General features: G+C 43.9%; 2 protein-coding genes and 1 pseudogene across 17 annotated transcripts; 1 reads left to right on the forward strand and 2 right to left on the reverse strand.

The window, feature by feature from the left end:
• Window positions 1-1,866: 1,866 nt before the first annotated feature.
• Window positions 1,867-47,471, reverse strand: LOC128902083 (DDB1- and CUL4-associated factor 12-like). 9 transcript variants are annotated; one of them, XR_008463614.1, is made up of 13 exons: window positions 45,536-45,761; window positions 44,489-44,743; window positions 32,272-32,313; window positions 24,705-24,911; window positions 23,346-23,406; window positions 21,427-21,620; window positions 20,262-20,327; window positions 19,412-19,574; window positions 15,261-15,445; window positions 14,363-14,507; window positions 8,241-8,355; window positions 3,040-3,174; window positions 1,867-2,912 (listed from the first exon to the last, which is right to left on the reverse strand). XR_008463614.1 is itself a non-coding variant. In XM_054184438.1 (11 exons), exons 1-11 carry the CDS (start codon window positions 45,617-45,619, stop codon window positions 3,155-3,157), a joined length of 1,422 nt encoding a protein of 473 aa, XP_054040413.1. In that variant the 5' UTR covers window positions 45,620-45,761; the 3' UTR covers window positions 1,867-3,154. The 9 variants fall into 9 exon arrangements, 3 of the variants coding, with proteins under 3 accessions (XP_054040413.1, XP_054040412.1, XP_054040414.1); XR_008463613.1 differs by having other exon boundaries at window positions 3,021-3,174; XR_008463617.1 differs by lacking the exon at window positions 45,536-45,761 and adding an exon at window positions 47,402-47,471 and having other exon boundaries at window positions 1,867-3,174.
• A 133-nt stretch (window positions 47,472-47,604) lies between these two features.
• Window positions 47,605-86,590, forward strand: LOC128902094 (ubiquitin-associated protein 1-like). 8 transcript variants are annotated; one of them, XM_054184452.1, is made up of 9 exons: window positions 47,611-47,666; window positions 50,070-50,173; window positions 61,840-61,972; window positions 64,880-64,920; window positions 71,123-71,247; window positions 74,374-75,300; window positions 81,283-81,480; window positions 82,958-83,059; window positions 85,062-86,590. In XM_054184452.1, exons 4-9 carry the CDS (start codon window positions 64,887-64,889, stop codon window positions 85,200-85,202), a joined length of 1,527 nt encoding a protein of 508 aa, XP_054040427.1. In that variant the 5' UTR covers window positions 47,611-47,666; window positions 50,070-50,173; window positions 61,840-61,972; window positions 64,880-64,886; the 3' UTR covers window positions 85,203-86,590. The 8 variants fall into 8 exon arrangements, with proteins under 8 accessions (XP_054040425.1, XP_054040429.1, XP_054040427.1 ...); XM_054184450.1 differs by lacking the exon at window positions 61,840-61,972 and having other exon boundaries at window positions 47,605-47,650; XM_054184449.1 differs by lacking the exon at window positions 61,840-61,972.
• A 31,914-nt stretch (window positions 86,591-118,504) lies between these two features.
• LOC128901890 (recQ-mediated genome instability protein 1-like) lies at window positions 118,505-119,310 on the reverse strand (annotated as a pseudogene).
• Between the last annotated feature and the right edge of the window lie 1,153 nt (window positions 119,311-120,463).

Consider the following 120,463-nt stretch of genomic DNA (forward strand, 5'->3'; position numbering starts at 1 on the left):
TGTGCACTGCCACCATGTTTGTAGCATACAGTAAAAGCACAGTCGGTAGCAGCATAGACCTGCTGCAGGCTCCAGGCCAAGGAGTGCAATGGATCATGTCTTGATTCTACAGCCAGAAATGACAATGGCCACACATGCACGTGCCAGGCACAGCCAATGAGAAAGTGCTGAGGGAACCTGGACTGTTCAGTATAAGGAGTGAAGACTGTGGCCATGAAACAGTTAAAAATCCCTCTCAACAAAAAGAGAAGAGCTGCCCCACAGAAGAGAACAAACTGCTTCATCTGCACAGTGAATGGGAAAGCAAGGGGACCTGCAAAACAGATGATGGGACAAAATAGGTGAATGCTAGAATTAGCTGCTGGGGGAGGATTTGGACTCTCTAGTGCTGAGATTTAAACTGGACACACATCTAGGAGGAGCTTGATGAGTACTGACTGTCTTGGTACTTCCTCAGCCATCCCCAATCCTTTTTGATCCTGCACATCAGCTGACAGGTCCCACACCATCTGGATGCTGTACTTGACTGGAGCATCCAATGCAGCTGGGGAGCTAGAAACCCTCATTACCAGAGCTTAAAGTAACTGTCCTGTCACTCTCCTCTCACTTGAGGCTTAGGGGTAGAAACAAAAGCATCAGCCTGGCAGGGACCTGTTCTGTGTTAAGGAGGAGCAGTAACAAGCATGACCATCTAGGAATAGAGTACAGCTCATGAGCAGTTCAGCTCCAGCTTCCACGCTGAGGGGTTGGCACAAGCTCTCCAAATCCATGGCTGCGACAGGAGGCAAGCCAGGAGCCACAGGTTGTACTGCTATCAATGCCTTCTAGCCTCACCCCACATCTAACCCGTCATCTCCTGCATGTCTCCAGGGCCAGGGATTTATTTTATTTTTTTTTTTGCATCTCTCAGCTCTCAAACAGTTTTGGTATAAGGATCAGTAGGATGACAGTATAGTATTCACATGCCTTTTAGACTCTCCTCTTCCAGCATCCACAAGCATCAGTAATGCCTACTACAGGGAGCAGAGATGGTGCAGCTGGATACTGGATGCATAGTCTCCCACAGCTTGCATACAAAGGTACAGTTTGTCCATGACCATGGAAACTAGCATCTCAGGGTGAGGCTAAGTGTGAAGAAGATGGGGATGCAGAAGCTGCTTTTAGGCACATGATTTTAACCTCCAACATAAAGCTTAGATCTCTTAGGGACATTCCTCCTCTCTAAAAAATAACCTTCCCAATTCTAGGCAGGGAAGAAGGGCAGCAAATAGGACAGCTGGACAGAGGCCTCACTCTCCTGTGCAATGAAAATATGGGAGAAGATCTAGTGCTACAGATGCAGTTTTGATACATAAGGTCTTCCTGAAACCCTTAGTCCTATACTTAACTATCTACCTATAGGTAGCTGTGCTGTCCAACACTTCTGAGAGGTATTCCCTTCTTAGAAAAAGTGGTTAAAAGGAAATTCTTGCCTCAGAACAAGTGAGGTACCAGAAGAGGAGGTACAGGAAGGAGATGCTTTGAGGAGTGTAACAGTCCTAACTCTACCATTAGATACATTTCTTATGGAAGCAAAAAGTGTTACTGCAGCTGTACAGAGAACAGGACTGAAGCTATGAAAAACAGGAATAAGCTGAGATATCCCTTGGGATATCAATCCGCTCACTGGTGAAGGGAAAACAACAGTTCACTTTATTTCCTTTGAATCAGTCACGTCAACACAGAGGCTGGAGGGAGGGAGAAACCTAGGCCCACTTGCTCTCAAACTGCCCTGGATTTACTTGCAATGGGTTGATTAGCAAATAAAGGAAACCATCAGCCAAGCCAACACACTATACAAATACATTTTACTTAGAGATAGCCATAGTAAGATGCACAAATACTTTTTGTTCACCAATTTTCAGATCACACAACTTCAAGTAGTAGAAAAAACAAACTGCAGTTAGTTACAGTCATCTATATAACAGGGCAGTAGTAAAAGATCCATTTGTCAGACTACAGCATGGTTAACAATACTCAGGTAAGTACTCTAGGTATTTAAAAAGTGGATGGGTCATTGCCACATACACTAACATGCTTTTTCAAAGAGCAACATCTTTCTGGCATGTGAACACAGTAACCTGGTTAATGCAAGATGGAAAATCAGGTTCTTAATTTTATCTGGAAATGTATCTATTAGTTTTCCTCCAAACAGGCAAATTAAGAGTTATTTGTGACTGACACATAGAAAGCAATCTGTAAAAAATCACTGTTACATTGTCCATGTAGTCAAGCAACACACAGATGACCTAAATTGATCAGTTCCAGCCTACACCTTCACAGCTCTTCTACCACAGTTGTCTTTAAAAGAGTCCAGAGTACTTGATTGCATTTAGCAAGCTGGCAGAAGAGCTGTAATCTGAGATCAAAACTCTTGCACCCACACAGAGTTCTTCCACATGAGAAGTTTCAATCCTCAAATTTCAAGAACCCCATGTTCCCCCTGCAAGCACATCAACTGGATCACGTATTGCTGGGTTTACTTTTAAATTCACATCTAAATGGAGGGAAAGGTAGGAAGTGGTGCTGATCTGAGAGAGTAGCTGCATTGGTTTAAAGTTGTATATAAAACACGCAGAACCTGGACTCTTCTCTCCAGTCTCTCTCTCTCAAACCAAGGAAGTTCAGCAGGTTCCACTGCTCAATGCAATCCTCATTTTGCTTTTAAATAGGGATAGTGCTGTATGGTGCTTGGGAAAGACCAGTAAGGACTGTTGCATGGATGATTACACATAAGAGCAAGAAATGAGTTAAATCAGTCTTCAGTTAAACTTCTTCCATTGCAAACAGAGACAGAGACTGACTTGCGCACTATAGCCGAGAGGCACGTTTTGCACTGATGAACAGAAACCCCCAGTTTACATTGCAACTTTCTGTGGATTAGAACACAGACAAACCTCCTGTTAAAGCAGTTTTTTAAAAAGAAACCAAAAAACTCAATTATTGCTCTTTTATTTAAAATTCTTTAACTGCTCCCTCACCTATTCTACCCAGAGATACCTTTCCACTTGTGTGTATGCAGCTGCTTTTCCTCCCCAAAACTTGTGTAGGAGATCATTGTTTCTGTGCACCTTGGAAGTAGACAAATAATTCTGATGCCTCACAGGGTGGACCCCTACACCACATTCGGGAGACCTGAAAAAGTCAGTAGGATTTTGTACATACAGAGTGAACCCCAGAATAAACAATGAGAAAAATAAAAGCCACCAAATGGAAATAGCCAGCAGTACAGGAATCAACTCTGTCACGGAGCAGGTATGAGTTTGGAGCAAAGTCTTTCAGACTGAAAGGGAGATACCAGTCCAGGGATATCCAGGGCTGAGTCTAATGAATAGGGAGACTGTGAGCAAGGCCCCACATCAACAAGCTACTGCCTGAGTAAACTGGTTAAACAGGTACCCCCCCAGCTTTACAGAACTGGTACCTGAACTAGTAAGCCATGAGAGGACAGGGAACTTGCTCAAGTCCCAAGGGGTAGAGGGTGGTGCCCAGTGACGGGACAAGAGGTAATGGGCACAAACTTGAGCATAGGAAGTTCCACCTAAACATGAGGAGGAATTTCTTTACTTTGAGGGTGGCAGAGCACTGGAACAGGCTGCCCAGAGAGGTGGTGGAGTCTCGTCTCTGGAGACATTCAAAACCCACCTGGACGCATTCCTGTGCAACCTGCTCTAGGTGACCCTGCTCTGGCAGGGGGGGTTGGACTAGATGATCTCCAGAGGTCCCTTCCAACCCCTGTCATTCTGTGATTCCGTGGCAAGATGGGAGCAAGGCCAGGACAAGAGGCTGAGAATGGAGACACGGTACTTTGAACAAGAGTGACAGAGCCCGTTAGAAGTTACTCATCCAGACCTTTTCATAATGGTCCCACTATCACACCTGCACTGTGAGAGAAGCCCAGAGGAGCCAACTGAAGCTGTAAATTCCAGCTGGCCTGTTACACCCCTGCATGTACAGCTCATGCTGATTCAACAACCAACCAGACGGAGAGAGCTGCAGACAAGGCCCTTTCACTCCATCATCCCGGCAGGAAGCATGTGGATGTGGCTGGTGGCAGTTGTAAAGCACACTAGTTGTAGTCAATCACAAAAACAGAGACAAGTGCATTGGTAACCTTGAGTGATGAGGGGGAGGAGTGAGTGATCGCTGAGGAAACTGGTTCTTCCCCATGCCATCTTCTGAAGATGGATGACCAGCAGTTTCATAAGCTCTGGGAGCAATTAATCTGCAGTCACATAGGCATACGGCATGATGAAGCAGATCCTCAAGGCTTCAATTGCTCAAACACTCCGCTACCAGCTCATCTCTGAGCATAGCCAGCCTTTGTCATTACTGCTGGCCAAAGCTCATTATAATAACTTTTGCCTTTTGAGCACAGAGTTAGTTTAGCTCATCGCCCTACTATAGCACAGATTTTTCACAATCCACCAAATACGCAAAAGACAAAAAGGTCTGTGGATAAAGCCTTTAAATGGGATCAAGTCAGCAGAAAGTCACTGATGCACCCTCCTGGTTTTGCCCTCAATGAAATCTTTAGTTATAACATTGAGTAGCAGCTGAAGATGCCAGTTCTCTGGTTAACTAAACCACCACTGATCAGTTTAACAAACACACAGGGCACCTCCACTTCCTGATCTGTTGACATCCACTGTACATTATGGATGCAAGAGAATTTCAGCTTCTGTAGACTGCACAGGAGTGGAGTCTTCACTTCCAAGGCAGCCAGCCAGCCAGCCACTGAAGTTTATGGTAATAGCACAAAGTAATCTTTCTACAGTGGGCTACAGGCTTTCTTTTTATTATCATAGAATCATAGAATGGTTAGAGTTGGAAGGGACCTTAAGGATCATCTAGTTCCAACCCCCCTGCCATGGGCAGGGACACCTCCCACTAGACCAGGCTGCTCATAGCCCCATCCAGCCTGGTCTTGAACACTTCCAGGACTCAGTGTTTTTCAGACTAGGGAAGCAGCTTTGAACTGACTGTTAAAGGTGAACTAGGAAGAAATGGGAGAAGAGGAAGGTGCTAAAGATTACAAAACAAAGTTAAACCAATCTGTTCTACTCTGAAAAGTGACTGTGATAAAAACAGGACCTTACTGAATTTGAAGAAACTCCGAAGTTTGCAAGAACTAGAGAGAACTCCATATTAAGTCTGCACTGGGGTACAGAAAGAACAGATACAGTTAGCACAGGAAAGATACACATACATTAGAGCTCCTTGACCATGTATTAGTGTCAATACGCTGATGACTAATCGTGCTGATTCTAAAAACAAAGGCCATGGATCAACAAAATGCAGTACTGCAGTTAATTATGGATATGCGTGCCTACTGAGGGCCACAGCAAGTGAAGAAGTGTTCCTGTTTCCATGCTCTTATGAAGAAATTAACCTTACAGATGGGAAGGGACATCTCATATCAGTCACACCATCCTCTGCTATCTGCATAAGAGACAGAAACTCAGCCCAGTTTCCAGATGTCAGTTTGAGTTTAAGAACAAAGATATCCTTTGCCAATTCAGTAAACAAAGATAAATATGTAATGCCTTTGTATTGGGGGGGGAATCATCCCTTTTCAGAGAGTTTCACATACTATCTGCAATTTCCCACTGTTCCATTTGCAAGCTGCATCAATAGTTTTGAACAGTTTTACCTTACAGTTAAAAATGTGCACTCTAACATTTGAAGAGAGCTGTTCCTACTTCACTTAACATCTTCTGTGACAGTTCAGGATCCAGTGCTGTTTCTGACACAGCTCACAACAGAAACAGCAAGCTGAGAGAGGCTCTGTTAAATGGGTGGAATTGCAAGAGTTGTTAACAAACATCAAACCCTGGATTCAGAACAAAAGCCAGCAAGTATTAGCAAAGGCCTGATTTTTTTGTTGTTGTGGGGTTGGTTTTTTTTTCTTTGCCCCCCCCCCCCCCCCCCCGGCTTTGATCTTACTAAATATATTTGGAAAAAAACCACATTAAAAACAGTTCACTGTAAGACATCCTACCCTCAGGCAACAAGCTGTGATCACCACGCGTTTTAAAACACCTTGTATAGTTTGTGCATCATATATGTCATAGGCAATAGGGAGATCCAGCATTTGTGTACGCATTAACATACAAGCAAGCACTGATAAATGTCACAGGTAAGACTGATCCCAAGACAAACCAGTGCAATGATTTGTGTCTACACCACATCCTAAAACAGATGGAACAAGTCATGAGTAACAGTACAAACCTGTCACAACTTCAACACATACATCTTGGAAAAAGACAATGCATGTACCCAGCCCTAAAACAGTGACAAGTTTCTGAGATAACTTTACAAAGATCAAGGTACCAGAAGAGGAAGGCACATTAACCTCTGGCTGGTCTGTTTCAGTTTTATTTGTATGAGTCATAGTGATTTATATACCCTGAGACTGTGAGAGGCCTTGAGAAGGAAAGGAGACCAGGTGAATGGGCAAAGAAAAAGTACAAGTTTAATGAGATTTTAAGATTCAGCACCTGAATTTTCCCTTTTAATAAGGGAATCTAGAAAAGCAATTCCTAAGAAAACAACATATTGACTCCTAGATTGTTGTTATGAGGTCAAAGAATCAACATCTAGGACTACAGAGGCATTGCACTATATTGCAAGGGTTTTTACACACCCTCTCAGTCTAATGACCAGAATGTGTATACAATCAAGTGTTTTATTTGGTGGGTTTTTTTAAGTACAGAAATTGGTCAGGTAGCCCACATTTTCTCAACTCTGCCAACCCTGGTACCCTGTTTGAGATCTGTGTGCACTTTCTTAGACCATACGGCTCCCAGCAGGATACTAGAGGGAAAGGCTGTTAGAAAATGGCACTCAATTTTTAATTGTGAAGATTCCTTTCTGTCAAAAGCATTCTTCTAATTAGCCAAAGTATCACATGGTTTTGATAATGAAACCCAGCATCACAAGCAAAAAGATACTTCTTAATTTAAATCCTTGAGAATTAACATTGAGAAACAAGAATGACAGGGATATCTACTTGATCTCTCTGAAAGCGAATAAAGCCCTTTCACAAGTACTTCCTGAGCAATGAAACTCAGCCCAGTTTCTCTCTCCCTTGATGCCTGTGGCCCAAGAGCAATACCAAACACTGTTGGGCTTTCACCTTGTCTCTTGTGCCCTCTTGCCCATCCTCACCACACAAAGTGCCCACTTGCAGAGGCAAGGGAGAACATACGCAGGAGATCCCTTCAGACAAGATGTGGGTGTATTCTCCTTTACACTCTCCCTTGTCTGCAACACGGACAAATTCCTGGTGTCTGTGCTTTGAAGACTTTAAAATAAGTTTCTGAAGGCACTGCAGCACTCAGAAATGCATTTTAAGTTGAGGTCACACCATGAGCTCTGGCTGTGGGGTGGCCAGTAGTGCACACAGGGATTTTCACTTGGCTTTAAGCTAGAGTGTGTGCCTGGCTAGGATAGGAGTCCAGAGCTCAGCATGGGCTGGCCAGAGGATCAGCTCCACCTGCATCACACACAGCTCTGCAAGTGTTCCTAGGACTGAGCTGTACCCCAGTTCAGTAATTTAGTCATAGCAGCAATTATGACAAAAGCTAATTAAGAGCCTCTCAGACACCTTGGAAAAGATGATGCTGCTTTGCCAAGATGCAGTAACTGACAGCCCATCTGTTCTTGGCTTCTTGCAAACAAACAAAAAAGGTGACCTCTATGAAGGGTCTATGCAAGTCTGCTTTATTTCACATCTGCACCAGGTGAGGGACATTAATTCACAAGGGCAGTAAGTGCATCTCATCTGAGGGGCAGAAATTAATACACCAAACCACTGCTCCACATAGCTGGATCATAACTTTAATCTGTTAACTCTGCAGCTGCAAGCTATATACAAAGCAAGTGCTCAAGTGAAGGAAGAGGATGAAATTCTGAAGAATAACTGATACATAAGTATCTTAAACCTTAAGATACAAAAAGCTGCCAAAGACTTGAAATGGAGGCAGCAAATATATCCCCATAATAAAGTTCAGGAATCCCCCTCATTAAGGGAGTCACAGGAGTCACCCACAATGTGAATGTAATCTTTGTGAACAGACTAAGTCCAGTAAGATCACTGGGCACTCTTGCAATGAATCTTAAAAATGGATCTATGTGAAAAATGAACAACTGAGACTAGGGACAAACACCTATTAACTATTCTTTGGTAATATACTCACCTTGGACTAACACCAGCAGCACCGATGAGGGAACCAAACAAATGGACTCACTTCTTCACAGCAATCCCAGAAAGCACCCAAGGAGAGCACTAGCAATTCTCCCTGGCTGACTTAACTGCACAAGAGAGAAAACCATAGGAATTACCAGGAATAAGGTGTTTGGTGAAGAGGGTGAGCACCACCCTCATTGCTATGCTCAAGCTAACACTGCAAAGTAGCTTCTGCTTCCTTAGGGATGTCCATCACATAACACCCAATTGTTACTGAGGGATTGCTACCCGGTACTTACAAGCTGGGTAATATCAAACCCATAATTAAGTCACTAGTTTGATTACATGTGATTATGAATGTAATAAAAATGTAATACACAAAGATACCCAAATTAACATGGTTGTCTACTGAAAAGAGCTGAGCAGTAAAGTTAACTGCTTCCTACGCTCACCAGCAGCACAAAAGATCCCACGTGACTGAAAAGTCAATAGCAGGAAGAAAAGTTTGAAGGTCTGTTATGATTAAAGTTCTTTTCTCTCTTCAAGTGCCTAATGTGAGATAAACCAGAGTCTGTTTCCCCCCCCCAGGAATAGACTGTTGCTGAGTAATCCTCCCATTAGTGAAACATGTACAAGGGCAACTGCCCAGTTCTACAGTCTGAGCCAGCCTCAAAGGTCTACCCAGTTTAAAATAAAGCAAATTGAAGGTCTCAAGCATAGCTTGACAAAATGTCAGCACACCCATTTCTGCTCAACAGAGGTCACCTCTACAAGTACAATATTCCTACAGTAAAGAATGAGATGATTTGGGGTGGAGGAGTAGACCTCAAACAGACCATTCAGGAGGGCAGGAAAGAGCAAGGGAGGGAAATCATTAAGAAACATTGGAAAAGATAAGATGGCCTGAAAATGTGAATGCCACTGGGCCTCAGCAGAGCACAGCGAGGCATTCAAGAAGCTACTGAAGTGCAGTCACCAGACTGAACTCCATCCATCACAGGAGTATATCTGCCATTTGAACAACAGGGTGCCCCCAACTCACCTCCATGAGGAGCCAAGACTCCCTGCTGTACAGCCATTCCTGCACTTAAATAGTAAACCCATGCTTTTCTCACCATGATCCTAGATTTCAATTCTGATATCTAAACCAGTAGGGCAACAAAATCAAATCAAAGGAGATAAAGCTAGGTTTTCTTACATTTCTCCTATCACTTATATTTGGACAGTTGGCATATCATCACCTTTCTCTGCCTCAATTTCTAACACTGACTGGACCAAAAGTGACATATGACTAACCACAAAAATATTCTGAAACTTAACGTCTGTATTGCTACAAGCATTAAAAACCACTGAAACAGGCTAGAAATTAAGTTCTCTCTGGCCCAATTTGTTTGCGTGCTTGCAGCACTATCTAGTTTGTTTCCAGTTTCTTGCGGGGCTTTTCATACAGCAACAAGGATGGCTCCCTCCCCATGAGAAGTTATCTTTGCAAGAAAGCACCCCGAAAAGCAGAATACACAGAAGCAGGTGAGACTTGAGGAATTTTATATTGTTGTCCAGATTCTTCTGAGAATTGTCCAAAGCTTCCTATGCAGAAAAAAAGGGATGAAAAGGGCACTCACACAACCAGGCTTTAGGACCACACGTTGAGGTACTTGTGGAGATCAGTCAGCAGAGAAGGACGCTTCCCAGGGGTGCCAAGGTGACCTCCTCAGTAACCTAGAGACTCTGCAGAAAGATCAGCCTCCGTGTTTAGAGGCTGAAGCTCAGTCCATACAAATACCCTTTTTTGCCCCCTTACCCAGACATGGAATATGCTTCAATTAATAGATCAACATCAGGGCTAGGATTTCCAGACCAGGAATTTACCTTTGGCACTGGTGGCATTAAGTGCCTAACTAGTAACTGTTGTTTCATCAGAATCAGAAGGCACTCAGACTCAAGTGCCTAGTTTCTTTGGGAGGGGGGGAAGCACCTCAAACCAAACCCAAATAAAAAAAAAAAAACTAACCAGAACACATTCCCTGTGACAGAGTGATCTTACACAGTAGCTGGAAGAGTAATCCTAGAAATATACATCCTGCCATACTTCACCAAGATTTGTTTTTCTCTGTATACTTCTACTTTTCAAAACCCCTAAAATAACTGTAGTAGTATGTTGCCATCACAGAACACAGGCACAACAACATCTTTAAAAAACAATGAACGTCTCTAAATAAAATTTGAGAGCTCCTTTGCTACCCCATGGTATATAACTTGCCCCTTTTCAGAGAAAAGCCTAAATAGTCATGCACGCAGTGCCATGAACTGATTCAGTTTAAGCAACCAACCCACAAGGGAAGTAGACTTATGAAATGCTGCAAGAAGATCTGTTTGTGAAGTACTTGTTGTCAGTGCTCAGTAAGTTATACTTCTGGGACAGATGGACATCTGGGAGAGCTCTTCTCTTGCCAGGATTTACACCTGGATGGGAGGGAACTGCACTCCTTGCAGGATTTCCATCCAAGTCTCTAGTATCAACTGTAAATTAAGCCTGAGTCTCACTGCTCGGTGTTACTGATGAAAATATTGAGTATAAAGATGAGAGGGACTGCAAGGACACATGCAGTCTGGCAGGAACTGTGTAAGGGACTAGAGCTACTCTACAGCGGTGGCTGTGATGTCCATCAGAGACAGGAGAACAAAGCATGTCCCAGCCTTGCCTTTTTTCTCACCTTCAACCAACTGCCCATTTGGCATCAAAGCAGTGAGGTACAGGCACGCTCTGCTCCACTGGTGACAGGGGCAGGGGAAAGGCATTCATCCCGGCAGAAGACAGAGGCATCAGTAACAATCTGAGAGTTTGGTGCCTGCCAAAAGGCTAGGAGAAGCACCCTGGAGTCCTACATTTTAGCTAAGTATTGGGTAAGACCATCACCCTGGAACAGACATGCTTCATGGCTGGACCCAAAGGGCATCGGACCTATTCTCCCCACCCAGTCCCACACGAAGTTCAAGGGAGTTTGAATGCAGAAGACAGCAGATTTGAGACCTGCATGGTTGAGCAGGGAGCTTCTGAAAAAGCTCAAGTGGAAGAAGGAAGTTTACAGTAAGTGGAAGAAGGGGCTGACCACTGGGGAAGATTACAAGAATGCTGCCAGAGCGTGCAGGGATGAAACAAGGAAAGCCAAGGCCTCCTTGGAATTAAACCTGGCTAGGGATGTCAAGCTCAACAGGAAGGGCTTCTACAAGTATATTGGAGGCAAAAGGAAAACTACAGAAGTTGTGGGCCCACTGTTGAATGAGACAGGAGCCATGGTGACGGAGGATGCGGAGAAGGCAGAGTTACTGAATGCCTTCTTTGCTTCAGTCTTTACTGCTCGGCCCAGCCCTCAGGAGTGCCAACCTTCGGAGAAAGTAACAGGGAAAGTCTGGACAGAGGAAGACTTCCCCTTGGTTGAGGAGGATCAAGTGAGAGATCAATTAAGTCAACTGGATATCCACAAGTCCATGGGTCCCAATGGGATGCACCCGAGAGTGCTGAGGGAGCTGGCGGAAGTCATTGCTGGGCCGCTCTCCATCATCTTTGAAAGGTCCTGGAGAACCTGGTGTTCCCCAGGGGTCAGTACTGGGTCCAGTCCTCTTCAATATATTCATCAATGTAAGAAACGGACCCTGACAAGGGGCAGAAGGGCCTCCAAGCCTTCAATGGAATGCCTCAAACACTTGCAAGGAAATAAATAATGCAGGCCTGGCCTTCAAAGAACTGATAAGGCTCACACTTCTGGCACCTGAAAGCGTGGGAGAACTGTCTTGTGAAGACAGGATAGTTCTGCCACTCTCGTGGTGAGCTTGCTAGTTCTCAGTTCTCGAGGCCATTGTGTCCGATGAGTGACCTTTGCTTCATTATCCACGAAATGCATATGAAAGCGCACACCCCTGCATATGCTAACGAAGATTATAGAGATCATGCTAAACATGTATGACTATGGCACTCGTCTCTCCACCCAAATCATGCTACATGTCACCTGGGAGAAGGGAGAAACCTGAGACGAGGCTGTCCTCGGCAAGAGGGGTGGACCATGCTCATTCAGCAAACATAAAAGGGGAAAATAAGTGCCCCTAAGGAGGGGAACAAAGAAGAAACAAAAGAAGAAGATTGTGCCTGGGAAGATTCTTCCCAAGAAAGAAGACCGTGCCTGGGAAGATTTTTCCAAGAAAGAAGAATATTATGCCTGGGAAGATTCCCTGGAAAAGATGCTGGAACCAGGACCGGTGATCTCTTTTTCTCTGTCTTTTCCTTTCTGTATCCCTCAGTTTAACTGTTATTTAACAATTCTAAGAGAGAGTTGTTAAGTAACGACCTTGAGTACTGCTTGCCATAAGTTATCCTATACCTGTTGTTAAGTAACACAATGTATACCTCACCATTTGCCATAATTTGGTATATACCTAACCAAGTATCATGGCCTTGTTAAGACCTATACTAACCATTTTGTGAATCACAGAATGGTTCGGGTTGGAAGGGACCTTAAAGATCATCTAGTTCCAACCTCCCTGCCATGGGCAGGGACACCTCCCACTAGACCAGGCTGCTCAAAGCCCCATCCAGCCTGGCCTTGAACACTTCCAGGGATGGGGCATTGACAACTTCCCTGGGCAACCTGTTCCAGTGCCTCACCACCCTCACAGTAAAGAATTTCTTCCTAATATCCAATCTAAATCTACCCTCTTTCAACTTGAGGCCGTTACCCCGTGTCCTATCACTCCACTCCCTGGTAAAGAGTCCCTCCCCATCTCTCCTATAGACCCCCTTTAGGTACTGGAAGGCTGCTATAAGGTCTCCCCAGAACCTTCTCTTCTCCAGGCTGAACAACCCCAACTCTCTCAGCCTGTCCTCATAGGAGAGGTGCTCCAGCCCTCTGATCATCTTCGTGGCCCTCCTCTGGACCTGTTCCAACAGGTCTATGTCCTTCTTGTGTTGAGGACTCCAGAGCTGAAGCTAATAAATGTTTCTATATGGAGCCTGAGATTTATCTCACCTTAGTCTGTGCTGTTGGGAATTTACAAATCTGAAGTCGCTTACCCCCCCCTCTTTCCTGAGAATGGGACATTTCAATAAGTGACATGGATGAAGGGATAGAGCGCACCCTCAGCAAGTGGGTCTTCTCTGGAGACATTCAAAACCCGCCTGGACGCGTTCCTGTGCAACCTGCTCTAGGTGACCCTGCTCTGGCAGGGGGGTTGGACTAGATGATCTCCAGAGGTCCCTTCCAACCCTGTGATTCTATGATTCATGTCCCTAACCCTCATTTCCTCTCAGCACCTCTGCAGGCCCTCAATGTTGTATCACCCTGCAGAACAACCTATGCAAACTCCAGTTGTGCGAGCTGATACCTAGGATAGGTAGAGAAGGAAAAGATGATCAATTTTTGCTCCTGGCACTGCTGAAAACTACAATTCAAATACAAACGCACTTTTGAGAACTCCTGCGCTTCTGCAGTTTGGGCTCGATGGGCAATACCCCTGGGGAATCTGTCCCTGGGCTCCAATGAGTACAGCTCAAAATTAACACGTTCCTCTAAACAATTTCATTAGACTTGTACTTTTAAAAATAAGATCAACCCAGGCCAGGCCCTGCACATAAAGTAATAGCTTATCTCATAAATATTTTTAATATTTTTTAATTACAAGTAGTCCTCATTCCAGGTAATGTAACTGACACAATGTATCTGCAGACATGCAGCCCCTAGACTTTCACAGAAAGCTCAGAAGCAACCACTCTATAAGAAAGGAATCCTACCTCACAGCAAAGCAGGGGAGGGGGCACATGGCCAAGATAGCCTAAATGTGGGGGAAGAGTCATTTGGAGTAAGTACAATATAAAAAAAAAAAAAAAGAAGATTTCAAAACCCCTTCGTATAAAGGATCAAAGAATTTAAAGCAAAAAAAAAAAACACACACAAAAAAAAACTGGTTCAAGAAGATGTACAAGACTGTTGGAGACCAACAGAAAACTCCGCCAAAAAATAACTTGCATTTAAATCAGAAATCAATGGCATCACACAATTTTGCTGTTAAAAAAAGGGAAAGAGAAGTGGAAATCTGTGTAAAGATCAGCATTTACAAAGAGTTATCATTAGCTCCAGAGACCAGCATAATTCCCATGAAGTCCTGATGGAAGAGGGCCTCCTGCCACAAAGAGTTTCATTCCAGACAAGTCGTAGCAGTGGGTGTAAACAGCATTTGGGAAGAAGTTTACGTCAGAAAAATAATTCCTCCAGGTTTCATCATGATTCTGTTAAAGGAAAGTTTAGATTGTTATTGTTGCCAAACCAACACAAGACCTTATTTCACAAAAGCAGAATGTAGCTTCCAGAGCCTAAAAAGGGATCTTTTCTGTTAATACTCCCTGAAGCTTTAGATAGATCAACTTGAAAATACCAGAGTTGCCCTGAACCTTTTCCTGAGACCATTTGGACCAAACATTGGGGGGAGGAGATAAAGGGTAGGGAAGATATCAAGTTTCATTAGTTTTTAAAGTTACATCACAATGATACAAAAGATAGAGAAGTTAGACAAAGCCATTAACTGCTTTATGATAACATACAGGAAATTGAACTCAAGTGCCTGCCATGGCATTACCTCAGAAAGACAGTTTTAAAATTGCACACAATTAGATTAAATCACTCTTAGAGTACCACATTTTTAAAGGAAGACAATGTATTTTGCATTTGAGGTTCTAAAAAACTAGAAGTTAGATTACATTTAAAAATACAAAGATATAAAATCTAGTTAATTTATGAATCAATGCATAAGAAAAGTAGTCAGCATGCCTTATGCTCAAGCAACCAACCGTTCAATATCCTTTCATAAAGCTTTTGTAGAAAACAATTCTGCAGTACTTCTTGCTTTTCATGATTACAGTTATTGGTTACATGATCACTGTTTTACTAGGTCGCATTTCATACAATAGCTCCCATTACTACAAAAAGAACTGTTTCAAGCCCTATGGCACTCCTGTGCAAAGGGTCTCCTACAAGCTACTCACCAGCCAGCCTTTCCCAGTAGTCAACTTCAAAATTTCACTGCCTCCTAATTTCTGCTTCTGTCCATAGCAGGCACATGGGGGCTTTTCATCCAGGAACCTCTGGGCTCTGATATCATAAAATAATAAGGAACCTTGCCCTGTTCCCACTGTGATGATGTGTTCATAGAAGCTCACCGATCGAATACCTGTCAAACAGAGAAGGGACATACAATGCAGTAAGGAAGATGGATGCTTTGGCTCTGCAGTGCTGCTGCTTGGTGTCTAATATTTTCTTTAAGAGGAACTACCTACTAGTATTCTCCACAACACATAAGTTTCCCTACTGCTATGGAACAATGCAGATAAATCCCATTCATACTATTGAAACAGCAGCTTCAATTACATATACTACTTCCCTTCTCTGAGGCCATCAGCTACACTGATGACACATAGTAAGAAGCTTCATTCTCAGCAGGCCCCAGCTCTGCCAGATAAGCAAAGATCATAAGCCATTTAGGATCAACAGCAGCTTTGTTCTGTCTGCTACAAGCCTCTAAGTGAACACACCATGAGCGAGTACATGGCAACAGACAGCGGAAAGAACATCACATTGGTTTCCTCCAATGATCTTACACTCTATCTAGCTACCTGCCAAGCTGCAATAAGTGACTATGTGAGAAAAATTACCGTCCCAGCTGCCACTAAGTGCATTTTGCTGATCAACAGGCTAGCTGTAAGCAAGCATAACCATAATAATCATTAGTCACTTTGCTGCTAAGATAGATCAGGCTCTGAAATAATTTTGAAGCCATTCCTGCTCAAGTAGTCTCATACAAGCACACCTTATTCTTTGTAGCTGGCACTTTTAGCCCTTCACCCAGCAATGAAAACAGACTAAGAATCCTACAACCCAAGCACCACCATGTTACACCATTACATGGGAGGCTACAACAAGTTTTCAGTCCAAACAAAACATTCTAGCACAATTCAGTTACACCATTAGATTGAGTAAAAGGAGTACATTTTGTTTTCACTAAATCTAAGTCTGAAGCCTCAGCTAAACAAGGATCCCTTGGAAATAGTCTTGGGGAGATTCTGTATGTAGGAATTTGCAATTTGTAAAGTGTCCTGTCATCTCATCTCTATTGTGCAAAAGGTTTGTTCTGTGTAAGCACTCTACCCCAAACAACTCTTCTACGCAGATTAAATTCCACCACATCTATGCTTTTCCTTACTGCACAACATGACACCAGCTTATAAACTCTAGGGCTTTTAAAGCCCCCTTTAAAGTACCACTGAATTACAGCCTAAACAATCATTCAAACAGGAGGGGAAAAGAGTGAGTTATGCCAACTGCTGTCACTGTACCAAGCGTGACATCACAAAACTTGTAACATACTGGAATACACCCAGCAGGACACGTGACTGCAGACATCCAAGAGATGTAGATGCAGACAGGGAGTTTCCCCCCTTTCCCATTGTACAGAGTTCTAACTAGAAACACATCCTCATCCTTCCACCTCTGCAACCTGATGTTACATCCACAGGCGCCAGCATCTGTGACGCATGCTTAGAACAGGCAAGGCCATATAGTCACGCTCCAGATGAGAGGTGAAGTCTTGACTGCAGGCTTAATAGATAGGAAACCACTGTGCAAGTCTCACACCTGCTGAAGTAGATTTACTAGATTCATATAAGAATCTCTACTTTAATTCGGAGAACTACAAATGCATGTGAGCAAGTTGGAGACATTTCTCCCCCTCCATTACAAGGGCCTGGCTCTGACAAATACATGCAGAAAGCTTTAAGCTGTCTGCAATCAGCAAGAGCAGTCACTTGGATAAGAGGAAAAAGGCACAAGAGGGGACCCTCCTCCTATTTTTGCTCCAAAACCACTCTTGACAAGCAACCCAACAGAACACTTAACAGAAACAGGTGATGGAGTACAAAAGCAGATAGCATATACTTTTCAATGCAGTTTATTAATAAAAAGCTATAAAATGCAGAACAACTGTGGATCTTTCTCTAATAAAAAAAAAATTAACTGAAGGAATCTGTAATGTACCCGCTACTAAGAGGATGTTTAAAACAGGCTTTCAAGAACAGCACTTCAAATTGGCTCTTAAGGGGCTGAATTACCTCAGATTAATCATTCCCATCAAACTAAAAGCATAGTCTGTGCCTAGAACCAATCATGGTAAGCTCTCCTACATTCTCAGCACTCTACCACCTGTGGACCTGGACTATTTGGGTCAGCAAATTGAGTCCTACTCCTGAGAGGCAGGGAGGCTTCACATATCCCAGAAGGAAATGAAGACACGGTAGCATGTCCTATACAGAGTAGGCACAGAGTCTGTGCTGCACAAGCTTTGTCCACTATGTTTACATTGCTGCCTTCAGGATATGAAGTCAAGGGCACACAACATAGCACTGCATGCCAGCCAAGCAGAAAGCAGTTGCTCTTGCAGATCAAGAATTAGAGTCCAGGGCCTGCACTTCCCTGCACAGCTACTAAGAAAAGCAACACTTACAAGATGCACTAAAAAGCATTAGCTACCTTCTCATGTAGGGCAGACAGGGTTACACTAGGTAAAAACCAGTCCCAGTTCCAGTCTCATTAAGTGACAACCTTACTCTGACCTGCTTTTGTATACAACATTAATGATCTGAAGTTGATGTGGACTTACCACATTCAGCAGGTGCATTTGGAAGCTGAAAGCATATTCAGGTAACACTTCAAAACACTTAAAAGTCAACCCAGATTTTAGTCTGCAAATCAACAGCCAGCCTACTTTCTAGAGGTGCTGCACCGCTCCAAGTCCCAGTGAGATCAACAGAAAGCTGAAACACTTGGTATCTTGGGAATTAATAGTACTTAAGTGCCTCCACCACCATGCCAAAAAAAAAAAGTCTGCCTACTATGCAGAACAGGAAACAGTATTGAACAAAAAGGCTTTCTCCAGACATGAACTAGTGCCCCAGAAATACTACCTACACATATATCATCCCCCCAGCAGGAATGATCACATACTCAAGGCAGAAGCTTTCAGCCACCAGTTACCGCTGGGCGCCACACTCCAGTGTCTTGGTATTTCTTCCCTATGATACTGAAAGGTGACAGTGTCAGGACCTCCACAGAGCCCTCACTGACAGTGGGTCAGGACAAGGGCTGTTGCTGGTAAGGTGTTCAGGTGACAACGTGAGCTGGTGAAGCACCTTTTCTCATATTATAGAAGCTTCTCCCGTATCTGAAAGCAGCAGACCCTGACATTTATCTAGACAGCACTGTTCAAACTCCGGTAACCACATAAATAAAACTTTCCTAATCCTTGCCTACATGCATTCTCTTTTTGATAACTTGCCCAATGAAGAGATGGATGCACAGAGCCAAGCTAAATAAGGACTGCAACTTATTAGTCTGGGATTAATATGGTTTAAAGTGGGCATCACAGCTCAGTGCCTTCTCATGCTTGAAAATAAAGGGTATGGGAAAAAGCTTATGGGATCATGCACCCTGCAAGCCCTCACACTTGGCCCTGGTGTAAGGTTCAATTGGACATACTGCATCCACATCAGAAGAGGAAAACAGCACTCAAATCTGCAAAATTTTTTCTTTTTTTTTTTTAATTTTTAAGAGTGAGCTTTTGTATATTTAAAGCAAATAAATACACATTGAAAATTAAGAGTCTCACTCGTGGCTTTAAAATTACAAAGCAAGCATTCACTCACAGCACAGACTCCCAATACGATAGCACAGAGCAGACAACATGCTTTTTTTTTCCTGTTCCCAGAGAAAAACACAAGAATAGACAGTATTAATAGTGGTATGAAGACTGGATTTGCTTTGAGGTGAAGTGAAACAGAATAAGACACAGTAAAAAAATAAGTAGAACACACACTTTTAAAAGTTCAGTAATATTTGGATGGTGTACAATTTAGTTGATCATAAAAGCACTAATGTTGTCTATCATTAGATTTCAGAGCTGCTTTTAAGTTTGCTTTGTTGGTTGCTCAAGGAATACTGTCATAAAAGCAAAACCTATATGTACTATTAATGATTTAGTCTATCACATGAAAAACCCTTCCTATTTATTAAAAGCTTATCTTACTGCAGTCTTAATAGCTACTTCTGCAAGCAAACCATTTGAAGCACCCTTTGATAAATTTCTTACCACTGCCTCGTTCTTTGGAACAGATGGATTTAACATTGTGAGAAGGCTGCCTGGGATCCAGAAAGGAGACATGTGCCTGTGATCCTACTGCATACACTGACCACTCCTGACCATAAGCCAAACACACATTCTCCCTGCAGTATGGCAACTTTGTAGAAAGTAACTGGAAACAGAGGAAAGACAAATCAACACGTTATGAGAAAAGAGCAAAACATTAGTAGAACAATTCTGTAAGCTACGTTCAAGGAAGCTGCAGTGAAAAAAAAACCAAAATGCAGCTAAAAAATAAGTTCATCACAATAGGACTTTAAGAGAAAAGCAACAACCTGACCCAGAGAAATAGAAAACCCGAAGGAGATTGGATGCCTTATCTGAACCAAGCTGAGATGATAAAGGCTGAAGCTAAATATTATGCAAAGAACATTTTGATAAGTTGTTTTACATCTTTCTAAGCTGCTGTTATTTCTTCGGCAGGTATACACAGACATCAGCTCTCAGATGAAAAAGCTTACCTCATATCATACACTAGCATAGACATTTCTGGGTTTGATCTGCAGCTACACTTAAATAAGCGCAACTTCCTTTATGAACACTGCTAATCAAGTATCCATCATACTCTATGGAACAGTTCACTTCAGCTCACCCAGAACTGGCAGAAAGTTAAGAACACCTCTCACCCTCCAAAATAAGGGGAGTGGGAAGTTTCTCTCCCCAAATTCTAATTTTTAGGACACTTCATTTTACATAAAGCTTTTCTCTTTCTTCAAGCATTTAAAGGAGATGAAGAACAGCAAACAGCCTTAACGGCTAGGCAATTTTTGAAATTTTACACCAACAAACAGAAAAGCACCTTTGATAGTGTGTGCTCTGCTTTCCAAAGATGAAAATACCCATCTAGGGACACAGCTCCCAGTTCCTATTTAAAAAAAAAAAAAGTTAGTTTCTGTATTGTAGATGTCCTTACAAACTCACACTCTCTACTAGGCAGGCTGCATACTCCAGATTGAACTCATCCATAATCCTCTATGTGCTTATCAAGATCAATTTTCATTTTATATTGATCATGATAGAACACAATATAGCACAAATGTGCCAGGTAGAATATGAATTAATAAAACAGTAAATAACCAAAAATAACTTTCAAAAGTGTAGATCTTGTTAGACAAATAATGAATTTTTAAACAGTGCAATCTGGGGTTGGCAATTCTCTACAGCAGCTCCCACACTGATTCTGACCCTGAAGTAAGCATTCCTTTCCAAGCAATACTCTACTGAAAAAGCTACACCAAGTCTCCATCACAGAGGAATAATTAACAGCTACAGTGAAAAATAAAGCCTGCAGCAGCACTGTGCTTCTGATAGCACACCTGCCTTTGCTTCAGACCTTCTCTGTTCTTTGAGGGCAGAAAGAAAATTAGCGGGGGGGTGAATTGCTACTCCCACTTGCCCCAGTACAATAATAACAAGAGATCAGCATGGGGGAGGTTAACATTTACTGTTTGTCAAACGCCAACAAAATAACACCAAAGCAAGCACCAGGGTGCCTGTCCTGCATGTCAGTCACCTCACTTGCTGAGCAATCCAGTAACAATTCAGCCATCAAAACAGCAACTGACTGGATGTTAGCTGGTCTTCACAAAAGATGAAGGAAAGCAGCAAGAGCACTTAAGAGTGGGATTCAAGCTGAAAGAGGCATTTTGGTGCTTTATCTGCTTCTTGTAAACATTCCCTGTCTGCCCCCTTTAGGGTGCAAGTCTAAAAATCAAACCCACAGAAAAACTGTTCCTTCTGAAAATATATGATTTTTTTTTCTCTACTGGACTTCTCCAAGCACTTGGGGCAGAAGCAGACATAGCAGATAAAGATGACCATCTTATATGAGAAAGATGCCAAAGGATTGGGGGGGGAGGAATCAGGTTGCTTCTCCAGTATTTTTGATTTAGATTACTTTCTTCTTTTTCTAATACATATGGACAGTTTTAGGACTTCTCAACTGTCTTGCTTATCTTACTGACCTTGTTCTTATTGTTGAAAGCCAATGCTCGGACTTTGCAGTTGTCAGGATTGGTGTTCTCCTTGGGGATATCCTTCAGAGCCCTGTGTGTTATGTGGGCATAGACAGGAACTTTAGAGAGATTATGTCTGGTATCGCTTTTGGACAACACATCCTCTGTGACTTCCCAGAGACCCATTGAACCATCCCGGGAACCTGAATAAATAGTCCATAACAGCATTTCACATATACATAATTCCCATTATTTTTAAAAAAAGGAGCTGCAATAAACAATAGGGTCTGAAAGAAAGAAAGGATACTATTAATTTAATCTAACTGAACGCACTATTGGTGCCTATATATTAATTAACAAAATAATGATTTTACTGAGCTGTAAAGTTCATAACATTGTGAACTCATTGTCAACTGTTTTGTCTATGTGGTTTCCAAGCAGCTAGATCACCTCATCTGTTTTCAAACTGATTAGGATGCATCAAAACCCCACAATCCTGTACAACAATCACCATTAAAGATTCACACACAGAATAAACTCAGAGGCAAACGTGTTCAGCCTGGCTTACCAAGGCTAAGACTGACAGAATCTGTTAAGCCAGTAGAAAAATCTCCAAGAAAACTCAGTTGGGTTTACACCAGTTTCGGATCATTTGATTTCTGCCAGTATGCTTATGGATATGTACACGCACATTTATGAACTGAACAGAAACAGCTATTTCAAATCACAATTTGTACCAATTTGTATCAAATCTATTTTTAAAGTTATTTTTTTTAAACCCATGCAACCTCTTGTTTAAAGAATGTAACACAGGAACTGAAGCCAAACAAGAAAGAACTCATTTTATTTTTCTACTGAATTTGAAGATAATAATCCAAAAATATGAATCAATAAGAGTAACAACACTAGATGTAGAAAGCTGAATGTCTTTGGTTCATAGATCAACACAGACTTAATCCAAGGTCCTATACCCATCCCTTCTGGTGTTTAGGCAACTCACTTCCATTTAAGTCAGCCCTGACAGATTTGACGTGTACCTCAATTTCTTCCCTACACAATGTATTTTTATTTTTTTTAAAAAAACACAGATATTTGGGTTGGAGAGTTGCAAGGATCAACTTCTATATTAAATTCAAAATCAAACTCCAGGATTAGCTTTTTGTTTTTTGAAAAAATATTCCTGAACTAACAATTCGAGCATTTGATTTTTTATACGAGACTGTTACGATTTTCTGTCACCTGCAGTTTGACACCTCCCTGTATGGAATACTACGCCCTGTCAGCACAGAAAGACAGTAAACTACTATATTAATGCAACAGCATATTAGTATTGCTGCCTTTACCGAAGTTAAGCAATATTTTATTAAGCTACACTGATTATCCAACTAGTTACTAAAAAGTCAGTTACTGACCTTTTTTATTACAGCCTTCTAGATTAACTGCTCTAGTATGCATGCATATATATATATATATATATACACACACACATGCACGCACACACGACTTTACTGATATCTTGATAAAACAAACTGAGTTTTCATTAATCAGTCTTTCACAGGATTTCAGGAAACCAATACTGCTCTGATGTATTCCAAAGTTATTAACTGATAACAACACCCCTCTTGAAATTCTTCTTGTGTGGAATCCTTCCCTTTAACTCACTGTGTTTAGACACCCTCTCATGGCAACACCTACCGTAAAGACAGTAGTATTCCCTCTAATACTAGAAAATAAAATAAAATAAATCTAGACCAGGGCCCTACAAATAAAACAAAGCAAAGCACTGTACTAAGACCAAGAATGATTTAAACAGGCAAAGTAGTTCCAAGTGGTTTCAAATGTTTTGATAAAGGTGCTTCCCTTAGACCTATTAAGTGCTGTACATCAGTATAAAATTCTGTGGAAAAAAAATTAAAAATTTATTTTACCAGAAACAGCCATAGTATCGCTGATCCATGCAATTGAAAATATCCAGTCCTTATGTCCATCCTAAAAGAAAAAAAAAAAAAAAAAAAAAAAAGATTTTTCTGTGCCATTATATTCTAGAGTGGTCTCAAAGCAGTCAAGTATTCTTTGCTTTGATTTTCAATTATTTATTTTTTTTTTTAGTACAAACTCAGAAGGACAGACCTACATTAAAACGTACAAATAAGCTGGAACAGTTTAAGTACCTAACATCAAGCTGGAGCAGTTTAAGTACCTAACAGTAATTTTAACATTTTTTAATTTTGAAGTGTATAATTAATAGAGAGCAATTACGTGATGGAAACACAGGTCTCTGACCAAGGACAAATTGATTTCAACTCTAAGAAGTTAGGTTTTCCATTTTGAGAGCAGCAGTCTTTACTTCTGTAAAGTAGTTATATACTTTTTCCTCAAATGCACATCCTTACTATAAGAAGTAACCAAAACATTATGTTTACAATATATGACCTACAGATTAATTTTTCAAGACTATGACTTCAAGAATCTTTTCTTTAGCAGGTGAAAGACTTGGAGAAAGAGACCACGAGGCTCTAGTTCCGTTTGAAAAGCTGCAGAGTCACAGCAGCACGCAAATGAATAACGAGTCATACAAATCTTCAGAGTCAAACCTTTCTCCAGCTGGTTATCTGCTACTGCAGAAACCCTGACCTGACCTCTGTTGTTGTAGTTAACATCTATGTGAAGTCCTGAATCAAAAAGGAGAAATGGGAGAGAAGTGCTTACGGAACAGCACTATACTAATTTCAGCTTTTTTCTTTTTAAGCCTGGCTATTTTAAAAAAGCATCATGATGTTTCAGAAATATAAGCAGTAGCGAAGTCTATCAAACTGCCATAAACCACTGGGTTAGAACTAATCCTCAAAGCCAAGTTCCATCTCTGAAATAATACATACATAAGCTGCACTGGAGAAGGGGAAATTTGAACAACACACATCATCTTTTCAATTTCCCAAAAGAGCTTTTTCACTAAAGCTAGTTTCAGAGATCATCACCACAGTTAGACTTCAACAGTTAAGACTTTGTCAAATTTTCAATGCTTAAAAGTAATCTGAAGGTGACCTGAATGAGGGTGAAGAAGTAGTCTGACTCAGAACCCTGAGAATCATCTCACATGTTTATGGACTCACGCATATTTAAGATATCTTGTCAAAAAAGACAACAATCAGGAATGTTTTCAAGCTATCAGAAAGTCACTCTCCATTACAAGACTCACAAACCTTAACCTTGCTCTGACCTTAAACACTTCATAGTAGTAAGTGACAGAATAAACTTTCCCACTTTCCCCAAATACTCCCACTTACATCTCCCACACAGACAGGATCCAGTGTAGGCAGACGATAAATTGCAAGACTGTTGGGGTTGTCTCCGCCTGTGGCCAGAAGGGTCCTCGAGGGGTTGAGCTCAATGGCATGAATACCACAACCCTGCTGGTTCACCATGCCGGGTTCACGATCTTTCAGAATAGGAATCTTGGTAATTTGACCATTCTGGACATCTACTACAAATAACTGGGGAAAAAAGCAGGTGTAAGTCATTAATAGATAAGAAAAACAAGATGATCAAATATCCTCCCTATTTTGAACTGATATTCTTTTAAAGTTGGAATCAACAAATGCTGCAAGTATGGCTGAAAAACGCATAAATTCCTTCCTAAAAAACTAAACTAACTTAATCTCAGTAGGTTTTATTTTAATCATAGAACGGTTTGGGTTGGAAGGGACCTTAAAGATCATCTAGTTCCAACCCCCCTGCCATGGGCAGGGACACCTCCCACTAGACCAGGCTGCTCAAAGCCCCATCCAGCCTGGCCTTGAACACCCCCAGGGATGGAGCATCCACAACCTCTCTGGGCAACCTGTTCCAGTGCCTCACCACCCTCACAGTGAAAAATTTCTTCCTAATATCTAATCAAAATCTCCTCTCTTTCAGTTTAAAACCATTACCCTCATCATACTGCTACACTCCCTGATAAAGAGTCCCTCCCCATCCTTCCTGTAGGCCCCCTTTAGGTATTAGAAGGAGGCTATAAGGTCTCCGCAGGAGACCCCTGAGGAACACCACTCATCACTGGTTTCTACTTGGACATTGAGCTGTTGACCACAACCCTTTGAGTGCGGCCACCCAAACAGTTGCTTATCCACCGAGTGGTCCATCCATCAAATGCATGCCTTTCCAATTTAGAGACCAGGATGTCGTGCAGGACAGTGTCAAACACTTTGCACAAGTCCAGGTAAATGATGTCAGTTGCTTTCCTCTTATCCACCAATGCTGTAGCCCCATCATAGAAGGCCACCAAATTTGTCAGACCCATCATTAAGGTTGGGGGCACCCTAGGTTGGAGTGATCATGAAATGATAGAGTTCAGGATCATAGGTACCAAGCACAAAACATCAAGAAGTAAAATTACAACCTCAGATTTCAGGAGGGCTAACTTCGACCTCTTCAAGAAACTGCTTGGGCTAGGGCTCTGGAAGGCAAAGGGGGGCTCAAGAGAGCTGGTTGGTATTCAAAGACCACTTCCTCCAAGCTCAGGATCGGTGCATCCCTAAGAGAAAGAAATCGGCCAAGGGACGCAGGAGACCTGCATGGTTGAGCAGGGAGCTTCTGAAAAAGCTCAAGTGGAAGAAGGAAGTTTACAGTAAGTGGAAGAAGGGGCTGACCACTGGGGAAGATTACAAGAATGCTGCCAGAGCGTGCAGGGATGAAACAAGGAAAGCCAAGGCCTCCTTGGAATTAAACCTGGCTAGGGATGTCAAGCTCAACAGGAAGGGCTTCTACAAGTATATTGGAGGCAAAAGGAAAACTAGAGAAGTTGTGGGCCCACTGTTGAATGAGACAGGAGCCATGGTGACGGAGGATGCGGAGAAGGTGGAGTTACTGAATGCCTTCTTTGCTTCAGTATCTACTGCTCGGCCCAGCCCTCAGGAGTCCCAGACTTCGGAGAAAGTAACAGGGGAAAGAGGAAGACTTCCCCTTGGTTGAGGAGGATCAACCCCGTGGACATCCTGGGGAGGGTCCCAGGGGTGTCCTAGGGGGTCCTGTGTCTGTCTTAGAGGATCCCAGGGGTGTCTGGGGGGGGATCCCGGGGACATCCCTGGGGGACCCGTGTCCATCGCGGGAGATCTTCAGGGTGTCCCGGGGGGACATGTTTGCATTTGAATTTGTTTGGACCAAAGAACCCATAAGACCTCCTAGTGTATTTTGGCCCAAATTTGGATCTGATGAAGACTGGGTCTGTCAGACTTTAAACATGTATGTGAATAATAAGGAATAATAAGGAATCAGAAGAAGGTGAATATGCTTTTTGCTGGGTCAAGATGAATAGATTCAGGATTCGGGGACACCCAAATCCATTTTATATGTTCCCAGCCCAGACTGTCGGTGATGTTTCAATCGACAAAGAAATTGAATCCCCGAAGTGGGACCCCTTAGACTGTTACTTGGGGGCGAGGAAGAGGGGTGAATAACAGGGGAAGAGGACGGGGAAGAGGACTGACCCGACCACTCCTACCAGCAGCTCGAGGTTCACCGGTAGGGTGTTATCATTGTGGGATTTACAGAATCCCCTAATTTGTTTGGGCAAGTGTTAGAACAAGTGCTTGAACAATTCAGCCCTCCATCAGGAGTAGCCCTGCTTCAGTGTGTGGATGACTTATTGGTATCCGGGGAGGAAGAAGGCAGGGTAAAAGAAGCCACGAATGAGTTACTGAACTTTTGGGGACAGCAAGGTTTGAGGGTCTCAAAAAAAAAAAAAAAAAAAAAATTGCAATATGTGGAAACAGAAGTGAAGTACTTGGGACATCTAGTCAGTGAAGGGAGTCGAAAAATAAATCCTATAAATCCTGAGAGGATCAAAGGAATAGTAGACTTACCTCTGCCAAAGACCAAGAGGGAACTGAGAAAATTTTGGGGGGCTGACTGGGTACTGTAGACTGGATAGAGGGGTATGCTCAAAAGACTAAAGGACTATATTCCAAAGTGTTAGCTGAAGAACCAAATGTATTAGTTTGGACAGAAGAAGAGGAGGATTTAGTGGAAGATTTAAAACAGAGCCTAATCAGAGCTCCAGTTTTAGCCTTATCTTCTTTGGAGAAACCTTTTCAACTATTTGTAACTGTAGACAAAGGGGCTGCGTTAGGAACTCAAGAGTGGGGGGGATAAGTGGCAGCCAGTGGCCTATTTATCTGAACTCCTAGATCTGGTCTCCCGAGGGTGGCCAGGGGAACGATAGAAGTTAGCACCCCTCACCAAGTAAAAATCATTTTAGCCCAAACCACGGGAAAACGGCTAACCAATTCAAGAATACTGAAGTATGAAGGAATTTTAATTGAAAAGGATGATTCGATTTTAACTGCCAGCCCTTGCCTTAACCCAGCGAGCTTTTTGTGGAAAAAAATAGAGGCAAAGGATGAAGAACTTACACATGAATGCATAGATGTAATTGAGTACCAGACTAAGATACGCCCTGACTTAAGGGAAGAACCCCTGTCTGGGGGTCTTCATTTGTTCGTAGACGGTTCTTCAAGAGTGATAGAAGGAAAGAGGTGTAATGGATATGCAGTGGTGCATGGAGTGAGTCAACTGTGGAATTTGGATAATGAGGTGAAGTCTCTGCGCTCAAAGAGCAATTAAGACTGGCTTTGCTATCTCTTGTGCAACCCAGGGGGGTGAAGGCTTGTCTGCCTATCACAGGATACATAAATGACAGGGTAGTCTTGGGGAGCCAGGACAGCCCTGCTTTTCGTCAGCAGAGACAGTAAAATCAAGATAACAGAGACCTTGTTAGCTCTTTGTTTCCTCGAGAGGCTACCATGCCCGGTAATTGACCTTTGCCTCATTACCTGTGAAATGCATATTAAAGTTGACACCCCTGTATATGCTAATGAAGATTTTAGAGATCATGCTAAACATATATGACTATAGCACTCGTCTCTCCACCCAAATCATACTGCACGTCACCTAGGGGAGGGAAACCTCTTCATTTTGGGGATAAAAGGATGGAGAAAATGACTGTTAAACTGGGAGAGAAGAAACCTGATACCTGACGGACCAGTCGACGGGCTGTGTTCTCTCCCTCCACCCCAGGCAGGGACGCCTTTCTGGGTAAGCGCTGCGCCTTTCACCCTCTGGTGAATGTCACCCCGGGTTGTTGTACTATCGTTATTTTTGCTAGCAATATTAACCTTAAGTAATTAGCGCTATTGTAGTCAGTGAATTTATCAATGGCAATCTCGAATCTGCGACTGTCGCTCTCAATAAAGTAACTAATTTCGATTATTTGTGAATCTGCTTCAGTGGAAGTCCTTTGGTGGGACTCTGATAGTAAATCAGTGAAAGTCCTGGGACTCTGGCAGACAAATATCGAAACTACAGTCCTTTTAACGCGACACCAACAAGTAAAAGCATCTGAAAAATTACCTAGTGCATGGTCCACTCAAACATGTGAGATGTATACCTTAAACCAGGCACTAAAATTCATTGGAGAAAGGGGAAGGAACAATTTATACAGACTCTTGTTATGCCTTTGGGGTAGTGCATACCTTTGGTAAAATTTGGGAAGAACGAGGACTAGTAAATAGCAAAGGGAAAGAACTTTTACACTAAGAACTCACAAAGCAGGTGTTAGCTAGTATATTAATACCAAGTGCGATAGCAGCTTTACATGTTAAAGGTCACCAGAGAGGCAATTCAATTACCGCAAGGGGAAACAGATTAGCAGACAAGGTGGCAAAAGAGGGGGCCTTGGGGCAGGAGAAGCAATGACAGAAGCAGGGGCAGTGGAGAAATGTGGTAAATGGATTCTGCCCGATGGAAGGGAAATGGTCAACAAACAATGTGAGAAATAGTGACAGTGTTACAACAGGGAAGCCATTGGGGAACGCATGCAACGTGCAAATAGTTTTGTGGAAGTACAGATGCTTTGGCATATACACAATAGCCAAATTTGTGAGGGATGTATTATTTGTAAGACAGTAAACAAGAAAGCCTTGAGAAAGCAACCTTCAGGAGGAAGAGAGCCCGGCTTGAGACCGTTCCAAAGTATACAGGTAGACTTCACTGAACTACCACCAACAGGCAGGCTAAAAGATCTTTTAGTCCTAGTGGACCGCCTTACTGGATGGGTGGAAGCCTACCCCTTGGTGTCAGCTACTGCAGCAGGGGCAATTAAGATAATACTAGAACAAATTATTCCCAGATACGGGTTAGTGGAGACTATAAACTCAGATCAGGGCAGTCATTTTACTTCTAAATTCCTTCAAGGAATTGTGGAAAGTTTAGGGATAGTGTGGGAATTTCATATCCCCAGCATCCCCCATCATCAGGAAAAGTTGAGGATGAACCAGACCATTAAGAGACAATTGTTGAAACTGATTTTAGAAACCAAATTACCATGGACTAGATGTTTACCAATAGCACTGTTGAGGATCCAGACTTGTCCTAGAAAAGATACAGGTCTCTCGCCCTATGAGATGCTTTTTGGACTACCTTATATGGGTAACAGAGAAGACTTGCCCACTTTTGAAACTAAAGATATGTTTCTTAAGAACTGTATACTGGGGTTGTCATCTTCTTTCTCTCTTCTCAGAGATAAAGGACTATCTTGCCCAAACTCCACCACTGGAATTTGCAGTCCGTGCCTTCCGACCAGGAGATTGGGTCTTGATCAAATCCTGGAAGGAAACCAAGCTCCAACCAGAATGGGAAGGCCCGTTCCAAGTGTTACTGACGACTGAGACTGCAGTGAGGACGGCCGACAGGGGTTGGACTCGCTACACTCTACTCAAAGGACCAGTTGAACCCCCGCCAACAGATCCAGTAGAACAGTGGACTGTACATTCTACTGACAGCCCGCTGCAAGTAACCCTAAAGAGACAATGAGCCATGGGTTAGGGCGGGATGATCCAGTTGGGAGATATAAATCTGTGTACACCATGAATTTTAAGAAGCATTTTGCGATGATACTGGTCATAGGGGCGGTGTTGAGCTTCCCACTAGGAAGCTGGAGTGCACACCCAGATTACCCGGTTAGGCTTATCATAAATATCATTAAAGGAAATACCCCACAGACTGTACGCTTTGATGCCTGTCAAGTACTGAAGTGTGGGAATCTAGAGGCCCAAAGATGGTTGAGTGGTGAAAACAGTTACCTGTTCCCAGAAATTTGTAGGGTCGCAGAGGGATATCACGAGGCTGCACCTTGTGACCAATGGAGTGAAGTGTGGTGGACCACCCAAATTGGAGGGTGGGCCGTTGATGACAAGTGGATCAAGCCTTCTTATTATTACCCTCTCAAAAAGAAAATACATTTTTACAAAGGATCACCTTCCCCACAGTGTGGCCTTTTTGAATGTAATCCTCTGTTGATAACTATAACCCAGGGGGATGATACGGCTAACCTAATATATGGAATAGGAGCAGATGTGTCTGGAAGAGATCCAAGGGGAAGATTTAGAACAGCCATACTGGAAAATAGCAGTTAAGCAGAAGGGACAACTATGACTACTAAACTCCCAGTAATACAACAGTGGGAACCACCGAATGATCCAGCTTTGGTAACGGTTACTGAGATTAAAGATCTTAGACAAACATTTGAGATTGAAACAGGGCACGGCGAGACAAATGCTTGGGTAGAATGGGTAAAATATACTGTTAGTAGTTTGAACCAAAGCAATTGCTATGCTTGTGCCTCAGGAAGGCCCACAGCACAGATCGTCCCTTTTCCCTTAGGGTGGACAAAAGATTCCATAGGGATGTGGTGTATGATAGCATTATACCAAGAAAAGACCGCCTGGGGAAATGAGACTTGTCATTCACTTTCCTTACTGTTTCCTGCCTTGGAGTCTAGAGATGTTAAAGTGCCACCAGCATTTTCCACAGCAATTGGTAACCATCCAGCGTGCCTCTCACGGCAGGGTGTGAATGCTGCCAAACCTGTGGGGGAATTTACCCTGTGCACTGAAACTCTGAATGTGACCAAGGATGTAAGAGGAAACTACTCAGCGGTATGAGGGCCTCGGGCGGATCTCTGGTGGTATTGTGGAGGGAAGACCTTGCGATCTGTGTTGCCGGCTAACTGGAAAGGTACATGTGGAATGGTACAATTGGCAATACCATTCACCCTAGCATTTGACAAAGGAACAGGATCCCTGAGCTCAGGCAATAGAGTAAAAGGAAGTGTGGGTGTATCCTTTGATGAACGGATATATATAGATCCCATTGGAGTCCCTAGAGGAGTCCCAGATGAACACAAAGCAAGGAATCAGACAGGAGCAGGATTCAAATCTGTCCTTTTTCTGGTGGGTAACTATAAACAAAAATGTAGGTTGGGTAAATTATATTCACTATAACCAACAGAGGTTTATTAATTATACCAGGGATGCAGTAAAAGGAATAGCTGAACAATTGGATGCAACCAGCCGAATGGCATGGGAAAATAGGATCGCCCTGGACATGATCTTAGCAGAGAAGGGAGGTGTGTGTGTAATGGTAGGGAATCGGTGCTGTACCTTCATCCCAAACGATACAGCTCCAGATGGTACTATAACTAAAGCCCTTCAAGGGCTCACCACTCTAGCTGATGAGTTAGCTGAGAGCTCTGGAATAGGCACCTCACTGACAGGTTGGCTGGATTCCTGGTTTGGGAAATAGAAAGGTAGGGTGGTATCAATACTGACTTCTCTTATAATGGTAGCGGGAATGTTAGTGGCTGCAGGATGCTGTATCATTCCCTGTGTGCGAGGATTAGTTCAACGATTAATTGAAACTGCCCTAACGAAACGAATGGAAGTAAACCCTCCCCCATACCCTGGGAAAATGCTTCATCTAGAAGAAAATAAAAACTGTCAAGAAGAAAAAGAATAATGTTACCATCATGCTGTCGGCTCTAGAGGCCTCATATGGAACCATGCCCTAGAAATGCAAAAAGCAATAAGATTATGAAAAAGGAAAGGGGGAAGTTGTAAGAAAGGCAGGTATTGCTTTTGCAGAGGAGAAAAGCCGTTTCCATCAGAGGTGGCATGATAAGGGAATGACTAAGACAAAGAGGCTCCAGCAAAGGCTTGTAGAACATCTCTTATCACACAGACAAAAGGACAAACTGATTCCTACTGGATTAGTGTCTAGAAGGGCAGTCAAACATTTAAGCAGGGCTAATGACATTGAGCAATTTTTTTACCAAAAGGGAAAGAAAGAAACTAGTCAGATAATCCCTTTAGGTGGAGCATAAGGAGAAGTAAACAGAGGCCGGACATCCGAGAAGGATTTTAGGCACCTCGGACAGACTGTGAACCCTGGAGTACCTAACCAACGGGAAACAGGGGAGGGAAAAATTCGTCTGGGATTAGGGAATAAAAAGGTGTGTTTCAAGAACTGAAGGTGTGCCTACTTGCTAGGTCACCCGCTCTTGCAAGAACGTGAATAAAAATGTGCTTCACAGAGGATTCTGCCTGAGCCTATTTCATTCGGACCGGAACTTATTTCTCACAGTATGAGATCTCCTTTATCTTGGGTGGGTTTTTTTGGTGGCTGTTCCAGTTTTTTTACTCAGGGAGGTTAGAGCCTGATTCCACCAATCTATTTCTTTCTCACACTTCCTGATGCTCCTTGGCCTTTCTACTTCCTCTCTTAGCTCTGCCACCAGGCTGAGCAGATAATCCACCTGGTCACACCTCACACAGCTGTCATCCCTTCTACCATCTATTAGCCATGAAAGCTTGTGGTACTCCTTGCAGCCTGAGACCTGGGGGGCTGTATGTTTCCATGGGAGCTCTACCTGTGTGGATACACCTGCTCTGGCAAGTACAGAAGATGTAGCTTTCTGCTGGGTAGAGACCATGGCTAAGCTCCCCTCTTGAGCTTTCCGCGCTCTTCTCGCGCGCACGCTGCCATGCCATGGCTACCCATCCTGTTCGCTCGCGCTCCCTAGGGCTGCCTTTTGTGGGAGTGGGGTGGCCGCTGCTGCTGCTGGCCCCGCCCCTGCCTCGTCAGCCGCCCTCGCGCGAGCTGTCGGCTCCCTGCGCTGCCCTGGCCTTTCCCCGCCTCAGAAAAGCTCGGGAAAAGCCCCTTTTCGCCGCGATCGCCCGGCTCCGCTGCGGACGTGCCTGCACAGGAGCTGTTTATCTCAGCGAGACTCATTTGATTTTCACAGCAATGGAAGAGAAGTTGTTTGTCATGGGAGGTTTCCCATTTAACAAACCCCTCAAATCTAAGACTTTTCCCTGTTTAATACCATGACAAAACAATATTGTTTTCCAGTTTTCCTGTATGACAGCGAGAGACCCACCTCAAAACAGCCAGCAAACCCCAGGGGGCTTAGCACAAGTCTCCTGCCTCCCAGGTAAGATACTTAGCATGAAGTTTTGGCTTTGACAAACTGTCACTTTTAAGTTTATATAATTGGAGTTTATTTTCTGGTGATACACGTAGAATATTAACTAAATATAGTACTGACAGTGCAAACATAAAAAAAAAAGTCTAGCTACATATCTCATCCTGCAAAAAGACCAGAAGTTGGAGCTCTATGTCACTGTCACCTTGGCAGAAAACTCAGTTACAAAGCCTTACAACTCTTCAGACAGACATCATTATACCCAGTTATGTCAGTTCAAACATATACTACCATTACAATCTAAACCAGAACAAAGGCTTACATTGCCTGCCAAAGTGCACTTTCATTTGGGAGGCTCCTGTGCTGGATCATTTCACAGATGTTGTTCAGAGCACAGCTGCACTAACAGTCAAATAGGTATAACAGAGGGGACAAAGCCCTGTGAGGAAACATGAGTGAAGTGAGGAAATAAGAGGATCTGAAGTTAACTTGGCACTAAGGAAAGTGATGTAGAATCACAGCCCGGGATTACAATTAAATTCCATCCTCCCCTCCCTCCTTAAGTTTGTTCTTTCTATAACCAAAGAAGATCGTCTCAAAGCCTCTGGAAGTGAGCCGAAGATGGAGAAGACAACAAAAAACCCCAAGAAAACTCAATGCAATTTATAAAATACACATCAAGGAAATTGTTCTGAAATCCTTTGTCAGTTATTTCTAGAAGGACAGAAGAGAAATCTAGAGGTTCTCAGAGAGGAGTTATACATACAAGTTGGTTTTGGTGAACTCTCACAGACTGTAGATCTGTTTTTTAATAAGCATCAAAACCCCAAGAAAATTTAGCAGTGTATCTATTATTCTTGATGTAATGAACTAGCAGAATATTAATGTAAAATCAAAACCTGATAAGGTATGGTATGTTAAACTCATTCTGCAGAGAAAGCTGAAATCCATTCATCACTATTTGTGTGTTGTGTCTAGACTCTTCAACCCACAACTAGTCTTTCTCTGTAGGCAGTCTTGCACAAACAGATTACTGTTCCTACAGGGACTAATTTTTCATGTTTAGTTCTTTTATCTTGCATGCAGGTGTGGGGCCAGGAAACAGCTGAAGTGCAGCTAAGTAGAAGGGAGGCACTCCTCACTTCTCCCAAGTTTTACAATACAGCTCACTGCCCGAGACAGCAGGTAAAAGCATGATGCATGCAGCAGCCCCTCTGCCCTAACCACATCCCTGAAAATTAACACCTGCACTGTAGGATCATGACCAGCAATTCCCTCTCCTCTCATCCTCCCTTGTCCTTCCCCTATGTAATAAGTAACTAAAGGTGATTTGCTGATCGAACAAGTTAAGCAAGAGGAACGAACCCATTGTGGCAGTCTTGAGAACTCCCTGTTTAACCAGAAGAGACATGTCCACAATGTTATCTTGCTACACCAACATGGGAACTCCTGTTTGACAAAAAGCTTAACCACAATGTTATCGGAATGTATTGTTTTGAGCTGATTCTGTGACCAACATTTTATCTAAACTACCTCAAGCAAGAAGCTACAGAGGGGCGTACCGAAGATGTCGAAACCGACCTCCCTGAAGATAAAAAGAGCTGCTCAGCTTGCTTGAATTTGCGAGCCTTTGGTGGAGCTGCGACTCCCCGGCCGCCCAGCGCTGCTTTTGCCTTCCTACCTCAATAAATATTTATTGAATCTATTTCGGACTCGATTTATTTTAAATTCAACTATAACACCGTATAAGTGCATATCCTCTTTTCCTCCTCAGCATTTCCTTCCAGCAGAAACACTTAATTCCCTCCCCTAACCTCCTTCAACTACTGAGGAAAAAAAAACCAAAACCCAAAATCAACAGTTAAGTACCTAAGATTAAGGCTTGCAAGTGTCATCTGCAGGTCCTAAAGCTGGCACCAGAAGTGCTAATTAGGAAAACACATCCACAGCTCAGGATGCCCACAGACTCAGCAAAATTGTGCTTCAGCTGCAAGAGATTTACACTTCAAAGAGCACCTCAACAGGTATGAGGACCAAAATTAAAAACCTTCACATTCTCTAGTCTGACACCACTGTCATACATCCCTGTTTGATACTAGGTTAATAAAGACTTACTCTAATGCAAAAGTCTTTTAGCTAAACCCTAAACTAATTGGGCTGAAAAGGTAAAGAACTTGGAAACACACAATGCTGAAGCATCAGACCCTCACATTCCTGCCCTGGATCTTCACCCTCAACATCATTTTCCTATAAAAAGTTTCCAAATTAAGATATTCCCAGAAGCAGCAACAGGATGCATTTCTTGTGGCACTTCCATCTGCTTGTACCCCACTCTAATCCATCATCAGCCCTTGAATTGCTTTATCATTTCCTCACTTTTCTCCTCCAGTTGCACAGTATTACCATAACCAGAACAGCAACGGCTCTTAGGGCAAGAAGTTTCACACAGTTAAGGGATTGGCTTTGTAGTTTCAGCAGTAGCAGTTTTAAGCAGTAACTTCTCCCCTTGCTTGGTAAGTCACTTGTCACACTGTGGGTAGTTTAAAAACAACCACTACATCCCTAGAATAAAATAAGCAAGCACTGTCTGCATATGCTAAGACTCTTGCATCACCTGTGGCAGGACAGGAAGCCAGAAACTCACACTTGCAAGCTGCACCACTGATTGCCAAGAAGTCTTCCCTGTAAATCCAGCAAACAGAAGCCAAGAGAAGCCAAACAGCTGTTAGACACTTCTAAAGCCAAAAAGGGAAAAATGTTAAGAAACAAGATAGGCACCCAGCTAAGAACGCAGAAAATTTGAATACCGTTTTAAAGACACTACAGTAAAAGTACAAAATATCTGACTGCTTTTAAAGAAGTGCAGCCAAAATCACAGCATACAATGACATAAGTCTGAAGAAAAAAAACATCCCAGAAATTGGCCTATTTCCAATCAAACTGGTAGCTTCGCTACTCTTGAAATAAGTACATCTGCAAATAACTCCAAAGCAGCCTGGCTTTAAGAGTCTTGACAAAGTCCTGATAGCTGAACTATACTTTTTTTTTCTTTATCTCAAGCAGGAATAAGAACTTCTTTTCCAGCTACTCATTATATAGAAACTAAAGGTCAGCCACAAAAACTTTTCCTGGATGCAGTAAACCCCTGACAACCTCCAAACAGTGAGCTGTGCATATTTGTCCTTTGATTTTAAGCTTTGCACATAATTTGTTTCTTCCTGCTAGTAAAACGTATATGTGTCAGACATTAGTGTGCCAAATAACTTGACATCCAGGATTTACCAAACCAGGATTGCTTTGGCAATCTGCCAAAAGTCCAAGGACCACACCTCGTTTGTGAGAAACAGAGCAGACTCAGCTATCATGTTCTCTGCAGAACAACCTTGTTCTAACAAGGAAACAGGCTGGATGACATGACAGAGAAATCCATCTCCCCCCCCCTTTTTTTTTTTTTTTTAAAAAAGCAATTCAGATGTACAACTTGCAACAGTGCTATCACTCGAGGATCAAGGCAGACAGGCATGGCTAGGTACTACAGTTGTCATAGCCATGAATCTTTATGATCTGGCCCTACTTTTCACACCCCATGAGATTACCAGCTGTATGCTTATTTTTCTTTTAGTTTGCATTTTGGCAAATGGCTCCTATACAATTACTATGTGGCTGTCTCCTTTTTGAAACTGCTTGCAATCAAGTTAATCAAGAAAAGTCAAGAAACTGCCCCACTTCATTAACTAAAGAATTTCATTAATCAATTTGCCAAAAGTAAAGACTGTGGCAGGGAATCAAATATCTGAGGACCAGTCTGAAATGCAAAATCCATTCTTCCCTTATATATAATACTGAGAGCAGAACAGTTTGCCAGGCTCTTCCATCAAGTCTACTTCCATTTTTTGACCTGCCTTTTGGAGACAACAGTTGGGGGGGGGGGGGGGAGGGGGTGGCGATGACACAGGGGCAGGGGGACAGACAGGACACAACACACCCAACAAAGTTACCAATTCATTAAATAAGTGCCCTTCCCATGCAACTTTAACTGAAAGCATTGACTTTATAGAGCAAGATTAAAAAACAGGCCTATGAACATAACATTTCATGTCCTCCATATGCTGGTCTGTGTTCAGGGGCAGCAGCGAACAGACAATACTATCTTTTAGTCAATCATACAAATCAATCGGAACAAAAACAAAGGGTCCCACCCTGAGCTACAGCATGTTTTTATTACACAAGCAGGACAGACATAGATTTACAAGGCACAAAGAACACACATGAAAGACTGTTTGTTCTTCATGCAAGAAGTGCTCAAGATATACTCTGTGCCCCAGCTCTTCACGTATTGCTCTCAGAAATCACAGGCACATCTTGTCATTCATTCTAACTTTTGAAAGAAACACAAGATAAACACATTGCCTTGCTAAAAATAGTCACTAAGAGAGAATCAACTGCAATGAAGTATCACAATTGGCTTAAGCCAATCTTTGAGAACCCAAGTGCTGCTTCCTCACCCACCCAAACAGTCTCACCACCCTTGTGACAGCAACTAGTGCTCAGGTTTCTGCACGGTCAGCTGTATCTCATCTCTGCCTTTGGTGAAAGCTAACCCTACAAGAAAACTCATCTGAACACAAAGCAGCAAGCTGATCCAGCTGACTCCCCAGCCACACACACATCAGTGCCAGCAAGAATGAGCAGGTGGGAACATCCCATTCTGCAACAGCACAACTCCAGACCAGCCAAAGCTGGTCACAAAAATTTTACCCTCAGCCAAGTTGGAAAATGACATCGTTGTTCTTCAAATTTGTTTTTTTGCTAACAACAAAAGCAAGACAATGCTTACAGCGTCATTACACCAATACCATTGCTGGTCACACTGAGTAACACTGTGTGATTTTTCCCAGTTCTCAGTCCTGTCTTTTATTCAGATAGAAAATAGCGATGTTTACAATGTTCATAGAACGCTTGGCATAAGGGTTCTTCTGTTCTATGGCAATATAGAATTATTAATATATGCCAAGCCCCAAAGAAACATGGGCTCTTTAAAGACTAAGCTATCAAACTGGTACATCTCCTTTCCAGAACATGCACTTATCTTAGCATAAAACCTACTCACAGGTTGTGCAGTACAGGCCTCACACATCCTCCTTGAAAGGGTCCAAAGAGAAACAATCTAAGATAAAGAAACATCTGAGAAGTGAGCAGCGGTAGAAGCAGCTAGTGAGTTGACTGACTCTGAACTCGCATTTCCAGAGACGAGACCACACAATCAGGCACTCCACCTTGCTGTGAAACTCTGAAGCACTACTAGCTAAAATGCACACACTTTGATATCATTGAACTTGTTCAGTGCCAAAATCACATTTGTCAGTTTTTATTTGCGTCTTGCCCTCTGTGTTTAATTTCAGGAGGCTAGCAGACAGTTAACACATGTTGACAGATGGCAAAGGATGGAGAAGCGAGAGACTTCGCCTGCTAAAAGGCATCTCTACCACCCACGCCATACCTGGCACAGAAACTACCAGACTCTGTAGGCAGACATGGGTATCGCGTGCAGTTGACAGAAAACCAAGTACTCTTGAGACAAGAAACACCACCTGGCTATTTACTCACAAGACATTGAAAAAAAAGTGAATGAAAGTGTTAATTACAGGCATCAGAGGTTTACTTGCATTGAGTTTTGGTGGACTTTGAGTAGAGTTACAAACTGCAGGAGCATAACTTCTCATTCCCTCCCTGGGATCAGAAATTAGTAGTTGTCTTGATTCTTCATTACATGTGCAAAGCAAGTGGAAGTAGTTTTCCCCATACAGAGTCCATATTCGTGGATGGAAGAGTAACCGTGCATTGTATTCTCACCACTAAAACCCCAGGACCACAGGACTAGGTTATAATTGTATGAGATGCACAGAACAGACGTGGGATCTCTTGAACAAATTAGAAGTCTCTAAGAAGAAACAAGAGCTGAGGATTTACAGCAGGGCATGCAAGGCAACATATGAATCCACAAAAGAGAGAAAAGGTATCAACTAGCATTCAGAAAGCAACCCATTCGTGCCTTGGAAAAGCCACCCAAGAAACCAGAAGAGAGCGTTCTGCAAGGAAGTTTTTAAACACAAGTATACCTATCAGGCCTGACTGATAAAAAAAAAAAAAAAAGGCAAACAAAAATATTAGATTCCAGGCAATTATATTCTCAAGCAACTGGAAACTAATAAACTCTCGCCAAGAAGACCAGCTCCAGTACAGGTCAGTCCACACTGGGGAAGGGAATCTCGGCAAAAAGGACCAGTAAGGGGATCCTTTGGGGGCTTTTTGAAGCCGGGAAAAGTAGCTAGCCCAGGCCAGAACCCAGCAGCTCGTGGGTGGGCTGCTACAGAGGCGTGGGACGGAGCCAGCTGAAGAGGCATGGGCAAAACCAGCACCCCCAGCGATAGATCTAAACAAGGCGTGCTGGGACCATTCCCCCCCTCATAAAAGAAGCCTTTCAGCAACCAGGTTGCCACACACTGAGTAAGCAAGCAATGAGTGGGCATCACCTGGGAGCACCACAAGAAGGGCAGTCATCACCCTTTTGGAAGGAGCTTAGCTACAGTCTCCACCCAGCAGAAGGTCATTCTCTCAGCCAGAAAGGATGTGGGAACCCAGACAGAGTTCCCACGGAGACACGCAGCCGTCCAGGTCACAGGCTGCAGGGAGTGCCAGAGCCTTTCACTGGCAACAGGAGGCAGCTATGAGAACTGCTGTGTGCATTGTGAACAGGTGAATGATGTGCTCAGCCTGGTGGCAGAGCTGAGAGAGGAAGCTGAAAGGTTAAGGAGCATTAGGGAGGCTGAAGAAGAAATAGACTGGTGGAGCCAGGCTCTGTCCTCCTTGAAACAGAAACAGGAGCACCTGGCAGAAAGTAACCAGGATCAAGGGGCCCCTGTACCCTGCCCCTGTCAGGCAGAAGCCTAAATGAAGAGTGAATGGAGGCAAGTTCACGGTCAGGGCAGCAGGCGAACTCCCTCCTTGCCCACTTCACCCCCCCCCACCCCAGTACCTCTGAGCAACAGATATGAGGTACTGAATGGGGACAGCCAGTTGAATGAGGATGTGGATGATGGGCAATATACACTAGAGACATATCCACAGTCAGAAAGGTGTACTGCCCATATTATTACCACACCCACAAGGAAGAAAAGAAGGGTTGTATTCATTGGTGACCCCATCCTAAGGGGAACTGAGGGTCCAATATGCTGGGTAGACCCTCCTCACAGGGAAGGCTGCTGTCTTCCTGGGGCCCAGGTTAAGGACATCACCAGGAAACTCCCTAGTTTGATACAGTCCTCAGACTATTACCCGTTACTGATTTTCCATGTAGGTGGAAAGGAAGCTGTGACTTGTAGTCCAAGAGCAATCAAAGGGGACTTCAGGGCCTTGAGAAGGTTGGTAAAGGAGTCTGGGGCACAGGTTATTTTCTCCTCACTCCTTCCAGTTGCAGGCAGTGACATTGGAAGGAACAGATGGATCCAGTCCATTAATACATGGCTCCGTGGCTGGTGTCGCTGCCACAATTTTGGGTTTTTTGATAATGGGATGGCCTACACGGCACCGGGGTTATTGGCATCAAATGGGAAACGCCTTTCTCAAAGGGGGAAGAGGGTCTTTGCCCAAGAGATTGCGGGGCTGATCAACAGGGCTTTAAACTAGATGTGAAGGGGGAGGGGGATGATAATATCAGGCTTGTCTGTGACAAGCTGTGGGACATCACATCAGGGTTAGAGGGACAGGGCGCTAGTTAAGGGCCTTCGACCTGTTGCCTGGAGGCATGCTGGGGATGCTACTTCACAGCCCAAGTCTTATGGAGACAAGCCAGGGGCTCCTGAGGTAGTCTGAGTCAACAGGAAAACACCCGTGAAACACCCCAAGGGGTGCTCCTCTAAGAAGGCATCACAGCCAACAGCCTGGCTGAAGTGCCTCTACACATATGCAGGCAGCATGGGCAACAAACAGGAGGAGCTTGAAGCTACGGTGCTGCTGGAAAGCTATGACATAGTGGCCATTACTGAAACCTGGTGAGACAAATCCTATGACTGGAGTGTGGCTATCGATGGCTACAGGCTGTTCAGAAGGGACAGGCAAGGAAGGAGGGGCGGAGGTGTTGCCCTCTATGGTAAGCAAGGGATAGAGAGTGAAGAGATGTCCCTAAAGAACAGCCAAGAGGAAGTCAAAAGTTTATGGCTAGGAATTAGAGGCCAAGGCAACAAGGGGAACCTTGTGGTTGGTGTCTACTACAGGCCGCCTGATCAAGGGGAGCCTACTGATGAAGCCGCCTTCCTCCAGCTACAGGAGGCATCGCGCTCAGAGGCTCTCGTCCTGCTGGGGGATTTCAACCACCCCGACATCTGCTGGACAAGGAACACGTCGAGCTGTAGACAATCCAGGAGGTTCCTGGAGTGCCTCGATGATAACTTCCTAAGACAGGAAATAGACAGCCCTACCCGAGGGGATGCCATACTGGACCTCATAGTCACCAATGCCAGTGAGCTCATTGGGGATGTCAAGACTGGAGGCAGCCTGGGCTGCAGTGACCACGCACTGGTGGAGTTCACAGTCCTAAGGGATACGTGCCAGATGAGGAGCCTAGTCAGGACCCTGAATTTTAGGGAAGCAAACCTTCAAGGAGTTAGTCAACAGGACCTCCTGGGAAACGGTCCTCAGGGACAAGGGGGCAGAACAGAGCTGGCAGATCTTCAAGGATGCTTTCCATAGAGCACAAGAGCTCTCGATCCCCAGGTGTAAGAAATCAAGCAAGAAAGGGAATAGACCAGCATGGCTGAGCTGGGACCTGCTGGTCAAACTAAAAGGCAAGAAGGAACTGCCTACAAGACGACATTTCTTGTAGGCCCCTTTCAGGTACTGGAAGGCTGCTATAAGGTCTCCCCAGAGTCTTCTCTTCTCCAGGCTGAAAAACCCCAACCAAGTTGTTTTAGATTTACTCCCAACTTAAATGCCACAACCTCAGTGTATGAGAATCGGCAAAGGAATTCTTCTTTATAATATTTTCCCTCTCTCATCTCCTGATTAAGTTACCTAATAATCAGAGTGTAGAGTTTAACGCTCTACTTGTTTAGACATGAACACAAAGCAACCAGAGCAACAAAGCAACACAAAGCAAAGCTATTAGAGTATTCAGAATTCATATATAATCTTTGATGCTTAATAAAAGACAAGGTCCATCTGTAACATTAAGTCTAGCTGTGGAAGCATACACTTCATTGCAGCATATACAGCAGGAATAACAATATGGTTGAATCCCTCTTGAGTTCTGCACTTGCCCGTTTATCTTCATTGTAGCAGCACTGGAGCTACAAAAGTTACAGAACATAGCAAAATTGTTGCAGCTCTATAAAACACAGAGGCATCTTGCTAGATTAAGCAAAATTTTCAAGAGCTTGTATTTCAGCAGGAGTTTGTCTCCTGTAAGCTGTTCCATGAACAGTGCTGGCTGCTGACCAGTCAAGACTATGAACACATGTGGAGAAAGAAGGCAGAGAAATCCTATTTCAGGCTTATTCCTGTTAAAAGACTGTTTTGTTTATACAGCTAGGCCTTGCTTCTTAAGAGATACTACATGAAAGCCTCCCACTGTGTAACTATGAATACTAATAGAGCATCTGAAATTTAAAAAAAAAAAAAACACACAAAAACCACTGTCCCTTGCAAGTCAAATCACTGAGCGCAGCTTCTGCGCAAAAAAAAAATAATCTTAATATCTTAAGGCAAAGAAACAATCACACCAACTGATATACTTTGAGATTTAAAAACTGCTTGATCTATACATTCCTTACAACACTCAATTCATTTCTGTAGCACTAACCAACTTGCAAAGAACAAGTTTGGGATTTTACACTAATTCAATCAGAACTTCATACATGAGTTTGCAACCTCATCCAATGAAGCTGGGCTACTAACTCCAGCAGAGAGAACATTACCTAAGAAGTATGATCTCCTGCATTTATTAATCACATAGGACATTATTTTAATATTCCCCTATAAAGCGATGCTTTGGATCTGAAACATTAAGAATCTGAAGAGGTTTCAATTTTTGCTAAAGCATATAAAGGTACATAAGCAAGGGAAGTTATTTGAACACTGAAAACAGATTTAGAGTAAAAAAAATAATCACAAAGTGAAAAAGCAAAGGATAATCATGAAGATCTGAAATTCATTTTTTAAGCTTGGAATGTCTCTACCTACTCTGAAGAATATCTGGAGTTTAACCATAGCTTTTAGTTTTGTAGCAACTTTTCAAAGTCATCAGCATGGAACCATACATAAAACCAAACTATATAAGACTGAGCAAAATGAAAAAAAAGGAGTCTTACTAGCAAATTCTGACAGGCATGATAGCTACCATTTAGCAGAGCTAACACCATTCATTAACTTTGCATTTGCAGTACAAGAAAAAAGATCCAACGCCATTGTTGCTCTTCATCCAGCAAACAGATGAAAATTGCTTTGTGCAGCTTAGACAGATGCTGCATCAAGGTACAGGCCTTACATTCAGGTTTCCAGCCATCTGCATGGCACCATATTTCCAGATGAGAATGGATGATCGTTAAGCATTACCTTCATTCAAAATTAATTGTGCACAATTTGGATCCTGCTCCTAATTACTTCCTAATGTTTTCCTTGACAGTCTACATACTTCAATTATGGTAAGCATCATTTGGGGGTGGAATAATTAACAGAGGGAAGAGAGAGAGTAGTAGCACTTACTGTATTGCATTTTGTCCCACACACCACTTGTCGGTGGTTCAGCCACTGGGAGGCAAACACTTTATTAAGGGTTCCGAGGTGAAACTCTCTCTCCTTCAGGAGGCTGGGAAGCTGCTGGGCTGCATATCCATGCAACAAGTGGTGATAGCTGGACTCATTCTGCATCCTGACCTCTCTACCTTTCAGGTAGTACACCAGAGACCTTTTCACCAGGGGGAGTCTTTTCCTTTTGTGAACTGAGGGATCCCACCCATACTGTGGAAAAGTAGTATGGAAATTAGATAAAGCAACTAGAACAAACTTAAGACACAATCTTTCTAAATTCAAAGATATTCTCAGCAAAATACTGACGTCTTCCAAACTACCTATGGAATACCATACATGAATATTGTCTCGGAAATGCTGATACAGCCTTCAGCAACATAAAATTAAACATAAATATTTGGTAAAGAGGTAACACTGGAATGATATTGCAAAGAGTCCACACCAGTTCGGCACCATTGAGATGCCAAATACTTATAGAAACAAGAAGCCGAGAAGCACTTTAAATAGAAGAGGGCAGCCCCGGGCAGCCCCCGGCCATGATCTCGGCAGGTTTGGGGTGACACCACGGGGGTCGCCCAATACAAACCGCGCCGTTCATCGGCCTCCTCCGGCCCAGCCTCGAGTGGCCTCGCAGCATCGCTCAGACCAAGGGCGGCGGAGACCCGTCAGTTATGGGCCGAACAGCTGAACCCAACAGGGGCAGCACCGGGAGGAGCGGGGGGGGGAAGCGGCAGGAACCCGGGAGAGTCCTCGGAGCCGGAAGCGGGGGCTGCCTACTGTATCGCACCGAGACACTCCTCGCCCCCGGGGCCGAGAGTACTCCTCTCCCTTCCCCCCCCAACACCTTCCCTAAGCACCAGAACCCTCCCGCCCTCCTTCCCCACCCTAACTGAGCACCGGGACACGGCAACCCCTGGTCAAGGTCACCCCTCCCCCCAGACACCGGCACGTACCCCCCACACCCCGTACATCCATTCCTGCCCCCCTCCCCCCCCCGCCTACTTGCTCCCCCTGGAGCCCCCCGGGTCCCGCGACAGCGGCCGACGCTGCTGCTTTCCGTTTCCTGCTAACTGTTTTCCGGGCCATAGTAGGAGGAGAGGCTGAGAGCCCAGTCCGTGCCCCACATGGAGCAGGAGAGAGAGGCAGCTGCTAGAGGACGGAGCATATAAGTACAGAGGAGCCAGACCCGGTCGCTGCCTCTACCACAGGGCCCACCGACCGCGCTTCACGACATTTTCCCCAGGCTATTTTTACGACAGTCGCGTCGCGCCTTTGTGGCGGCTTCCCCGCCCCACCCGAGAGACTTGTTTCCTAGCAACCACCCCCTTTGCGGTTGCCAGGCAGCGTGGCCCCGTTAGGGGCAGGGCAGCTCCCCCTGGCGGCAGCGGCGGAAGATCGGCGGGGCTCGGGATGAAGTTTCCCGGCCTCGCCCCGTGTTCGTTCGCCGCTGCCCTGCACGGATCGGCGGGGCTGGCTGGCGGCCTCCCCATGCCCCGTCAATTTAAGTATAGGAGAAGCACAGGCTAGCTCTTTTCTTTCTTCATTTACTTTTGAGCAACCGAAGCTTGCTGAGCAATGTCTGGAGGGCAGGGACGGGCATTATTTTGGCAGCCCCATGCCTGTGCTGCTCATGTGAGACAAAAAGCAGCTATATCACAGTCCCAGGAGCAAGGAGGAATAGGCTGATGCTACAGCACTGGGGAGACATGGGAAGGGTACTCCAGTAGCTCGAAGCAGCAGAATACATAGGTTTGGTATCATCCACTGTGTGTCAGCCTGTGAGAGTATTCCTGTTGATTGCAACACGCACAATTTATACTGAAGTTCTTAATCTCTCCTGTAGGAAAGTCTGACTGCAAGCATAAAACACCTCCTCCTCCCCTTCCACTGCCAGCCTGGAGGGGCTAATGCCTGGCACTGGCTTTGCTTTGCAAAACTTCATCCCAGGTTTCCCTTAGAGACCATTTTAACTAGCAGACAGCTTGGCTTTATCACCTGGCTTCTCTGAGTGAATACAAGGGTCTGGTGCACATTGCTTAGTGCACGATGAGGTACTCTGTTCCACCAGGAAGCTCCCTTATTGCAGGGGAATTAAAGGGCATATAGAATATTTGTATTTAATTATGCTGCTTTAAAACTGATGCGGACGGATATGTGCTTTTCCTTATGTCCACATAGCTCATGTACACTTTTTCCTGTGCTTATAGAAGCAAAAATTAGAGTAACCCAAACCCAATGATTGTCATTTTGCAAGTGACATTGCAGAGAAAATAAAAAGGAAAGAGAAATGTGTGATATGCAGGCAGACTGCAAAAAAAGCCAGCTCCTGACCACTGGAAACGCTCTGATGCCTCAAGTCGCATGAAATCAGTAAACATACTATTTTCCTGATAAAGAAGGCATTTCTTTTATGCCTTTTTTTGTGTGTTTTTGTCTAATAAACCTCAGGCAAAGGTGCTGTGAAAAGCCAAATTGAAAAAAAAATCTGTAAAAGGCTTTCCAGCTTCCCCTGAGGATAAAAAGCCTAAGGCATAATTCTAGTTTATCTGTTTTCAGTCGTGATTTACCACAATTAATCCCCCTCACATCCTCCCTCACACACACACAACTACCACCTGCATTTTGGACTAAACTCCTCCATTTTGGATCAAGGCCCTTTCAAAAGGCCGAAAATCCACTGCCAAAGCTGCTCTTGGGGGTAAGCGTCTTGCTCCGGTGTATCCTGGTGGGAGTGCCCCCTCAGCCCCACTGGGCAGGCATGCAGCCCCTTGTGAGGGGACAAGGGCAGGCATTGATGTGGCCATGGCTGCTAAAGAAAGGGGCTGAGGTGTATGGGGCAAAATACCCCCTCTGGGCCCAGCTCGATACCTTCATCCAGCCCCGGGGGTTGCCTGTCGCTGTGCCCAGGTGGGAGAGGGGCACGAGGTGCTGGAGGAGCCCCCGGAGACAGGCCCGGGCACCGGCACCAACGGCGTCGCGTCACCCCTCGCGGAAAGAGGCGGGGCTCATTTCGCCCCGCCCCTTTTCCCGCTGAGGTGACGTCACCGCGAGCATCTCCTGATTGGGCCAGTGGGGGCAGGTGATCTTGCGGCGTGACGCGAGTATGTCGCTGGGGAGGTGAGGCGGAGGGCAGGTAAACAAGATGGTGTCGCTCGGTTGTAGGATTGGAGGTGGTGATGTGGTGCGGGTTTTATAGGGGTGGGTAGTAGGCAGTGATCGCGGGGATAGTTAGAGCTGTTGGGCACCGTGCAGGTAACGAGCGGGTCGGTAGGGGGTGTGGATGTTGGTCTCCCTTGTAGTGGGGCCTGGGGAGGGGAGTGTAGCTGGCTGCTGCCTTAGGCCTTCCGCACTGCCCCTGGGACAAACTTTGCTGTCGCTTCTCCTTGTCCGGCGTAAGAGACCCTCCGTGCTTTCGTCGTGATTCAGTAGATGTGAAGCGCTGGTGGGGTGGCTGTGGGGCTACTGTCCTCCTGGGGTGGGCTTGCAGGTGGGGCTCAGCTCCCCTCCTGTAGAGGGGAGTGAGACTGTGGGTGCTGCGTTGGAGTGTAGCCTTGCTCTGTTTTCACGGCGTCTCGATACTGCTTTTGAAGGTACTGTTTAATGGAGGTGAGAACCTGCACGGTCAGAGCTCAGAGGGACGGAGTCCTGGTACTCTGTCCTGGGCTAGACCTGGGGAACAGAGGGAGGTCAGACAAGTAGGGCAACACTCCTTTACCTACACTCTTCTGCTTTCTGGCAGTTTTGGGGACTGTCTGAGTCAAGGGAATACCTTTCTGTGTAGTAACTCTTGATGAATTTGCCTTCTAAGAGCTGATTGCCATTGAAATATGAGTAAATGGTTCATGTCCATCATATTTGGAAGTAAGTTCCTCCCTACAGTAACTAAATCTTCTGTGAAGAACCAAAGCATCTGCATTTGTTTGGGGGGCGTGTGTGGTTTTTGTCAAGTCTGCTTTCAGGTTATTTGTTAATTTCTGGCTCTTATGTTGTGAAAACCATAGTACTCATCTTGCCTGTGCCACTTGTGACTTTAGATTTCTACTGTATTCACTCTTTGATTGCATCGTCTTGTAGGCTGAAAAGCCACAATCTTGTTTACTTCATGGGTTGTAGCCTTCCACATCTCTGTTTATGCTTATTACCTATTTCTAAGTCTCTTCCAGTTAGCTGTTCTGCTTTTGAATGGGGAAGAGGATCATATCTTTCTCTGCATTTGAGATGCAGATATACCATGGATGTATGTGCTGGTGTAAGAATACTTCAGTTTTGTAGTATCTAACTTCCTGATAATGCCTTGTGTTCTGCTTAGCTCAGTGCTTACTAGAAGTAAAACATTTAACACTTTTATGAAGCTCTTCAGTATAATTCAAGAACCATCTTCTTGAGTTTTGATAGCTCAAAATCTATCATTTTAAAGGGAAAGTTAGGATTGCTTTGTCTTTTTAATTAGTAAAAGAAATTACAATAGATAGAAATGAGCAATCACCTTATCAAGTGATTTTATTCCCCACATCACTTAAAAATTCCAAACAAGCCAAAAAAAAAAAGTATTCTTACAGAAATCTTATGACCTTGATGCTGTCTCATTAGACTAGAGATAAGCAGGTGGTCTCTGGCACTTGGCTGTGCAATTAATATAGCTGCCATCCTGGACTCAGTAAAAATGTATTCATGTTGAATTTAAGCACTTTGAGGTGGATATTCCTAAATGATAAGTGAGTATTGCCAAAATAAGGAACAACTGAGTTGTGACTGGTGATATAACTTCAGTGGCTGTGCTACTGATAGAAGGCATACTGCATCTCTCAGCCTGTTATGGGGTTAAGAGGCTTTTGTGGGAGCTTGGGGGGGGGGGGGGGATTTTTACTCCAACTGTGATCTAGGGTGTTAAGGAAAAAGAGGAAGAGGCAGTACTGCAATTAGCCAGGCTTCTTCCTCACCTTCCTTTCCTTATAGTCTTTGGAGCATGTGACTTTCTGGCCCTGGGCAGGCACTCCTGTAACTGCTGGTTTCATAGGGCTGACCCTGCATACCTGGCATCTCTGCTTTGCGACAGCATTTTTCGGGGGGGGGGGGGAAACACCTATTTTGGCCGCCTCCTCTCCTTTTCTCCATACAGAACAAAGCTATGTGTAGCACTGTACTAGCTATGGGGAAGGGAATGGGGCTGAGATGGTACGTGTGGTAGCAGCATAGCGGAGTGGGACCAATTTATTCAAGGCTATGTGCAGGCTGTTGTTAGGTTGCAGTACCATGGTAGTACTGCTGCTTAATGACTTCAGTTTTCTGTACGTGCAGAGCTGTGATTCAAAAGTGGCAGTGATGCTTTAGATCACCGTTGCAATTGGGTGACCTAAACCTTTTAGGTAAAACCTTAATCCTAAGGATAGGGGGAGAGCAAACGTAGTCTTTAAACTTAGCGTTTGCAAGCTTGTGATTTTTAGTCTCAGAAACAAAACTGAAAGTGATTGTACCTTTCTTGTCTCACTGTCTGGATCTGGCCTGCAAATTTGATACTTCTTTTTTTCCTTGTGAGTGCACTGTGGAACAAAGGAGTCGGGGAAGAAGTTGCTTCTACTAAGACTCTACATAAGTCAAACGTAAGCTGAAACTTCAAAGGGAAAACCAAGGAAATATCAGGTATGCGATATGTGAATGAATAAATGTTAGTTTCTCTTTAATGAAATGAACTTCAATTTTCAGGATATTTTAGGAGTATACTGATCAGTTGGGAGACTTACTGTATAGTTTATGTTGATGGATAGAAAAATCTTAATGATGAAAAATTGTCAAAAACATGTGGAAGAACTCCATCCCTGTTGTTTACATGGTGTTTTGCGGTCCCAGTACTCATCCTAGAGGCAATAATCTCTAACTAACAGAATAGGAGTCAGGTTTCTGGACCAATCCAGCAGACCATCTCATCTAATTCTGTCACACTGGCAGCCAGAGCTGTTTTGGCTGGTGTTGGTGGCAAAAGTGCTATAATGCCACAGAAGGCATCACGTTACTCATCCTCCTCCTTTTTAAATTTGTGAGTTTATGGTTTTGTGTTGCTTCCACAAACTTTAGGGATTGATAATTCAGGACGTTCAATGTTGTTGTCAATATAAGTTTTTGACATCAGCCTGTTCCTGTATTTTACAGTTGATGCTGGGTTGAATATTTTGATAAATTGATTGTGAGAAACTTATCTTTACTTATTAGACAGAACTTCTATCCAGCCTTCTCTGGCGTTTTGTTTCTAATATAATCACTCCCAGTCTTTTCAATCATAAATTCCAGAGCTTCAGCTGTCATTTAACAAGGTTCTCTACCTAAAAGCATTACTATCTATTTAAAATTGATCAGTGCAATTCAGATCAATGTCAGTGTAAAGAAGGTATAGTAGGGCTGTAACTGAAAATCTCTGGAAGATGTTTTTGAAAACTATTGTTTGAAGAAAAGGCAAAGAAGGGTTGCTTACAAATAGCTTTCTTGTTTGAAAAAGTAGGTCTACTAGGGTGTATCAAAGGTTGATTTCTCTTCCCTGTATTGTGTCTGCTTGCTCTGATAATTAGGAAGGCAATGCTATTGATCTTATAGCATGTACCACTCTACAGTTGATCATTGGGATTGCAGTTGATTGATACGAGCCTGAGCTCACAGTTTTTCTGTGTTAACTACCTAGATAGGTAATCCTCTGTGGTATGCATGTGCATTGCTTAATGCTTTGACCCTCTGACTTGGTTTGAATAAGCTCATGTTCTGTGTCCCTAATGACCTTTTGTAGTCAGTGTAGTCTTGTATTGAGGTCTCCTAAGAGAAACTAAGCATTGGGGTTTTTCCCTCTCAAATGATCAGATTTATTCCAAATCCTTGCTTGTGTGGGGAAGACATTTTCTTAAATGTTAAGAAATATTGTTTTTTCCTGTGGCTGGGAAATTTTGGAAGAACAGCTTGTATGTCCAGACTTGGTTGTGGTGGTTTTTGGGTTTGGTGTTTTTTTGTTTTTTTTTTTTTTTTTTTCTCCCTCTTTGAAAGGCTACAAGGTCTTTTCAGAATCCTTTAAGCTTGCAATGTACTTGAAACACAGGAGTATATCAAAGGGGAAACAGAATATCATTGCTCTGACTTAGGTTTAAATCCCTTCTAGAAGGGAAAGCAGATTGATTCAAAATGCCACATTGCATTAGTAGTATTACAGTTTCTAACTGGCTGAGTTGAAATGAAAATTCTGAGCTTGTATTTTCTCAGCTGCACTTTGTGTCAAACTCTTACATCAGAGTAACGTTTTGAGTGGGGAAGTCAGAAGAACATGAGTCCTATTCAAGAAGTAGTCAGTTCTTAAGCTACTTAGCTATTGGTAGTTGGTATCATGGAAACTAGTAATAAAGAGTTGTGAGCTCCTGGTTAGTCTGGTCTATGTTGCTGGAGATCAGCATTCATGATAACTATCTACTAGATTACGTGAAAGATTTGATTTAAGCCCTTTCCTAACGTATATGTTTGTGCTTGCACCATTTGACATCTCTAGGTTAGCAGCAGATGAAGCCATGACTGAAATGACTAGTGAGATTTATTCCTTGAGTTTGGGAGGTTGGATTTCTAAGAGTATGTGTATTACCAGTTGTGCTATGTCCAGTGTTAGCACTGTGCTTAATCTAGACAAAGAGATGTGCTTATGTGTTCAACTTGATTTGCTTCATCAATTCTAAACTCTAAAATAAAACTAGATTCCTAGTTTATAAAGGGAGACTTGTAATTGGGTGTGTGTCTGTCACTCCCAGTACCTTGTTCTGGATTTTGCTCTGTACATTTGTGATAGAAAGTTATGTCTTGAGGATTGGGTAGTTGCTCCCCTATCACGGAATCTTCAGAGTTGGAAGGGACCTCTAGAGATCATCTAGTCCAACTCCCCTGCTAGAGCAGGATTGCCTAAAGCACATCCCTCAGGGCTGCATCCAGGCGGGTCTTGAAAATCTCCAGAGTAGGGGACTTCACAACCTCTCTGGGCAGCCTGTTCCAGTGCTCTGTCACCCTCACCGTAAAGAAGTTTTTCCGTGTATTTGAACGGAACTTCCTATGTTCTAGCTTGTGCCCATTGCCCCTTGTCCTGTCGCTGGGAACCACTGAAAAGAGCCTGGCTCCGTCCTCCTTAAACCCACCCCTTAGGTACTTGTAAACATTAATCAGGTCCCCCCTCAACCTTCTCTTCTCCAGGCTAAAGAGTCCCAGCTCTTTCAGCCTTTCCTCATAAGGGAGGTGCTCCAGTCCCATAATCATCTTGGTTGCCCTTCACTGGACTCGCTCCAGTAGTTCCCTGTCCCTCTTGAACTGGGGAGCCCAAAACTGGACACAGTACTCCAGTTGTGGCCTCACCAGTGCAGAGTAGAGGGGCAGAATGACCTCCCTCGACCTACTGGCCACAGTCTTCCCTATGCAGCCCAGGATGCCATTGGCCTTCTTGGCGACAAGGGCACACTGCTGGCTCATGGATAATTTGCTGTCTACCAGGACCCCCAGGTCCTTCTCCTCAGAGCTGCTTCCCAGCATGTCTGCCCCTAACCTATACTGGTGCTTAGCATTCTTCCTCCCCAGGTGCAGGACCCTACACTTGCTTTTGTTGAACCTCATTAGGTTCTTCTCTGCCCAGCTCTCCAGCCTGTCCAGGTCACGCTGGATGGCAGCACGGCCCTCTGGAGTGTCGGCCACCCCTCCCAGCTTGGTATCATCAGCGAACTTGCTGAGGATACACTCTGTCCCCTCATCTAGATCATTAATGAATATACTGAACAAAATTGGACCAAGTATTGACCCCTGAGGGACACCACTGGTTACAGGCCTCCAACTGGACTCTGTGCCGCTGATCACAACCCTCTGAGTTCTGTCACTCAGCCAGCTCTCGATCCACCTCACTGTCACCTCATCTAGCCCATACTTCCTCAGCTTCCTAATGAGGATGTTATGGGAGACAGTGTCAAAAGCCTTGCTAAAGTCAAGGTAGATGACATCTACGGCTCTCCCCTCATCCAGCCAACCCGTTATAACATCATAGAAAGCTATCGGATTGGTCAGGCATGATTTGCCCTTGGGAAATCCATGCTGACCACTTCCAATGACTTCCTGTTCCTCTACTTGTTTGGAGACGACATCCAGAATGAGTCGCTCCATTACCTTCCCAGGGACAGAGGTGAGACTAACCGGCCTGTAGTTCCTTGGGTCCTCCTTCTTGCCTTTTTTGAAGATTGGAGTGATGGCAGCCTTCCTCCAGTCCTCAGGCACCTCTCCTGTTCCCCATGACCTTGCAAAGACAATGGAGAGCGGTCTAGTGGTAACATCTGCCAGCTCTCTCAGCACTCGCGGGTGCATCCCGTCAGGGCCCATGGACTTGTGAATGTCCAGCTTGGCCAAGCTTGGCCTTTTCCTTCTCAGAGGGTGGGGATTGTCTATGTGTTTGTGTATTTTCACTGCTAGAAACCTCAGCTGTGGTAGTTGTACACGTAGAATAAACCTTATTTAACAGATGTATGGACTCTCTCTATTTTTTTCACTGTTGCTTGTGGCTTTCATTCCTGAACTCTTCAATCCATTGTTGGACTATAGGCTGAATCATATTTCCATTTAAGCAGCCCTAAATAGAGGGGCCTTTGCTGTTTGAGAACTCCAAAATCAAGAGACTGCAAGGAAGTTGTTTCTGCTGGAAACATCACACTGGATGTGTGCTGATTTAGGTGGTGTAGGTCACTGAAGTTTTCTAATATATAACACAGCAAGCAGCTCATTTACTTATCATATTCTGGTTTTGTAATATATCCACTATAGCTGAGGGCAACCTCAGTTTGACTTCTCTCCACAAAGATAAATTTCTACTTTTCTACATTAGACAAGCTTGCTCAAGACAACTTAACTTCCCGTGTTCCCAATGATTTCAATGCCAGAAGTGTACTTGGTGTGGGTACCACTGCTCTGCTTAGCCTGTTCAGGTGCCTGCTGCTGTCTTCATGTCAGAGTATTTTATTTTTTTTTTGATAGCTGGTAATAATACTTCTGTTACTATGTGTTTTTAAAGAGCAGAACTTAATCTTTGCTACCAGCTCTGGTCTTCTCTAAAGGTAACAAGCCTTTACAATAAATAATTAAGGTGTAAGTATTCACTTTAAAAACTCTTTGCTGCTCTTTATGCTCTGTTAGGCACCAGTTTCACATTTAAAAGTAGTAGAACTTGATAATTTAAAATATGACTTCTGGTAGTGGAATTTGTTGACTACTGATAATATTTCCCATCTAGGTCATATTTTTAATACAGTCATTCAGTCCTGTTTGGACTGTGTGGAAAAACATGAAAGCAGGCTTAACTGGTACTATATCTGGAGATGAAACAAGATTGGTTCTTATTTAGGCATTACTGCAATAGGACTGTATTTTTATTGGCTTGATTAACTTTTTTATATTTCAGTTTGATTCCTTTGTTCTGTTGAGTTAGTCTGGGAAGGAGTGTGTCCCTACTGAGATCTCAGCTCAGTGAAGGTATGAAAATAGCTGAAGTGAGTGTTCACCTTGAACAGTGAAGAGTGTTTTGGTGTGGTTTTGTTGTTTTGTTTTGTTTTCTTGTAAGTTTTGTCCTTCAGTGCAGAAAAACCTGGGTTCTTTTCAGATGTGTATTTCTGTATATGCTTATTTTCTTGTCTTGGTCTTGATAAGAAGAGTTGGATGGAGACAGATACCTATTGGCTTAGGAGTGACACATGAATTAAGGACAAAATGAGCTAGCATCAAAAGCTGAAACTGCATCAGTAACATGTTGATGGGTGAAAGAAGATACATAAAGCCCAAAAAAAGGTCAAGTAAGTGTGTAAAGAATGTCACATCTGTAGCATCTAAGATGGAATTCACATTTCTCTCATTAGTGCTGTCAAGACCAAGGCAAACCAAGCTTATGAGGTATGTTTTGAAAATCAGGAAAAAGTTTTTCAAAAAGCAGAAAAGTGTTTTGGTGAGCACGCTTTCCCAGGTATGCTGGGATCAGCTCTTAGATGCTTCAGTAATAGGAAGTTTTTAGAACTTCTGCTTTCATGTATCTCAAAGTGTATATTTGGTGAAAGAGTAACTTATGCTGAATAGGGGTGTTTCCTGGAAAATAGGCAACACAGAGAGATGAAACTGAAAGAGGGTGGATGTAGATTAGGTATAAGGAAGAAATCTTTTTTTACACTGAGGATGGTGAGGCACTGGAACAGGTTGCCCAGAGAAGTTGTGGATGCCCTATCCCTGGGGGTGTTCAAGGCCAGGCTGGACAGGGCTTTGAGCGACCTGATCTGGTGAAAGATGTCCCTGCCTGTGGCAGAGGGGTTGAACTAGATGATCTTTGAAGGTCCCTTCCAACCCAAACCATTCCACAATTGGTGACTTCTAAATTAAGTGAATTTGCAGGGAACTTGCTTTCTCAGAACGTGGCTCTTTCAGTTGAGAGAAATGAGGTATGTTAGTGGAAAACAGGGATGCCAGATGGCTGGAAAAGTTCAGCTGTTTTAACCATGTTATGGGAGAAATCGTGTAGGGAGTGGGAGAAGGCTGTTGGTGGCCTTATGTGTATTTAAACTGCTTGGACTGAGGGTACAATCAGGATTTGAAGCAGTGGCTTCCATGCTGAGTTCAAGGTTTTAGCTGCAGGGCAAAGTTGTTTGTAGGTGGAATGGTTAGTTTAACAGTTTTCTGTCAGTACTGTACTGAGTTTTGCTGGGAAAATATTAAATGCGTGGTGAGAGTGGGCAGAGCCTGTGACCCTAGTATAAGAGGAAAAAATGGATGAATCTATAGTAGTCTTAACACTGGTCCCATTATTCTTGTACAGTGCAGTACACGTGTATTTTGGCTGAGTTCAAATATATGAAATGGCAAGTGATGTCTGACCTACTAGCTGATTTTTTTTTTCCATTTTAAAACTTCTGTCTGACTTGATTTCTTGCTAGATGTTTTTTGTCTGCTTTGTTAAAGTAATTCCATAAGTACTTGTATTTCACCAAATTTCTAACCAAAAATATAAATATCAATAAATAGTAACATTTCTCTTCTGAGCTGTAACAAGGAAAAGGTAACAGTTGTATAACATTCTTTGGAATGTATTTTTTTAAGTGGAGTCATTTAATTGTTGTAGTATGTTTAAATGCATTAAAATCCAGTTAATTAATATTAATCAAAAGAATACAAATTCCTTTCTGCAAATAAAATAATTTGAGTTCTTGTGTCAGTATTGGGAGTAGGTCCTGGTATTGTCAACAGAGCTGAACTTGTTTCTAGAAGTTATGGTTTGAGGGACCCACAACAATTTATTGCTATTCAGACAATTATTCTATGACCCCATGAACTCTCCCCGCTCAGGAAGGGGAATCGGGGGGGAACCAAGGAAACCCAAGGGGTGAAAATAAACAAATTTAATAGAATAAGACTAAATAATTCATGTTAACAATACTAAAGAACCAATATTGATCCTGATACCAATATAAAATATACAAGAATTGTACTTAGTCAGTTATATCAGTAGGAAGCTGTGCACTCCCAGCAGTGGACAGCAAATGTCAGACACTGCGAGCGCTACAGCTTCAGGAGGAAGGGAAGGCCTCAGGGGTCCAGCACTGGGGCAAGAAGTTCTCTGGACCACAGCCATCAAGGGAGAGAGAAACTATGCAGCAAACTTTCTAATTTATACTGAATGTGATGTTCATGGTATGAAATAATCCTGTTGGCCAGCTTGGGTCAAGTGCCCAGGTCTCGCTCCACCTCATCCCTGCACCTGGCAAGGCTTGAAAACACTGAGACCTTGAATCCCACATAGCCTAGCTGGCTGTAAAGTAATTTTCACAAGTTCAGACACTAGAGTCTTCTAAAAGTGCAGTTTTCCCCAGCATTAGAAGAGAAATTAGTCCTGTGTTGCTCAAACCAGGACACTAGATAATATAAGATCAGCTACCTGTACACCTCTCTCAGTCAAAGAGCATAAGAAGAAAAAGCTTGAAACTGCACGGATTCTGTTATTTTTGGATTAAAAAGTGGATGTTCTGATTAATGGCAAAAGATGTTTTACTCTGTTATTTTGGCAACATTTCGGGAATAGCTCTCCTCATTCATAACCAGGACAAGTCTGAAGTATTAATAATATTTAAGTACTTAAGAGTTAGCTTGTTACACATTGAAGTATCACTGCAACAAATAGAGCAGCATTTTAATTAGCTTATGCTGCTCTGGGTTCCAGACATGCATTTTAAATGTGCAGGATATTCCACTGTGTTTCATATATCTTTACCAAAAGAACAGAATAAGTGGGGTATTTTGTTGTTGAAGCTATCAACTTTCTCTAGCTAGCAGCCTCTCTCATTTGAGAAGGGTTACATTGAAATATTAGTTTTCTTCTGAAGTGCTAGGATTAACTAGAAAAGTTAATGCATGTACCTGGCTCTGGCTAGTGCTAAGATTGCTGTTAAAGATTTGACTCGTTCATAGTAGTATGAAGTCTTGTGCTTATTAACAAATTTAGCTACTTCAGCTTAATTATTACTAGATGCTTTCCATCTGACTATTTTAAGCTCTCAGAAGTGGTAGGTATTTGCTATCCAAGACTTTAGATATAGAAAATAGTAGTTAAAGACAGTTGCTCTGCTCATCAAATTTAGGACTTGTTTTGTTATTGTGTTGTGAGATTATTATAGCCCTCACTAGTGGTACGAGTGCTGGACCATCTTGGTTGTTTTTTTTATTTTTCCTAGAATGTAGGAGTTGCACAGCATATTTATATTTTCTGCTATGGTTTATCATGTCAAGGAGGGGGAGATGGTCCTTCGATCTCTAATTTACCACCCTTTTCTTGGTGATGTTGCAGCTTCTAAATTAGTGAAGCTGATATTGAGAAGCAAAAAAAAAAGTAAACACCTTTTTTATTATTTTTTTTCCCCCTGCTTTTCTTTTTAGATGATCTTTAAGTAACTTAGGTAACAGTTGCTAGTAGGAATTACACTCTATACACTCTAAATCCACATCTGTTCTTGGAGTTGACAGAACCTGGGCTGTCCCTTTATTTGCTGAGTTTGGGAGTCAGGCTGGCCTTAGATGTTAACTGAAGATGCCTTTCTCTTGTGACAGGACTCTCTTTTTGGAAAGAGTCCATTTTTAAAAGGTCGCTCGTTTGCTGCAACAGTTAAATGTGAATTTAGAATAGGTGCATCTTCTGTACTCTTGTTTGGTACATCAGTCTCTGGCCAAAGGAAAAGCTTTCACTGATCTGCCTTGACCACAGGGCTGTCTATAAGTAATTTTCAGTTCTCTTATGCTCTTGCCTGTGAAACTTGTTAGTTCTAGAGGCTTGTGTGGTATATAAGCTTCAACTTCATTGGAAACTTGTATGGCTGGTAAGTGATTCAGTGATTGAAAAACTGGTGCATTAGTGTACTACGTTTCCTCAGGCTTGTAGGGTTTTCTCTTATTTCTGTGTGAAATGTATGGCAAATTACCTTATGTTCCAAATACGCAGTCAGGTTCTAAAAGGAGGAATAGAGCTGTCCGTTATCAGTTAAGAGCCTTAAATCCTTAACCAGCTCAAATAGTATTTGCTTTTAAAAAGTGCAGTGTCTTTAATGAACAAAGCGGGATGTGACATGAGGATAGCTGCGTAACTACAGGTATCTAATATTATTGTAATGAATCCATATGGAACAACAGAGCAAGAGATGCTGTGCTTTTCTAAGAGTCTGTGGAAGAGCTGTCTTCTGCTTTAACTTCCCATTGATTGATATGTACTGAAGCATCAGGTCTAATTGCCCGCTATGTCACATTAAGCAAGGGCATAATTTGAAGAATCAATTTCTCCTCATGTCTGTCACTGCTAGGAAGATGCTATCCAACATCTGCATGTAAATAAAGCTCTATAATGGATGTTATTGCCATCGCTATAGAGTGTTGTCTTGTAATACAATAATGTGATCTGCACACAGACCTACTTACTCTTCAGGGGCTCTTTTCTCCCTGTCCTTCCTACTCATGTATTCTGGAAATATTTTTAACATTGCTGTTTTATTGGTTCCAGTCCCTCCGCCCCTCAATCATTGTACTATAGTAAACTTCTGTGATTAGCTTTTTACTGTCAGTCTAAGTAAGATCTCAATTGCGTAGCAATAACGGAACGCTTACGTAGGTGGAAAGCTTTGGTGAGAATCCTAACTTTGATTTTTTATCTTAGAAGTAGACAGTGCCCGTTGCTATTTTTGTTGTATGAGGCTATATACAAAATCCTGATGTTGGTTATAGCCTTTCACTTGCATGAAACAAGTAGTTTTTATAAAAACTTAAACTGCTGTCTAAATCTGGAATACCCATGATGCATTAGTAATCAGTCACTTGAAGCAAACTGCTTTTCACTGTTTCTCAGTGTAAAATCAGTAGTAGTTCATGAATGTAATATAGGTAGCCAAAACCCCCTCTTCTTAAATGTTTTTTTCTGACTCTGTAGTTTTCAGAGTGAATGGATGTATCCTCAGTTCTATGTACTTAGACTACACAATGTGTGTTAGCAGGCAAAATGCAAGTTACAAGATCAGGTCTTTCTTCTCTGAAGAATCGTAGATGTGCTGAATCGACTATGGTTGATAACTTGAGACACTGGTTTCCTCTGACCTATAAGTACACTTCTCATTTATCTGAATCTTAGGTGGGAGTTACTTCAGAGAATTCATGTGGTCTGGAATATAGACATACTTGCACCCCAAAATAAGAGCTATAGCAACAAGAAACCAGTTCTTCTTGAGAAATAGTTAAATTGGCTTGAGTTATTACTGAGAAAGCTGTTCCAGGTACCATTAGTGATAGGATGCTTCCAACTTGACCAGTCAGGGCTCTCTCATAAGAAAAGGGATGTAGATATAAACTTCAGGGAAAACACCAACAGGAGGAACGTGAAAACAATAATTTAAAAACACCCCAACTTCTCAGCAGCTCCTCATGAGTCACTCTTGGTAGTAATTTTGTTTTTCTCATCTGTTGATGAGACTGTCCCTTGGTGTGATGACTGCACCAAGTCATGCTTCTCTGCATTCTCCTTATTGTCTGGCAGCACAGCTAAGTAGTCATTCGGATTTAAGTGGTGACATGTCAGGTGGACTGTCTTGGTCATCTCTATGCCGTCCCTTCAAGCTTTTCTAGCTTGTCATCTGCCAGTTGTTTCTGTCATCAGTTTTGTCTTATCACTTCTCTGTTTCTGCATCTTTGCGTTAATTTTTTGTTGTGGTTGTTTCCCTCACCCCCCCATCCCCTTCTATCATTACTCTGAGGTCCTCTGCCTTTATTCTGGGCTCTGCTATACAGTGTTCCGCTGGCTGGTTTTAAGAATGTTGCCCTATTGCCTCAGTGTTAAGTGAAAAATTAACATACAGACAGGAAGGGAAGAGCTCACATTGTTGTCCCAAATCTGGGTTCTTTACCCAGTGTGCAAGCCAATAACATGCAGAGCAGAGGTATTTCCAAGTTTATTCCATTAATGCGCAGAAATGGGGTGCTTGTCCCAAGGGAGCACACCTTAGTTTCAGAAGTTTCCCTTTTTATACATTGATTATTACACGTTCTAACAATTAATACATATTTATTGTTATTCTCTTTAATGATTGGTCAAGGTTTCTTCGCTTCCAATGTAAATTAGTGCGCGAGCTCTGTCGACTTCTTCCATTGTTCTCTTTTGAGTAGGTGGTATCATTTGGGTAGGCGGTCAATGAGTTGGTGGTTGAGATCTCCCCCTGCCAAAATGACCTTTTACCTACTTCTCCTCTAATCTTGGCAGTTCCAGGTGGCTTTCTTGGTTTGCTGACCAGGCCTACAGTTCATCATTCTCTTGACAGAAATATCCTGCTTATTAACAAAACTACATTGTCTAGTAGTTAGTTGCTTAATTCAATCGTAGATTAATCATGTCTAGTTACTGTTTCTCTATAATTAATGAAATGTGGTTGGGGCTGTACAGAGGACTTTTAGCAGCAGGTTCCCTTGGTTGTTTCAGTTACACGTTACATTTCATTTTTCTAGTTAATATCAATTTTACTACAACAACATCAGGTTGCTTCAGTGACTGCTGATGTTAATGTTGCTTATAACTTTTAGACCCTTGTAGAAGAAAACAAACAAAAAAACCACCCAAGCCCCACAACCTTGTACTATGCCACTAACTTGTTTCCCTAGCCTAGGAAAGGTGTTGAAAAAGTTTATGTGCAGTAGAGTATGTTCTTTGTCAATTTAAAATGTGCAGTAAAGCAACAGACCAAAATTTGTGCCCCTGTGTGCCGTTCCCGCAGATGCCCTTCAGCATCCTGTTCTGGAGTCTGGAGATCAAAGGCAACAGTAATAGGGCTGCAGTTATCCATTAGCTGGTTTGGAGTAAGGCTTTGGGAGCAAGTCCTTTAAATTTCTAAAAGAGCGGTAACAAAGGTAAGCAAACCTTTACTATGCAGTATAACAGCTTTGACTAAGCAAATATAGTTCAGGCCCAGAAGCATAGTAGCAACATTGGTAACCTTCTAACTGGCTGCAAATTTTTATTTTTATCTGTTTTTCCAGCCAGCAGGACAGAGCAACAGCAAGATGCTTGTAACGGTGGTCCCTGAATAGCCTATCAAATCTGATTAGTCAGAAGACACTATTTTAATTAAACCCTCTTTGGAAAGGAGGTGACGAAATGTGGCTGGCAGCCTGTTCTAGCATTACTGTGTGCAGTGCTTAACAAGTCTACTTGTTGGCAGTCCTTTCTGCATTAACAGTATCTTAATAAGCGCATGCTCACAGTGCATCAGGAAGAGCTAGTGTGCTGTAAAGTCAAATGCTACCTAAATCTAAAGCGTGACTGTCTCTGGAAATGGTGCATTTCATGATTAGCTTGCTACTGATGTGCCTTAGTTAAAATAAGGTGTTGCATATGGCAGAGGAATATTTTTCCCACTGCACCTTGAAGTTAATGCAGGTGCCTGGCCTGCACTAGGATTTTACTACAAGATTGCCAACAAAAGCAAGATACTTATTGCTTATGTGGGATATTTTGACTCTGAGGACACATCCAAGGCTTTATGCAGCTTCAGATTGATATACTACTGCAAAACTCCCTGGATGCTAGACGTGCGCATCTTTGGTTCTGCAGGATTTGTATGCATTGCTACTAATGTCCCTGGAGCAAATTGATAGGTAACTGAACGCGAAGTTACTGTGATACTAAGATCAGTGTGTGAGGTGGTAAACTTAGTATGTCCTTGCAATGGATGTCTGGAGAGGGGATATAAATTATCATTCTAAAAATGATCTCTCTGAATTTTCTTTATGTAGGTACAGTCTGGAGTAAGCTGCTTCTGGTAAATGAGGTAGACAGCATAAAATAAACCACTTCCTTGTCAGTTGAGTTGCCAAAGTGAGGAGGTTACTTCCTCTCATCATAAGTTTTAAAATCCTTTAGAAAAGGAGCACTTGCTTTTCAGTCTGAGATAGTAACTAGAATAAAGACAAACTCAGAGAAATTGAAGTGTGTAGAGGCCTTGTCCCTAGTTCAGCTCTGCTGTAATAGTAGTGGATGATGGTCAGCCATAGTACATGCTTGCAGGTGGTGCCTCGGTCTCCGTTGACATACAGAGGACTGGTAAGGTATGTGATGACTGTATAATTTCACATGTGGCCTGACTTTTTCAATAATAACAAATTAAGTTGACATCTTAATTGCTACTCTCATACAGAGGAACTAGCAACATAGCAGCTTGTTTGACACTGTGATCCAGGTCTGAAAGGTGCAGCCTATTTCATGTGCTGTAGTCTGCAGTCTGGTCCCCTCTGTGGCACTGGGAATAATAAAGCCCATTCAGCTCTAGTAGTTGACATGCAACTGTACTGGGTGGTCTTGTGGCTTTGCCCTTGACAGCCTTCCTGAGATGGCAGGCTTGGTACTGTTTCACCTCCTTTTTCTTCTGTCTTTGAAGCCACAATGTTTGTTTGCTTCTGAGAAGCAGTTGCCGGCTAGTGACAAAACCAGTTCTCTGGCTTGGTGGAGTGGTTTTGGACATAATGCCAATTTTGAGAGAGATGGTGAGATGTGCTGAGAAGAACCTGACTAACGTTGAGCAGAATGACACACAGCTTTTATGTACAAGCTATGCCTGGAGTTGCCCAGCATGACTCACTTCCCCATAGCCTAGTGTCTGCTTGCTGTGTTTCATGAAGTCTGGTTGCACCCGAATAATCTTCATACAGCTTTGGCTTTAGCCATGTATTGAATTCCTGTTAGCCAGTAGGGTTGGTTCATCTATTGATTTCAACATGATGTTGAAAGGGACCTTTGCACAGCAAAAGGTACTTTCCTAAAATACTCAAAACTGGCTCTTTCTGACTCCAGACATGTCAGCAGCTGCCAGGAGGAATAGCTAAGTTGTCTATGTAACCCTCACCTTATGACACCCTTCCTTTAAGGTGATTTTTCAGTTGGAATCTGCAATGGAAACAGTGAGGTTAAGAGTAAGATCTTGATTAGGGAACAATGGGTGTGAATGTTAGATCCCCTGCTCCAAGTTGCGCTTTGAGCACTGTCTGCTCCTGGTGAGGGTGTACCAGGATGTACTTCATATATTTGAAGACTGGCTGTTGGGTGCTTCAATCTATGAGCCGAAAGACTTCAGAAACAAAGGGCAATTCTGATTCTTTGTCATGTGTAATGTCAAAGGAGGACTTAAAAATTCAAGTATCTGAAGAATTATGCTCTGGTGTCTTGAAAAAGATATTGTGATGTACTTCTAATCTAGCAAAAGAACCCGTTATGTTATTGAACACACCATAAGCATCTCGGAGCAGGGTTTTAGCTGACAGATAGCTAATTCTATCTTAAAAACAGCTCTCTTCTCAGGACAGGCCTGCTCCGTGTTAAAAGCTGCCTAGGCACTTCTGTGTTTAATATCTTGGCTGTGTAGGATTTGCATCCAAATTTTAAAAGTTGTTAGTGAAATTCTGTGGGCAGTGGATGAGGGCTGCTGTTAGCGTTGTTTTCTTGTGCGTATCTGAAAATATCTTCCTAATGGTATAATTTATTGTATACCTGTGTTATTATCTGTGCATTACCCAGTGTGTCTAGACAAGTGTCACGCTGTCTAACTGACTGTGAACCCAATATGATGGTGTCCTTTTTTCTTTTTTTTTTTTTTTTTGAGCGACAGGGATTAAACTAAGAGGATCAGTGTGACGTTTCCAGTAGAAAGGCGTATTCTTAATGTCACGGGAGGAAGGATGTGCTCCATGGGGCTGTAGAACTTCATAGGCTTATGCTGTGCTACGTGTATAAAGTTGTTAAAGCTGATTTAAATTGTTTTTCAGGTTCTAAATGGCTTCTAAGAAGTTGGGATCTGACTCTCATGGTAAGTGAAATTTGGCATTCCTGTCTCTTCAATAGGATGAATCCTAATATTGCTGCTAACTAATGTCCCAGCCTAGACAGTCCATAGAGACTAATCTGTTTAGCCTCTGAGTAGTTTTTTTGTTAGGAATGAAGCTTCCTTCTTGCATAGTTGCTTGCTGATGCTGTGCCTGTTCTCTGGTTAAACTGAAATTCAGTCTGTGACAGCTTTTAATATATCATTGAGCTACGTTTGCTTTTTGCTCAGCAGAGAATTTTTTTCTTAAACTGGACTAATCTGGTTCATCAGGCAAGTGAAGAAGAGAATGTCTTCTACATTTGAGATGTGTAGTGTCATGCAGATGATTGGTATCATAAAAATTATTTGCCTGTATATGTGCTTATCTTAGAAAATGGGGTGTAATTTGGGAGGACTGATATTTCTGTGGAACGTTAAAGTTCAGTTTTTATGTAACGCAGGTTCTTCAAATTGGCAATCGTTCGAGGCAGTACTGGAAGGTTCATGTGAAACTTCTAACGTGATTTTTCATGCTATAGAAACTTCTGCTTTTAGAAACTCAGCCTTGATCTTCCTGGATAATCTTTCAGATAAGAGGGTCCTGGGGAATTTCACTTTTCCTTGAGCATTTTATTCAGTCTTGCAAGTGTCAAGTTGAAGTACAGAATAAGAAATGCCTCACTTAAATACACAGTTAAGGATTAATAAAAATGATCTATCAAAACTTAATTTTTAGATGGTTTCCTTTGCTGTGGCCCAATGATCTTGCTGCAAGACAATTTATTAGATAGCTGCCAGCTCTTCAGCAGTTGTTCTCTTGTATCTATGAACACTCTGAACTGCTTGTCTTTTGAGTCTGTTTTTATTTCTCTCTTCTGCTTCCTAAACCAGACTAGCAAAGATGCTGCTTGGAGCTAGAGTTCAAGCTATCTTAAATATTTCTCAAAACAGTACGGTGTGATGAAACATGCTTCTGGCTTCAAAATAACAAAATCAAAACAAATGGTGCTGTAAGCTGGCTGGTTAACTTGCCTACCCTTTTGTGTACTCTGTTATTAAAGATACCAGTGATACTGTCACAGTACTGTTTCTGAGGAGTAGTGGAGCAACTTCCTTGGCTTATTATGTCTTGAGAAATCATCAGGGCAATCTTTTCATTTTCTCCAGGGTTGTTAAGAATTAATCCCACCAAGTGAATTTTGGCTTACTGTAAAGCATCTTGCCCAACAGCTACCTTTGGCTCAGTGTCTCTGGCAGGCTGATGAAATTGGTCAACATAGTTGATGCATCTCTTGTACTTATTGTTGAGCTGCTTATTGGAGGTTAGAGGACTGTTGTTGAATCACAGAATGGTTAAGGTTGGAAGGGACCTCTGGAGATCATCGTGTCCAAACACCCTGCTCAAGCAGAGCCACCTAGAGCAGGTTGCTCAGGACCACGTTCAAATGGAGGTGAAGATGGGAACATAAGATTTAAACTAGACTGAAAGGGGGGTGGGGATGCTACTGGGCTTGCCAGTGAGGTGCCTGGGCGTAGTTGCTCAGCACTTGTGGGGGAGTGTGGCAGTATTTCTGAGAGCCAGAAGGCCTACCACCCCTCAAGGGTGAAAACTACACACACACCTCCCTCTCTGAAATGCTTATGCACCAATGCACGCAGCATGGGGAATAAGCAGGAAGAGCTGGAGATCTGTGTGAGGTCGCAGGGCCATGATCTCATTGCAATTACTGAGATGTGGTGGGACAGCTCACATGACTGGAATGCTGTCATGGATGGCTATGTCCTTGTCAGGAAAGACAGGCCAGCAAGGCAAGGTGGTGGAATTGCTCTTTATGTGAGAGAGCAACTGGAATGTATTGAGCTCTCCCTGGGGACGGATGAAGAGAGGGTTGAGAGCATGTGGGTAAGGATCAAGGGGCAGGCAAACATGAGGGACACTGTTGTGGGTGTTACTTACAGGCCACCTGATCAGGATGGGGAAGCTGATGAGGCCTTCTACAGACAGCTGAAGGTAGCCTCACAATCACAGGCCTTGGTTCTCATGGGGGACTTCAATCACCCTGATATCTGCTGGGAAGGCCACACAGCCAGGCATGCACAGTCCAGGGGGCTCGTCCAGTGTATTGATGACAACTTTTTGACTCAGGTGATGCAGGAGCCAACAAGGAGACAAACAAAGAGGGACTGGTGGAGGACATGAAGGTAGGGGGCAGCCTTGGCTGTAGTGATCATGAGAAGATAGAGTTCAGGATCGTGGGCAGTATTCACAAAACAACAAGAAGTAAAATCACAGCCTTGGATTTCAGGAGAGCTAACTTTGACCTCTTCAGGAAACTGCTTGGAGAGATCCCGTGGGCTAGCGCTCTGGAAGGCAAAGGGGGGGCTCAAGAGAGGTGGTTGGTATTCAAAGACCACTTCCTCCAAGCTCAGGATCGGTGCATCCCTAAGAGAAAGAAATCGGCCAAGGGCCGCAGGAGACCTGCATGGTTGAGCAGGGAGCTTCTGAAAAAGCTCAAGTGGAAGAGGGAAGTTTACAGTAAGTGGAAGAAGGGACTGACCACTTGGGAAGATTACAAGAATGCTGCCAGAGCGTGCAGGGATGAAACAAGGAAAGCCAAGGCCTCCTTGGAATTAAACCTGGCCGGGGATGTCAAGCTCAACAGGAAGGGCTTCCACAAGTATATTGGAGGCAAAAGGAAAACTAGAGAAATTGTGGGCCCACTGTTGAATGAGGCAGGAGCCATGGTGACGGAGGATGCGGAGAAGGCAGAGTTACTGAATGCCTTCTTTGCTTCAGTCTTTACTGCTCGGCCCAGCCCTCAGGAGTGCCAACCTTCGGAGAAAGTAACAGGGAAAGTCTGGACAGAGGAAGACTTCCCCTTGGTTGAGGAAGATCAAGTGAGAGATCAATTAAGTCAGCTGGATATCCACAAGTCCATGGGTCCCAATGGGATGCACCCGAGAGTGCTGAGGGAGCTGGCGGAAGTCATTGCTGGGCCACTCTCCATCATCTTTGAAACGTCCTGGAGAACAGGCGAGGTGCCTGAGGACTGGAGGAAGGCCAATGTCACTCCAGCCTTCAAAAAGGGCAAGAAGGAGGAGCCGGGGAACTACGGGCCAGTCAGCCTCACCTCCATCCCTGGAAAGATGATGGAACAGCTCATTCTGGGCATCATCTCAAAGCATGTGGAGGAAAAGAAATCTATCAGAAGTAGTCAACATGGATTCACCAAGGGGAAATCATGTCTGACTAATCTGATAGCCTTCTATGATGGCATGACTGGATGGATAGATGAGGGGAGGGTGGTAGATGTGGTCTACCTTGACTTCAGCAAGGCTTTCAACATGGTCTCCCACAGCATCCTCATAGGGAAGCTTAGGAAGTGTGGGCTAGGTGAATGGACAGTGGGGTGGATAGATAACTGGTTGAAAGACAGAGCTCAGAGGGTCGTGATTAGGGACACAGAGTCTAGTTGGAGGTCAGTGACGAGTGGTGTTCCCCAGGGGTCAGTACTGGGTCCAGTCCTCTTCAATATATTCATCAATGACCTGGATGAGGGGATAGAGTGCACCCTCAGCAAGTTTGCCAATGATACAAAGCTGGGAGGGGTGGCTGACACACCAGAAGGCTGTGCCGCCAGACAGAGAGACCTGGACAGGCTGGAGATTTGGGCAGAGAGAAACCTTGTGAAATTCAACAAGGGCAAGCGTAGGGTGCTGCACCTGGGGAGGAATAACCCCATGCACCAGTACAGGTTGGGGGCTGACCTGCTGGAGAGCAGCTCTGTGGAAAGAGACCTGGGAGTCCTGGTGGACAACAGGATGATGACCATGAGCCAGCAATGTGCCCTTGTGGCCAAGAAGGCCAATGGCATCCTGGGGTGCATCAAAAAGAGCATGGCCAGCAGGTCCAGGGAGGTCATCCTCCCCCTCTACTCTGCCCTGGTGAGGCTGCACCTGGAGTACTGTGTCCAGTTCTGGGCTCCCCGGTTCAAGAGGGACAGGGAACTGCTGGAGAGGGTGCAGCAAAGGGCTACCAAGATGATTAGGGGACTGGAACACCTCTCTTATGAAGAAAGGCTGAGGGATTTGGGTCTCTTCAGTCTGGAAAAATAGATGGCTGAGGGAGGAATCTTATCAATGCTTATAAATACTTAAAGGGTGGGTGTCAGGAGGATGGGGCCAGGCTCTTTTCAGTGGTGCCCAGTGACAGGACAAGAGGTAATGGGCACAAACTTGAGCATAGGAAGTTCCACCTAACCATGAGGAGGCACTTCTTTACTTTGAGGGTGGCAGAGCCCTGGCGCAGGCTGCCCAGAGAGGTGGTGGAGTCTCCTTCTCTGGAGACATTCAAAACCCGCCTGGACGCGTTCCTGTGCAACCTGCTCTAGGTGACCCTGCTCTGGCAGGGGGGTTGGACTAGATGATCTCCAGAGGTCCCTTCCAACCCTACCATTCTGTGATATGGATGGAGAGAAAGGAACCCTTTTCCTGTCTTGAAGGGTATTCTTAGCATACACCTGTAACTATGCCTAAGCATGTAACTTCAAATGCTCTCCTGTTGTTTGAATAATTGGAAGTTCAAGCTTATGTTGTTTTCAAAAGCCGCTCATCCTTTTGGAGCCTGTGACTGCCTTGTTTTAGATAAGTCAATGTCCTGGTTCTGGTGGGGATAGGGTTAACTTTTCCTGGTATTCCATGCCATGTGAGCCACGCCCACCCTGAGCTGCCGGGGGAGGGGGCAGGAAGTTGCCGCTTAAAAGCGGGCTGGGGCGGCCCGGGTCCGGCTGGCGAGCGGCGGGGGAGCGGCGGTTCCGTAATCGCGTCTGTATATTCCCCTATCCGTGTTGTTGTTGTTGTTTGCCTGTTCCCTTTGCTGTTCTATTAAACTTCCTTTGTCTCAACCCAAGAGTCTTGCCTTTTCTTACGATTCTTCATGTGTTTGGAAGGCACGAGCGAGCGGCACGTGGTTCTTTGTTGCCGTCTGAGGCTAAACCACGACAGTCAACATTGAAGGAACACAAAGAGTACTTAAACTGTCTCTGAGTATGAAAATGGGTCAGATAAAAATGGCAAGGCACAGCTCACTGAGCAAGAGGTTAGTCACTGAACACGATCTTAATGTTGCCACTAATGTCTTTTTGGATCTGTAACACTCAAAGTTACAAATAAGTGCTAGAGGAACACTTCAGGTTGTTATACACAGCCAGAAACCTTTCCTGTAATTCCAGAAGATTAGACCAGTGATCCAAGAAACCTCTTTCAGTTAATGGAGAAGCTTTAATTGAGAAGCTGAGCACAATTTATATTGTGTGTTTTCTAATACTTCTTCACAGCAGCTCAAGGAAAACAAACCTATAGTCTGGCCTCTTGGAGGTGGTTGAGTTCTTAAGTGATTCTGCCTCTTGAGTTTGCAGGATGCCTGAAGAAAGAGTTTCGTCCTAAAACACTTTTTAAATACCGCATGTAAGTGATAGATATAAAGGACAGATGAGGACTGTGAAATAAGTCTGAGGCCTCTCATTGGAGTGATAGCAAATCAGACAGCGGATTAAGTTAGATTGCCTTGTTTCAAAAATCAGAATTGCACTTAAATAGTCTTCAGCTATTTCACTGTGTCTTGGTTAAAGTGGAGTGTCTAGACTTTGGGTCATTTTGCCCCCTTGTGACCACTTCTGTCCAAATGTTACTTCCTACGTGTATGCCAAAACCTGGATTTTAGTTTGTCTTAGCTGCTCTAAAGCTGGGTTATTTTAAAGCCTGTTTTGAATATGACAAAAACAATGGGTCTTTTTATAGAGACATAACAGAATACAGTGTTCAGGAGAGACTCAGCTTCCAGCTGTGTAGACATAGTCTTGTCACAAGGGAAGCTAAAATGTTGGGTATATTGACTTCAAAATCTGTTCGATTGTTGTGTTGTATGTTTGGTTTTTATAAATAGCTATGAACTAGAACACTAAAACAACAACAAAAAACCCAAAAAAACCCAGCAACAGAAAACTACCCACCAAAACCAAAACTGACACAGTGAAGTCCAAACAGATTCAATGTGTTTCTGATCAAGCAACTTCCTTTGTATTGAGTCACCTGGTGTAGTTGGAGCAGCAGAGATAAAATATCTCCCAAATACAGAAATGTGAGTCTTAATTGAATGCATTAAACTCGCAAGATTTTTTGATACGCTTTCTGCTTTTGATCTTAGGCCCTTTCAGTTATCTTGATGATGTCCCATTTAAGATAGGAGACAAATTCAAAACCCCAGCAAAGGTTGGATTCCCCATTGGTTTCTGCCTGCCTGATTCTTCTCAGCTTGTCAGAGAAGCCTGGGTAAGTAATGTGTTTTGCCTTTCCCCCTAGCCCCCAACGTGTGGTGCTGTAAATTGCAAGTAGTCACAGTTTGCACATGTGTTTAAATGTTAGTCTTGTTGGTCCTGTAGTGTAATTTCATATGTGTTATGGTTTGAAGAAGCCACAACAATATATTGTTGTTTAGACAATCATTCTATCACCTGATGACTCCTCCCCACCTGGGAAGGGGAATCGGGGGGAAAAAACCTAAGGAAACTTGAGGGTTGAAATATAAACAGATTTAATAGACCAATATGAAATAATTAACATTAATAATACTAAAGAACCAATATTGATCACAATACCAATATAAAATATACAAGGATTATACTCAGCCCATTCTATCAGTAGGAAGCTGTGCACTCCCAGCAGTGGACAGCAAATGTCAGACACTGCGAGCGCTACAGCTTCAGGAGGAAGGGAAGGCCTCAGGGGTCCAGCACCGGGGCAAGAAGTTCTCTGGACCACAGCCATCAAGGGAGAGAGAGCTTTGCAGCAAACTTTCTAATTTATACTGAATGTGATGTTCATGGTATGAAATAATCCTGTTGGCCAGCTTGGGTCAAGTGCCCAGGTCTCGCTCCACCTCATCCCTGCACCTGGCAAGGCTCGAAAACACTGAGACCTTGAAACCCACATAGCCTAGCTGGCTGTAAAGTAAATATTTTCACAAATTCAGACACTAGAGTCTTCTAAAAATGTAGCTTTCCTAAGCATTAGAAGAGACCTTACCAAAAAGTAAAATTACTGAAAGAGAAATTAATCCTGTGTCGCTCAAACCAGGACAGTATGCCAGGCAACAGTTGCAGAAGATCTGTTAGAATGTATAGAAAGATTAAAAATATGATAGGCTGTGTAAAAAGTTTCTACTTATTGCTTTAAAAACACTGAAATAAATGCTATTAGGCTATCTATTTTAAAAAAGCACAATGTTTTTGTGTAATAGTTATAGGTCTAAATGTTACCCTGACTAAATTTGAGTAGCATTTTTAAAAGGAAAAATGGTAAGAACTGATACACCCATGCTATGACATACTTGCAGAATCTTGTTTGAGGGTAACAAGTGTTTCTATGACCATATTTTATGGGTTCTCACAATAGTGGGATGAAGAAATACATTTCCAGTTCTTATTTTCTTTATAGTTTTGAGTGGGAATTCTTCTCCAGCTGTAGGGCAAACAGGTTACAGCTTGGTACGGATGGCTTCCAGGTCTTTGAGGAGCATGTCTCTTACCATAAACTCTTGGTAGCATAAAATCAATTGCTTTAGCATAACTGTTGAAAATCTAATCTCCAAATGCAGGTTGTGATACAAGAAATATAACTGAACTATGTTTTCTCATTTGGATCCATGATTTTCCTTGGTCAGTCCAAACTGATGATTGTTTTCACTTCAACTGTGACAGATTGCTGTCGATGGTTCTGCTTTTTCTGGCAGATGGGATGGAATACCATCACGTTGGTCAGTTTTGGGTCACCTGTCCTGTCTGCTCCTCCCTGCAGGTGTGACCCCCTCTACGCTTTTCCGTTTCCAACCCTCCAATGGGGCAAATAACAAAATTAACTGACCTTGGTTGTTATAGCAATAAGTGTAAGCAAGAGCCTCTCTGTATGCCGTTCCTTGGCATGAACTATAAACATTGGTCTTATCACTCTGAGAACGAACAGTTTTCGGCACAATATGCTGTTAATTTCAGAGCGTTAGAAGAGGCCTAGCTAAAAAGTAAAATTACTGAACAGAAAGTTGGTTCTGTTTTACCTCAAACTAGGGCATATAAAAAATCATACACACACACACAAAACTATGATAGCTCTGCTCAGATAGCAAATAATGTATAATGAGCAGTGCTCAGCACTTCTGCCAGTGAGTTATTTTTCAAAGTTACCTTGCTGATAAATTGTGTATCACACCTCTTGGCCTCTTAGAGCTAAGGGAAGGGAAAACTTATGCAGTTGAGACAACAGGTCTCCAGAATCTCATTGGAGCCCGTTATAGGATAGGATATGATGTAACGCATAGCGAGTCCCAGAAAAGCCTGGTAGAGGCCTAGCAAGCCTTGCTGGCTTGTTGCTCTTTATAGCTAGGAATTTGTATGACCTAGCAGTCCCATGACAAGAGCACTCCTGTTTGGTTATGTGCCAATATCCTTATGAGTTCTTGTGCATCACAGATAGGTTATACCCTGGACTTAGCTTGTAGGCTATGTTCTCTGAATGTTTTGTGGTTATTTAAAGAGCATTTGAGTCTGTTCATCCTTCATAAGATATTAAAGCTTTAAGTAGATTTAGTTTGTTCAGAATTTTGTCCTTTCAACTGGGCCACTATGGTGGCCAGTAAGTTGGTAGCGAGTAGCTTACAAATGCCTTTCTGTGCTAACCTGGCCCTGAAGGAGTTGATGTTAAATAGAAAAGCTTGTGGGATCCTGTCATGCCAGTAACTGCAGCAAAATCTGCTACTGCAGGTAGTTGTCATCATTGGTGTATCTGGTATATCCCCTTTGGCTGGTGAGCCGTTGTCACTGGGGTAAGAATACCAATACCTCTTAAACTAGCGGGTGTAAAACTCTAATATACAGTCCCTTAGGAATCTTTTAGGGGGAACTGAGCAATACTGTATTGGTCTTTGGATGCAGAAATACTCTGCCATAGTCTTGAATGACTTGTGGACGGGGGTATAGTTCAGTGGTGCCAGACCTGGGTATGATTGTCCATCTAGTAACACATTAGACTTCCCCTTGCTACATCTGTTGTCTTGGGGTGAGAGGGTGGGAGAACTGTGAAACTGATTGTAGGATGATCAGTATCTCTAAAGCAAAACTAAATGTAGGAAGGAGGTGAAATATGATATTCTAATCCAGACTATAGACAGGTTTTGCTGCTAGAGGCAAAATGAACTGCTTCTGGTGTCTTCTAGCTTTGTGAGTCTGTAGGTTACAAGAGATGCTGGGAGAAAATTGATGCCTGTCCATGGTAGTTCATGTAGCTCCTATTCTATGTTACCTATCTTGCTGTTAGAAGTAGTGAAAGTAGTGGCTATGACCCTTATAACTTATCTTTTTTTTTTTTTTCCCCCCCTCCTCTCCTTTCCCCTCCACCCTCGGTCAGTATGACTTCTCACTGGAAAAGAAAACAATCAAGTGGGCTGAAGATATCAAAAAAATTGAAGTTGGCCAGAGAGAAGCTGAACGCAAGGCAGAAGAAGCACTAGCGAACTCAAAAGCAGCTCCAGAAGTCAGCAACAAAATGAGGTTCTCGGAGGGACCTTGCCCTGAGGCCATACCTCCTCCTATTAACCCCATCCTTGCTAGCTTGCAGCACAATAATATTCTTACTCCCACACCAGCCAACAGCAGTGCTGTGAAGCAAAAGGTTCTCAGTCCACCTTGTCCAAAAGCAGACTTCAACCCAGCTGATTTTGAATGTGAAGAAGACCCATTTGACAAACTGGAATTAAAAACTATCGATGATAAGGAGGAATTAAAAAATATCCTTGAAATTCATGTTGGTACTACTGGGCCAGTTGTTGCCCAGCTGTTAGATAACACTTTGCCCAAAGGAGAGTCTGAGTCTGTGTTGCAAGATGAGGAAGTTCTGGCATCCATAGAAAGGGCCACATTGGACTTCAAGCCCCTTCACAAACCCAATGGCTTTATCACTTTACCGCAGTTGGGAAACTGTGAAAAGATGTCCTTGTCTTCCAAAGCATCTCTGTCCCCTATCACTTCAGTGAGCAATATAAAATCCCTGTCCTTTCCTAAACTTGACTCTGATGAGAGTGATCAAAAATCATCAAAGCTCACAAGCGCTTTCCACAACACTACCTGTCTCCGCAATGGTGCATTGCTCAGCTCTTTGCAGACCTGTGCTCAGAGTAAAGCTAGTGAACTGAATGGACACCACATGGTTGGTCTTTCCGCTCTAAATGAGGATGGTGGCATGGAGACATCAACATTATCCTCTTCATCCAGGCTGCCTTCCCTGGCTGTGTCAACAGTCTGTACAGAAGAATCATCTCAAAGTACAGCGACTATGGTAAACATGCAGTGGATTTAGAATTGGGGTTGCTGGGGAGATGTGGAGGTGCGGAGGCAAATGCTGTGCTTTTAGGTTCATTTAATGGGAGTGGTGTGTAGATCATGTGTGGTAGTTCCTCTTCGTTTACATGGCAAATTGATCAATCGAACAGGTCTTCGTGCTGGCAGTTCTGAACCTCAAATTATTACTCTGCAGGTTTCCCACCAATATGATATTTTTAGACCAATTCTGATGACTTTTCTTTCAGCTCTTGTTGTTCATAGTTGCATACCTTTTGAGCTAAGCGTATGAGATCATCTTTGTACAGTCCTGCATTCTGTCTTATCCAACTGAGATATAGCAGGTTCTGAACTGCTCTTAGGTTTTGAGTTAAATCTATGCTAGACTTGTTCCTTGGCTTGCTTATTTATTTTCTGTAAATAATGGGAAATGCAGACTTTTCAAGGAATAGAAGCAATAACGGATTAAACACATGTGTGCTGTGTCATTCAGGGAAGAAAAAAGTGCTTGCAGTTGACCTGCAGTGAAAGAATTGTCTGTCTCTCTCAATTATTTTATTTTTTTTTTATTCATTCCTGAGATCCTTTTAAAATCTAACCTTTAAAAGGATGAAAATGATGGTCTGAAACCTGGTATTTACCGCCTTCCTTTTAAAGGAGGGTGGAAGAATTGCTTTGTAGATGCCAAAAGCAGTCTTGAGGATCATCTCAGATCACTAATGTTACAGTTGGTTGTCGTACAGCTCTGAGACAGGAGTTTGATGCTTCATTTCCTCAAACTTATAGCAAGTTCTAAAATTAGTTTGGGGACATTTAACTTCACACCAGCTGTTGTCTTTGTCTCTTTGTGAATAAAAGCAGAGATTTGAGTAAGCTTGTGGACTTTTTTCTCCCAAAGAACCTAAGATATGGACACCAGTATTTATGAAGCCTAGTGGAAACTGTGTAGTCAAATCCTCTAGCTGGCTCTAAAATAATCTGGCTTCTTCTGTCCAATATAAGTGGTGCTTCAGTGATTCTGTGGCCTTACTGGCATACTGTATGTTTTTGTGTGACACCATGTGCTCTGAAACAAGTGACACTTCTCTCCTGTTCTTTCTCCTCTTTTCAGGCTTAGGTAAATGCATTGTTAATTGCAAAATACAGTATTCTGGCAACTAGTGTATTTGTCAGAGCACAGCAGAACAGCGTTTTATTGATCACTAGAACAAATTTAATACAGTAAACTTTGGCAGAAGCAGCTATGTGTTGAGCAACTGCTCGCTGCTACAGATCACAGGTTTGAGAGGTGATTGTATGTAGCTCAGAGGTGAAACCTCAAAGTAATGACACATCTCTAGGGATTAACATGAAAGATCACTTACTAAATAGATAGTCATTCAGATGGCTAAATTTTCACTCTAATTATTCAAATCTCTATTCTGGATTAAAAGAGGGAGACCAAGAGGGAAGGTATATTCTCAAGAATGCTGTAAGGGAAGATACAAACTGATAAACAAACAATAGTCCTACTAAGAGAAATAATAAAGATCTTAATTTGAAGCTATTTCTGCTTTGGAAGTAGCAAACCAAGAAATAGGTATGCTGACAGAACTAGTTCTTTCTGTTTCAATTCTAAGACTTCAGAATATACTTGTTTCATACTTCCACAATATGGTCCCAGTGTCTGGAAGATGACAGCTGAGCTGCAAGAAACAGAAATAAATGTAACAAAAATCCTTAGAGTATGAAAATGATAGAAGGAAGTCAGTCATCCCTGTGGTTGGGAGCAGAAGGGTCGTGCATCCCTTTTCTGCAAGGTTACACAAGAATAAGCCTGTCTTTTTTTAGAAGTGTATTCCACAGTGATTTTTTTATATTTTTTTTTCACAAGACTAGAAATTGTAACTGGATTTGGAGTTACCACTGGAGTTTATGCTTTACCAGTGAATTGGATATAGGGTTTCTAGGATGGAAAGAAAAAAAGCTCATGGACAGAGCTTTAAGCCGAAAGTTAAGGGGGAAGGGGATGAAACCAGGCCCGCTGGTAATGAACCTGAGTGTCAAGGGCCAAAGATGGGGGTGAAATCAGTAGCCCAGGTCAAGTGCATCTACGCTAATGCACGTAGCATGGGCAACAAACAAGATGAGCTAGAAGCCATCGTGCGGCAGGACAACTACGACATAGTTGCCATCACGGAAACGTGGTGGGATGATGGTCATGACTGGAATGCTGCAATGAGTGGCTATAAGCTCTTCAGAAGGAATAGGCAAGGAAGGGGGGGGGGGGGGGCTGTGGCTCTGTACATTAGGGAGTTGTTTGACTCTATAGAGATAGACTCCAGTGATGAAGTTGAGTGTTTATGGGTAAGGGTGAAAGGGAAGGCTAACAGAGGTGATTTTGTGCTGGGAGTCTGCTATAGACCACCCAACCAGGATGAGCAGGTTGATGAGGTATTCTATAAGCGGCTGGCTGCAGTCTCGCAAACGCCAGCCCTTGTTCTAGTTGGGGACTTCAACTTACCAGACATCTGCTGGAAATATAACACAGCAGAGAGCAGGCAGGCTAGGAGGTTCCTCGAGTGCATGGAAGATAACTTCCTGACACAACTGGTAGGTGAGCCTGCCAGGGGAGGTGCCTCGCTAGACCTACTGCTCACAAACAAAGAAGGGCTAGTGGGGGACGTGGAGGTCGGAGGCCGTCTTGGGCTTAGTGACCATGAAATGGTTAAGTTTTCCATCCATAGTGAGGTAAGGAAGGGGGTTAACAAAACCTCCATCTTGGACTTCCGGTGGGCAGACTTTAGCCTGTTCAGAACCCTGGTTGGGAGAGTCCCGTGGGAGGTAGTCCTGAGAGACAAAGGAGCCCAGGAAGGCTGGACGCTCTTCAAGAGGGAAATCCTAAAGGCCCAGGAGCAGGCTGTCCCCATGAGGCGCAAAATTAAAGGGCGGGGAAAATGGCCGGCCTGGATGAACAAAGAGCTCTTGATGGGACTTAAGGAAAAAAGGAAGGTTTACCACCTTTGGAAGAGGGGACAGGCAACTCAGGAGGAGTACAGAGATCGTGTTAGGTCATACAGAGAAAAAATCAGGAAGGCAAAAGCCCAGCTGGAACTCAACCTGGCAATTAACATAAGGGACAACAAAAAAAGTTTCTATAAATACATCAACAAAAAGAGAGTGACAGAGAATGTCCATCCCTTACTGGATGCGGGGGGAAACCTTGCAACCAAGGACGAGGAGAAGGCTGAGATACTTAATGCCTTCTTTGCCTCTGTCTTTAATAGTCAGACCAGCTACCCCCAGGGTGTTCAGCTTCTTGGGCTGGAAGATAAGAATGGAGAACAGGACAACTCCCCTGTAATCCAGGAGGAAGTAGTTAATGATTTGCTTATGCACCTGGACACGCATAAGTCTATGGGGCCGGATGGGATTCACCCAAAAGTTCTCAGGGAGCTGGCAGGAGAGCTCACCAAGCCTCTCTCCATTATCTATCAACAATCCTGGTCAACAGGGGAGGTACCAGATGACTGGAGGGTGGCCAATGTGATGCCCATCTACAAGAAGGGCCGGAAGGAGGATCCCGGAAACTACAGGCCTGTCAGCCTGACCTCTGTACCGGGAAAGATCATGGAGAGGATCATCCTGAGTGAGCTCTCAAGGCAAGTGCAGGGCAGCCAAGGGATCAGGGCCAGCCAGCATGGGTTTATGAAGGGGAGGTCCTGCCTGACCAACCTGATCTCTTTCTATGACCATGTGACCCGCTTTCTCGATGAGGGGAAGGCTGTGGACGTTGTCTACCTGGACTTTGGTAAGGCCTTTGACACCGTCCCCCACGGCATTCTCCTGGAGAAACTGGAGAACCATGGCATAGACAAGTGTACCCTCCGCTGGATAAAAAACTGGCCGGATGGCCGTGCCCAGCGAGTTGTGATTAATGGAGCAAAATCTGGTTGGCAGCCGGTCATCAGTGGTGTCCCTCAGGGCTCAGTTTTGGGGCCAGTCTTGTTCAATATCTTTATCGATGATCTGGATGAGGGGATTGAGTGCACCCTCAGTAAGTTTGCGGATGACACCAAACTAGGTGGGAGTGTTGATCTGCTTGAGGGTCAGAAGGCTTTACAGAGGGATCTAGACAGGTTGGATCAATGGGCCAAGGCCAATGGGATGAGGTTTAATAAGGCCAAGTGCCGGGTCCTGCATTTTGGTCACAACAACCCCGGGCAACGCTACAGGCTTGGGGAAGAGTGGCTCGAAAGCTGCCCGGCAGAAAAGGACCTGGGAGTGTTAGTGGACAGCCAGCTTAACATGAGCCAGCAGTGTGCCCAGGTGGCCAAGAAGGCCAATAGCATCCTGGCTTGTATCAGGAATAGCGTGGCCAGCAGGAGCAGGGAAGTCATCGTGCCTCTGTACTTGGCACTGGTGAGGCCTCACCTTGAGTACTGTGTTCAGTTCTGGGCCCCTCACTACAGGAAAGACATTGAAGTGCTGGAGCGTGTCCAGAGGAGAGCCACCAAGCTGGTGAGGGGTCTGGAGAACAAGTCCTATGAGGAGAGGCTGAGGGAGCTGGGCATGTTTAGCTTGGAGAAGAGGAGGCTGAGGGGAGACCTCATTGCCCTCTACAACTACCTGAAAGGAAACTGTAGAGAGGCAGGGGTTGGCCTCTTCTCCCAGGTGAATAATGACAGGACCAGAGGAAATGGTATGAAGCTGCGGCAGGGGAGATTTAGATTAGATATTAGGAAGAATTACTTTACTGAAAGAGTGGTCAGGCACTGGAACAGGCTGCCCAGGGAGGTGGTGGAGTCACCATCCCTGGAGGTATTTAAGAAACGTGTAGACATGGCTCTTCAGGGCATGCTCTAGTGCCCAAGATTATTGTTTGTGGTGGGGTGTTGTGTGTGGGGTTGTGGGTGTGGAGTTTAGTAGGTGGGTGCTTTTTTTTTTTTTTTTTTTTTTTTTTGTGGTTGGACTCGATGATCTCAGAGGTCCCTTCCAACCACTAAGATTCTGTGATTCTGTGAAATAAACTTGTGATTTCTCTGAGGCTGCACTGATTCTGAAGCTCACTGGTTTGCTTTTTGCAGGCATTGGCAGAGGGAGAAATGACTAGTGAAAACAACTGGTTGGAATTAAACAAAACTGGTCAGAGACCCAATTAGTATGATGCATTTTATTTAGAGAAATCTCTGGTTATGGGACGATGGGGCTCTCCTCCTCCTGGTGGACCATTCAGAATACATACTGCTACACTAGTGGGATGTGTGTGGGCACACCAGCTGCAGGCAGGGCTCCTGGCCTCTGTATAAAGTCCATAAAAGTAGGCACAGCATGCAAGCACATACTGAAAGCACTGCATGTCTGCTTCTTGAAGGGCACTGAAATGCAAGTTTTGAGATGTAAGGGAGAGTGGCTGCTGAGTGATCAGTCCTGGCTTTGTCCCCTGCAATTCCTTTAGGAGTTCCCTCCTCCATTAGAAGTCACTGACCACAAGCACAGGCTGTCAAGCTCAAGTAGATGGAGGAGTTGGTTTTCCTGGGTTCTTGAATCTCTGGTGTCAGAAGCAGTTTTGGTTTTCCTGGCTGCAGTATCAATAACAAAGCATCATCCTTCAATTTGATAACTATCTGATTTCAGGGCTACTTCAGTCCCCCATTTCAGTGTATCCCATATTCTGGTGCTTTTTGCTCTGGCAAAAGTGCCTGGAGGAAGGGAATGTGTGAAGAGCTTTGAACCCCTCTACCACCATGAGGAGAAGTTCTTGGGTAAACAAGTCCGTTCAGACTGATCATGATTTCTTGAGCTTTGTGTCCTAGAAGATAAAGTCTTACCCTTGAGATGAAAATGGGTAGAAATGCAGAACAAAGCCTCCAAAGCAGTCTAGAAAGCCTCTTGGATTAATTACATGGGGTATCCTGGTTCTGCACTAGCCAGAAACAGGATGTGGGGATGCAGAAGATGACCATGACCATTACCTCAGCCTCTGGGTTTTCCCCTTTAGGTAATGTGCCAAAATTTCCCAGTGTCTAAAGTGCCCAATAACACTAGCCGCACAAAGCAGTTGGGTGGCCCTGCTTCTGAACTACGGCAGGTCCTCTCTGCTAGCGAGAGGCAGTGTGTAGAGACGGTCGTCAACATGGGATGCTTGCCTGAGAACGTCCTGAAAGCCATGAAGGAGAAGGGACAGAACATAGACCAGGTAAGAGCTTGTGCGATGGGGAAGAAATACTTGATTGGATGCTGATTCTGCTGAGAAACAACCTTGGATTTGCAAAAGGATGGGGGAATACTTTTATTCTAACAAGGGGTTGCAGCCTGTAGCTGCTGTGATATTAACCACTAGAGAAGTTGTCACCTGGCAGTAAAGGCTCCTGAAACAAAAAAAAAAAATGAGTGTTTGTGCGTGTTTCTGATGAGAGACTGCTTGAGTCAGCCACACCTGTGGGTGTTAGGTCAGAGCTGTGCTGAGCTTGGATGGGCCCTTAGCTCCATGTGAAGCTGGGAAAGGTACTGGGCCTTCCCAGGAGCCACAAAACCATCTGAAGGAAGCTTAGTGTGGCTCTATGCCGTGCTTAGTGCTGTGTGACAAAAAAAAAAAAAACAACAGTTAACTTCCCTTGTTCTGAGCATGGGTTATGATGTTGATATCTCTCTTTGTAGAGATTGGCCCCTGCAGGCTTACGACAGCCCTGCAAGGCTCTCGCAATGCACCACTAACTGACTTTCTTTTGCGTGCTCTGGTTGTGGTGCTTCCTGACTCGTGTTGCCTCAAACGCTTGCTAAAACAAGGTCACGTAGCATTAAGTGCTGCAGGGTGAAGCATGGCTCTGGGTCTTGTATCCGCTTCAAACATTTTAAAGTGGGCAGAGTGTGGCCAAACTTTCTGTGCTGACCCTAGGCAGGCTGTGTGCTGCGCAGAGCATCACCTGGCAGGACTGTGCCTATCACCTGGGGAGGAGTGTCCCAGTGGCTTCTGCTTGTGGAGCTGATCTGCTTGCCCACTACCTATGCATCGAAAGCAGTTTAAGCTGTGTGCTGGAGTGAACTATAGTATCAAATAGAAAAAATGTCACTTAGGAGGATGGTTTTAAATCCTGCTGTATTTGCAGGCTGCATTCTTCCATGTACCTAGCGTTACCTATCTGACCTTTCCCCCTACCTCTCAAAGCTGAGGATGGATAAGAAATTTGGCAGCAATTTCTGTGCATGTGAGCTGGGATTTACAGCTCACTCACCAGTACGCTGAGTTGATCTTAAAAGGCTAACTGCTTTCAGACCGCATCAGCTCTTATGGCTGTCTGAGAGGAACCTAAAAGCTGACACATCTTGACTGCTGGATCTACAGTTTCGTTTTAAAAACTTGTGGTATAAAAAGCACGGTTAAACTTCTGCCTTCTGCTCAGTGATCAGGCATGAAAGGCTAAAGATAGGCTTCTGAGACTGTTTTGACTAGAGTGGGAGATGATGTTCAGAGCTGGTGGGAGAGCACAGGAGGATAGAAGGGCTTGTTTGTCTTCTCTGAACAAGCTCTTGCATAAAGAGCATCTTGACTCTACTAGGAAGGACTTTATCTCAGTCCCTGGTGAAGCCTGAGGTAGAGTCATGCTCAGCCCCCTCTGTGTGTAAAACCACATGCTGTGAATGCCACTCTGCAAACTCTTCTTCATTCCCTGCAGGTTTTGGATTACCTGTTTGCACATGGGCAGCTTTGTGAGAAGGGCTTTGATCCACTTCTTGTTGAAGCAGCTTTGGAAATGCACCAGTGTTCAGAGAAGAAGGTGAGGGTGCAATGTGCTACGGAATAGAGATGTCAGTTCCTCTGGCTGATACTATTTTGGCTTTCATAGTAATGCTGCCTTGTTTCCAAAACTGACTACTGAAGGACATCCTTGCGATGATAAAGTGAACGTGTTAAAGGATTAGAATTCTTCTGTGTTGCTTTATCACTCTCACTTGCATGCATTTTTATGGGGACAGGATTTTTTTAAAGACCCTGTTTATTCTGGTTGTAATGTTTTGAACACAGAGTTCTCTTGTGGGCAAGGTGCTTGATACAGAGCAGCAGCAAATTACCTTTTAAACCCTGCCAGTCTGCCCTGGCCATGAATTTTCTCCCCTGTACAAATGCATCTGCCTGGCTGCTCAGCAAATTGGGTTAGCGTGCTCTCTGGAAGAAGCTGGGAAATATGTTTTTTGGGTTCTGGTTCATTGTCTGACTTATTTTACCAGCACTAAAAGTACAGAGGCAGGAGTGAGTAGCCAGGGCAGAGGACAGCAGGATCTTTTAAAGTATGCCAGCCTGTTGTGTTCCAAGTTGTTATATGAAATCTTTAGAGGTGCAACTCAACCCCACTAAACATATATATGCCTTCCTGCCTTTCTTGGACTTAGTGATGAGCTTGCAAACAGAGGAACAACAGTGTGCAGATGGGAGAAGTGACTGAGTTCAGGGAACTCATTTGCTACTAGCTTAACCCCAAAACTGGAAATGGCTAATCTCCTTATTGTCCATTTCAACCCATTTTTTGGTTGTGGTTTTTTTTTTTTTTGTGGTGCCATTCCCTGCTCCCCCAGTGGAGTAGAGGCCCTGTAAATGGCAGAGGGTTCATAAAAGTCTGATCAGTTGATTCACTTTATTTTTTCAAAGCTCAGGGAAGATTCGTGGTTGATGTTGGTAGTATTGTACACAGTGTGTCCAATAGGATTTGTGCTAATCCCCCAAGTTTACCCTAGATCTGAAGAGCCATTTGATAACAAGGGCTACTGTACCATTCCTAAAGTCCAAGTAACTTTAAAAAAAAAAAAAAAAATCAGATGCAGCAGTAGCTGCTAGATTGGGGACCAGTGTGACATCCTGGGCTGCATCAAAAGAAGTATGGCCAGCAGGTCGAGGGAGGTGATTCTACTCAGCTCTTGTGAGACCCCACCTGGAGTACTGCGTCCAGCTTTGGAGTCCTCAGCACAAGAAGGACATAGACCTGTTGGAACAGGTCCAGCAGAGGGCCATGAAGATGATCAGAGGGCTGGAGCACCTCTGCTATGAGGACAGGCTGAGAGAGTTGGGGTTGTTCAGCCTGGAGAAGAGAAGGCTCTGGGAAGACCTTATAGCAGCCTTCCAGTACCTAAAGGGGGCCTACAGGAAAGATGGGGAGGGACCCTTTATGAGGGAGTATAGCGATAGGATGAGGAGTAATGTTTTTAAACTGAAAGAGGGGAGATTTAGATTAGATATTAGGAAGAAATTCTTTACTGTGAGGGTGGTGAGGCACTGGAACAGGTTGTCCAGGGAAGCGGCTGCCCCGTCCCTGGAAGTGTTCAAGGCCAGGCTGGATGGGGCTTTGAGCAGCCTGGTCTAGTGGGAGGTGTCCCTACACATGGCAGGGGGGTTGGAACTAGATGATCTTTAAGGTCCCTTCTAACCAGAACCATTCTATGATTTTTATGACATTAATCAAAGTCTGAATTAGGCCAGGCTGATAAAGTTCCTACTGGGAGAGGCACCCCCACAGACTGAGCTTTGGTGCCCTTGCTGAAGAGGATTTTTGGCAATGCAGGACTGCGAATACAGGGGACTGAAGGTGAGGCTCTATGGGCTACTGTACCCAGAGCTCTGCCAGCTCTTGTGTGAGTGGACTCCAAACAGAGCTGGAACGGGCTGTACTTGGGGGGTAGGAATCCACCCCATAGGGTGCTCAGTCGCTGAAGATACTCTGTGCTAAACCTTCACCAAGCACTGATCCTCTTTTCTCTTGCAAATAATGGACTGTCTGTGTCTTTCAGATCACAGAACTTCTCCAACTAATGAGTCAATTTAAAGAAATGGGCTTTGAACTAAAAGACATTAAGGAGGTCTTATTATTACATAACAATGACCAACACAACGCTTTGGAAGATCTGATGGCTCGGGCAGGGGCCAGCTGAAAACACATTCCTGGATTCTCAGCATGCAACAGAGCAGCACCAGCTCTGCCACCTTCACGTCCAGTGTGACTTTTTCTCGGCAGGAAGGAGTCTGGCTTTTCGCATACAAGGGAGACTGACTGAGCAAGCCCGCCCACATGCGTCACTAACATTTCTCTTTCCACTGAGAGCCAACTTTATTTCTTAAATTAAAAGCATCCTTTCCTAAGTTTCCTTTTTCCAGCTTGGCCACAGAGAGTTTAGACTGCTCACTGGAATTCTACTGAAATTGTACATAGGTAGAGACAGGAGTGGTTTCTCCCCTGCACCGTTGCACTGGAATTGGACAGAAGAATACTAAGTTGGTTCTGAAACTAGGATGCTTTGGTTCTTTGAAGCTGCTTTCATGGTGTCTGCTTGTACTGAATTACTTGACTGTGTCATAATCCAGATTAACTGGTTAAATTTGACCTTTAGTGCAATGGAGTCTTATTTTTTTTGGTTGAAAGTTAGTCTGTAACTTAGTAAAACACTGGTTCAGAAACTGTTGCTATGCATAAAGAGAGAAGCTGCTCCTCGTGGGGGGTGTGTTTTTTGGTTTGTTTATTACTTCTGCCAAATATGAGCATTCAATGCTGAGTGGTGTATAGTTTCTCCTGAAACAGGTATGTTGTGAACTCTACCTGGACCTGCAACTTTTGTTGGTTCTGGAACCTGAAGGTAGAGAGCTCAGTATTCTTAATCCCCCAGGTTTGTAGGATATTTAAGACAATGCCCTGCTAGGAAATCAGTTATCTTTTTGTTTTAAAAAATACTCAGTGTGATGCAGGAGGTTTCTTTCAAGCACTTTCTTTAAAACAAATATACTCACTGCATTAGTTCAATTTTTCACACTGCTATAGAATTACATAATAGCATCTAGTACTAGAAATCAGGTTTTGGGTTGTTTTTGATAGTTCAAAGTATTACTTTGTACATTGTTCAAGTTCTAAATACATAAAATATCAGCAGTCTTGAGGAATCTTTAAAGTAATTTGCTAAATACTTTGATTCTGCAGAAGAACAACTAATAAAACACTCAAATATAACTCGCAGTGTCATGGTTCCCATCTCTCATGCTCTTTGACTTCAGCAGATGAAGAACTTCCTGGATCCTGCCTGCCCAGGTGCTGCCTGCTCCTGTAGGCTTAAATGAATGCTGTCTGTGTTGGGCAGAACAACCAGAGGTCTCTGGGCAGGCGGCTGCAGTCGTGGAATGTGCTGCTCTTTTTTTGTGACTTATTTTTGTTTTGTTGCAAAAATCAAGCCTAGGGATCCAAACTCATGTTACAGCACGGAGCTGGGAGCATTGGACATTGAGGGAGTGAGCCGAGTCATTTTCCTCTCCCAGTTCAGGTTTTCAGTAGGAGGGTTTAGCTCATCAGGACTACAAAGGAGATGGCATTTGTCTCCATTATGTTGATAACTTTATATGGCCAAAACATCTGTTCTGGATCCAGTGTTAACTTCTGGAATTCTCTGTGAGGTGCTCAACTACGTTAATTACATACCTTTACATAAAACAAAATGATGCCGAAGAGAGATGTAGCTGGTAAGTATCTAGGAGAGGCGGAGATGGATGAACAGGACCAGAGCAGATTGCCTTCCATCGTATCCCATAGCATTGAGCTTTACCAGCTTATAGTGGTGGGACTGAAATTAGAACTTGTTTAAGAAGGACATTCAGCAGCTTGGTGGGTCAGCATCTGCTGCCCAGCTTTCCTTCCCAGGTGGGAAAACTGACAGTTTGAAACAAGGAAATGGTGTTCCTGATTAGTCAGAAAAGCTGGAAAACAAAACTCAAACTGCTTTACTGTCACTGCTGAGAGTATTTGGTTGTGTTGCTTGTTTCAGTTTTCTTAGAATTAATATCCAAACAAGTCTGCCCCTCTGTATGGGACAGAGTGTATCCTGAGCAAGTTTGCTGATGATACCAAACTGGGAGGGGTGGCTGACACTCCGGAGGGCTGTGCTGCCATCCAGCGTGACCTGGACAGGCTGGAGAGCTGGGCAGAGAAGAACCTAATGAGGTTCAACAAAAGCAAGTGTAGGGTCCTGCACCTGGGAAGGAAGAATGCTAAGCACCAGTATAGGTTAGGGGGTGGACCTGCTGGGAAGTAGTTCTGAGGAGAAGGATCTGGGGGGTCCTGGTAGACAGCAAATTATCCATGAGCCAACAATGTGCCCTTGTTGCCAAAAAGGCCAATGGCATCCTGGGCTGCATAGGGAAGAGTGTGGCCAGCAGGTCGAAGGAGGTCATTCTGCCCCTCTACTCTGCACTGGTGAGGCCACAACTGGAGTACTGTGTCCAGTTTTGGGCTCCCCAGTTCAAGAGGGACAGGGAACTACTGGAGCGAGTCCAGCGTAGGGCAACCAAGATGATTATGGGACTGGAGCATCTCCCTTATGAGGAAAGGCTGAGAGAGCTGGGACTCTTTAGCCTGGAGAAGAGAAGGTTGAGGGGGGACCTTATTATGGCATACAAGTATCTAAAGGGAGGGTTGAAGGAGGATGGTGCCAGACTCTTTTCATTGGTTCCTAGTGACAGGACGAGGGGCAACGGGCACAAGTTAGAACATAGGAAGTTCCGTTCAAATACATGGAAAAACTTCTTTACGGTGAGGGTGACAGAGCACTGGAACAGGCTGCCCAGGGAGGTTGTGGAGTCCCCTTGTCTGGAGACTTTCAAGACTCGCCTGGATGCAGTCCTGAGTAATGTGCTCTGGGCAATCCTGCTTCAGCAAGGGAGTTGGACTAGATGATCTCTAGAGGTCCCTTCCAACTCTGAAGTTTCTGTGATTCTGTGATGGTGGCTCCATTCTGATATTCCTGAGGCAAGAGTCCCTGTAGCTGTACTTCAGATCTGAACTGTGATAGGAATTAAAATGGTTTGATAATGTAATGCAGTAATGGGGCTTGGCTTTATTGATGTAAGAAAGGCAGGTATTGTTTTTGCAATGGAGAAAAGCCGTTTCCATCAGAGGTGACATGATAAGGGAATGACTAAGACAAAACTAGACTCTTATCACACAGACAAAAGGACAAACTGATTCCTACTGGATCAGCGACTAGAAGGGTAGTCAAACATTTAACCAGGGCTAATGACATTGAGCAAATTTTTTACCAAAAAGGAAAGAAAAAAACAAGTCAGATAATCCCTTCAGGTGGAGCATAAAGAGAAGTAAACAGAGGCCGGACATCCGGGAAGGACTTTAGGTGCTCCGGATAGGCTGTGAACCCTGGAGTACCCAACCAATGGGAAACAGGGGAGGGAAAATTCGGCCGGGATTAGGGAATAAAAAGGTGTGTTTCAAGAACTGAAGGTGTGCCTACTTGCTAGGTCACCCGCTCTTGCAAGAACGTGAATAAAAATGTGCTTCACAGAGGATTCTGCCTGAGCCTATTTCATTTGGACTGGAACGTATTTCTCACAATTTGGGGGCTCGTCCGGGATCAGAAGTCATCTTCTTGGGAGTCCCTGTCGCCGAAGGACGGGAAGATGCATCCCGTTGATTTCAATGGTCTCATGGATCATCAGCGGGGATTCTGGGAGGAATCAAACAAGATCTCGAGACCCAGTTGGACGGCAGACTCTGTGAACCACAAGGGGAGAGGGATAGGTGCAAGTAGGCACAAGCATTACGACCAGGCAACTCCATGCACGGACCAAGATAAGAAAAATTGGACTGTTAAAGTATTACCTTGGTGGTCGGGGACGTTCTGAGAGACCTGATGTATGTCAGTGAGATGTACGTTGGTACGAAATGAGTGTGGAGTCTGGATCCGTGAATCTGCTGTTCTGCGAGGAAAGAAGTGAGAGAATAGAGTGAGAGGAAAGTCTCGGGAGAATCAGAATGGGAAATAAAAAAAATTCTAGGCCTAGGGATGGAAAAGGGGATACCAAGAAGGACCCCGGGAATGTTCCCCCAGACAGTCCATCAGGGAGGATGTTGAGATATTGGAGTAGTTCATCTTGTACAAGGGATAAGGACAAGGCGAAAATGATATAATATTATTGTTTTGTTTGCACAAAGGGGCCTATATGACCTCCTAGTGTGTTTTGGCCCAAATTCAGGTGTGATGAAGTTTGGGTTTGACAGACTTTAAATGTATATGTAAATAGTAAATATGCATTTTGTTGGGTTAAAATAAGTAGATAGGGGAGTTGGAGTCATCCATATCCGTTTTATATATTTTTATATGTTAAATATCCATTTTTATATGTTACAGGGGCCCCTTGATCCTGGCTGCTTTCTGCCAGGTGCTCCTGTTTCTGTTTCAAGGAGGACAGAGCCTGGCTCCACCAGTCTATTTCTTCTTCAGCCTCCCTAATGCTCCTTAACCTTTCAGCTTCCTCTCTCAGCTCTGCCACCAGGCTGAGCACATCATTCACCTGTTCACAATGCACACAGCAGTTCTCATAGCTGCCTCCTGTTGCCAGTGAAAGGCTCTGGCACTCCCTGCAGCCTGTGACCTGGACGGCTGCGTGTCTCCGTGGGAACTCTGTCTGGGTTCCCACATCCTTTCTGGCTTTCCGGGTGGAAGCCATAGCTAAGCTCCTTAGCCCCTTAGAGAGTGCCTTTATCGTGGTGCTCTCAGGCGATGCCCTGGGCGACACCCACTCACCGCTTGTTTGCTCAAGTGCCCAACGACGGACGGGGAGGGGAATTTACGCCTCGTTCAGACCTGCCGCCGGGGGTGCTGGCTCCGCCCCCGGCTCCTCAGCTGTCACCGCCCCCCGGAAGTGCCGGGTACCGGCCCGGGTTGGCCACTTTTCCAGGCTTCGAAAAGCCCCAAAACCGATCCCCTTGCTGGCCTTTTTTGCCGCGATTCCCTTCCCCAGTACGGACTTACCTGCACTGGAGCTGGTCTTGTCGGCGAGTATCCGTTTTATATGTTTCCAAATAAGACTCCTAATGATAAATCAGATGACACAAAGGTCGAATCTACAAAATGGGACCCTTTAGATTGTTTGCCACCCCCTTATAATCCACCCCAAGCACCACCAGTGCCAGCGCTCCCAGGTCCCAGTGAAGCTGCAGGAGCGGGGGAGCCCCAACCTCCCAGGAGAGAAGAGCCACCTCGGGAAGATTCCCAAGGGAAAGTCCCCAGCGTGCCCCCCACCAAAGCATGCTCCAGGTTGAGCAAGGAAATAGAGCAATGTCGTAAAGACATCTTAAATCTCCCTTTCCCTTCAGAAAAAGAGCGGTCAGAAGGAAGCGGGAGCAAGATAACTGCATATCCCCTAAGGGAGGTTCCTCTAGGAGCAGGAGAAGTGGGTTATGTTAGTGCTCCACGCACGAGTAGTGAAGTGAGGGTGTTTAAGAGAGAGATGAAATCTTTAATTGAGGATCCCATAGGGGTAGCCGAACAGTTAGATCAGTTCTTAGGGCCAAGTTTTTATTCATGGTCCAAAATGATGTCCATTTTAAATATTTTGTTCACGGGAGAAGAAAGAGGAATGATTAGAAGGGCTGCTATGCAGGAATGGGAAAGACGAAACCCACCTGCTCAGGGTGTAGTGCCAGCCGAACAGAAATTCCCAAATGTAGATCCCCAGTGGGATAATAATAATCCTGAAGAAAGAACAAATATGAAAGACCTGAGGGAAATGATAATTTTGGGCATTAGAGAAGCCGCTCCTAAGTCGCAAAATCTTATTAAAGCTTTTGAAATACAACAAGGAAAAGATGAGACACCCTCCGCCTTCTTACAAAGGCTGAGGGATCAAATGAGAAAATATTCAGGCGTGAACCCCGATGACCCAGTAGCACAGGGGTTATTAAAAGTTCACTTTGTCACGAAGGCCTGGACGGATATACAAAAGAAATTACAGAAAATGGAGGGGTGGAGCGAGAGACCCTTAGAAGATTTGTTGAGGGAGGCCCAGAAGGTATATGTCAAAAGGGAGGAGGAAAAACAGAAGCAGAAAGCAAAAATGATGGTATCTATCTACTGTGGATCAAGTGGTAAGACAAAGGATTGATCCTGTAATAACTCAAAGGCGAGAAACTTGGGGGCGAGGAAGAGGGGTGAATAACAGGGGAAGAGGACGGGGAAGAGGGCTGCCCCGACCACTCCTACCAGCATCTCGGGGTTCACCGGCAGGGTGTTACCATTGTGGGAAAATAGGCCATTTTAAGCAGGAGTGCCCTGACTTGAGAAGGGAGGAGTGAGTGTTGTCGTTGATGAATTTTGATTATGCAGCATAGGGAAGTCAGGGGTTCCCCAGCTCGAGGTCCCACCAGGAACCCTTGATAAATTTAAAGGTGGGACCTCAGGAAGAGGAAGCAGTCTTCTTAGTCGATACTGGAGCTTCTAGAACTTCTTTGAGTTTTATACCCCAAGGGGCAAGATTGTCTAATCAGTGAATAGTTGTGTCGGGAATAAAGGGCGAAGGTCTCTCAGTCCCTGTTTTTGAACCCATGACTGTGGGAAGCGAAACTGAGAAAGTGATGGGAACTCTGTTATACATACCAGAAGCTGGGAGTAACCTCCTGGGTAGGGATCTTATCACTGGTTTAGAATTAAAGATAGAAACTTTAAGAGGACAGATAGCGGTATCTGTGAAGTTGCTAACAGAACAGGATGAGCAAAAGATAAGTCCAGAGGTATGGGTGAATGAAGGGAACCGAGGAGGGTTAAAAATAGAACCCCTCAGGGTAAAACTCATTCTGCATTCAAATGTGATTCGACAAAAGCAGTACCCAATTCCCCTTGAGGGAAGGCGAGGGCTGCAACCAGTAATACAAGCACTAGCCAAAGATGGGTTAATAGAACCCTGTATGTCCCCTTTTAACACTCCGATCCTGCCAGTACGAAAAACGGATGGTTCATATCGCTTAGTGCAAGACTTGAGAGAGATTAATGAAATAGTGCAGGCACGACATCCGGTGGTCCCGAATCCCTATACCCTAATGAGGAAAATTCCTCATCAGCATAAATGGTTTAGTGTAGTGGATTTAAAAGATGCTTTTTGGGCTTGTCCACTAGATGAAGGGAGCAGAGACCTATTTGCATTTGAATGGGAAGATCCAGATACAGGGAGAAAGCAACAATATCGATGGACGGTGCTACCGCAGGGATTTACAGAATCTCCTAATCTATTTGGACAGGTGCTGGAGCAAGTGCTCGAACAGTTTAAACCCACTCCAGGGATAGTCTTGCTTCAGTATGTGGCTGATTTGTTAATCTCGGGAGAAGAAGAAAGCAAAGTAAAAGAAGCCACCAATGAGCTATTACATTTTTTAGGTCAGCGGGGGTTAAGAGTCTCAAAAACAAAATTACAGTATGTAGAGTCAGAAGTGAAATATTTAGGACATTTGGTTAGTGAAGGAAGCCGCAAGATAAGTCCTGAAAGGATTAAAGGAACAGTGGAATTACCCTTGCCTGAGACCAAAAAGGAATTGAGAAAGTTTCTAGGATTAACCGGGTACTGCAGGCTGTGGATAGAAGGGTATGCACAAAAGACTAAAGGACTGTATTCTAAATTATTAGATGATGAACCGAATGTATTAAGATGGACGGAGGAGGAGAAAAATCTGATACCCGAACTAAAGCAAAGCCTAATAACTGCTCCAGTTTTAGCTTTACCATCCTTGGAGAAACCATTTCAGTTGTTTGTGACCGTAGACAAGGGAGCTGCATTGGGAATATTAACTCAAGAATGGGGGGATAAACGACAGCCAGTAGCATATTTGTCAAAGCTCCTAGACCCAGTTTCTCAAGGATGGCCCGAATGTGTGCAGGCAGTAGCCGCTACTGCTTTATTAGTAGAAGAAAGCAGGAAGCTTACCTTTGGAGGAATGATGGTCGTTAGCACTCCTCACCAAGTAAAGACCATCTTAACTCAGACGGCAGGGAAGTGGTTGACTGATTCGAGAATATTGAAATACGAGGCAATTTTGATTGAAAAGGATGATTTGATTCTAACCACCAGCTCGTGTTTGAACCCCGCAACCTTTCTATGGAAAGGGGAGGTCGGAGCAGATAGTGGAAAACTTGAGCATGAGTGTCTAGATATAATTGAATATCAGACTAAAGTCCGACCTGACTTGAGAGAAGAACCTTTGTTTGCAGGTCTCCATTTGTTTGTAGATGGCTCATCCAGAGTAATAGAAGGAAAGAGATGTAATGGGTATGCAGTAGTAGATGGGATGAGTCAACAAGTGAAGGAGTCCGGAAGGTTACCCAGTGCATGGTTTGCTCAAACATGCAAACTATATGCCTTAAATCAAGCCTTGAAACTCCTAGGAAAGGAAGAAGGAACAATTTATACAGATTCCAGATATGCTTTTGGAGTAGTACATACTTTTGGTAAAATTTGAGAAGAACGAGGATTGATAAACACTAAAGGAAAAGAACTGGTGCATGAAGAATTAATCAGACAAGTGTTAACAAACATATTAGTACTGTGCGAGGTTGCTATTGTCCATGTAAAGGGCCATCAGAAAGGTAACTCCATAAGAGCGAAGGGGAATAGGTTAGCAGACCAGATAGCTAAGGAGGCAGCTTTAGAACAAGGGGTGGTAAGAATCTATAACCTTATTCCCCAATTGCCAGCGGTAAAAACCCCATTGATATTTACGGAAAAAGAGAAGGCGGCTCTTACGGAATTGAGAGCAGTAGAAAGAGATGGTAAATGGATTCTCCCGGATGGGAGAGAAATGATTAATAAGCAAACCATGAGAGAGATAATGGCGATTTTACATCAAGGAAGCCATTGGGGAACACAAGCGATGTGTGACCTAATATTAAGAAAATACGGATGCTTTGGCATATATGCAATAGCCAAACAAATTTGTGAGGGATGTATTATTTGTAAGACAGTAAACAAGAAAGCCTTGAGAAAGCAACCTTCAGGAGGAAGAGAGCCCGGCTTGAGACCGTTCCAAAGTATACAGGTAGACTTCACTGAACTACCACCAACAGGCAGGCTAAAAGATCTTTTAGTCCTAGTGGACCGCCTTACTGGATGGGTGGAAGCCTACCCCTTGGTGTCAGCTACTGCAGCAGGGGCAATTAAGATAATACTAGAACAAATTATTCCCAGATACGGGTTAGTGGAGACTATAAACTCAGATCAGGGCAGTCATTTTACTTCTAAATTCCTTCAAGGAATTGTGGAAAGTTTAGGGATAGTGTGGGAATTTCATACCCAGGGTGTGAATGCTGCCAAACCTGTGGGGGAATTTACCCTGTGCACTGAAACTCTGAATGGGACCAAGGATGTAAAAGGAAACTACTCAGCGATACGAGTGCCTCGGGCGGATCTCTGGTGGTATTGTGGAGGGAAGACCTTGCGATCTGTGTTGCCGGCTAACTGGAAAGGTACATGTGGAATGGTACAATTGGCAATACCATTCACCCTAGCATTTGACAAAGGAACAGGATCCCTGAGCTCAGGCAATAGAGTAAAAAGAAGTGTGGGTGTATCCTTTGATGAACGGATATATATATAGATCCCATTGTGTTATAGTTGAATTTAAAATAAATCGAGTCCGAAATAGATTCAATAAATATTTATTGAGGTAGGAAGGCAAAAGCAGCGCTGGGCGGCCGGGGAGTCGCAGCTCCACCAAAGGCTCGCAAATTCAAGCAAGCTGAGCAGCTCTTTTTATCTTCACAGAGGTCGGGTTTCGACATCTTCGGTACGCCCCTCCGTAGCTTCTTGCTTGAGGTAGTTTAGATAAAATGTTGGTCACAGAATCAGCTCAAAACAATACATTCTGATAACATTGTGGTTAAGCTTTTTGTCAAACAGGAGTTCCCATGTTGGTGTAGCAAGATAACATTGTGGACATGTCTCTTCTGGTTAAACAGGGAGTTCTCAAGACTGCCACAATGGGTTCGTTCCTCTTGCTTAACTTGTTCGATCAGCAAATCACCTTTAGTTACTTATTACAATCCCCCCCTTCTTTTATTTATAAGTGATTTGCTGATCAAACCTAGACAATACCTCACAAGCTGCATCTAATTCAGGATTTTCGTTCGGTATAAGTTTCATTTCCAGTTCTGATTGCTTCATCACCATTAGCTGCACTTTTTCTAACCTGCTTTCAACAAAGGTTACAAATTTGTTAATGACACAGGGTCCAAAAGTCAGAGCAAATAGCAACATCATGAGGGGTCCCGCCAAAGTAGAAATTAAGGTACTCAGCCATGGTGACTGATTAAACCAAGATTCATACCAGGAGGACTGAGCCTCTCGCTCTCGTTTTCTTTTCTCTAATCCCTCTCTCAGTTTAGCTAACGAATCTCTTACTACCCCTGTATGGTCAGCATAAAAGCAACATTCTTCACCTAGGGCAGCACATAATCCTCCGTTTTGCAAGAACAAAAGGTCCAATCCTCTTCGATTCTGTAAAACTACTTCCGACAATGAGGTCAATGATTTCTCTAAATAGGAAATAGATTTTTCTATTCGGGCCAAATCTTCGTCTACTGCAGCTCTTAGAGATGTTAGACTCTGCTGTTGTTGCACCAAGGAGGTTATGCCAGTGGCGGTCCCAGCGACCCCTAAACCAAGTAGAGTAGCTATAGTAATTGTAGATATTGGCTCTCTTTTGTTGATTTTATGTCCTAAATTGCTCCAATGTAAATACATAGTTTCTTCCCCATGTAAGAGGATTCTAGGTACCACAGTAACCTGTACACAAAATTCTGAGATACTTTTCTTGAGAACAGCAGTGGACAAACATGGTGTTAATCCGGTTATGGAGCAGACCCACCATGCCCCAGGACTAGGCAGAACCCATTTAGTATTAGATGTAAAGTTTTGAGTCTGGTTGGTACATAGAGTTCTTCTCTCGTTCGTTACCTTCCCTATACACCAACCACTCCCTCTGACCTGTTGGAGAGTAATCCCCGCCTTCCGTTCCTTCCAGTTACATCTGGAGGGATTGTCCTCGGTAGAGGTATTAAAAGGAGATGACACAGCTATCCCCTCATAAAAAGGGGGCTTTATGTCATAACATAACCAACAGGAAATGGTAAAATTTGGATTTGTTGTATTTAAAGCTTGATAGGCTGCCTGCATTACGGCCCATAAGGGTTCATTGTCTTTGGGTATTTTCTCCACTTTATTTGTAGAGGTTAGGTATGTCCCTGGGGTGACTGAGGCTGTGGAGTTTCCTACCTTTGGCTTCTTCTTTTTCCCTTTTTGCTTTGTGATGACTCGATTGGGCCCTACTGCTTGTGGCATTTTAACTTCCCGTTTTTGAATGAATATTAGTCCTCCTCTATCAGTTCCAGATTCCCAATATCGCATTCCCCAGGTTCGTCCCAATAACCATCCGTGGTCATTAGGCTGCAGGATTTCTAGTATAACATGCTTACAGTTGCCAAGGTGGGGGCCCTCTATGTGTCCATCCCAGCTAGGAGCTGGTGGGTTGCATCCTCTGGGTCCCCATGTTATAGTTAAAAATCTATCTTTAATGGCTACGTCCCAGTTTGAAGCTATGGTTTCACATCCCCAATATGCACAGTAATAGTGATTAGGGAAATTGCAATAGCTTTTCCCTGGATTCGAACTGGGGCAGAGATAAAAAGGTTTTATTGCTCTTTCTCGTCGGCCAGGTGGGTCTAGTTCATAAAAGACTAAATCTTCCAATTTAACTTGGAATTCTGGGGGTCCGGCTGTCACATTATACCGAACTTCCATTGAATCTTCCCATCGACCTAAGGTCCAATTGAAGGGTTGATGTTCATTTTCTAAAGTCATGGTAATCAATACCATTAATAGGATACCAGCCTTCATTTCCCCACTGTTTAGTACCTCTCTGCCTTCCTCGTCTACTCCTTTGCAGAGAGCAACGGGATATCAAGATCTTCTCGGCAGCAGCAGATAGTCTTCAGGGGAATTTTGCTGTTATCCTGTCAATAAGTTCCAAGGTCTAAAGAGTTAGTTATCTCTCAAATATATATTTCCACCTATGTGGTTGTTGTGCCCGTTTCCAGGCGAATCTTATAGCACACTGTCTTAAAACTCTATACCAGTCTGTTTCATATACTTCCCAAAGTTCAGGTACTGACAGTTCCCACCCACAAAATAATTTACGAATTTCCACTGGATCCTCTGGTCCCCTGGCACGTATCAAATCATTGCGACATTTCATACAGTAGGGTTGTCTCTTAAATGAAACACAGGACCAATCTCTATTACAATTTAGACATCGGCAAACAACCCAACATAAATGTCCGGAAGTAGGGTGTTTTAAGCAGGGTATTCCCCAGAGATCTCCTATTCCGGGTGATTCGGGTATCTCCGTCTCTGTTTCGCAACAAAATGGAAAAACCTGGGGAGTTCCTGTTAGTTTGTATAATCCACCCCCCCCGTTTGGTCCGGTATCCTTTCTTCACTCCAAGGTGCAAAATATACCTTTCGTAGAGTATTTCCTGGTGGTATTTGGAACCATCGATATAAACTATCTCTTACTTCCCTTCTGGAGTGGTTCATTTACCGGTCTCACTTTTCCTTATCTTTACTCGAAGATCTCCTGGTTCCGACGTCACAGTCCACTTCTCTGGGAAGATAGGTCCCTTAATCCTACTAGCGTGAGTCCATCCTTTTTCTGCTGTCCGTACAGCCGTATCTGTGGTAAGTAAAACAACAAAGGGTCCTTCCCAACGGGGTGTTAGGGAGGTTTCTTTCCAGGTTTTGATTAGTACCTGGTCTCCGGGCTGGATTCGGTGTATGGAAATGTCCAAGGGAGGTCTTTGTACTACCAAGCCCTTCTTTCTTAGTTCCTGTCTTCTTTTTGTAAGTTCTAAAATATATTCTGTTAAAAGTTTATCCTCGACTTTTGGGTGTTCCACTAATAACCCAAAGTCATAAGGCATTCCATACAACATTTCAAAGGGGGATATACCAGTATCTGTTCTTGGCTGAGTTCTAATGTAAAGCAAAGCCAATGGTAAGCATTTAACCCTATTCATTTTTGTTTCCACCATAAGTTTGGTTAGGTGTTTCTTTATCTCCCCATTCATTCTTTCTACTTTCCCAGAACTCTGTGGGTGCCAGGGAGTATGGTATTCCCATTTTGTGCCGAACAATTCAGTTGTCTCTTTAATTACTTTGGATGTGAAATGTGGACCTCGGTCTGAGTCAATTACCACAATAGTCCCATATCTTGGAATAATTTCTTCCAAGAGAATCTTAATAACTGTCTTTGCAGTAGCTCTTACCACTGGAAAGGCTTCTACAAAGTGCGTAAGGTGATCAACGAAGACCAATAAATACTGATATCTCCCCACCTTTGGCAATTCGGTAAAATCCACCTGTATTTTCTCAAAGGGTCTTTTAGCCAATTCACGACCTCCTTGAACCTTTTCCCTAAGTTGTCGTTTATTCACTTTGTGACAGGTTAAACATCCCTCAAAATCCTCTTAGCTAGACCGTATATTCCGACACAGGCATAGTTTGTCTCAAACTGATCCACTAAAGCTTGAATTCCCCAATGAGTTTTATGGTGTAATTTATTCAGTATTCCCCGAGCTAATCCTTTTGGAAGAATTTCCCTGCCGTCTGGTAGCAGCCATTTATCACCATCTCTTTTTGCTCCAATTTGTTTTAACTTATCCAATTCTTGGAGAGTGAAAGTTTTATCTAATTTTAGCCTTTCAGGTTCCTCTCTCAAGGTCTGAACCATTAATAATGCAGCCCGTTTTGCCTCCGCGTCGGCTAGATTGTTTCCTCTTACAGTATGGGTTAGTCCCTTCTGATGTCCTTTTACATGGACTATGGCTATCTTTAGTGGACCTCTTAATGCCTTTAAAACTTCTAAGATTAGCTTTTCATGGACTAATCCTTTTCCCTGGGTGTTAATTAAGCCTCTCTCTTCCCAAATTTTTCCAAAAGTATGTACCACCCCAAAGGTATACTTTGAATCTGTATAAATAGTTCCAACTTTATTTTCTAAGAGCTTTAATGCCCTTAGCATAGCATATAACTCACACGCTTGTGCAGACCAGGCTTTACTTAATGGTCCTGATTCTTTTATCTTAAAAGTATACCCATCCTGATTTTCGTTGTCCTTCAACCACTCGTGAGGAGCCGTCCACAAATAATTTTTCTCCTTCGTCTAATTCATTGTCTTCTAAGTCCTCCCTTATTTTAGTCTGCAAATTTATTAGTTGGAGGCAGTCATGTGTCAAATCTTCTTTAGGTTCTCCGTATAAAAATTGGGCAGGATTCTGAATAGAAGTGGTTTCCATTTCTAGTCGAGGGGAGTTAATTAAAATTCCCTCATATTTTAGCAGTCGACTATCTGTAAGCCACTTATCAGCCCGTTGTTGCAATACTCCTTGAATGTTATGGGGGGTGTATACTTTTAGTTCACCTCCCAAGGTGACTTTTCCAACTTCTTCCACTACTAATGCAGTGGCCACTATTGCTTGCAAGCAGGTGGGCCACCCGCGGCTTACAGGATCCAGTATTTTAGAATAATATCCTACAGGCTTTCTCTGCCCTGCCCATCCTTGGGTCAGAACCCCATAAGCTGTCCCGTTATCTACATTGATAAAGAGTTGAAAGGGTTTACGGATATCGGGTAAACTGAGGACAGGTGCTTCTACCAGATCTCTTTTTATATTTTCCCAACGATTCTCATCTTCAGGGGACCATTTTACCAACCCGTTTTTAGTTAATTTTTCGTACAAGAATTTTACTTTACTGCTGTAATTTTCTATCCACTGTCGACAATACCCTAATAATCCCAATAACTGTCTTATCTGTCTTTTATTAGTGGGCGCTGTTAGAGACAAAATTCCTTTTACTCTTTCGGGATCTAATTTCTTGTGTCCCTTTATGAGCCAATGCCCCAAATATTTTACCTCTTCTTCAGTAAACTGTAATTTGGACTTAGAAACCTTTAATCCCTTGAGGCCTAAAAAGTTCAATAATTTGATGCTCTCATTTCTGACTCCTTCTTGAGTTCTTCCAGCGATCAATAAATCATCCACGTATTGTATTAGAATTAGTCCCTGACTTAATTCATAAGATTCCAGTAACTGTTCCAGAGCTTGTCCAAACAAGTTCGGAGACTCTGTAAATCCCTGGGGCAAAACGGTCCACCGTAATTGTTGTTTTCTACGGGTCTTGGGGTTCTCCCACTCGAAAGCAAAATAGTCCCTACATTTTCCTTCTAAGGGACAAGCCCAAAAAGCATCTTTTAAATCTATAACACTATACCATTTATAATCTGGACTTAACTGATTAAGTATAGTGTGCGGGTTAGCCACCACAGGGAACCGGGTAATGGTTCGTTCATTTACGGCTCTCAGATCTTGTACTAAACGATAGGACCCATCCGGCTTCTTTACGGGCAATATGGGAGTATTGTGGGGAGACATACAGGGTTCCAAAAGCCCTTGGGCCAAAAGTCTCTCAATTACTGGCTGCAACCCTTCTCTCCCCTCCCTAGAGATGGGATACTGTTTTATCCTAATTGGCTGGTCTGGGTCTTTTATGGAGACCGTGATCGGTTTGATATTTAATTTTCCCACCGACCCTGGGCTATACCAAGTTTCTGGATTAATCTTGGCTTCATCTTCTGCAGTTAATAAGCATAATCTTACTTTTAATTTCTCTTGCTCTACTTCCAAATTGATTCCTAATTCCACCATCGGGTCTCGTCCCAAGAGGTTATACTCAGCTTCTGGGACCAATAAAAATGTTCCCACTCCATATTTATTTGGGGCTTCTATTGTTACATTCCTTATCAGGGGCACCTTAAAAGGTTCCCCCTTTGCACCAACTACTTGGAGTTTATCCTTTGATTCAACACATCCAGATGGTAACTTTTGGACTGTTGATCTTTCGGCACCCGAGTCCACAAGGAACTCGAACACTTCGTGCTGAGGACCCAATTTCAATTTTATCAAGGGCTCGGTAACCTTAGGGGTCCCCAGCAAATAGAGCCCCTGACCCCCCTAATCTTCCTTAAAAATCTCCTCATCCTGCCTTCTTTTCCAGCAATTTCTCTGTAGATGTCCCTTCTTGCGACAATAAAAACATTCTATGTCCTGCGAACTAAATCTTCTTCTTCTCGGTTCTACTGGGCCCTTCCGGGGACTTTCTCCTCTCCTGCCCTGATTTTGTCCTTCCCTTACAGCTGCCATCAGGATTCTGGCTTGTTTCTTCTGATTTTCTTCCTCCCTTCTCACATACACCTTCTGAGCTTCTCGTAATAATTCATCTAACCCCCTTCCCTGCCAGTCTTCTACTTTCTCTAACTTTCTCCTTATATCTGTCCAAGATTTAGCTACAAATTGAGTTTTCAGCAGGGCTTGACCCACTTGGCTATCGGGGTCTAACCCAGAATATAGCTGTAAACTTTTTCTCAATCTTTCCAGCCATTCAGTGGGGGTTTCATCTTTCTTTTGTTGTTCATTAAAGGCCTTATTAATATTTTGCCCTCTGGGTACAGAATCTCTAATCCCCTGAATTATTATATCCTGGAGATCAATCATGTTATTTCTATGTGCGGGGTCTTGATTGTCCCAATTGGGCCGCTGTAAGGGCCATTTTACATCTCCGGCGGGACCATGCTGATGCCTCTGGTCCCAATGCCTCATGCCTGCTGTTCTGATCATTCCTCGTTCTTCGTTTGTGAACAAGATCTTTAAAATAGATTCCATCTCGTCCCAAGTATAAATGTTAGGCCCGAGGAATTGATCAAAACGTTCTGCTACCCCTAATGGGTCCTCTAACAAGTGTCCCATTTCTTTCTTAAATTCCCTCACATCCCCGGAGCTGAGGGGTACAGATACAAATCCAACTCCGGGTTGTGGTCCCCCCATAGCAGTCTCCCTTAAGGGATACAATAAATTTTCCTCCCTCCTTTCTCTAGTTTGACTTCTAGTTATTCTTCGATTAGAAGGAGGAGCCTCTTCCCCAGGTTCTGTGGGGGCTGTTGGAGGGAGATCTTGCTCAGGACCTTGCGGAGGGGGGACATAGGGTGGGGGAGACGCTGGAGGTTCGTCTACATCCCACCTTTTCTTTCTATCATTTTTCTTTTCTTTTAATGGAAACAAATTAGCGGCCTGAGCCGTGCCCAGGATCCATAAAAAGGCGTATTCACTCTCCTCCTTATTAAATGGTCATTTGTTGTTAACATATACGTTTAATTGTTGGCATATCCAATCCTCTAAGGATCCATGAATTGGCCAATATAAATCTTTTCTTATCTGTTTTCTTCCCCATACCTCCATACAATAATAGACCAATTTCTCCTTGGATTTCCCTTTTCGAGAAGGGGAACTATCCCAATATCTAATCATTAGGCCTAACGGGCTATCTTGGGGTATATCGGGGAGCCCACCCCCACCCCGTATCTCCTGCATGGAACCAGAAGTCCTACTTTTCTTCTGTCCCATCTTCCGAAAGTGCCTTCTTTCACTCAAAATTCACTCCCTTCCCTCCGTTCGTGGCCCACGCCCTCGCGGACAATGGGAACCGCACTATTAGGAGGTCCACACTCACTTCGTCCGGTGGGCTACTAAGCCCAGTGGACGTCTCAGTCACTCGCACCCGGGTAACCAATCCCCGACCGAACGGAACCGCAATATACTTACTCACTCCCGAGTCTTCGTCCGGCTCTTCGTGCACAAAAATTACGGGGAACTGCAGTATCTCCTTTCTCTTTTCTTTTTGCTTTCCTATCTCAGTTCGGAAAATCCAGGTGAGCTAAGTCGGAATCTCCTCCGGGACCATCCGAAGATGGGGCGCCCTCCCAGAGTTGAATTCCGAGTCGGCTGTCTGGATCCGAGTCACGGCACCAAATTTGTTATAGTTGAATTTAAAATAAATCGAGTCCGAAATAGATTCAATAAATATTTATTGAGGTAGGAAGGCAAAAGCAGCGCTGGGCGGCCGGGGAGTCGCAGCTCCACCAAAGGCTCGCAAATTCAAGCAAGCTGAGCAGCTCTTTTTATCTTCACAGAGGTCGGGTTTCGACATCTTCGGTACGCCCCTCCGTAGCTTCTTGCTTGAGGTAGTTTAGATAAAATGTTGGTCACAGAATCAGCTCAAAACAATACATTCTGATAACATTGTGGTTAAGCTTTTTGTCAAACAGGAGTTCCCATGTTGGTGTAGCAAGATAACATTGTGGGCATGTCTCTTCTGGTTAAACAGGGAGTTCTCAAGACTGCCACAATGGGTTCGTTCCTCTTGCTTAACTTGTTCGATCAGCAAATCACCTTTAGTTACTTATTACACATTGGAGTCCCTAGAGGAGTCCCAGATGAACACAAAGCAAGGAATCAGACAGGAGCAGGATTCAAATCTGTCCTTTTTCTGGTGGGTAACTATAAACAAAAATGTAGGTTGGGTAAATTATATTCACTATAACCAACAGAGGTTTATTAATTATACCAGGGATGCAGTAAAAGGAATAGCTGAACAATTGGATGCAACCAGCCGAATGGCATGGGAAAATAGGATCGCCCTGGACATGATCTTAGCAGAGAAGGGAGGTGTGTGTGTAATGTTAGGGAATCGGTGCTGTACCTTCATCCCAAACGATACAGCTCCAGATGGTACTATAACTAAAGCCCTTCAAGGGCTCACCACTCTAGCTGATGAGTTAGCTGAGAGCTCTGGAATAGGCACCTCACTGACAGGTTGGCTGGATTCCTGGTTTGGGAAATAGAAAGGTAGGGTGGTATCAATACTGACTTCTCTTATAATGGTAGCGGGAATGTTAGTGGCTGCAGGATGCTGTATCATTCCCTGTGTGCGAGGATTAGTTCAACGATTAATTGAAACTGCCCTAACGAAACGAATGGAAGTAAACCCTCCCCCATACCCTGGGAAAATGCTTCATCTAGAAGAAAATAAAAACTGTCAAGAAGAAAAAGAATAATGTTACCATCATGCTGTTGGTTCTAGAGGCCTCATATGGAACCATGCCCTAGAAATGCAAAAAGCAATAAGATTATGAAAAAGGAAAGGGGGAAGTTGTAAGAAAGGCAGGTATTGCTTTTGCAATGGAGAAAAGCCGTTTCCATCAGAGGTGGCATGATAAGGGAATGACTAAGACAAAGAGGCTCCAGCAAAGGCTTGTAGAACATCTCTTATCACACAGACAAAAGGACAAACTGATTCCTACTGGATTAGTGTCTAGAAGGGCAGTCAAACATTTAAGCAGGGCTAATGACATTGAGTAATTTTTTTACCAAAAAGGAAAGAAATAAACTAGTCAGATAATCCCTTTAGGTGGAGCATAAAGAGAAGTAAACAGAGGCCGGACATCCGAGAAGGATTTTAGGCACCTCGGACAGACTGTGAACCCTGGAGTACCCAACCAATGGGAAACAGGGGAGGGAAAAATTCGTCTGGGATTAGGGAATAAAAAGGTGTGTTTCAAGAACTGAAGGTGTGCCTACTTGCTAGGTCACCCGCTCTTGCAAGAACATGAATAAAAATGTGCTTCACAGAGGATTCTGCCTGAGCCTATTTCATTCGGACCGGAATTTATTTCTCACAAAAGGAATGTCATCTTCTGACTCGCTATCATTGGGAGCACCCCAAATGTTTCCGTCCCAGTCTTCAGTGGATACTATCAGTTTCCTAATCTGTACAATGTCAGGGGGGTGGGGAGCCTGTATAAGCATCATTTCGAACTTTTGTCCCAATTTCTGCATTTTCTCCTTTTCTTCCTGCAATTGTTTTTGCAGCTGCTCATTTTTAAAAGATATCAGTAACTCAGTTGCCTTCCCGCTCTCTATTTCGTTCTCTAGGTCCTGCTCTCTCCTATTTCTATTCTCACTGTCTTGGTACGGGGCTTCTGAACAAGTGCCTAACATTTTACAGATTACTTCGTTATCTTTTGCATCCTTTGTACGGCCCCTAATTGCTTTTAAGTGCTCTTCAACGACTTCCCAATTGTGACAATTATCACGAGCCCATTCCTCTGAGAATTTGGGGCTCGGGTTCACTCCATGCCTCCATAAATAATTAGTGATAACTCCCGACATCCTGCCGACTACGCCAGGTGTCACGGGCGGAGTGATTAACTTCACTTGTAAGAGAGAAGTAGTGAAATGTTTATTGACATAAAACAGTTATTTAACAAAGTTAGTAGTGAATGCGACAGTGTTTTACGAGATTCGATGCCAGGGTACACTTGATTATTGTCCTGGTTCTGGCGGGGATAGGGTTAATTTTTCCTGGTATTCCATGCCATGTGAGCCATGCCCACCCTGAGCTGCCGGTGGAGGGGGCAGGAAGTCGCCGCTTGGGGCGGGCTGGGGCGTCCGGGTCCGGTCGGTGAGCGGCGGGGAGCAGCGGTTCTGTAATCGTGTTTGTATATTCCTCTATCCGTGTTATTGTTGTTTGCTTGTTCCCTTTGCTGTTCTGTTAAACTGCCTTTGTCTCAACCCGAGAGTCTTGCCTTTTCTTCTGATTCTTCCTGTATTGGGAAGGCCCGAGCGAGCGGCACGTGGTTCTTTGTTGCTGTCTGAGGCTAAACCACGACAGTCCTTTTTGGCACCCAACGTGGGGCTCGAAGGGTTGAGATAACGCCAGAATTCAACTAGAGCTTGTAAAAACGAATGTGTTGTATGCGTTTATTGTATTAGGTAAATAGTCGCTGGTCACCATGTTGCTTGGTTTGTTCTCATGGCTGTGTTATGCGAATTCCTATATGGCTTATGTACTCCTTCCGATGATGTTTGTTACTTCTGGGAGAGGGATGAGGATTATGATTCTGCTGTCCTGTGTGATATCTGTTTATGATATGATAACATCACTGTTCAGACAGCTATTTTGGGGTGTTTATGTGGTATTGCTGTCCTGTCTGTACCTTGGGCACCGTCTCTCAGAATTTATTAATAATCGAACCCAATCTATGGGGGAAACAGTGGGGGATACTTTCCCCCACTCCTTCGCCTCCCTTTTCTCCTTCGGGTCAGGTATGACAGCTTTTGAGAATTTTGAATATCCTTGGGATGTTCAAACCAGCATGGTCCTATTGCTATGTCTCCTGAATGTGTTTCAGTTCTTACTTAGGGTTAAACAACTATTTAAGAATACTATCCAGAGATCTGCTCTGAGGCTGGATACTCACGGGTGGCATGGCATGTGGGAGAACATGGAGAGTTATCTAGAGAACTTCTCACCTAGAATGGTCTGAAACTTCATTCCTAAACAACTTCAGGACCCTGATAAAGTGGTAGAATATTTGAAAGGAAAATGCTGTGGCTATTCCAGAGAGGCACAACTTACCACACTGTGCTGGGCCCTGGCCAGTATCTACCAAGCACTGCTTGATATTATGCAGCACTCTCAAGGGAAAGAGATGGAAACCAGACCGACAGACACTGCAGCTACTCCAACCCCTGAAACAGGTACTGTGGCTACTCAAACCCTGGTAACAGACACTGCAGCTAAACCAGAAAACCATCCCATGCCGGTATCAGGTGCCCCTATACAGAAGAAGAAATAGACGAAGAAATCACTTCGCTTACTAAGGGATGATGATGAACCAGGGCCATCATGAGAACAGGAGGAAGAGGCAGAACCAGAGATAATCATCCGATCCCTATCCTTGAGCGAGCTGCGGGATACGCGCAAAGATTTCAGCTGCCATCTGGGCGAGCACATTGTCACCTGGCTGCTCTGATGCTGGGATAATGGGGCCAGTAGCCTGGAATTAGAGGGTAGGGAGGCCAGGCAGCTGGGATCCCTGTCTAGGGAAGGGGGCATTGACAAGGCGATTGGGAAAAAGACACAAGCCCTCAGCCTCTGAAGGCAACTCCTGTCAGGCGTGAGGGAAAGGTACCCCTTCGGTGAAGATGTTGTATGTCATCCAGGCAAGTGGACCACCATGCAGAGAGGTATCCAGTACCTGAGGGAATTAGCCGTGTGGGAGATGGTTTATTATGACACGGACAGTGCGCAGTTACCCACAGGTCCTGATGAGGTCCAATGCACAAGGCCCATGTGGCAGAAGTTTGTACGGAGCGCACCATCGTCGTATGACAACTCATTGGCAGTAATACAATGGAAAGGCGAAGAGGGACCAACAGTGAATGAGGTGGCTGTCCAACTATGGTGAGACAATGAAAGTGTCTCTTCCCCCCCTCATCTCGGCTGTGGAGAAATTGTCCCATAAGGTCCAGTAACTCAAAGAGAATATGTCCTACTCCCCACCTGTATGGGCCAGTATCTCAGCTATCAGGAGTAGGTGTTTCTCTGCTCAAGAGAGAGGATATAGAGGGTACATACCATGAGGCACCCTGTGGTTTTACCTGCGTGACCACGGAGAGGACATGAGGAAGTGGGATGGACAACCTACTTGGATCCTGCGGACACGGGTGCAGGAGTTGCAAGGAAGAACAATCACAAAAGGGGATCCCTCCAGGAAAAGTGCTGCTCCAGATTCCAGCGGACAGTTCCCCAGTGTTGTGGGTTTTGCCAGACTGGCCACTGAAATGAATGACAGATGCTCTCCCTGAAAGAGGAGGAGGAAGAAAGAGAAAGAGACTTATGAGTTTAGAAAAAAAAATGAACTACTTTAATGACATATTAATAAAATAATAATAAAAAAATAACGAAATATATACAATATATACAAAACCGTATCAAACTCCCAGGATGACGATTACGTCACCGGCAGGCACGGGGAAAGTCCCAGACTGGACTCAGCGACAGATGGGAAATGGATACCGGATCTGGATTCAAAACCTAAAATAATGCACAGATTGGGATCAAAGGCAGATGACCAGACAGGGTCCTCCTCGGTTGCCAGCCACTGAAGAAAGAGGGCTGACCCTTTGATCCTTCAGCTTTTATACTGAGCATGATGCAGATGGGATAGAATACCCCTGTTGGTCAGTTTTGGGTCACCTGTCCTGTCCGCTCCTCCCTGCAGGTGAAACGCTTTTCTGCTTCCGACTCTCCAACATGGCAAATAACAAAGTTAGCCGACCTTGTTTGTTATAGCAATATGTATAAGCAAGAGCCTCTCTGCATACCATTCTTTGGCATAAATTATAAATAATCAGGTCTTATCTCTCTGAGAGCGAATAATGTCTGAACAATATGCTGTTAATTTCAGAGAGTTCAGTTAGTTAGAAGAGGCTTAGCTCCAAAGTAAAATTACTGAACAGAAAATTGGTTCTGTTTTACCTCAAACCAGGACACCCTGACAGAGCAGGCGGCCTGATCTTACATCTGATCCTCTTGAAGGGACTTCTAAATCATTTCTGCAAGAAGTGAGTAACGGATACTATGACCAGGATTAGAGGGGCCCTGCCTCCAGCCAGGTGGAGGAAAGGGACAACCGGGTTTATTGGACGGTGTGGATTCGATGGCCTGGCACATCAGACCCACAGGAGTATAAGGCTCTAGTGGACACGGGTGCACAGGGCACCCTAATGCCATCCAGCTATAGAGGGGCAGAACCCATTTGTATTTCTGGGGTGACAGGGGGATCCCAAGAGTTGACTGTACTGGAGGCGGAAGTGAGCCTAACTGGGAATGAGTGGCAAAAGCATCCCATTGTGACTGGCCCAGAGGCTCCATGCATCCTTGGTATAGATTACCTCAGGAGAGGGTATTTTAAGGACCCAAAAGGGTACCGGTGGGCCTTTGGCATACTTGCCTTGGAGATGGAGGAAATTAAATGGCTGTCTACCTTGCCTGGTTTCTCAGGGGACCTTTCTGTTATTGGGCTGCTGAGGGTCAAAGAACAGGTGTCAATCGCAGCAACCGAGACTCCCTGATTCCCATCCATAAGCTGATTCGTCAACTAGAGGTTCAAGGAGTGATCAGCAAGACTCGCTCGCCCTTTAACAGTCCCATATGGCCGGTGCGAAAATCTAATGGAGAGTGGAGGCTAACAGTGGACTATCGTGGCCTGAACGAAGTCGCGCCACCACTGAGTGCTGCTGTGCCAGACATGCTAGAACTTCAGTATGAACTGGAGTCCAAGGCAGCCAAGTGGTATGCCACAACTGATATCGCGAATGCATATTTCTTGATCCCTTTGGCAGCAGAGTGCAGGCCACAGTTTGCTTTCACTTGGAGGGGTGTCCGGTACACTTCGAATCGACTGCCCCAGGGGTGGAAACACAGCCCCACCATTTGCCATGGACTGATCCAGACTACACTGGAACAGGGTGAAGCTCCAGAACACCTGCAATACATTGATGACATCATCGTATGGGGCAACACAGCAGAAGAAGTTTTTGAGAAAGGGAGTAAAATAGTCCAAATCCTTCTAAAAGCTGGTTTTGCCATAAAACGAAGTAAGGTCAAGAGACCTGCGCAGGAGATCCAGTTTTTAGGAATAAAATGTCAAGATGGGCATTGTCAGATCCCAATGGATGTGATCAACAAAATAGCAGCTATGTCTCCACCAACTAGTAAAAAGGAAACACAGGCTTTCTTAGGCATTGTGGGTTTTTGGAGGATGCACATCCCAGATTACAGTCTGATTGTAAGCCCTCTGTATCAAGTAACCCGGAAGAAGAACGATTTTAAATGGGGTCCTGAGCAACGACAAGCCTTTGAACAAATGAAAGGGTTATTAAGCATTGGAACAGGCTGCCCAGGGAAGTGGTAGAGTCACCATCCCTGGAGGTATTTAAAAGATGGGTAGACATAGCGCTTAGAGATATGGTTTAGTGATGTTTTTTGTCAGAGTTAGGTTGATGGTTGGAATAGATGATCTGAAAGGCCCCTTCCAACCTAGGTGATTCTGTGATTCTATAAATTAAACAGGAAAGAGTTACTTCAGTAGCCCTGCAGCCAGTCCGAGCAGGACAAGGTGTTAAAAATGTGCCATACACTGCAGCCAGGGAGAATGGCCCTACCTGGAGCCTCTGGCAGAAAGCACCAGGGGAGACCTGAGGTCGACCCCCCTAGGGTTTTGGAGTCAGGGATACAGAGGATCCAAAACCCACTATACTCCAACAGAAAGAGAGATATTGGCAGCATATGAAGGGGTTCGAGCTGCTTCGGAAGTGGTTGGTATGGAAGCACAGCTCCTCTTAGCACCTAGACTGACGGTGCTGGGCTGGATGTTCAAAGAGAGGGTCCCCGCCACGCATCATGCAACTGATACTACATGGAGTAAGTGGGTCGTACTGATCACACAGCAGGCTCGAATGGAAAACCCCAGTCGCCCCGGAATTCTGGAAGTGATCATGGACTGGCCAGAAGGCAAAGATTTTGGAATATTATCAGAGGAGAAGGTGATGCATGTGGAAGAGGCCCCACCATATAATAAACTGCCAGCAAATGAGAAGCAATATGCCCTGTTCACTGATGGGTCCTGTCACATTGTGCTGTATGGAGTCCTATACATCAAGTCACAGAAACTGCTGAAGAAGGTGAATCGAGCCAGTTTGCAGAGGTGAAAGCCATCCAGCTGGCTTTGGACACTGCCGAACGAGAAAAATGGCCAGTACTTTATCTCTGTAATGATTCACGGATGGTGGCAAATGCCCTGTGGGGGTGGTTACAGCAGTGGAAGCAGGGGAACTGGCAGCGCAGAGGCAAACCCATCTGGGCTGCTGAATTGTGGCATGATATTGCTGCCCGGATAGAGAATCTGGTTGTGAAAGTACGCCATGTAGATGCCCATGTATCCAAGAGTCAGGCCACGGAGGAACATCAGAACAACCAGCAGGTGGATCGGGCTGCTAAGATTGAAGTGGCTCGGATGGATCTGGACTGGCAACATGAGGGTGAACTATTCATAGCTTGATGGGCCCATGACTCCTCAGGCCATCAAGGAAGAGATGCGACATATAGATGGGCTCGTGACCGAGGGGTGGACTTGACCATGGACACTATTGCACAGGTCATCCATGAATGTGAGACATGCGCTGCAATCAAGCAAGCCAAGCGTTTGAAGCCTCTTTGGTATGGAGGGCGATGGCTGAAATATAAACATGGGGAGTCCTGGGCAGATTGATTATATCACACTGCCACAAACCCGTCAAGGCAAGCGCTATGTGCTCACAATGGTGGAAGCAACCACTGGATGGCTGGAAACATACCCTGTGCCCCATGCCACTGCCCGGAACACTAACCTGGGCCTTGAAAAGCAAGTCCTGTGGCGACATGGCACCCCAGAGAGAACTGAGTCGGACAACGGGACTCATTTCCAAAACAACCTCATAGACACCTGGGCCAGAGAGCATGGCATTGAGTGGGTATATCACATCCCCTGTCACGCACCGGCCTCTGGGAAGATAGAACACTACAATGAACTGCTAAAAACTACACTGAGAGCAATGGGTGGTGGGACCTTAAAACATTGGGATGCACATTTAGCAAAAGCTACCTGGCTAGTTAACACCAGGGGATCTACCAGTCGGGCTGTCCTTGCCCAATCAAAACTTCCATGTACTGTAGAAGGGGATCAAGTCCCCGTAGCGCACATGAAGGATATGTCAGGGAAGACAGTCTGGGTTAGTCCTGCCTCAGGCAAAGGCAAACCCATCCGTGGTGTTGCTTTTGCCCAAGGACCTGGGTGCACTTGGTGGGTGATGCGGAAGGATGGGGAGGTCCGATGTGTACCTCATGGGGATCTGATTTGGGGTGAGAGTAGCCAATGAATCAAATTGTATGATGTTAATTGCTAAATAACCCTGCCACTGCACACCATCATTACTCTAATTGCTATCAGCTGTACTACAGTAAGAATCACCCAAACTAATGAAGGATGGACTTTGATGAACCCGAGAAAAGTGCAGCAGTGATGGGACCAGAAATGGCTTCAGCAACTGGCACCCAGCAACTTCCTCAAGATCGACATCTTCAACCCGCAGACCGTGGGCATGAGCTGCACCAGGTACACCAGCCATGAGCTCCGAATACAGCATGCAACAGTCCAGCACCACACACAATCTCTCCTGCCCTGAGACGCTGTTATAACAGATGGAGACCAAAGTCATGGATTAAATGAACTCAACGAACATTTTAAAGGGTGTAAGAGATGGACTGTAAATTCCCTGACGAGGGGCAGAAGGGCCTCCAAGCCTTCAATGGAATGCCTCAAACACTCGCAAGGAAATAAATAATGCAGGCCTGGCCTTCAAAGAACTGATAAGGCTCACACTTCTGGCACCTGAAAGCGTGGGAGAACTGTCTTGTGAAGACAAGATAGTTCTGCCACTCGTGTGGTGAGCTTGCTAGTTCTCAGTTCTCGAGGCCATTGTGTCCGATGAGTGACCTTTGCTTCATTATCCACGAAATGCATATGAAAGCGCACACCCCTGCATATGCTAACGAAGATTATAGAGATCATGCTAAACATGTATGACTATGGCACTCGTCTCTCCACCCAAATCATGCTACATGTCACCTGGGAGAAGGGAGAAACCTGAGACGAGGCTGTCCTCGGCAAGAGGGGTGGACCATGCTAATTCAGCAAACATAAAAGGGGAAAATAAGTGCCCCTGAGGGGGGAATTCACAGAAGATTGCTCCTACAAGACACCCCCCCCAAGTTTTGGCTGGCTCAACGCTGGAACTGGGATTGGTAAACTCTTCATCTTCATCTTTATCTTTTCCCTCTATCTTTTCTCTATCCCTCAGTTTCTCTTTTCTCTTAGAGTTGTTAAGTAATGATTAGAGTAATTAATGGTTAGAGTTTGTTAAGTAACAACCTTAAGTACTGCTTGTCATAAGTTGTTGCATAACTGTTGTTAAGTAACACGATGTATACCCCACCACTTGCCATAATTTTTTATAGACCTAACCAATTATCGTGGACTTGTTAAGACCTATACTAACCATTTTGGGAAGCTAATAAATGTTTCTATATGTACCTTGAGATTTATGTCACCTTAGTCTGTGCCGTTGGGAATTTATGAATCTGAAGTCACTCACCCCCCCTCTTTCCTGAGAGTGGGACATGACAGAGGGATGGCCCATAGACTAGGGGAATGATATCTGTGTGTGTGTATATATATATATATAATCTCAAAGACGGGGAAAAGTCATGGTAATGAATTGGAAAGTGTAAGATCTGGACATAACATAGATGGTACAGAATAAGGGGTGGATAATGTCCTGGTTCCAGCAGGGATAGGGTTAATTTTCACAAGAAGCTGGGATGGGACACAGCCAGGACAGCTGACCCAAACTAGCCAAAGGGGTATTCGATACCATGTGACAGTCTTGCTCAGTATATAGCTGTGGAAGCTGGGGGGGTGGGAGGCAGGAAGAAATTGCTCCTTGGGAGAGGGCTGGGCATTTTGGGTTCCCCACTTGGTGAGCAGTAAAATGCATATTAATCATTTCTGTATATTCTTTTATCAGTAACATTGTTTTTATCTTCCTTTGCTGTTCTGTTAAACTGTCTTTATCCCAACCCACAAGTTTTGCCTTTTTCTTCTGATTCTCCTTCCCATCCCAGCTAGGGGGGGAGGAGTGATAGAGCAGCCACATGGTTCTTTGTTGCCAGCTGGGGCTAAAACAGAACAAGGTACTTGAATGCATTCAGAGGAGGGCAACAAGGCTGGTGAAAGACCTGGAAGGCATGTCCTATGAAGAGCAGAGGAGGACTCTGGGTTTGTCTTGTTTAGAGAAAAGGAGGCTGAAGGGTGACCTCATTGCTCTCTACAGCTTCCTGAGGAGGGGAAGCGGAGAGGGAGGTGCTGACCTCTTCTCCCTGGTATCCAGTGAGAGGACACATGGGAATGCCTCAAAGCTGCAGTAGGGGAGGTCCAGACTTGACATTAGGAAACACTTCTTTACAGAGAGGGTAGTTAAACACTGGAACAGGCTTCCTAGAGAGGTGGTCGATGCTCCATGCCTGTCAATGTTTAAGAGGCATTTGGACAACGCCCTTAATAACATGATTTAACTTTTGGTCAGTCCTGAAGTGGTCAGGCAGTTGGACTAGATTGTTGTAGGTCCCTTCCAAATGAAATAGTCTAGTCTATTCTATAGCTAATAACTGAAGAATATTAAACCTTGCTGGCTGTCCAGTCAAATGGAAGCAAGTCTAAGGAAATCAAACCTCCCACTAGACAAAAGCTTTTTCTGTTAGTTATAAATCATGCACAGTCTCCAACAGCCTCTGTGATGGGTTGACCTTGGCTGGCAGCCAGATTCCCACCAAGCCACTCCATCACTTCCCTTCCTCTGCTGGACAGGGGGAGAAAATAAGACAAAAGACTCATGGGTCAAGATAAAGGTAGTTTAATCAAGATAAGCAAAGGCTGCATGCAGAAGTAAAGAAAACAAAAAGATTTATTCACTACTTCCCATCAGCAGGCAATGTCCAGCCAGTTCCTGGGAAGCAGGTCCTCAGTATGCATAGAGGTTCCTTCAGAAAACAAATGCTTTAATAATGAATACCCCCTTCTTCTTTCTTTTAGCTTTTATTGCTGATCATGACATCATATAATATGGAATGTCTCTTTGGTCAGTTTGGGTCAGCTGTCCTGGCTCTGTCCCTTCTGTTGCGTTAAGAGGCAAAGTAGTTTTGGCAGAAAATAAACCCCCTTGCGTTCTAACACTCCTCACCGAGGTGGGAGGCTAGGTGCGGCTAGGTTTAAATTCTGAGTGATGCCCAATTCAGCACTATCAGTCCAGTCGCATTTAATATGTATTAAACTATTACGATTTGGATACACTAATAGTGGACTGCACCTTCAGTCTAGTCGTGCTCATGAACTAGCACGGCCACTCTCGAGTCTTTGGTCGTGTTCAGTGAGAAACCAAAACGACTAGCTACTTAAACAGTACAGTTTATTTAAGCAACAGATGTATAGGTTCTTATGGGTTGCCGGTGATAAATACACTGTCTGCAAAGCACGTGCAAATGAAAGTATTGTTACATATACAAAACGCGCGACAAAGTTATAAACGATACAGCCTGGCTATAAATGTAGGAAAGAGACTCTCTAGAGAGATTTCTAAGTTTCCCAAGAAAGCATTCAGTATAATCTAAGTCTTACCCAAAGGCGTCCCTGTGGCGGGGGGAAGAAAGGCTCAGCCCGTCGACTGATCCTGGAGGTCAAAGGCAGTCTGTGATGGAGTCCTCCTTGACTTGTTCGTGATGGTGTCTTCCCTGATATTCCCCCTTTCTTGGGCTATTTTTATACTATTTTTTATCTTCAAGGTGGAGTTTGAGTGACTTTAGTCATACATACTTTTATTATGATTGGTGTAAAATTCTCTCGCTTCACATTTAAAGGTATAGTTTATGAAAAATTCAGGGCACAGACTAAAGGAGGAGTGTTCACACCTTGGAGGCGGGTAGTCTTTGGGACGGAGGTGTGTTTTGGTATTATAATGACATTATAATGAGCAAAGTTCGCACAAAGGACAGCATTTCATCAAAATTTGTCAGACCGTTGGCTTAGGGTAGTAAGTATGCAGTTTATCAGTTCCATAGGACCATCTTGTTCCCATATCTGCTGGATTATCACAGGGCGTGGCCGTAGAATTTCCACTCCACTCCATCCCCCGTGTTTCTTTGCAAGCAATATTGTACAGGGAATCACAGATGCAGTGGATTCCTCGCGTACCAGCTGCGGCTGTATTCTGCCCTAGAAACTTTTTGATTTTATACCTTTCCTTAATGTGTGAACAATGCTGTATTTTTGATCATTTTAGTAATTATTCCACACCCCTCCGAATCTCTTGTCCTCTCACAGCCTACTGGCCTTTTGGGGCAGGGGCATTGGAGATAGCCTTGATGCTGCTCAAGCACTGCTTAGCAGTAGCCAAAACATTGGTGTGTTAACATTGGTAACATTCACCAGAGGGTGAAAGGTGCAGCACTTACCCAGAAAGGCGTCCCTGCCTTGGGGTGGAGGAAGAGAATGCAGCCCATTGACTGGTCTGTCAGGTATCAAGTTTCTTCTCTACTCTGCTCTGCTGAGACCCCACCTGGAGTACTGTGTTCAGCTCTGGAGTCCTCACCACAAGAAGGACATGGACCTGTTGGAACAGGTCCAGCAGAGGGCCACAAAGATGATGAGAGGGGCTGGAGCACCTATGCTATGAGGACAGGCTGAGAGAGTTGGGGTTGTTCAGCCTGGAGAAGAGAAGGTTCCGAGGAGACCTTATAGCGGCCTTCCAGTACCTGAAGGGGGCTTACAGGAAGGATGGGGAGGGACTCTTTACCAGGGAGTGGAGTGATAGGACACGGGGTAACAGCCTCAAGTTGAAAGAGGGTAGATTTAGATTGGATATCAGGAAAAAATTCTTTACTGTAAGGGTGGTGAGGCACTGGAACAGGTTGCTCAGGGAAGCTGTCAATGCCCCATCCCTGGAGGTGTTCAAGGCCAGGCTGGATGGGGCTTTGAGCAGCCTGGTCTAGTGGGAGGTGTCCCTGCCCATGGCAGGGGGGTTGGAACTAGATGATCTTTAAGGTCCCTTCCAACCTGAACCATTCTGTGATTCTCTCCCAATTTAACAGTCATTTTCTCCATCCTTTTATCCCCAAAATGAAGAGGTTTCCCTCCCCTAGGTGACGTGTAGTATGATTTGGGTGGAGAGACGAGTGCTATAGTCATATATGTTTAGCATGATCTCTAAAATCTTCATTAGCATATACAGGGGTGTCAACTTTAATATGCATTTCACAGGTAATGAGGCAAAGGTCAATTATCAGGTATGGTAGCCTCTCAAGGAAACAAAGAGCTACACAAAGTCTCTGTTATCTTGATTTTACTGTCTCTGCTGATGAAAAGCAGGGCTATCCTGTCTCCAGAAGACAGCTCCATTATCCATATATACTGTGATAGCCAGACAAGTCTTCACCCCCCTGGGTTGCACAAGAGATAGCAAAGCCAGTCTTAATTGCTCTTTGAGCACAGAGACTTCACCTCATTATCTAAATTCCACAGAGAGAAAAGGCATACCGCTTAACTTTAAAATTTAATTTTCAATAGTCCTTCAGGGGAAATCTTGACTTTAACATTTCCTAATATACAATCTACAAGCTTGCGCACATTATTTGTTCAAACAATTCAACTGTTCTAGATGCCTTGCATCCGTATCCTGTAGAATTAATACAGTGGCTTTGGACTGAAAAACGATTAAACTTTATAGTCTTCAAACAGAGATGTATCAGTCATCTTTGACATTTCTCTAAATCATCCTTAAGCTTTGGATGTGAAATGGGATCTTTTTCAACATATTCATTTCAGGCACTGAAAATCCAATGAAATTTGTTAGAATATCATCAGCAAAATCTACTTTGAGATAAGCTAAACCATCAGAAATTTTTGTCTTTATGCCCCTGGACCCATTGCTGCTTGTGAGGTTTCTATTAAGAGTACAATAAAACATCTAACTTTCAGAATTGCCTTTTTTGCAAGAACAGAAATATAGGTGAAAGGTGGAAAAACTATATCAAGATCACATGCCTCTACTGCTCTATAAGGAAAGGATTGCATATCATTCTCTGTCTGATCTGCTTTTGGATCCAGTTTTGAAAACATACTGGTTCATTGTTAGCAGCTTGCTGTCAAAAGTGCGCTGGAATTTATGTTCCCTCTCAACTAGGTCTATACTATTCCACCTTTCTTTGGTAGTATTTTCCAAAGAGAAATCTGCAGAACTGTAAGTCTGATGTATGCTATTATGCTGCGAAAGGTTACTTTTACTATTTTAATCTCCAGCAGATACTGTTCTTTCAGAAGTCTTTTGCTTGCTGGTAGCTTTTACAGGCTTCTCACATTTATATCATCTTTTTCATAAGTGCCATTTAAAGATGAATCACATGAGCTTCTAGATGTATGTAGAAGCCTCTCAGTAATTAAATCTATGTTTCTCTTCATAAAATCATAGAATTGCCTAGGTTGGAAGGGAATCTAGTCCAACCATCAACCTAACTCTGACAAAAACTATCACTAAAACGTATCTCTAAACACTATGGCTACCCGTCTTTTAAATACCTCCAGGGATGGTGACTCTACCACTTCCCTGGGCAGCCTGTTCCAATGCTTCATAACCCTTTCAGTGTAAAAATTTTTCCTAATATCCAGTCTAAACCTCCCCTGGCGCAACTTGAGGCCGTTTCCTCTTGTCCTACCGCCTGTTACTTGGGAGAAGAGACCAACCCCCACCTCTCTACAACCTCCTTTCAGGTGACCACTGACACCACTTCTTCCAGCTCTCTTTGGATCTCTTCTTCCAGAAGAAAGTCATCTTCCAAAGGTAAGTAATTTTAAAAGCCATCAACATTCTACAGAAGGTGAAATTTGTTCATCTGAATGAGGCAAAGGATTTCCAAATTCTTATTACAAAACATTTTCATCATGTGTAGTAAGCAAACCTGAGGCTTTACTAAAATTGTCACTTCAATTTTCACTTCTGCAGTATCCACTTTCTGAAGGTATTACATTATTTAAAGCAAATTCATTATTTTCATCAAGACTAGCTAAAAGATCTTCATTTGAAGGGCCTAGAGTTTGTCCTAATTCATCTACGGGCCTTGGAACAATTTGTTCATGATCAGTTTGTCCAACAGGATTCTCAGCTTCCCCAATTAATCTAGCAAGGACTTTTCCCTGAGTATGCTCCACTATAAGAACCTCCACCTAATCCAATTCACCAAGAATTTCACATTTTCTGGTTTAAGAAGGACTCCAAGACAACATGTAATATTCTCCTGTACAGTGTTTTTTGTTCCAGGAAGAAGATTACTATGGAGAACAGGGACTGGTTAATATTCCATGCCCGAATTTGATCTATCTCATCAGTTAGTTGCAGCATCGGCATTTGAGTACACTTTGCTTTCCAGGATTCTTGGGATGCTGTTACTTTATTTATAGTATTTTTTCCTCTGAGCTTTTGCAACTGTGAACATGCTGGTTGGCTAACATCAACCAGTGAATCAATCTGTATGGAGTAGAAGCCAGATAACTCTCTTTTGGGAGCATCTAAAATGCAATCAGGCAAAATGGGATATTCTAAATCTCTTAGATCTGGTAAGAAGCCATTGCTCAAATATTTGTCTGTTAATCTTAGCTTGACTTAAGTTACTACCGCTATTTTTTTCACAGATACAATTAATACAGGCTTCCAGACATATCAAAGGAACTTCAACATGCCAAATAGATGAAAGCCAAGTTTCCACTCTTGCTGCAATGTTAGATGCAGACATTTCTTTTAAGTTACAAGAAAAGAAAAGTGAATTCTCTAGAACAAAACCCAGAAAGATGGTTTCATTCTTCTGACAATAGCTAAAGTCTCTCACTTGCATTGTATAGAAATTTTCTCTCAATTCAAAGTTCATCTAAGTGTGACAACGTAGAAGCAATTACAATTAAAAACACTTCCATTGATGATAATAATAAACATGCAGTTACAATAATTAAACAAGTAAACTTCAAACAGCATAAACAGCCTATACAGATTACTCATCACAAAGTATCAGGAAAGTACTGAGACTTCTACAAGCAACCCTTCTTGGTGGCTTCATCTTTTTGCTGTGGATAGAAAGATAACATATAATAACTACAAGAAGAAAGGTTCTACTCCAACTGGTTTTTGTTTTATTCCTATCAGTGCTGCTGTTCACACCTAGCCTACTTTAAAAATTGACCCAAGAAGTTATTCTCCCATCTTATTAGCACTGTTAAGAACACAAGTGAGAAGCCCCATTTACAATACAAACAAGTTGGGATCTGTAAGTATTTGCACCACAGGGGTGATTTTTACACAATGAAAGCTTTGGAACTGACAACAGAAGGCTAGCCTGAAATATTGATGTTATCTAGAGACCCAGTCCAGGGTTTGGTTGCAACAGTACCAAGTTTTGGTGGTCATTGTCTCAAGAACATCAGTGGTTAATAAGCTCTAGCTTCTTGTTAGTTTTGGAAGTAGCTATGCACATTTAAGCTGTATAACTGCATTTGGAACCTGTTTATCCCCTTAAGGGGGACGACCAAGGAGCTCAACCTCCCTACAGAATTACACCAAAGAAAAATTACTGTAAGAATAGTTAAGAAACACAAGGCTTGTCTTCTGACATTATAACCCGCAGTTAAGAAAAAAATACCCTGCCTTAAAGTTCTCACCAAAACTCCACCACTTAGAAGAAACTGTACAGTTACTTAAGGGAAATAACCCATTTGTTTACTCATCAACGGGTCTAATCCCGTGGGTTTCTTGTAAAGTAAGGACCAGCACGTCACGCCATTTTCAGTAAGTTTCTCATCTCAGCCGCACAGTCCTTAGGCAGCCTGTCACCCGCTTGGCGCTGCTACCCTGTGCCAAGAGCCCCGGGGGCAGTGAGGCCATCTGCCACCCCGCAT

The sequence above is a fragment of the Rissa tridactyla genome, chromosome W (genome assembly GCF_028500815.1).
Source record: "Rissa tridactyla isolate bRisTri1 chromosome W, bRisTri1.patW.cur.20221130, whole genome shotgun sequence".
Lineage (NCBI taxonomy): Eukaryota > Metazoa > Chordata > Aves > Charadriiformes > Laridae > Rissa > Rissa tridactyla.

What these genes read in the sequence shown, in the direction of transcription:
- LOC128902083 (XM_054184437.1), bottom strand. Translation starts at nt 45,619, where the DNA reads ATGGCCCGGAAAACAGTTAGCAGGAAACGGAAAGCAGCAGCGTCGGCC. An exon ending in GTGGGACAAAATGCAATACA is followed by an intron (nt 32,314 to 44,488) that starts GTAAGTGCTACT and finishes TTGCATTTCTAG; the next exon opens with GGCATGGTTCCATATGAGGC. An exon ending in ATCCTGTCTGTGTGGGAGAT is followed by an intron (nt 23,407 to 24,704) that starts GTAAGTGGGAGT and finishes TTTTTCTTTTAG; the next exon opens with GATGGACATAAGGACTGGAT.
- LOC128902094 (XM_054184450.1), top strand. Translation starts at nt 64,887, where the DNA reads ATGGCTTCTAAGAAGTTGGGATCTGACTCTCATG. An exon ending in GTTGGGATCTGACTCTCATG is followed by an intron (nt 64,921 to 71,122) that starts GTAAGTGAAATT and finishes TTTTGATCTTAG; the next exon opens with GCCCTTTCAGTTATCTTGAT. An exon ending in AGCTTGTCAGAGAAGCCTGG is followed by an intron (nt 71,248 to 74,373) that starts GTAAGTAATGTG and finishes ACCCTCGGTCAG; the next exon opens with TATGACTTCTCACTGGAAAA.